Raw genomic sequence first — 144,179 nt, 5'->3', positions numbered from 1 at the left:
ACAATGTGACCAAACAATCAGCGCGATTTTGATATCTAATGTAATCGACGTTGATGTGCTAGTTTACAAAAGTGAATGCGGTGGTAATTGTGTGTCTTCAGGAATTACTTGTAATTGCTCGAGTACAATTCCACGTTTAGGAGCAGTTGAATCTAATTTGTAGATTGCAGGTCTACCCGTAGATCTTACCACGCTAGAAATAGGATCAGTCGCTCTTTTTTTACCGCCTTTAGGTTAACCGGGTTCATGTTAATATCTTACAGTCACATTATCTAATACTGGTTGTTTTGAAAATTCATGTCTTTGTATTGGTGTGCGCTTTTTTTGTAATCGCGTTGATGGGTTTCATGGCATTTGTTCGAGTAATTTCATCATTTAACGCAACTATCACACTTCGTAATCTTGCAACCTATTCGCGAGATCTCATATCTTTCTGAATTATTTCCTTAGCATATTAAGATCACAAGGTCTCTTGTCTTTCTGAACTTTGGTCAGAGATATTTCCTGCGAATACTGATGTCAAAATAACCGCTCAGCAAGTGTTCGATTAAACCTTTCAACAATTGCTTGATCGCGATGAATTGCGGTATGTCCTGGTCTAATTTTGACGTTATGCTTTTTCATTAGATATGATACTACACCAAGAAATTCTTTACCAGGATCAACCTGTAGCAACTGTGGCCATCGGAAGGGTCCTTGTTGATAAATTCGTTCAAAAGAAAAAGAAACTTCAGTTACTGTTTTAGTTGATAACGGCTCTGCTTTCTTATATCTATTTGCAACGTCAACGACAGCGAATGCGTATTTATACGTACTTGATTGACGTCTACCAATTTTAATAGTATCGTGTGGCAAAAATTAAATGTCTGCTTGATGAACTTCATTAGAAGCATTGACTTAAAAATGTGCTTCCTGATTTTTTTTAGATGGTAGTAGATAATTGGACATATTGCCAGTCGTGCTAACCAATTTTCATCAACAAAATGTGTAACATTTGCTGCATCCGCGAGTTTACTAATCGCTGCTCTACCTATCCAATATCGTTTTGGTCTATAATAAATCGATTCCATTATTTAATAATAGATTGATTAATTACCGGCTCCTAATACTAGTTTACCTTTCATCTCAGATCTTATTAACCAATTAGCTAATGATTCTCTAAAATATTATTTAATGGAATTTAACGAGTGAATCAACTTCACATCTGTAATATGTCGTTGTTGTAAATCTGGATTTGTATAAGCTACATCATGAACATGACATGCTTGATCAATAGCATTTAGTTGATACTCTGCAGGTCTTGGTTGATCTCGCTCTTGGTGTCGGGTTCCAGGACCACAATAATGATATCCTAGAAGATGTTTTTCTCCTGTGTATTTAGACCATGGAGTTACTGGTAATTTTCCTAATGAAGTAGCGATATCACCACCGACTTTATGATTAGAAATAAATTTATATTTATTTGTACGACATTTTACACATTTACGTGTAAGTGCAGATCTTTTTTTTTTTTTTTGTTATTATTGTTGTAAATCCACTTGTGGGGGTGGATGCTCTAAATCGAACACAATATAGATCCATATTATTTATTATATTTGTGTAACATGGATGCCATTGATTTCTCAGCGACACAAAAACAAGAGACAGTCAAACATATTTCAGCATTACAGAATTCCATCAGAATGATAATAATCGGTCCATGCGGATCGGGTAAAACACAATTACTGCTTAATTTGATAATGAGATGGCTCAAGTGAGATAAGTTATATTTTGTACCTCCGTCAGTTGATGATCAGAGATGTTACGATGTACTTAAAGTTTTTAATGAAAATGAAAAATTGTTGGACGAAGATGGTAATGGTATTACTGATTTTATCACCGATATTGATGAAGCCTCATCTGTAGATGACCTCGATGGATTTATTAATAATCTCGTGGTATATAATGATGTAATGCTGGACTAACAATCAAATCCGGCTTGAATATTTTCTCGAGGCAAACATAAAAATACTGATGTGATTTATGTTACTCAACGATATATATAAATGCCTAAAGTCATCAGAGATAACTATAATATCTTAGTTGTGTTTAATGGGGTCAATACACATACTCTGCGAAATATTCATCAGACTTGGTGTTCAGGAGATATGAATATGATTAAGTTCAAAAACTTCTTTTCAAAAGCACAATCTACCACACGGATTTATAACAATACATTTAGATGATACTGTCACTACTTCCACCAAAACAGATTATTTTCAGGATAGATCAAATATACCCTGAGACAATAAAAAATACAACCTCCTTTTCTGTTTGTGCAAAGGAAAGAAATAAAAGCACGTGGAAAAAGGAAAGAGTGATCAACAGCCTGGAAACGAATCAAAACGATTTGAGATATAATAGCTGTTCAAAACAGTGTAACATTCTCTTGCAGATTAAAAACAAATTTTCTTAAGGTGTTTACACTAAACAAGATAAAGACAACGAGATGAAGAAGCTGTTGAAACTGCGGCCTCGAAATGTAAATTTTAAAATAAGATTCTAATATTATGACGAGCAACAAAAGATTCTTTATGGAATGAAAATGATCATGAAAAATATATTTGTTAAAATTAGCTGGACAAGGTCATATTTAATTGAAAATAGATAAAATGTTGAACTTTCAAACATGCACAAGTTCAGCATGGAAAATACGAAAGAAATTATAAAGTATAATTTGCCTCAGATCATTAGTGAGTGTATTTATTGCACGTTTTATAAAATGTGTAATCAATGTGTATTGCGGTTTCAGAGGTTCGTAATCTATTTTAAATCTTATTATTATATCATCCTCTTCGAACCTCTAGTATCAATATAGTTGACTGGTTTTGTTTTGCATGGTATATATTGTGCTTAGACGTTGAAATGCGTTCAGTAAACGTACTATATTCATACACTACTGGCAGTCATTACATTAGAAGTATTGTCATTGCTTCCAGTCTCGACGAATAGTGGTAATGTCTCCGGAGACATGGTGTTCCATAGAACATCATCATACCCCTCCTCTACATATTTCTCACCCACTGTCTTCTTTTTCATTTTTATTTTATCTGCATCAATTTATTTTTCTGTCACATAGTGATTATCAGCTTTTGGAATACCAATCATTGTTGCATCTGCATCGATACCAAGGTTTAAACCCTGTTTAAACGAGTCGCTGGGTTTATCTATACTGTTTTTGGAACCGATGATACTTTATTTTTTGTGACTATGTTACTCGGTAACGAAACCATACCGGCACCATCAGCATAGCTCAATTTCACGTTTGAATACGCATTGTTGAAATTTTGCGATAATGATATCATCTATGTCCTAATCTCGCTCAGATAAAATTAATGGCTCCATTAACTATTTAACATGATTTAATACTGTCGAAATAGACTGTGCAGTTCATGTTCTATTTTGTACCCATTAGCTTAAAATACATATTTTATACGGTGTACTGTCTTGATTTTTCCTTGCAATGCGTATTGTATACGGTGTACTGTCTTGATGTGACCTTGGCATGCATATTATGTAAGGTGTACTGTCTTGATTTGACCTTGCAATGCATATTGTATAAGGCGTACTGTCTTGATGTGACCTTGAAATGCATATAGTCTACGGTTTACTGCCCCGATTTGACCCTGAAATGCTTTCATATATCAGCACGTTTATATCTTTAACAAAAAGGTATGTCCAGCCGGTATTCTCATATTTGTCTTTCATAGATTAATTTCATCACGTGACAATGTTCTCCAGCATACGATAGTACTTGATATATGGGTATATTGTGTTTGCAAACAGCTGATGCGGCAGCAGATGTAGCTTCAGTTGTTTCATAGCTATGCAAATGTTATTTCACTTGAATGCGTCGTTATCCAAACAAGGATAAACCATTTTTGCATCTGGAAATAAAAACAAAATTTGTTTATTGATTTGACAAATTATTTCGTCAATTAAATGCAAGTAGGAAATCTCACAACACGGTGTTGTCATCCATATTGTCCATTGTATTTTATATTTTGTCACAGTGAGACTTTATCGTGTCAGAGAGTCAGCTTTGTCAAATTTTACGGCAATTATCGGAAACGTGTAATGGGTTCAATGTTTCAGTGTAATATATTAAATCTATTTGATATAGTTCTATTTAGCATCAAGCTGACTTGCAAAAACAAAGACAATTTCGTAGCTGTATTAGTTAGTTTAGTATGCAATCCATCGCGGGATGTTGGTTTTCCGACGTGAGAACACAGCAGCAGTCTGGAGCCATCCAATGTTGTCACCGATCCTTTGGGGTCTACAAAAATAAACGAGTGTCTGCCTCTATGAACCTAATTATCCCCATGATTTAAATTCCTGACATTAGTATGATCTACTGTTTCCTTTCGCAAGTGCAACGATTGTCTATTTACTGTTTTACATGTGACTATTGGTTGTTTCATTCTCTTTCATGTTAATCTTGCTGTTTGAAATTTTCAATGAAAACAACGTGAATGCCATCCCTTCTCAGTTTTTCTTATTTTCTCAATCTAGGTATATTTGGACACAGTATCTATCACTGTCAAGATATATGTGTATCCACCGTTGCATCTTTAATAAGATTGCATGTCAACAACGTCTGCTTGCGACCAATAATAAATTGAACTAACAATCTCCTCTGGTGGGAAATCTTTTTCTTCTATTTGATCATTTAGATTTTAAGGATCGTAGTAAAGATATCTTCAACATTGTTTTTCGTTTCCTTCTGCAAAATCCGCATTTTTGGGAAGGCTACCACTTCTCTAACCTCGGACATTTAAAATGGTATAAAAACTGCCATAGAATATTTATTGCACGATAACTTGTCTGTTGGTATTATTAACAAGCCAACATAATATCCATCTTCAGTTGGACCGTTTATTTTCAGCAATTTGTAACATTCTTTAATGTTCTTAAAATTATGATGTTAAACTTTGCAATTTTGAGGATTTCACAGGTTTTTAAACTCTGGCGCATGCAAATGTGTGAATTTATCACTTGCATCAATTTTTGACAAATGTGCTTTTGAGGAGACCCTAGACAAGACAGCCTGCTACTTTGTACTTAAATTACTTTTGTGGGAATATTGTCCAATACAGTCACAATTACTTTCGAAACTACAAGAACAAAAAAATAACAGATTACAAGAAACAAGCGATTTGATAAATTATTGAAAATACAGTCGTTGCTTAGAAAAATTTCAAGAAGCTTGTATACTTGTATCCTGGATTTGTGTGGGTGGTAAATGTTTTGTTTTATCAGCTATATGTCATTTATAATGACGCACGAAGGAGTTTACTTTCTTAGAATAAAATTTTATTGTTATACAATAGTAGTAAGGGGGGTAGGATTAGCGTCAATGGGAATTAGCATTAAAAACACCCGTGGGTCACTTTAGCGTCAAGGGAAATTTAACATGGAGAAAAATCGTGGGTAGGATTAGCGTCAAGGGAAATTAACATGGGGAAAAAATCGTGGGTCGGTTTAGCGTCAAGGGAAATTGAACATGGGATTTTTAATTAAAAAAAATGGGGGTAGGCAATTGAAAGGCTATCTCTTTTCGAGATATATGGCTGGCCCTGAAAAGGGCCTTTGGTTTATGTTAATATGCCCTTAACATAAAGGGCATTTGCGACATCTTCTTGTCCTCAAACTTCGTCTTATAGCAGGGCCATACATCAGAGTCCTCTTGAGGCAACCTTGTCTCTCTATATAGACTCTTCTTATCCACAGGCTGCTGCTGGTCCTGTGGACAACGGTCCACTTGGATCGGACATACATGAGCATGTCCGTCCTGAACATCATTGTTGACACAAGGGTTGAAGATTCAACGTCGGTCCACATGTTGAGGCTCCGAGAATAGGTGAATCAATGCAGTGAACTGCGCTTATTTATAGGGACAGAAAGGATTGAAACGGATTGAGTTCATTCACCAATCCGAACACGCGTTACAGAATTCAGTCAGCCCGCATCCAATCCGAAGAGAGCAGTCTGTGACGTTACGTAGTCAATATAGATTCGCTAGCGCTTGTGTGCAGTCAATCTATGCGACAGTGATTCAACATGACGGAAACTCAGAAAACGATCCAATGGGGTGCACCAGCAGGGGAGACCGCCCAAGGGAACCCGGACTTACTTTCAGAAGAGGTGAATTGGGATTTTGTGGATTTTCTCTCCTCGCAAGAATTTGTTCCGGAACCTGTGTTACCTTCTTCATTACCGCAAGTGGAGAATTTTAGACAGAGACAGAAAGAAGAATTGGAGAAATTTATACAACGACAAAAGGAAGCCGAACAAGTTTTTCTCCTACAGCAACAGCAGCAAGAAGAAGAGGTAAGAAAAAAACAACAGCAGCAACAGCAAGAAGAAGTAGCAGCAAAGAAACAAGAGGGTGAAAATCAAACGGTCACGGTACTGTTGGACGTTTTAGCGGAGTTAAGAAGTCTGAAACAAATGTATCAGACTTCTTTATCACGACCGAAGAGAATACGACCTTCCCGAGCTAAACACGTTAACCCTGTGACTAAGCCTACCGTACCACCCTTAGTGATTTCAACCCAATCATCAACATTACGCAGTTCAGAAGTAGGCCTTGGCCGTGGCAAAGGCATAAGGCAGTTAAAGTTGGTTGGTTAAACTCACCCCTGCACCGAAATATAAAAGGCCCTTTTCAGGGCCAGCCACATTTCTCGAAAAGATATACAATTTCAATTTGCCAATAACTCAAAAATAAACCCCACCCATTTTACCCTTATGGTACGTGTCTGTGTATGAGTGCGTGAGTGTACGTTCTTATTTTAAAATCATAACTAAAAGACTCTTACCTTATATCATTAATTTATTCTTTTATCCGTTTTTTACAATCCAATTCACAATTCACAACACAACACTTTAATAAAAAGTTCATTGACTTCTTCTTTCTCCTTTTATCCCGAAAGGAAGGAGAGTAGTCCGTAGGCTGGTCTGAAGAGAATTTTCTAATGACCCCTCGCAAAGCTCTGACGAAACGTTCGATTTGGTTAGTCTCTTCCATCGTTGTGCTCGGCTTGAGAGTGAAATGAATAGTGAAAGAACAAGACACACACCCTTTTATATACGCTAGTCTGCCATGACTATAAATTAGTCTATGGTGTTTGAACTTGAGTCATTTGACGTTTTTCACTCAAGATGAAACGATCCCATTCATTTGAGAGGAAAGAAAAAGAAAGTAAGAGGCAGAAACGTGATCTATCGCCTCGTACCAGGGCTGAAATCTTGGCACAAATTCATGCCAGTGATTTTGAAGAGGACATGAGTGAACCAGAATCCGAACCCTCTAAACCAAGTTCGTCACCCTTACTCAACCCTGAAAAATACTATTCCATTCGAGAGACGGAAAAGCGCTCCTCTAGAAAATTTAGAACCACGGCTTACACCTACACGGTGAAGTTTAAAGATTTCAAGGCCGACGTACCCTTGGAGAAAGCAGAAGTGTTTATCACCGAGATGTGGGATTCTTTGCTCACTTCACTCAAGCGACAATGTCAACCCAAAGAAGACGATCGCTTGACACTATCCATAGATCACGACGGTTTGAAATCCCCTGTTTGGATCGAGTTTAGCAGACCCGCAGAACTAACCCCTTCCAAAATCATGGACAAGATTCAACACGTACAACAATCTAATGACCAGTTTGACATCACCGATGGTAAAGCCACACTGAAAATGGCTCACGTCTCTCTTCCTCAAGGGACTGGACAACGCAATAAGGTGTTATTGGTGAACGAACTTCGCAGTACCAAAAAGAGCCTCGTCCAAATTCACAACCCTCAAGACCAGATGTGTTTAGCCCGTGCCATCGTGGTGGGACGAACCTATGCCAACAAGAACGACACGGTAGAATGGAAAAGAACCTGGAAAACTATTCAACAATCCGACCGAGCCAAACAACGAAACGAAGCCGAACTCCTGTTGCAACAAGCTGGCCTGTCCAAAGACACACCCTGTGGCATTCCTGAAATGCAAAAATTGCAAGATGTCCTAGCTCCACGCTACACCTTGAAAGTGCACCCTCAAGAAGTGCGCGGACCTCTGTTGTTTCGAGGCCAAGATTTTAAGGATGGAAAATACATTCACCTTTATCATCACGATGAACATTTCGATACCATTACCAGTATCACTGGATTCCTGGGATATGTTTATTATTGTGAGAAATGTGACCGTGGTTATAACAATCGAGAGCAACACAAGCATTGTGGATCGAAATGCCCAGGATGTTTGGCCTCTTCACCCTGTCTGAGCGAAGAACCAGTGCCTTGTTCAACTTGTCTGCGCACGTTTGTCAGCCCTACCTGTTACCAACAACATCTGAAGACGCAAGGTTCACAGAAGAAATGTGCTTGTCAACTCCTGAGATTGTGCCCTACGTGTGAACAAGTCATACGTACCAATAATACAAAGACACACGTATGTTCAGGGAAGAAAAAATGTCACATTTCTCACCACATCGTGGACTTGGAACACCAATGTTACATGCAAAAATACCAACCCCCACCAGAGAAAGAGGACGGTCACAAGAAGAAAGGCAATTTCATCTTTTTCGATTTCGAATGCATGCAAGAGACTGGCATTCACATTCCTAATTTCTGCGTGGCTCATCGAGCGTGCGAGAAGTGTATTCAAGAACCTATCTTCAGTCATTGCCCTCACTGCAGCAAGATTCCTGGAGGACGAGAAAAAATCTTTCGGGGACCGAACACGTTAGCCGATTTTGCCCAATGGGTCTTAGACCCCGTCGACAAGACGTGGAGCAAAGAGGACATCGAACGTTACCGAGATTGTCATCGCCATGCCACGGTGATGGCTCACAATTTCTCCGGATACGATGGACAGTTTCTTTTGAGGTACTATACGGAACAAGGCACCGAGCGTCCTAAAGTCACTTTGAACGGAGCCAAAATCATTTTCATGCAAGTGGGACAAGTACAGTTTAAAGATTCGATGAGTTACTTGGCCATGCCTTTGAGTCGAATGCCTAAAACGTTTGGAATGACAGAAATGGCTAAAGGGTACTTTCCACACTTTTTCAATACGGAAGCCAACAAACATGCTGTTCTACCCCATTTACCAGAGGCTCACTATTACGACCCCGACAACATGCGTACCGAACAACGAGAAGCTTTCTACGCTTGGTACCAGGCTCACGCCTCGGACCCCTTCAACTTTCAGGAAGAAATGCTAAAGTATTGTCGTTCCGACGTGGACATTTTACGGCGTTGCTGTGGAAAATTTCGAGAACTGTTCATGGAACACGGAGGGGTCGATCCTTTGAAAGAAGCTTGCACCATTCCCAAAGCGTGTTCCTTAGTGTACCGCCAACGATTCATGCCTGAAAACACCGTGGCTGTCATCAGTCCTCAAACGACCCACTATGTCAAACGTCAATACTCGGTCAAAGCCCTACGTTGGTTACATTACTTGTGCGACAAGGAAGACAAGTGGATTCAGCATGCCCGCAACGGAGGGGGCGAAAAGACCATCGGAACGTATTCGGTTGATGGCTGGGACTTAGAAAACCCCAAGATCGTGTACGAGTTTAACGGTTGCTTATTTCACGGATGTCCCCTCTGTTACCCTGACCGTGACACTAAAAATCAGTTTTTACAACGGACCATGGAAGACCTGTACCAGGACACTTGTCAGCGGCGCCTAAAGTTAGAACAGCAAGGATACCAAGTGGTGGAAATGTGGGAACACGAATACGATCACCGTTTGAAAATCGATCCCGAGTTTAAACGTGCCGTGGAAAGTTACAAGCTGATGGACCCCCTAAACCCGAGGGATAGTTTGTACGGAGGAAGGACCAATGCCACCTGTTTGCTGTACCAAGCCGACGAAGAGAAAGGAGAAGAAATCAAATACTTGGACGTGTGTTCGCTGTATCCCTACGTGTGCAAATATTGTCGCTTTCCTGTAGGGCACCCGCAATTGCTGACGGAACACATCGACCTGAAAAACATTCGACAATACGAAGGCTTGATCAAGTGTAAAGTTTTGCCTCCCACGAACCTATACCATCCCGTCTTACCTCACCATTGTCAAGGCAAACTGATGTTTCCCTTGTGCCGTACTTGTGCCGAAACGTGCAACCAGGACCAACCTTGCCATCACAGCCAGGAAGAACTGGCCTTGACGGGAACCTGGGTCAGCGTAGAATTGTTCAAAGCTCTGGACATGGGATACCAACTGTTAGAAGTGTACGAAATCTGCCACTTTCCCAAGACACAACAATACCGCAAGGGTGACCCTACTCAGAAAGGCATTTTCGCCGACTACGTGGATGCCTTTTTGAAACTGAAACAAGAAGCCAGCGGCTATCCGTCCTGGTGTCACACTCCCGAAGACCAAATAAAATTCAAAGAGAAATACTACGAACAAGAAGGCATCACTTTAGACCACATCGAGAAAAACGAAGGTAGGCGATCGTTTGCCAAAGTGATGTTAAATTGCTTGTGGGGTAAAATGGCACAACGACCGTGTTTACCCAAGACGGAATATTTGACAGAACCTTCCCGCTACTTCCAAATGATTCACGACAAAACCAAATACATGAAATACGTGGACGTCGTTCGCGAGAATTTGATCTTGGTCAATTACGAAGAAGATCTGGACTTTGTACAAGACGACCCTTTTGGAAATGTCATCATTGCGGCTTACGTGACAGCTCATGCTCGCTTAAAATTGTACGAAGCTTTAGAACTGTTAGAAGAACGCGTCCTGTACTTTGACACGGACAGTTGCATTTACATCCATCACCCGATTCAACATCACCCTGACATCGAAGGAGACCGTTTAGGAGCCTGGACAGACGAGCATCCCGACGACAAGATTCTAAGTTTCGTCAGTGGTGGTCCCAAAAATTACGGCTACGAATACCGGGACAAACAAGGAGAAGTGCACACGACGTGCAAAGTGAAAGGATTGACTCTGAATCATCGTACCAGTCGAGTGGTCAATTTTGGGGTATTGAAAGAAGCCTTGCAATCGGGAGAGGATGGAAACTTTAAAGTGACCACCTATCAACCAAACAAGATTGTACTTTTACCCACTCACTACATCGTCAGTCGGCCCTTGGAAAAAGACTATCAAATCGTGTACCAGAAGCGAGTGCGACTTCCCAATCACTTTACGTTGCCGTACGGTCACGTCGGTATTGGTCTGTATATAAAAAAAGGAACCCTAGGCAAGATCGATAGTTCATTGTGACTACCAAGACCGAGCGAACAAGATGAATACTTTGAAAGAGACATCGTTCCAGTTTGGGGATTGTAAAAAAGTTGTATCTTCCTCTAGTGTGACTAATATTGGATGGATAAGACCCATGCATTGCGACGGAAAATGTCCGGAAGGAAACTGCGATTGTCCATGTGGTTACCATTGTAATTGCGTAACGGAGTTTGCAGATGAGTGCGATTGTGAGCCTTGCGATGGATACGATGCTGTACCTTGTGACCTGAGCGATGCCGTAAAGCATCATGGGAACTTTAGTGTCCCTACCCCTATCATGGAAAGTGATGCTGTGCGTGTCAAACCTGTGGGATGCGAAAGCGATGCCGCTCGTCCTCTTGGACATTTTACTGGGTTTCGTTTTAAAGGGGAATGTTCACCTTCACGTCTACCCCCCTACGGATGTCATCCAGCCCTGAACAAACTCCTGCCCATGTCACTCATCCCTCATCGAAACGAACCTGTGAAAGACGAATATTCGTTTCCTGTGCGTTTGTCGGAATACTGCCACTTTGAAAAACGTCTTCAATCGTTCAAAGAAAAATGGCCAAAGTATCTGGGAGGACCGACCGCCGAAGAATTAGCCAGAGCCGGATTTTTCTACTTGGGCGAAGGAGATAAAGTCAAGTGCTTCAGTTGCGGTGTGTCACTTCACCACTGGGAACCGCAAGATTCGGCCTACGTAGAACATGCTCGATGGTCACCGAATTGTCATTACTTACCCTTAGTGGGACCGAGACATTGAAGTAACTTCTTACCATAATAATCTGTTCATGGATACTTTACAAGAGAACATTCGTGCTTTGCCTGTGGAGTTGAGAGAACGCATTTACCGAGAGCTGGTCAAAATACAAGTGAAACGTAAAGAACAATTGCATCCGTTACGTCACCGGTGTTTGAACCACTGGTACCTGAAGGCTATACAAGGATTGATTCAATTGAAAGTGTTCCATCGGACAGACATTGATCAACGATCCTCTAGTTTTAAAAAGGATTGGTTTGGTATGGACGATTGTAGTTACATCATTGTAAACGTACTGCATCGAATTCCAGAGGAAGAGTTAACGAATTACCAACATCTTGAACACAATGTCAACTTAGTGAAAGAGGAAACTTCTGAACGAATTGTAATGTGTAGATTAGTGACTGAACGATTTAAATTCGACACTGAAGTAAAACCATGTTTGTGCAAAGAGTACATTTCTTGTGTCAGACCAAAGAGGATTTAGTATGACCTATTCATGGATACTTTGCTAGAGAACATTCGTGCTTTGCCTGTGGAGTTGAGAGAACGCATTTACCGAGAGCTGGTGAAAATACAAGTGAAACGTAAAGAACAACTGCATCCGTTACGTCACCAGATCTTTAACCACTGGTACCTGAATGGTATAAGAGAACTGATTCGTCAGAAATTGTTTCAGTGGTCAGACCTTGTTCAATACTTCCAGGCCCCCGATGATTCACGTGTTGATCATTTTGGTTACTTCGAGATTCACCTAGAGCAACCCATTGAGGAAGACAAGGTAAAGGATTACCAACATTTGTTACGTGGAATCTACTTATAGGAAGAGGAAACTTCTAATCGAACTCTAACGTTTCGGTTACAGTATGCAAGATTTACATTCCCAACTGGAGAACGAAGATCTCTGGCTAGAAAGTACGTGTATTCTTTTCGAAACAAAGAGACTATAAAAACAGGCTGTTATGCCACGACTTATGTCGTATGTCATCCAACAGATTCCGTGGAAGGAACTCAATGACCATATTCAAACCGTGGATCATTACCATCAATTATTACAACAACTGTATCCATTCAATTTGGGACGACAAGTGGTGTGTGTCTTAGTGACTTGTTTTCTGGGATTTCGTTTACCAGCCGATTCTTTGTGGACTCTTTACGATCAGTACTTACCACCTCAATGGCCTTAAATGGTGACGAAAAACTCCTTTTGCTCAAAGCCTTGGGTTTTCATCTGGATACTTCTCGACCTCAACAGGAAAAAAAGATTCGTCAACTTTTAGCTACCCAAGACGTGTATGACGATGTGTGTGTAGCTTGTGACTTACATCCCCATTGGACAGATGTCTGTGCCTGGAAAGAATGGGGTTTTGAGGCTTGGACCCAAGAAGTGGCCCAGTATGCACGAGAGTTGTTCAAGGAAAAAAGTTACTTTTCAACCCGTGTTAGTGACGGTGCCAGAAGAACCCGTCACCCAGGACAGGACTGTCGTGGACAGGCCTGAAAGACCCTTTCGGGAGGACACTTGTGTGACCTTACCCCCTACTATAGAACTGGTTAGAACATTACCCAAAACATGTGATTGTTGTACAGACACTTGTGTTTATTCCACGTTCATAGTTATCATGTGCCTTTTATTGTTGTACTTAAGCCTTTGGCTTTTATGTATTTTTGTCTTTCGTATTCATGTTTGAAAAAAAAAAAAAACATTCAGTAAACGTGTTCTGAAAAAGTATATAAACTCTTGTCTTGTTTGTTTTCGTGTCACAAGTGACATTTCTCACAACATGGCTACCTCTACTGTCTCTGCTCCCTCTTCCTCTACTGTCAAAGTCATCGACGAACACTTAGATCGTGCCAGTTGGGAAGCTTTGTATCTTCGCCATCCCTTTAACATGCTCATTGCTGGACCTAGCGGTTCTGGCAAAACCGAATTCGTCAAACGTTTGATCGAACATAAACATCATTTGATCGATCGGCCCCCTCAACGGATCGTGTGGTGTTACAAAGAGTGGCAATCGCCGTACAGTCTCTTGCGAGAAAGTCAAGGAGATTCCATCGTGTTTGTGGAAGGCATTCCTAAAGAAGACGACGGCATCGTCTCTGACTCCCGTCAAACCCATTTGGTCATTTTCGACGACATGTTAGGAGAAGACGAAGAAGAAATTAAATTGTGGTTCACGCGCAAAGGGCATCACCGTAATGCCAGTGTCGTTTACATCACCCAAAATTTGTTTCAACAAAGTAAAGCCCATCGCACCATCAGTCTCAATGCGCATTACGTGGTCTTGTTTAAAAGCCCTCGAGATAAATCGCAAGTGCAAGTCTTAGCCAAACAGTTAGGAACGCCTTGGCTGACTCAGGTGTACGACGATGCCACTCAAACGCCACACGCCTATTTACTCGTCGATTTGAAACCTACGACTCCCGAGGATTTGCGATTTCGTACCCACTTGTTTCACCACTGGTGCCAAGACGGAGGGCCTGTCCTGTACACGTCTCCGTCCTCGACTTCATTTCACTCCCCATGAAAAAAAAAATCTATAAAAACCTCAGACCCTTTTTCGTCTGTCTCACACAGTGTGAACATGACGTCCCTTCAGTCGCATCTTCCCGTCAAATTGATTCGTGCCTTGTATGGCATCAGTCGAGAAAAAGATCCACAAACACGAGCTCGTGTCTTAGAAGCTAGTCTCAAAGAAGTCTTACGATGGTTCACGGTGACGGCACGTCAATTACTCCAAGGAATCATTCAGATTCCTCATCAAACCCAACGCTTTTTCGATCGAAACAAAGTCGCTTTGGTCCAACTGGCCGATCCCCGCATCGACACTCAAACCAAAAAACAAATCATTTTGAAACCTGGAGGGAGCGGTACTCTAGGAGGGGTCATCATTCGCTCACTCTTAAGATGGGATCCTAATGCCCCCAAAGTTATTCCCAAGACAAAAGTCCAACGAAGCCCCAAGAAGAAAAAGAAAAAGACCAGGTCCCCAAAGAGAAGAACTTCTCCAGTGGCGGGACCCTCCTCTTACCAGACACCACCACCCCGGAAAAAGAAAAGAAGCCCCCAGAAAAAGAAACAGAGAAAAAGTCCCCAGAAAAAGAAAAGTCCACAGAAGAAAACTAGTCGCAAGAGAGGCACTTCGGCCAGGACGCAACCTTACACTCGCAAACCACGACCTGCCACAGCGGTGACTGCGTCTCCGACAGCCTCACGTTTGTCCACTTCTCCGTTGATGTCACCAGGAACTGAAGAGTACTTGGAGACGTTGATCACACCAAGAACTTCTCCGTTGATGACCCCCAAAAGAACTTCACCAGTGGCAGGACCTTCCAATTTAGCGGCAGTGGCTGCTGCTCACAAAGTACCTTCTCCCAAAATCAAAGTCCATGAAAGATCGGGCATGTTACAAAGTTTACTGGATTTGTCCAAGCAAGAACTGGCTCGATTTAGTCTGTTGTGTACCCCTGCACGACGTGTCATGCCTGTCCTCAAACTGATACGACGTAAAGACAATCAATGGCGACGTGTTCCAGTATAAAAAAGGCCTGTGACCGAGTAGGGTATCAGTGTTTTTTTGGTGCTCCGAAAGACTCAAAGATGTCACCCTCCAGAAAACCCCAAGGAAAGAAAAGGAAAGGACTGCCACCACGTTTAGCCAAACATGGGGACCTGTTATCTGTCCTGTCCAAAGCTTCTCCACCCCTACGAAAAAAACTCATTCAAACGGCCTCCAAAGAGGTCATCGATACCGTGTGCGAATGTTGTTTGAACGTTTTGAAAGGCACGATCCCTTTGTCCAAACACCAGAAACAATGCTTAGGCAAACATCGTCACGTTCTTCGGAAAATGGTTCAAAAGAAAATTCCCATTCGTCAAAAAAAGAAGATGTTGGTCCAACGTGGAGGCATTTTACCTCTCTTGTTAGGCCCCATACTGAAAGGAGTCTTGGGAACCATGTTGGGAGGACTGGTGGGAGCAAGATAAAAAGGCCTTCGGAAGTTCCAAGATCTCAGAATGGACCCCTGACAACCCCATGGAAGGACGAAAACTAGCTTTAGTGCCTTACAAACGATGGATGGAATACCATCGGTGGCAAGAACAATGCACCCCGCATTTACCTCCCAATCCCAATTTGAGCGAAATGTCCCAGTTACAACACGAATTGCAGTCCTTGATGGATCGCCAAGATTTGTCCGAAACAGAAAAATCGCAAAAGAACGGTCAACTCTTGCAACGATTGCAACTCTTTCACCAGAAAGCTTTAGACGAAACAGCTCTACCCACTCTGAAAGATTTTAAGACCTTGATGAAAAGCCCAGCACCATCACCAGTACCAGTACCGGTACCAGTGGTCAAGACAGAAAAAGGAAAAGAAGAAGAAGAAGTAGGGTTTCAAACTCCACCAGAAAAAGTACGCAAGTTAACAACACCACCTACCTCCAGAATTGGATGGATTAAAAAGATGATGGCCACCCCTTCTTCATCACAAGAGAAAAAGAAAGTGAAGACAGAAGTGAAGACAGAAGTTAAACAAGAACCGATATCCCCCGTTCAGACATCCTCCTCTTCAACACCTATTGCTGGCCGCACACGCAAAGCATTGCAATCCAAGAAAATACCCCAAGAGAAAAAGAGTAGCATCCTCCAAGAGTGGGTGTCTTATTAACACACCAACCAACACAAAAAAATGGAAAAAGTCTTAGCCAGCATTTACTACGATCCCTCCCATCCTGCAGGTTACGCAGGAGTTCAACAATTGTATCTTGCTGCCAAAACGCGACTGAAAAGTCTCCATTTACCTCAAGTGCAACGATGGTTACAAGAACAAGCTACCTACACTTTACACAAACCCATTCGACGCAAGTTTGCCAGAAGTCGCACCCGAGTGGAAGGCATCGATCATCAATGGCAAGCCGATTTAGCCGGTGTCTCTCATTTGGCCAGCTACAATCGTGGCTACAAATATTTGTTCTGTGTCATCGACGTCTTTTCCAAATTTGCCTGGGTCGTGCCCTTGACTTCCAAATCGAGCAGCGAGTTAGTGCGAGCCCTGCAACGGGTGTTGAAACAAAGCGGTCGTCACCCTCTTCGATGGCAAACGGACAAAGGCACCGAATTTCTGAACCAAGCTTTCCAAAAAGAATTAAAGAAACGTGACATTCATTTTTTTACCACCGAGAATCCCGAAACCAAAGCCAGCATCGTGGAACGTTTTCAACGCACTTTGAAAGAACGCATGTGGAAATATTTTACGCATCACCACACTCTGAAGTACATCGACATCTTACCGCACCTGGTGCAAGCGTACAACCAATCTTACCATCGAAGCATCGGACGTGCCCCGCAAGACGTGACTCCCGAGAACGAAGTGCTGGTGTTTGAGCGCCTGTTTGGTACGTCCCCGACGAGGGCTGTCCCCAAGAAAAGTGGAATGTTGGCCGTAGGAGATTGGGTGCGCATTGGCAAAACCAAACGCACTTTCGACAAAGGTTACTTACCTAACTGGACGACCGAATTGTTTCGCGTCACTGGACGAGTGCATGGCCGTCATCCTGTCGTCTATAAATTGGAAGACATGAACGGAGAAGTGCTCAAAGGAACGTTTTATTTGCCCGAGTTACAACGTGTCACCAAAAAAGAAGACGACGTGTACGACATCGAAAGCATTCTCGAACGCAGAACCCGTAAAGTGGGCAAACGACGTGTCAAAGAAGTCAAAGTACGTTGGAAAGGATATCCACCCAGTTTTGATTCTTGGATCAACGCTTCGCAAGTCATCGACTATAAAAAGAAGAAGTGACCATCATGCCCTTTCACTCAGCAGACGCAGCTACGTCGACCAGTACTTCTTCACCTAGTTCTTCTGTGCAAGATTTACAAAAACAACCCTTGTGGGTGTGGTGTGGAGAACGTGTGCCTAAAACGCAAATCGTCTTTTTCTGCCAAATCTTCGTGGTGTATTGTGTCATCGGGGCAGCCATCGCCAATTTGAGTTTGCAACAAGGAGACAAACAATTGTGGACCATTTTATTGAGCAGTTGCATCGTTTACCTGCTTCCCAATCCCTCCCTGAAATTCTCGAACGGGAACGTTGTGTCCAGTGCCAGTGCCAGTCACCACTCCAACAACAACATCAACCACAACCAGAACCCCATTTTGGGCGGAGACACGCCTCTGACATCCACTAACCCCTCGGACAGCCACAGAACTCTGGAATTATGAGTCACCAAAACCAATTTTACTTAACTTTAACCAGTGACAGTTCCATGGAGGTGTTTCCCAAGAACACGTTGTGCTGTTACACGGCCAAATTACCTCAGGCCATCCCCTTAGATTACGAAGCCCATTGGGAAGTGGCTTTAGTAGAAATGATTCACCCGACCCAAGTCCTCAATGTCGTTGGCGATCAAAATAAATTTGTGGTGGAAGTTTATGACGATACATTGCAAAAGTGGATGAATGACAATAGCAAATATCCCCATAAAACAAAAAACAAAGTCAATCCAAATTGGACCGACTATCAGTTGTCCATTCCCTCAGGCTATTATTTTAGTGGTCAACATTTGGTCAACACCATAGTCACCAAGTTTAATGGCGTGTTTGGGAAAGCTTTTAAGAATGTCAAGAATGCCAAACCTGTCACCATGGAATACCACAAAACAGCTCGTCGCTTCCTGATAAAATTTCCTGAGGGGGAAAAAATCATGGGTTTCAATTTTATTGATGATGAATTGTTTGACATGTTGGGTGGTGACGTGAAGATGAAGAAGAAAACAGAACAAACACTAAAAGAAAAAGCCGTCATTCACGACAACGATACTTTTGTCAAGTATTTTCGTACCCCGGTAGAACTGAACCAAGGACTGAATTTGATGTTTGTGTATTCCGATGTGGTGGAATACAACGTGGTGGGACACACCTCCGTACTGTTACTGCGTGTCATTCCTTTCAAAGTAGATTCTGCCACGAACGCTGACGAGGAAGGTGGAAACACTTACCACGTCCACCGCGAATTTGTCCATCCTCACTAGTTGCCGGTCATCAAGTCATATTTGGACACGGTCAACATTACTATAAAAGGAGATTTAGGACAAAATATTCCATTCACCAAAGGAAAAGTCACGGTGAAACTCCATTTTCGAAAACGGTTCTCTCACGACTCGTAAGTAAGTCATGTATCCAGTGTACCGAGGGGTTGCTCGACAGCGAGGACACGGTTTAGGAGACATGTTAAAATCGGCCTTTCGTTCGGTGGCTCCGGTGTTGAAACCGATGATGACACGCGGATTGCACGCCTTGAAAGATGCGGCACTGACGCAAGGCAAAGAATTTCTCCAAAATGTCATCATCGACAAACAAAACCCTAAAGAAGCCTTCATGAGGGCTGGCAAAAATGTCTTGCTGCAAACGGGTAAAGACATTTTGGGCCGACGAGACACACCTATAAATGCCCTGCACGCTACCGAGTCTGGCATTCAGCAAGGACAAGGCAGAAAGAGACGACGAAGAAAACACCCTTTCACCAGACTTCAAGCTAGAAAGGCCAAGAAAAGAAAAACCGTTCGAGACTTAGACGTTTTCGATTATTGAGACACAGAAAAAAATGATGCACCGAGAGTCTTGCGCTTGTTCCAAGACGGAACTGGATCTGTTTGCCATGCCCCCCACCATGATGACCATGCAAGAATCCCAGTGGGTGGAATTTAATCCCATCTCCTCATTGACCGATTCTGCTCCGATCGAGTTCGAAATCAAAGGACAGCCCGAAGATTAGATCGATCTGAATAGCAGTTACCTATACTTAAAAGTGAAAGTGATCGAATCACCCAACGATGACCTAGCCGATGATGATGCAGTAGCTCCCGTCAATAATTTCATGCATTCCTTGTTTAGCGAAGTGGACTTGTACTTGAATAACAAACTGGTCAGCAGCAGCATGGATACTTACCCTTATCGAGCCTACCTGGAAAATCTCTTGACGTACGGAAAAAACGCCAAGGACAGTCATCTGGATGCTTGCGTGGTATGGAAACCTGACCTAGCGACTAAGTTCAACACTATTGTACTTGCTGCGGATGCTTCACATTCAAAGGGATTTGTAGACCGACGAGCGAAAATTGCTAAAAGTCGTAGTTTAGAACTGATGGATCGCTTGCATTTGGACATGTGGTTACAAGAGAAGTATTTGCTGAACGGGGTGGATGTCCGCCTGAGACTGAATCGTAGCAGTGCCGCTTTCCATTTGATGGCTGCTACTGATGCCACTTAGAAAACCATCATCCAAGAAGCCAGGCTCTACGTGCGTCGCGTGGAAGTGTTGCCTAAAGTAGGTAACGACATCAGTCAGACATTGAGCAGAACAACCGCCAAGTATCCTATACGACGCGTGGAAGTGAAAACGTTCACCATTGCCTCTGGACTCTGACCCAAGATCGAAGATCATCTGTTCCAAGGACAGTTACCCAAACGTTTGATTGTTGGTATCGTCAAGAATTCAGCTTTCAATGGTGTCTACAACGAAAATCCTTTTGAGTTTAAACATTACAAAGTGTCCAAGATCGAAGTCAGTCGCGACGGCAAGACCTTGTGTACCCGGCCTTTCGAACCTGTCTTTAATGACGTCGATAGGACTAAGTCAAATTACTTGAGATCGTACTTGTCCCTGTACGAAGCCACCGGTCAGTTAGGAACCAACACGTGTCACGGCATTACGTACGACGAATATGACGGAGGCTATGCTTTGTGGGCTTTTGATTTCACTCCTGACCAGGGCAGCGACGAGGGACATTTCCACCCTATAAAATCTGGCCAGATTCGTGTGGAACTTCAGTTTGCGAGTGCTCTACCAGACACAGTGAACGTCATCCTGTATGCAGAATTCGATAATACCATATAAATCAACAGTTTGAGAGAAGTCATTCTAGATTATTAGAAGCCATGGAAGACTGTTATCCTTCTTTACCTAGTGGAGAAACTTTGGACATGGAATGTGAGGAGACCGTAGAAAAAGAAGAAGTGATCATGATGAAGTCAAGATGGCCAGAACAAGAAGCCCATTTAGTCTCCTGTTTTGCCAAACACTTGGTCGACAAAATGACGGAATTGATCAAGAAAAATTGTTATGGATGTCAAAACGATCATCCCAGTCAAATTCAACACGATAAATGCCTGATGTTAAGTCAAGAAGAAAAATTGGACGAGTATCTGGACGAAGCTTGGAGTCTCATCTCGAACAAAGACGTGTTGCACCAGTGGTATAAAGACTTGCGTGAACATTCTTGTCCACCAAGAGATCCATCGTATCGAAGCTCTCCTGAATCAGAGTGAGGAAACAGAACGAATAACCGTTTATTCGTCAGACATTTTCAAGCAAAAAGTCAGGATCGAATTGACGACTTATTATTACCTGTGAAGAAGAAAAAAAAAACCACACAAAACAATGGATACCTGGGAACTTTATTACCTTTTGAACCACAGTTCGTATACGTCTTCTTGGAATCCTGTCGTCTGTGCTAAAGATGAACTCCCTCATCGCAAACCTAAAGACCATCAAGCTTACGTGATCAACACGGACGACAGTCATCTCCCAGGAACCCACTGGGTAGCCGTCTACTTTCCTCAAGAAGGATGTGTGGAATATTTCGATTCGTACGGATTGCCCCCTTTGGAAGACGATATCATCGACTTTATGAGAAGAAATGCTCAAACCACCCGATTCAATAATGTGAAATTACAAGGCACAGATTCCTTGGTGTGTGGACAATACTGTGTGTATTTTCTGCATCATCGCAGCCTGGGCTATTCCTTAGAACATTTAGTGACTCATTTTGATCCTAGTTCTTCTGCTAGAAACGATGTGAAAGTAGATCGATGGTTTTGTGACCATTATGCTTATCTTTTGTCTCAAGCTAGGAAACGTAGTGTCCATCAATGGCCTAATGATTTCCAACAGTGGAAATCACAATTTCATTCACAACGTTGTCAGCCCTGTTCAAAATAGATTGTCCATTGAGAAAAAAAATTGTTTGATGTTATAGTGTTGGATTATTGTTAAAAAATGTTAGAAATGTTGTTGTTTAGTGTTAAGTGATTTTTGAATAAAAAATGTTGTGTTTTGAAAAAAATGCCTTTGTGGTTTGTTTAGCAATAAGAATGTTGAATTGATGCTCTTTCATTTCTTACTATCCCTCTCATGACACTCACTAAACGTTGCGACTCAAAAACCGTGTGGGGATGTTTTCCTTCATGTCCGCGCTTTGACTTTAAGAACCGGGGTTGCTTCCAGTCTAACCATCCATTGTCGACTCATCCTCCTAAGAAGATGTGTTCCAAACTAGCTAAGCTCAACGAAGCCTACGTGAATTTGCATAGGGTCAGACACAGTCTGATACCGAAGCCAGAAGAAATAGAGAATGTGAGAATGTTAAAAATCACTGAAGACCTGATAGAAGAGCTCTTCAGAGAAGAAATGAACAAGGAAAAAGAAGAATGGACAGAGAAGTACAGACTTCAGAGACAGCAGCAACAGTAGCAACAACAGCAACAGCAGCAGCAACCTGAAGCTGACAGAGGCTTTGTCGATTGTCGTATCGACACCAAAGAGTTCTTCTTCTCTTTCCGAAGAAGCAGACCTATCGCCAGAAAGTCTATCCTCAGAGGACATCGCATTCTTAGAAACTAAAAAACGAATGCCATAGCAAAACAAAAAAACAGCCCTTTTCAGGGCTACCCAATACTCTAGAAAAGAAATAACGATCGATTTGCCAATGTGTGTAGGTAGAGTAGTGTGAAAATAAACACTAACTCTTTATTAAAAAAATGTGAGGGTATGTGTTTGTGTGTTTGTGTTTGTAAGTGATAAAGTAGGTTGGTGTGGATAGTAGATTAAAATGATGTTTGTTTTTTTTGGGGGGCTGTTTGAGGTGTATATTTGGGGTTAGATTGGATTGCTTTGCGTATGTGGATAGTCTATTGAAGTGATTTATAAAAAATTTTAAAATAGTGATGGGTAGCATAAAAAGTGAGTGAGTGTTTCTTTTAGGTCCGCGCGTTGTTGTTGTTGTTTTTTGGTCACGATCTAGGTAAGATCAATTTTATGTTATTAGGGGGATGTTTTCCATCACGTCCGCGCTTTCACTATAAATTGAAACTCGCTGGGCAGCTACCCTTGTTGATTGATCAACACAGCCAGAAGAATGAATAGCAGAATAGTGAAACTGTTAGAACTCCAGATGCACCTGGAATATGCCAGGCGCATAGTAAACGAACTATCAGCGGAGGCTATAGTAGAAGAAGCAAGAGTAAAGAAGGAAGAGGAGGAGAGAAGAGAGAGGGAAGAAGAGGAAAAGAAAAGAGAAGAGAGGATGTCGTTCAATATTCCCGAGACAGAGGATTGGGGTGTTGAAGCGAATCATCCTCCCTCTGCGCTCCCCAGAAGAAAGGTGAAATAAGACTGGGGAAGAAGATGCGTGTGTGGCGCCAGGCCAGGAAGGTGCAACCATTAGATAGGTGCATCAGGAGTTCAAAAAACAGCCCTTTTCAGGGCTACCCAATACTCTAGAAAAGAAATAACTATTAATTTGCCAATGCGTGTAGGTAGAGTAGTGTGAATATAAACACTAACTCTTTTTTAAAAAATTGTGAGGGTATGTGTTAGTGTGTTTGTGTTTGTAAGAGTAAAGGTATGTTTGTGAGAATAGTAGATTATGGGTTTCTTTATTGTTTCTTAGCAAATGTGGAGAGTATAGTTTGGGTTATATTATATGAAATGAAAAAAGTTTGGGGATGTTTTCCTTCACGTCCGCGCGTTGCTTGGTCATGATCTAGGTAAGATAGATTTTATGTTTTTTAGGGGGGATGTTTTCCTTCACGTACGCGCTTTAAGTATAAGAACCCACAGTATTCGTCGTTCAAACCATTCTACATAGAAGATGGCTTCAAACCACCTGGATAAATTTCAATCATTGCAAGAGTCCTTGACAATTTGGGCATGATAGAACAAATGCTCGTACGACTCGTTGAAGACCACTATTCTTATAGTCCGCATAGAGTAAAAATGGAAATTAACAACTTAAGAAAAGCAAAGGACATGATCAGTGGTGTGATGAAGGAAATAAAGGAGGAGAAGGAGGATGAAGAGGAAAAGATAAGAATAAGAACATGGAACGAAAAAGTTGAAAAAGAAGAAGAAAATGAGAAGAGGAAGAAAGAAGAGGAGGAAGAGAAGAAAGAAGAGGAGGAGAAAAAAAAGAAGAGAAAGAGTGTTGGAGATAAAATAAGAAGTTGGTGGAGGAAAAGAAGAACTTAGAAGCAGAAGAAGAAAACCCAAAGGCCCTTTTCAGGGCCAGCCATATATCTCGAAAAGAGATAGCCTTTCAATTGCCTACCCCTTTTTTTTAAAAAAAAAATCCCATGTTCAATTTCCCTTGACGCTAAACCGACCCACGATTTTTTCCCCATGTTAATTTCCCTTGACGCTAATCCTACCCACGATTTTTCTCCATGTTAAATTTCCCTTGACGCTAAAGTGACCCAAGGGTGTTTTTAATGCTAATTCCCATTGACGCTAATGCTACCCCCCTTACTACTTACAATTCCTGATTAAGCTTTATTTTCAGATGCTTGCTCTTCAGGCTGTCGAGGTTTACCATAAGGACATTATTTTCAGACATTGTTATCAGACGTAAATTTACATGAAATCCTCTCATTAATTGTTTGTTTGGAGCTTGGGATTGTTCAATAAATGGAAACAAATAATAGTAAACTGTGATAATAAAACAGCCATTGTTTTTGTTGAATTAATATAAAATCTAGATGCCACTTCCTGCAAAGTTGACTGAACAATAATTCCTATTTAGCAGCAGTTATTATCAAGTTCGAAATATAAGATAAGTAATTCCAGTGTATAGAGTTAATTGTCGATCTGACTATCTTTCTCTAATTCACAAAAGTTTGTTTGTTTGAACAATTTATTCCAAAAGGAACAACTGAATGAAGAACAACTTTCGGCAAGAACTATTTTATTTCTTTAATAATGTTTCATCAAGTCTTTTCAGTCGCTACAGCTGAGAGATCTTAGTAGAAATTTCCGATTCTAACATGTCTATATTAATACATTTCTAGTAAACACCCCTACTCTCTCTCTCATAAATATATACTTGCCCGACTCCCGGGACAATCTCAAATTCGGTTCCGGCAAGCTCAAGTTTGCAAGGACCTTGCCAACAGGCAAGTCCAGAATATTGAATAAGGCATTCTAGATACGAGATTATTTTTTGTAAAGTCTGTATTATAGGTAAATAAAATTAAACACTAGCTCTGTGCGATCTATTTATTAATTTCTTTCATCAAGTGTACTTGTCCTTTCCATCGAGTAGTCAAGGTCAGTTTCGCATTTTCTCGCACAGACGTGATAAACATGAATAGTCACTACTTGAAGCAGTTGTTGACAAATAAGGAATACACATTTATATTTTAACTTATCGGTTATATTTAATCGTAATATGTCTTCGTATCCGGATTTCGCCGACTTTCAGGTCCTAAAATTAGCATCCGGTAGTATGACAGATTGCCGACTCTAAGCCATAGCTTTTCAAAAATTTTTTTGATGCATGTCACCGATTTATGGTGAGTCAGTGTTCATTATTACTAATACAACTCGCGATATTATTTTGACAGTTGTTTTGGAAATAAAAGGCATTCCTCCCTAACCATTAATCTTAGAAAGATTTCGTTGAAAGCGTAAATGATGGTACGAAAATGTAGCACCCACCAGTGGTGTTGACTATCTGTTATTTAATAATAATGACAGGAGATTGATATGTCATTGCTGCTTGTCAAGCAAATTATATAAACAAACACAATTGTTCTTACATTAACCTCAAAAGTAAGACTGCTAAACGTGTCATGCATGTCGCTGATTCCCCTGCGACTTGTTAAGTAAACGGATATAATAAGGCTCGCAAATCCTTCTGTTGTGAATATTATCACACGCTCAGGGGTATTGACTTGACCGAGCGGTTGTCAAACCCTGACGCGATTCTCGCAAGAAATCATAAGTTTTCCCCAACTTTCCAAAGACTTCCATACAACTTCAGTTGTAAATTAGAAAGCCCGACGTGTCCATTCTATACCTAAATTTTACTCTAATTAATTAATGCAAGACCACATATAAAGCAAACTGCCAAATATATATAAACTGCACATCTGCATGGTTTATCTTCATCATGTTTCCGTACCGCCAACCGTTCACGCCTTAGAAAATATACGAGTATCCCATAACACTGGGAACTATTTTAATTCTGCTACCTTAGGTCAGTCAATGTATGTTTTCCAGGCACATTTCGCCAATATATCTGTACCACATTTGCCCCCATGGCGACATAAACGGTATCTGCCAAGCCCCTTCTTATTTATTCCTTTGTGTAATTTACCGGTTTCCTACCGTAAATACTGCCACTGCAGTCACACCACCAATGTACACCACTAGATTTTAATATGGACTATCTTACGACAGGGACATTCATTCGGTTTTGGCCGGAATTCACTACTAGTGAATCATGGCATCATGGAAACTCACTAACACTTCACTACGTGACGTTTGCTCCTAGTAATTGGCTAATTATTTCAAGCTAGGAATATTTCCATTGCGCCGAATTCCAATAATCAACAAGTAATCGCACAAATCTAAGAATTCATTAAAACGGGGCGCTATAACCAAATGCGCATGCTCCATATTTATTACATTATAAACAAATCATTGCACTCTAGTATTCATTCATTCATTCATTCATTCATTCTCTCTCTCTCTCTCTCTCTTACACACACACACACACACACACACACACACACACACACACAGAGTTCTAGCTAATTCCAAATAATTCTCTACCTATCCATTTATCTGCTTATATACATGGATATCTTTACTGTTGCGCTTTTAACTATGTCTGGATTCTTACTTTTTCTAATCTACATATCTATTTACATGTATTATTTACATAAATAATTTTGGATACCCTTAACTATTGGCGTATGGTTTTAAGGCGCCGACAAATATTAAAAGAAACTAAAAGTTTCAATGAAGAAAATGCGATTCCCTTCAAATACACCATGCTCTATTATATCTTAATTGTTTGCTCGTGTTGGGAAATTATGTTTCGGGCAAGCTTAGATTTTTCCAGGGCAAGTTCAATTTTCAGTCATCATGCCCCAGCCAAGCTGGCTTTATACAATTTTTAAATCCCTGCACGCGAGACTGTTCTGCAGAAACATAATTATAATAAACCAGTTTCTGCATTTAGCGGATTTTAATTTTATCGTATATAAAATGAAAATTAATTAATATTCCAAACGTATATCTCTTTCACAAAGTTTGGCTTTAGTTCAATATCCTATTACTGAAGCTCATAAGAACATTACGGTTCTTTTTTCAACACGAATATATAGCCCTCAAACAGGAATATATAGCCCTCAAACAGGAATATATAGCTCTCAAACAGGAAAAGATCGAAAAAAATCATACTTGTTCCATGGGTTAATTCTGAATATCGGCATTGTGCCTTAAACTTCACAGAAACAGGATATTATATCTTCTATCACGTTTTTAAGATCGGGCGATAGTAGTAAAGGGGGTAGGATTAGCCTCAATGGGAATTAGCATTAAAAACACCCTTGGGTCCGATTAGCCTCAAGGGAAATTTAACATGGAGAAAAATCGTGGGTAGGATTAGCCTCAAGGGAAATTAACATGGAGAAAATTGTGGGTCAGATTAGCCTCAAGGGAAATTTAACATGAAGAAAAATTGTGGGTCAGATTAGCCTCAAGGGAAATTTAACATGGGAATAAATTGTGGGTTAATATACGTACAAGGGGAATTGAACATGGGATTTTTTTTTTTTTTTTTTAAAAAAGGGTAGGCAATGGAAAGGCTATCTCTTTTCGAGATATATGGCTGGCCCTGAAAAGGGCCTTTGGTTTATGTTAATATGCCCTTAACATAAAGGGCATTTGCGACATCTTCTTGTCCTCAAACTTCGTCTTACAGCAGGGCCATACATCAGAGTCCTCTTGAGGCAACCTTGTCTCTCTATATAGACTCTTCTTATCCACAGGCTGCTGCTGGTCCTGTGGACAACGGTCCACTTGGATCGGACATACATGAGCATGTCCGTCCTGAACATCATTGTTGACACAAGGGTTGAAGATTCAACGTCGGTCCACATGTTGAGGCTCCGAGAATAGGTGAATCAATGCAGTGAACTGAGCTTATTTATAGGGACAGAAAGGATTGAAACGGATTGAGTTCATTCACCAATCCGAACACGCGTTACAGAATTCAGTCAGCCCGCATCCAATCCGAAGAGAGCAGTCTGTGACGTCACGTAGTCAATATAGATTCGCTAGCGCTTGTGTGCAGTCAATCTATGCGACAGTGATTCAACATGACGGAAACTCAGAAAACGATCCAATGGGGTGCACCAGCAGGGGAGACCGCCCAAGGGAACCCGGACTTACTTTCAGAAGAGGTGAATTGGGATTTTGTGGATTTTCTCTCCTCGCAAGAATTTGTTCCGGAACCTGTGTTACCTTCTTCATTACCGCAAGTGGAGAATTTTAGACAGAGACAGAAAGAAGAATTGGAGAAATTTATACAACGACAAAAGGAAGCCGAACAAGTTTTTCTCCTACAGCAACAGCAGCAAGAAGAAGAGGTAAGAAAAAAACAACAGCAGCAACAGCAAGAAGAAGTAGCAGCAAAGAAACAAGAGGGTGAAAATCAAACGGTCACGGTACTGTTGGACATTTTAGCGGAGTTAAGAAGTCTGAAACAAATGTATCAGACTTCTTTATCACGACCGAAGAGAATACGACCTTCCCGAGCTAAACACGTTAACCCTGTGACTAAGCCTACCGTACCACCCTTAGTGATTTCAACCCAATCATCAACATTACGCAGTTCAGAAGTAGGCCTTGGCCGTGGCAAAGGCATAAGGCAGTTAAAGTTGATTGGTTAAACTCACCCCTGCACCGAAATAAAAAAGGCCCTTTTCAGGGCCAGCCACATTTCTCGAAACGATATACAATTTCAATTTGCCAATAACTCAAAAATAAACCCCACCCATTTTACCCTTATGGTACGTGTCTGTGTATGAGTGCGTGAGTGTACGTTCTTATTTTAAAATCATAACTAAAAGACTCTTACCTTATATCATTAATTTATTCTTTTATCCATTTTTTACAATCCAATTCACAATTCACAACACAACACTTTAATAAAAAGTTCATTGACTTCTTCTTTCTCCTTTTTTAGTCTCTCTTGTTTTTTGAATTTCTTCACCGTCATTCCCTCTTCTTTCTTCTCATTTTCTTCCCTTCTTCTTTTCTTCTCGTGTTTCTTTGCCTCTTGTAAATAGAATTGTCTTTTTTCTTCCTCTTCTTCCTCTGAAGAATCCCTCTCTTCTTCTGAAGAATCCTTCTTTTCTTCTGACTCCTCTTGTTTCTTTTTTGGGCAATCTGGAGACCAATGTCCTTTTTCTTTACAATAATAACAGGTATCTTGACTTTTGTCTTTTTTAGTCCCTGTTTTTGTTCTTTTTTGACGGTCTGGACACTCTGAAGACCAATGCCCTTTCTTCTGACAGATATAGCAAGTATCTTGACTTTTATCTCGAAAGGAAGGAGAGTAGTCCGTAGGCTGGTCTGAAGAGAATTTTCTAATGACCCCTCGCAAAGCTCTGACGAAACGTTCGATTTGGTTAGTCTCTTCCATCGTTGTGCTCGGCTTGAGAGTGAAATGAATAGTGAAAGAACAAGACACACACCCTTTTATATACGCTAGTCTGCCATGACTATAAATTAGTCTATGGTGTTTGAACTTGAGTCATTTGACGTTTTTCACTCAAGATGAAACGATCCCATTCATTTGAGAGGAAAGAAAAAGAAAGTAAGAGGCAGAAACGTGATCTATCGCCTCGTACCAGGGCTGAAATCTTGGCACAAATTCATGCCAGTGATTTTGAAGAGGACATGAGTGAACCAGAATCCGAACCCTCTAAACCAAGTTCGTCACCCTTACTCAACCCTGAAAAATACTATTCCATTCGAGAGACGGAAAAGCGCTCCTCTAGAAAATTTAGAACCACGGCTTACACCTACACGGTGAAGTTTAAAGATTTCAAGGCCGACGTACCCTTGGAGAAAGCAGAAGTGTTTATCACCGAGATGTGGGATTCTTTGCTCACTTCACTCAAGCGACAATGTCAACCCAAAGAAGACGATCGCTTGACACTATCCATAGATCACGACGGTTTGAAATCCCCTGTTTGGATCGAGTTTAGCAGACCCGCAGAACTAACCCCTTCCAAAATCATGGACAAGATTCAACACGTACAACAATCTAATGACCAGTTTGACATCACCGATGGTAAAGCCACACTGAAAATGGCTCACGTCTCTCTTCCTCAAGGGACTGGACAACGCAATAAGGTGTTATTGGTGAACGAACTTCGCAGTACCAAAAAGAGCCTCGTCCAAATTCACAACCCTCAAGACCAGATGTGTTTAGCCCGTGCCATCGTGGTGGGACGAACCTATGCCAACAAGAACGACACGGTAGAATGGAAAAGAGCCTGGAAAACTATTCGACAATCGGACCGAGCCAAACAACGAAACGAAGCAGAACTCCTGTTACAACAAGCCGGACTGTCCAAAGACCCACCCTGTGGCATTCCTGAAATGCAAAAATTGCAAGATGTCCTAGCTCCACGCTACACGTTGAAAGTGCACCCTCAAGAAGTGCGCGGACCTCTGTTGTTTCGAGGCCAAGACTTTAAGGACGGAAAATACATTCACCTTTATCATCACGATGAACATTTCGATACCATTACCAGTATCACTGGATTCCTGGGATATGTTTATTATTGTGAGAAATGTGACCGTGGTTATAATAATCGAGAGCAACACAAACATTGTGGATCGAAATACCGAGGATGTTTAGCCTCTCCACCCTGTCTGAGCGAAGAACCAGTGCCTTGTTCCACTTGTCTGCGCACGTTTGTCAGCCCTACCTGTTACCAACAACATCTGAAAACGCAAGGTTCACAGAAGAAATGTGCTTGTCAACTCCTGAGATTGTGCCCTACGTGTGAACAAGTCATACGTACCAATAATACCAAGGCACACGTATGTTCAGGAAAGAAAAAATGTCACATTTGTCACCACATCGTGGACTTGGAACACCAATGTTACGTGCAAAAATACCAACCCCCACCAGAGAAAGAGGACGGTCACAAGAAGAAAGGCAATTTCATCTTTTTCGATTTCGAATGCATGCAAGAGACTGGCATTCACATTCCTAATTTCTGCGTGGCTCATCGAGCGTGCGAGAAGTGCATTCAAGAACCTATCTTCAGTCATTGCCCTCACTGCAGCAAGATTCCTGGAGGACGTGAAAAAATCTTTCGGGGACCGAACACGCTAGCCGATTTCGCTCGATGGGTCTTAGACCCCGTCGACAAGACGTGGAGCCAAGAGGACATCGAACGTTACGGAGATTGTCATCGTCATGCCACGGTGATGGCTCACAATTTCTCCGGATACGATGGACAGTTTCTTTTGAGGTACTATACGGAACAAGGCACCGAGCGTCCTAAAGTCACTTTGAACGGAGCCAAAATCATTTTCATGCAAGTGGGACAAGTACAGTTTAAAGATTCGATGAGTTACTTGGCCATGCCTTTGAGTCGAATGCCTAAAACGTTTGGAATGACAGAAATGGCTAAAGGGTACTTTCCACACTTTTTCAATACGGAAGCCAACCAACATGCCGTTCTACCCCATTTACCAGAGGCTCACTATTACGACCCCGACAACATGCGTACCGAACAACGAGAAGCTTTCTACGCTTGGTACCAGGCTCACGCCTCAGACCCTTTCGACTTTCAGGAAGAAATGCTAAAGTATTGTCGTTCCGACGTGGACATTTTACGGCGTTGCTGTGGAAAATTTCGAGAACTGTTCATGGAACACGGAGGGGTCGATCCTTTGAAAGAAGCTTGCACCATTGCCAAAGCGTGTTCCTTAGTGTACCGCCAACGATTCATGCCTGAAAACACCGTGGCTGTCATCAGTCCTCAAACGACCAACTTTGTCAAACGTCAATACTCGGTCAAAGCCCTACGTTGGTTACATTACTTGTGCGACAAGGAAGACAAGTGGATTCAGCATGCCCGCAACGGAGGGGGCGAAAAGACCATTGGAACGTATTCGGTTGATGGCTGGGACTTAGAAAACCCCAAGATCGTGTACGAGTTTAACGGTTGCTTATTTCACGGATGTCCCGTCTGTTACCCTGACCGTGACACTAAAAATCAGTTTTTACAACGGACCATGGAAGACTTGTACCAGGACACTTGTCAACGACGCTTGAAGTTAGAACAGGAAGGATACCAAGTGGTGGAAATGTGGGAACACGAATACGATCACCGTATGAAAACCGATCCCGAGTTTAAACGTGCCGTGGAAAGTTACAAGCTGATGGACCCCCTAAACCCGAGGGATAGTTTGTACGGAGGAAGGACCAATGCCACCTGTTTGCTGTACCAAGCCGACGAAGAGAAAGGAGAAGAAATCAAATACTTGTACGTGTGTTCGCTGTATCCCTACGTGTGCAAATATTGTCGCTTTCCTGTAGGGCACCCGCAATTGTTAACGGAACACATCGACCTGAAAAACATTCGACAATACGAAGGCTTGATCATGTGTAAAGTTTTGCCTCCCACGAACCTATACCACCCCGTCTTACCTCACCATTGTCAAGGCAAACTGATGTTTCCCTTGTGCCGTACTTGTGCCGAAACGTGCAACCAGAACCAACCTTGCCATCACAGCCAGGAAGAACGGGCCTTGACGGGAACCTGGGTCAGCGTAGAATTGTTCAAAGCTCTGGACATGGGATACCAACTGTTAGAAGTGTACGAAATCTGCCACTTTCCCAAGACACAACAATACCACAAGGGTGACCCTACTCAGAAAGGCATTTTCGCCGACTACGTGGATGCCTTTTTGAAACTGAAACAAGAAGCCAGCGGCTATCCTTCCTGGTGTCACACTCCCGAAGACCAAATACAATTCAAAGAGAAATACTATGAACAAGAAGGCATCACTTTAGACCACATCGAGAAAAACGAAGGCAGGCGATCGTTTGCCAAAGTGATGTTAAATTGCTTGTGGGGTAAAATGGCACAACGACCGTGTTTACCCAAGACGGAATATTTGACAGAACCTTCCCGCTACTTCCAGATGATTCACGACAAAACCAAATACATCAAACACGTGGACGTCGTTCGAGAGAATTTGATCTTGGTCAGTTACGAAGAAGATCTGGACTTTGTACAAGACGACCCTTTTGGAAATGTCATCATTGCCGATTACGTGACAGCTCATGCTCGCTTAAAATTGTACGAAGCTTTAGAACTGTTAGGGGAACGCGTCCTGTACTTTGACACGGACAGTTGCATTTACATCCATCACCCGATTCAACATCACCCTGACATCGAAGGAGACCGTTTAGGAGCCTGGACAGACGAGCATCCCGACGACAAGATTCTAAGTTTCTTCAGTGGTGGTCCCAAAAATTACGGCTACGAATACCGGGACAAACAAGGAGAAGTGCACACGATGTGCAAAGTGAAAGGACTGACTCTGAATCATCGTACCAGTCGAGTGGTCAACTTTGGGGTATTGAAAGAAGCCTTGCAATCGGGAGAGGATGGAAACTTTAAAGTGACCACCTATCAACCGAACAAAATTGTACGTTTACCCACTCACCACATCGTCAGTCGGCCCTTGGAAAAAGTCTATCAAATCGTGTACCAGAAGCGAGTGCGACTTCCCAATCACTTTACGTTGCCGTACGGTCACGTCGGTATTGGTCTGTATATAAAAAAAGGAACCCTAGGCAAGATCGATAGTTCATTGTGACTACCAAGACCGAGCGAACAAGATGAATACTTTGAAAGAGGCATCGTTCCAGTTTGGGGATTGTAAAAAAGTTGTATCTTCCTCTAGTGTGACTAATATTGGATGGATAAGACCCATGCATTGCGACGGAAAATGTCCTGAAGGAAACTGCGATTGTCCGTGTGGTTACCATTGTAATTGCGTAACGGAGTTTGCAGATGAGTGCGATTGTGAGCCTTGCGATGGATACGATGTTGTACCTTGTGACCTGAGCGATGGCGTAAAGCATCATGGGAACTTTAGTGTCCCTACCCCTATCATGGAAAGTGATGCTGTGCGTGTCAAACCTGTGGGATGCGAAAGTGATGCCGCTCGTCCTCTTGGACATTTTACTGGGTTTCGTTTTAAAGGGGAATGTTCACCTTCACGTCTACCCCCCTACGGATGTCATCCAGCCCTGAGCAAACTCCTGCCCATGTCACTCAACCCTCATCGTAACGAACCTGTGAAAGACGAATATTCGTTCCCTGTGCGTTTGTTGGAATACTGCGACTTTGAAAATCGTCTTCAATCGTTTAAAGGAAAATGGCCAAAGTATCTGGGAGGACCGACCGCCGAAGAATTAGCCAGAGCCGGATTTTTCTACTTGGGCGAAGGAGATAAAGTCAAGTGCTTCAGTTGCGGTGTGTCACTTCACCACTGGGAACCGCAAGATTCGGCCTACGTAGAACATGCTCGATGGTCACCGAATTGTCATTAATTACCCTTAGTGGGACCGAGACATTGAAGTAACTTCTTACCATAATAATCTGTTCATGGATACTTTACAAGAGAACATTAGTGCTTTGCCTGTGGAGTTGAGAGAACGCATTTACCGAGAGCTGGTCAAAATACAAGTGAAACGTAAAGAACAATTGCATCCGTTACGTCACCGGTGTTTGAACCACTGGTACCTGAAGGCTATACAAGGATTGATTCAATTGAAAGTGTTCCATCGGACAGACATTGATCAACGATCCTCTAGTTTTAAAAAGGATTGGTTTGGTATGGACGATTGTAGTTACATCATTGTAAACGTACTGCATCGAATTCCAGAGGAAGAGTTAACGAATTACCAACATCTTGAACACAATGTCAACTTGGTGAAAGAGGAAACTTCTGAACGAATTGTAATGTGTAGATTAGTGACTCAACGATTTAAATTCGACACTGAAGTGAAACCATGTTTGTGCAAAGAGTACATTTCTTGTGTCAGACCAAAGAGGATTTAGTATGACCTATTCATGGATACTTTGCTAGAGAACATTCGTGCTTTGCCTGTGGAGTTGAGAGAACGCATTTACCGAGAGCTGGTGAAAATACAAGTGAAACGTAAAGAACAACTGCATCCGTTACGTCACCAGATCTTTAACCACTGGTACCTGAATGGTATAAGAGAACTGATTCGTCAGAAATTGTTTCAGTGGTCAGACCTTGTTCAATACTTCCAGGCCCCCGATGATTCACGTGTTGATCATTTTGGTTACTTCGAGATTCACCTAGAGCAACCCATTGAGGAAGACAAGGTAAAGGATTACCAACATTTGTTACGTGGAATCTACTTAGCGGAAGAGGAAACTTCTAATCGAACTCTGACGTTTCGGTTACAGTATGCAAGATTTACATTCCCAACTGGAGAACGAAGATCTCTGGCTAGAAAGTACGTGTATTCTTTTCGAAACAAAGAGACTATAAAAACAGGCTGTTATGCCACGACTTATGTCGTATGTCATCCAACAGATTCCGTGGAAGGAACTCAATGACTTGTTTTCTGGGATTTCGTTTACCAGCCGATTCTTTGTGGACTCTTTACGATCAGTACTTACCACCTCAATGGCCTTAAATGGTCACGAAAAACTCCTTTTGCTCAAAGCCTTGCGTTTTCATCTGGATACTTCTCGACCTCAACAGGAAAAGAAGATTCGTCAACTTTTAGCTACCCAAGACGTGTATGACGATGTGTGTGTAGCTTGTGACTTACATCCCCATTGGACAGATGTCCGTGCCTGGAAAGAATGGGGTTTTGAGGCTTGGACCCAAGAAGTGGCCCAGTATGCACGAGAGTTGTTCAAGGAAAAAAGTTACTTTTCAACCCGTGTTAGTGACGGTGCCAGAAGAACCCGTCACCCAGGACAGGACTGTCGTGGACAGGCCTGAAAGACCCTTTCGGGAGGACACTTGTGTGACCTTACCCCCTACTATAGAACTGGTTAGAACATTACCCAAAACATGTGATTGTTGTACAGACACTTGTGTTTATTCCACGTTCATAGTTATCATGTGCCTTTTATTGTTGTACTTAAGCCTTTGGCTTTTATGTATTTTTGTCTTTCGTATTCATGTTTGAAAAAAAAAAAAAAACATTCAATAAACGTGTTCTGAAAAAGTATATAAACTCTTGTCTTGTTTGTTTTCGTGTCACAAGTGACATTTCTCACAACATGGCTACCTCTACTGTCTCTGCTCCCTCTTCCTCTACTGTCAAAGTCATCGACGAACACTTAGATCGTGCCAGTTGGGAAGCTTTGTATCTTCGCCATCCCTTTAACATGCTCATTGCTGGACCTAGCGGTTCTGGCAAAACCGAATTCGTCAAACGTTTGATCGAACATAAACATCATTTGATCGATCGGCCCCCTCAACGGATCGTGTGGTGTTACAAAGAGTGGCAATCGGCGTACAGTCTCTTGCGAGAAAGTCAAGGAGATTCCATCGTGTTTGTGGAAGGCATTCCTAAAGAAGACGACGGCATCATCTCTGACTCCCGTCAAACCCATTTGGTCATTTTCGACGACATGTTAGGAGAAGACGAAGAAGAAATTAAATTGTGGTTCACGCGCAAAGGGCATCACCGTAATGCCAGTGTCCTTTACATCACCCAAAATTTGTTTCAACAAAGTAAAGCCCATCGCACCATCAGTCTCAATGCGCATTACGTGGTCTTGTTTAAAAGCCCTCGAGATAAATCGCAAGTGCAAGTCTTAGCCAAACAGTTAGGAACGCCTTGGCTGACTCAGGCGTACGACGATGCCACTCAAACGCCACACGCCTATTTACTCGTCGATTTGAAACCTACGACTCCCGAGGATTTGCGATTTCGTACCCACTTGTTTCACCACTGGTGCCAAGACGGAGGGCCTGTCCTGTACACGTCTCCGTCCTCGACTTCATTTCACTCCCCATGAAAAAAAAAATCTATAAAAACCTCAGACCCTTTTTCGTCTGTCTCACTCACAGTGTGAACATGACGTCCCTTCAGTCGCATCTTCCCGTCAAATTGATTCGTGCCTTGTATGGCATCAGTCGAGAAAAAGATCCACAAACACGAGCTCGTGTCTTAGAAGCTAGTCTCAAAGAAGTCTTACGATGGTTCACGGTGACGGCACGTCAATTACTCCAAGGAATCATTCAGATTCCTCATCAAACCCAACGCTTTTTCGATCGAAACAAAGTCGCTTTGGTCCAACTGGCCGATCCCCGCATCGACACTCAAACCAAAAAACAAATCATTTTGAAACCTGGAGGGAGCGGTACTCTAGGAGGGGTCATCATTCGCTCACTCTTAAGATGGGATCCTAATGCCCCCAAAGTTATCCCCAAGACAAAAGTCCAACGAAGCCCCAAGAAGAAAAAGAAAAAGACCAGGTCCCCAAGAAGAATAACCTCTCCAGTGGCAGGACCCTCCTCTTACCAGACACCACCCCGGAAAAAGAAAAGAAGCCCCCAGAAAAAGAAACAGAGAAAAAGTCCCCAGAAAAAGAAAAGTCCACAGAAGAAAACTAGTCGCAAGAGAGGCACTTCGGCTAGGACGCAACCTTACACTCGCAAACCACGACCTGCCACAGCGGTGACTGCGTCTCCGGCAGCCTCACGTTTATCCACTTCTCCGTTGATGTCACCAGGAACTGAAGAGTACTTGGAGACGTTGATCACACCAAGAACTTCTCCGTTGATGACCCCCAAAAGAACTTCCCCAGTGGCAGGACCTTCCAATTTAGCGGCAGTGGCTGCTGCTCACAAAGTACCTTCTCCCAAAATCAAAGTCCATGAAAGATCGGGCATGTTACAAAGTTTACTGGATTTGTCCAAGCAAGAACTGGCTCGATTTAGTCCGTTGCGTACCCCTGCACGACGTGTCATGCCTGTCCTCAAACTGATACGTCGTAAAGACAATCAGTGGCGACGCGTTTCAGTATAAAAAAGGCCTGTGACCGAGTAGGGTATCAGTGTTTTTAGGTGCTCCTAAAGACTCAAAGATGTCACCCTCCAGAAAACCCCAAGGAAAGAAAAGGAAAGGACTGCCACCACGTTTAGCCAAACATGGGGACCTGTTATCTGTCCTGTCCAAAGCTTCTCCACCCCTACGAAAAAAACTCATTCAAACGGCCTCCAAAGAGGTCATCGATACCGTGTGCGAATGTTGTTTGAACGTTTTGAAAGGCATGATCCCTTTGTCCAAACACCAGAAACAATGCTTAGGCAAACATCGTCACGTTCTTCGGAAAATGGTTCAAAAGAAAATTCCCATTCGTCAAAAAAAGAAGATGTTGGTCCAACGTGGAGGCATTTTACCTCTCTTGTTAGGCCCCATACTGAAAGGAGTCTTGGGAACCATGTTGGGAGGACTGGTGGGAGCAAGATAAAAAGGCCTTCGGAAGTTCCAAGATCTCAGAATCGACCCCGGACAACCCCATGGAATGACGAAAACTAGCTTTAGTGCCTTACAAACGATGGATGGAATACCATCGGTGGCAAGAACAACGCACCCCGCATTTACCTCCCAATCCCAATTTGAGCGAAATGTCCCAGTTACAACACGAATTGCAGTCCTTGATGGATCGCCAAGATTTGTCCGAAACAGAAAAATCGCAAAAGTACGGTCAACTCTTGCAACGACTGCAACTCTTTCACCAGAAAGCTTTAGACGAAACAGCTCTACCCACTTTGAAAGATTTTAAGACCTTGATGAAAAGTCCAGCACCATCACCAGTACCAGTACCAGTACCGGTACCAGTGGTCAAGACAGAAAAAGGAAAAGAAGAAGAAGAAGAAGGGTTTCAAACTCCACCAGAAAAAGTACGCAAGTTAACAACACCACCTACCTCCAGAATTGGATGGATTAAAAAGATGATGGCCACCCCTTCTTCCTCACAAGAGAAAAAGAAAGTGAAGACAGAAGTGAAGACAGAAGTGAAACAAGAACCGATATCCCCTGCTCAGACATCCTCCTCCTCTTCGACACCTATTGCCGGTCGCACACGCAAAGCCTTGCAATCCAAGAAAATACCCCAAGAGAAAAAGAGTAGCCTCTTCCAAGAGTGGGTGCCTTATTAACACACCAACCAACACAAAAAAAATGGAAAAAGTCTTAGCCAGCATTTACTACGATCCCTCCCATCCTGCAGGTTACGCAGGAGTTCAAAAATTGTATCGTGCTGCCAAAACGCGACTGAAAAGTCTCCGTTTACCTCAAGTGCAACGATGGTTACAAGAACAAGCTACCTACACTTTACACAAACCCATTCGACGCACGTTTGCCAGAAGTCGCACCCGAGTGGAAGGCATCGATCATCAATGGCAAGCCGATTTAGCCGATGTCTCTCATTTAGCCAGCTACAATCGTGGTTACAAATATTTGTTTTGTGTCATCGACGTCTTTTCCAAATTTGCCTGGGTCGTGCCCTTGACTTCCAAATCGAGCAGCGAGTTAGTGCGAGCCCTGCAACGGGTGTTGAAACAAAGCGGTCGTCACCCTCTTCGATGGCAAACGGACAAAGGCACCGAATTTCTGAACCAAGCTTTCCAAAAAGAATTAAAGAAACGTGACATTCATTTTTTTACCACCGAGAATCCCGAAACCAAAGCCAGCATCGTGGAACGTTTTCAACGCACTTTGAAAGAACGCATGTGGAAATATTTTACGCATCACCACACTCTGAAGTACATCGACATCTTACCGCACCTGGTGCAAGCGTACAACCAATCTTACCATCGAAGCATCGGACGTGCCCCGCAAGACGTGACTCCTGACAACGAAGTGCTGATGTTTGAGCGCCTGTTCGGTACGTCCCCGACGAGGGCTGTCCCCAAGAAAAGTGGAGAGTTGGCCGTAGGAGATTGGGTGCGCATTGGCAAAACCAAACGCACTTTCGACAAAGGTTACTTACCTAACTGGACGACCGAATTGTTTCGCGTCACTGGACGAGTGCATGGCCGTCATCCTGCCGTCTATAAATTGGAAGACATGAACGGAGAAGTGCTCAAAGGAACGTTTTATTTGCCCGAGTTACAACGTGTCACCAAAAAAGAAGACGACGTGTACGACATCGAAAGCATTCTCGAACGCAGAACCCGTAAAGTGGGCAAACGACGTGTCAAAGAAGTCAAAGTACGTTGGAAAGGATATCCACCCAGTTTCGATTCTTGGATCGACGCTTCGCAAGTCATCGACTATAAAAAGAAGAAGTGACCATCATGCCCTTTCACTCAGCAGACGCAGCTACGTCGACCACTCCTTCTTCCCCTAGTTCTTCTGTGCAAGATTTACAAGAACAACCCTTGTGGGTGTGGTGTGGAGAACGTGTGCCTAAAACGCAAATCGTCTTTTTCTGCCAAATCTTCGTGGTGTATTGTGTCATCGGGGCAGCCATCGCCAATCTGAGTTTGAAACAAGGAGACAAACAATTGTGGACCATTTTATTGAGCAGTTGCATCGGTTACCTGCTTCCCAATCCCTCCCTGAAATTCTCCTCGAACGGGAACGTTGTGTCCAGTGCCAGTGCCAGTCACCAGTCCAACCACAATCAGAACCCCATTTTAGACGGATACACGCCTCTGACGTCCAGTAACCCCTCGGAGAGCCACAGAACTCTGGAATTATGAGTCACGAAAACCAATTTTACTTAACCTTACCCAGTGACAGTTCCATGGAGGTGTTTCCCCACAACACGTTGTGCTGTTACACGGCTAAATTACCTCAAGCCATCCCCTTAGATCACGAAGCCCATTGGTAAGTGGCTTTAGTGGAAATGATTCACCCTACACAAATCCAAAACATCACCGAAAATCAAAACACTTTTGAGGTCGAAATCCTGAACCAACAATTACAAGAAGCCATGAATGACATCGGGTTTTCAGGGATCACAACAACATCCACCAGCAATCCAGCCTTCAAAATCTACACCGTGAAAATTCCAGCAGGGTTTTATTTTAGTGGCCAACATTTGGTGGACACCATTGCGGACAGGTTCGAGTTCGCCTTTGGCAAAGCCCTGAACAGAGTCAAAAAAAGTGTCACCCTGGAGTACCATAAAGTGGCTCGTCGCTTACTGATGAAATTTCAGGATACCCAAACGTTGTCCATCAGTTTTAATCGTGACTTGTTTGATATTTTAGGTGGAGACACAAAAATGGCTCCAAATTTTAAACCGAAGATCAACAGCAATACGGAATTTTACAAGTTTTTTCGATTCCCTGTAGAACTGAACCAAGGACTTAATTTGATCTTTGTGTACTCCGATGTGGTGGAGTATAACGTGGTGGTACACACCTCTGTACCGTTACTGCGTGTCATTCCTTTCAAAGTGGATAGTACCACGACCAGTGACCAGGAAGGTGGAAACACCTATCACGTCCACCGCGAATTTGTACATCCTCATTATTTACCCGTCAGCAAGTCGTATTTGGACACGGTCAACATTGCTATAAAAGGAGATTTGGGACAAAATATTTCATTCACCAAAGGAAAAGTCACGGTGAAACTCCATTTTCGAAAACGGTTCTCTCACGACTCGTAAGTAAGTCATGTATCCAGTGTACCGAGGGGTGGCTCGACAGCGAGGACACGGTTTAGGAGATATGTTAAAATCGGCCTTTCGTTCGGTGGCCCCGGTGCTGAAACCGATGGTGACACGCGGATTGCACGCCTTGAAAGATGCGGCACTGACGCAAGGCAAAGAATTTCTCCAAAATGTCATCATCGACAAACAAAACCCTAAAGAAGCCTTCATGAGGGCAGGCAAAAATGTCTTGCTGCAAACGGGCAAAGACATTTTAGGCCGACGAGACACACCTATAAATGCCCTGCACGCTACCGAGTCAGGCATTCAGCAAGGACAATGCAGAAAGAGACGACGAAGAAAACACCCTTTCACCAGACTTCAAGCTAGAAAGGCCAAGAAAAGAAGAACCGTTCGAGACTTAGACGTTTTCGATTATTGAGACACAGCAACAAAAAATGATGCACCGAGAGTCATGCGCCTGTTCCAAGACGGAACTGGATTTGTTTGCCATTCCTCCCACCATGATGACGATGCAAGAATCCCAATGGGTGGAATTTCACCCCGTCTCCTCATTGACAGCCTCAGCTCCCATCGAGTTTGAAATCAAAGGACAGCCCGAAGATTACATCGATCTGAATAGCAGTTACTTGTACTTGAAAGTCAAACTTATCGATGAGGACAATACGGTCATAGAAGGTGATGAGGTAATAGCTCCCGTCAACAATTTCATGCATTCCTTGTTTAGCGGAGTGGACTTGTACTTGAATAACAAACTGGTCAGCAGCAGCATGGATACTTACCCTTATCGAGCGTACCTGGAAAATCTCTTGACGTATGGAATAGACGCCAAGAACACTCATCTCAATGCCTGTGTGCTATGGGAAGCGGACGAAGCAGGCCAGTTTGAAGAATTCGAAATTGATTAAAAAAAACACCAAACAATGATGGATTTATAGAACGAAGAAACAGAATCGTCGGACTCAACAAAAGTTTAGAACTGATGGATCGTTTGCATTTGGACATGTGGTTGCAAGAGAAGTATTTGCTGAACGGGGTGAATGTTCGCCTGAGACTGAATCGTAGCAGTGCCGCTTTCCATTTGATAGGTAATACCGCTTGCAAAACTGACATCGAGGTAGCCAGGCTGTACGTACGACGCGTGGAAGTGTTACCTAAAGTGGGTAACGACATCAGTCAAACATTGAGCAGAACGACCGCTAAGTATCCCATACGACGCGTAGAAGTGAAAACCTTCACCATTCCCAAGGGACAGCGATCCATGCTCGAAGATCATCTGTTCCAAGGACAGCTACCCAAACGTTTGATCGTTGGTATCGTCGAAAATGAAGCCTTCAACGGAGCCTTCGCTAAAAATCCTTTCAACTTTCAACACTTTGGCGTGTCCAAGATCGAAGTCAGTCGCGATGGCAAGACCTTGTGTACCCGACCTTTCGAACCTAACTTTGAGAAGAACAATTACTTGAGGTCGTACTTGTCCCTGTACGAAGCCACCGGACAGTTAGGAACCAACACCAGTCACGGCATTACGTACGAGGATTACGCAGGAGGCTATGCTTTGTGGGCTTTCGATTTCACTCCAGACCAAGGCAGCGACGAGGGACATTTCCACCCTATAAAATCTGGCCAGATTCGTGTGGAACTTCAGTTTACAAAAGAATTACCAGCAACAGTGAACGTCATCCTGTATGCAGAATTCGATAATACCATAGAAATCAACAGTTTGAGAGAAGTCATTCTAGATTACTAGAAACCATGGAAGACTGTTATCCCTCTTTACCTAGTGGAGAAACTTTGGACATGGAATGTGAGGAGACCGTGGAAAAAGAAGAAGTGATCATGATGAAGTCGAGATGGCCAGAACAAGAAGCCCATTTAGTCTCCTGTTTTGCCAAACACTTGGTCGACAAAATAACAGAATTGATCAAGAAAAATTGCTATGGATGTCAAAACGATCATCCCAGTCAAATTCAACACGATAAATGCCTAATGTTAAGTCAAGAAGAAAAATTGGACGAGTATCTGGACGAAGCTTGGAGTCTCATCTCGGACAAAGACGTGTTGCACCAGTGGTATAAAGACTTGCGTGAACATTCTTGTCCACCATTAACCACTCAAGAGATCCATCGTATCGAGGCTCTCCTGAATCAGAGAGAGGAAACAGAACGAATAACCGTTTATTCGTCAGACATTTTCAAGCAAAAAGTCAGGATCGAATTGACGACTTATTATTACCTGTGAAGAAAAAACACAAAACAATGGATACCTGGGAACTTTATTACCTTTTGAACCACAGTTCGTATACGTCTTCTTGGAATCCTGTCGTCTGTGCTAAAGATGAACTCCCTCATCGCAAACCTAAAGACCATCAAGCTTACGTGATCAACACGGACGACAGTCATCTCCCAGGAACCCACTGGGTAGCCGTCTACTTTCCTCAAGAAGGCTGTGTGGAATATTTCGATTCGTACGGATTGCCCCCTTTGGAAGACGATATCATCGACTTTATGAGAAGAAATGCTCAAACCACCCGATTCAATAATGTGAAATTACAAGGCACAGATTCCTTGGTGTGTGGACAGTACTGCGTGTATTTTCTGCATCATCGCAGCCTGGGCTATTCCTTAGAACATTTAGTGACTCATTTTGATCCTCGTTCTTCTGCTAGAAACGATGTGAAAGTAGATCGATGGTTTTGTGACCATTATGCTTATCTTTTGTCTCAAGCTAGGAAACGTAGTGTCCATCAATGGCCTAATGATTTCCAACAGTGGAAATCACAATTTCATTCACAACGTTGTCAGCCCTGTTTAAAGTAGATGGTCCATTGAGAAAAAAATGGTTTGTGTTTTGAAAAAAATGTTTGATGTTATAGTGTTGGATTATTGTTAAAAAATGTTAGAAATGTTGTTCTTTAGTGTTAAGTGATTTTTTGAATAAAAAATGTTGTGTTTTGAAAAAATGTCTTTGTCTTTTGTTTAGCTAGAAGAATGTTGGATTGATGCTCTTTGATTTCTTACTATCCCTCTCATGAACGTTGCGGCTCGAAAACCGTGTGGGGGGATGTTTTCCTTCACGTCCGCGCTTTGACTTTAAGAACCGGGGTTGTTTCCAGTCTAACCATCCATTGTCGAGTCATCCTCCTACGAAGATGTGCTCCAAACTAGCTAAGCTCAACGAAGCCTACGTGAATTTGCATAGGGTCAGACACAGTCTGATACCGAAGCCAGAAGAAATAGAGAATGTGAGAATGTTAAAAATCACTGAAGACCTGATAGAAGAGCTCTTCAGAGAAGAAATGAACAGGGAAAAAGAAGAATGGACAGAGAAGTACAGACTTCAGAGACAGCAGCAACAGCAGCAACAGCAGCAGCAACAGCAACCTGAACCTGACAGAGGCTTTGTCGATTGTCGTATCGACACCAAAGAGTTCTTCTTCTCTTTCCGAAGAAGCAGACCTATCGCCAGAAAGTCTATCCTCAGAGGACATCGCATTCTTAGAAACTAAAAAAAGAATGCCATAGCAAAACAAAAAAAAAACAGCCCTTTTCAGGGCTACCCAATACTCTAGAAAAGAAATAACGATCGATTTGCCAATGTGTGTAGGTAGAGTAGTGTGAAAATAAACACTAACTCTTTCTTAAAAAAAATGTGAGGGTATGTGTTTGTGTGTTTGTGTGTTTGTGTTTGTAAGTGATAAAGTAGGTTGGTGTGGATAGTAGATTAAAATGATGTTTGTTTTTTTTGGGCTGTTTGAGGTGTATATTTGGGGTTAGATTGGATTGCTTTACGTATGTGGATAGTCTATTGAAGTGATTTATAAAAAATTTTACAATAGTGATGGGTAGCATAAAAAAGTGAGTGAGTGTTTCTTTTAGGTCCGCGCGTTGTTGTTGTTGTTTTTTGGTCACGATCTAGGTAAGATCAATTTTATGTTATTAGGGGGATGTTTTCCATCACGTCCGCGCTTTCACTATAAATTGAAACTCGCTGGGCAGTCTAGCTACCCTTGTTGATTGATCAACACAGCCAGAAGAATGAATAGCAGAATAGTGAAACTGTTAGAACTCCAGATGCACCTGGAATATGCCAGGCGCATAGTAAACGAACTATCAGCGGAGGCTATAGTAGAAGAAGCAAGAGTAAAGAAGGAAGAGGAGGAGAGAAGAGAGAGGGAAGAAGAGGAAAAGAAAAGAGAAGAGAGGATGTCGTTCAATATTCCCGAGACAGAGGATTGGGGTGTTGAAGCGAATCATCCTCCCTCTGCGCTCCCCAGAAGAAAGGTGAAAGAAGACTGGGGAAGAAGATGCGTGTGTGGCGCCAGGCCTGGAAGGTGCAACCATTAGATAGGTGCATCAGGAGTTCAAAAAACAGCCCTTTTCAGGGCTACCCAATACTCTAGAAAAGAAATAACGATCAATTTGCCAATGTGTGTAGGTAGAGTAGTGTGAAAATAAACACTAACTCTTTATTAAAAAAATGTGAGGGTATGTGTTTGTGTGTTTGTGTGTTAGTGTTTGTAAGAGCTCAGGTATGTTTGTGTGAATAGTAGATTATGGGTTTCTTAGCGTATGTGAAGAGTATAGTTAGGGTTTTATTATATGAAATGAGAAAGTAGGGGGATGTTTTCCTTCACGTCCGCGCGTTGTTGGGTCATGATCTAGGTAAGATCAATTTTATGTTTTTAGGGGATGTTTTCCTTCACGTTCGCGCTTTCACTATAAGAACCCACAGTGTTAGTTGTTCAAACCATTCTGCAAAGAATAAAAAGAAGATGGCGTCAAACCAAATGGACAAAATACAAACCTTACAAGACGTTTTAGACAACTTAGGAATAATGGAACAGATGCTAATAAGACTCGTTGAAGACCATTATTCCTATAGTCCCCATCGTGTAAAGATGGAAATTAACAACTTAAGAAAAGCAAATGACAAGATTAGTGGTGTGATGAAGGAAATAAAGGAGGAGAAGGAGGATGAAGAGGAAAAGATAAGAATAAGAACATGGAACGAAAAAATTGAAAAAGAAGAAGAAAATGAGAAGAGGAAGAAAGAAGAGGAGGAAGAGAAGAAAGAAGAGGAGGAGAAAAAAAAGAAGAGAAAGAGTGTTGGAGATAAAATAAGAAGTTGGTGGAGGAAAAGAAGAAATTAGAAGCAGAAGAAAACCCAAAGGCCCTTTTCAGGGCCAGCCATATATCTCGAAAAGAGATAGCCTTTCCATTGTCTACCCTTTTTTTAAAAAAAAAAAAAAAATCCCATGTTCAATTCCCCTTGTACGTATATTAACCCACAATTTATTCCCATGTTAAATTTCCCTTGAGGCTAATCTGACCCACAATTTTTCTTCATGTTAAATTTCCCTTGAGGCTAATCTGACCCACAATTTTCTCCATGTTAATTTCCCTTGAGGCTAATCCTACCCACGATTTTTCTCCATGTTAAATTTCCCTTGAGGCTAATCGGACCCAAGGATGTTTTTAATGCTAATTCCCATTGAGGCTAATCCTACCCCCTTTACTACTGGCGATAAGAGAATAATAAGTTAAACAGAAATTAAAAATAAATTAGAAGAAAGGTAAAGGTGATCTAAAATGTTGTCAAAAGGACAAATTCGTTTTTGTTTTTAAAAACAAAGAGAAAGAGCATCTTTTCAAATGGTGCCATGACAGAGAGCGCATATTTGTATCAACTGGATTGCATAACATAACCTAGACTGGGAGAGGTTCAATGAAAGGAGGATGGAGGTTGGAGTTGACTGAACGAATAAGTGTTGAGTCGAGATTTAGAAGTTGGTCAGTAAACTAGATGAGATTCATATTTCGCCTAAAATAGGTTGCAATGGCCTGAATGTGACTGTATAATAATTATGATAGCACACAGTCTAGTAGATAAAAACAATATGAAAAGCTAGCGCCCAAATGAAATAACAGAAGGCGAGAGAGTGCGGGATTCAGAACAACGCGCAGCGTTTGTTTGGTCTAAAGTAGGTCACAACGACATGAGTTTTGTCATATAGTGCACTGGACCTTGATAGGAATGTGCGAAAAATCACTGATGAAATCTATAGCAATTTTTAAGCTCAAATACATAAACTGAGAACGAAAATTTAATTGCATTCTAAGACTCGGATGGTGTTTGTAGAAAGAGAGCCAGCGTGACCTGGCAACGGCGAAGTGATGAAGTATGATTACCCAATCGTTTGTTTCAGACGGAAGCCAGTGTAAGATGCGTGAGGTTACAATGATGACAGTTCACACATGCCCTCCATCACCGCCACCGCGACAAAGTCATAATAGTTTCCCCTACCCCTATCACCACCATTGAAACAGAACCATGACAATTTTCCCACCCCATCACAGCCATAGAAACAGACATAATACCTGCCCTCTCCCCCATCACCGTCCTTAATTTGATACAGGAGCACTGAGTGCACATATCTCTCTCCAATGATAGACAAAAAGTTCTTACCTGCAAACTCAGTAAGTGACCCGGGGGTCACAATTCGAAATACATCACATATATGATGCGTCTTCCTTTCTGTGACTGCATGAACAAAGTTTTATCAGAAAAGATATATATATTAAATTCCTCCAATTGCATTTTATTTGCACATGACCCTTGACACCCACACACCCGCCCTATATGGGACGCCAGACCAGAGGTTCAAACATCAAAATATCTCGCAGATGGTACATACACAAGAAACTTATACATCTAGTTAAACGAATTTTCACCCAGTGTGTAGAGGAGATATGGTTACAAACAGACATATTGACGGAAGGACGGAGATATAATGATTTTCCCTTGTCACGATCTGATTAAAATCAGATCTCGACTGTCCTACGCGATTGCCCCTTGCCAAAGCATAACGATGAAGAAACAATGTACACAAGAGGATGACCTATATAAAACCATGGACTCAAGATGCGTGTGCATTAAACAAGATCATACTTTCCTGTTTACGGTATATTAAATGCATAACAGGAAGCAAAAGTAAGAGATTATTCGTACCTTGATATGTATCAGGATTTATGAAAGCTCATGTCTCTGCCACACACTCTTTTGTGCCTAGAACTTGAAAATGTATTTAAAATGGAATTCGAATCTTGTTCTGGTTAGTGATGAGTGGTATTTTAATAACAGAAAATACAAGTTTCGCAGAGGCTGCTATGGTACGAATTCTCAATCATCACCAGTAATATATTTCTAAACTGATTACAATTCTTTTAAATGGTAAAGACAAACATGAGAAAAATTGATATAAGATTAGGAAGTATGCATTCGCAAGAAGAGAAAAGAGATAAGACAAATAAGAAAAGAAATAAGAGAACAAAATGGAGGGAGAATATATATATATATATATATATATATATATATATATATATATATATATATATATATATATATATATATATATATATATACGAACACATGAGAGTAATAAATCCTTATTTAAGACGCATTCACGTCCCCCATCCTAATCTTATATTCAATATTACTCTGTAATAATGTATGCACTCCTGGGGACCACCCTCCCAAAAAAGTACAGTTTAAACATGGTTACTTGTGAAATGTTAGAATGTTTCACTTTTAAAAAGTTTATATTTTAAAGTCGCTAATGGTTCAAGCCATCCAAAATCATTTTCAAAAAGTAGAGATTGTGTGCATATTCTAGCTCTGCTCCTAAATGAATATCCATCCACACGTAAGGGTTATTACATAGAAAAGTGTTGGGGAACGTACCCTGTAACTACGTGTTACTATGTCATTAATAGCTGAAAGAGTACTGAGAGAGTCATAAAATTTGTACAGGTTGAAGAGCATTAAACTAGTATCAAATAAGCAAAGAAAAGGACATGAAGGTGAGTGAATATTTGTCTGCATAACACAGTTATTAAGATCACATTGGTTTTCTGTAATAGAATGTCTGCACGTCTGATTCTGGCAGGTCGTCACTTAGTCTCATATACATTTAGCTGACTGTCGATTCTTTCACATGAAAGTCATGACAATTAACAACATTTTAAAAAAGATTATTATTTGTCATTGTTTAATAACAGACGTCGCCAAAACGTCCTATAAAATCCATTAACTCCCACAGTTCATAGGGATACGACACAGCTACTTAAAAGTTACGTCACATCGATGACAACATAATGTAATCATGTGTTGTTGTTTTTTTGAGCTGCGCATTAAATGTTGTTTTACTTAACCTTAAGACGATTAACTAAATTCTTTATTTAATGTAAAATGGTATACAATTTTTGACATACTAATTGGATCGAAATATGCAGTTCTCATACACCGGTTTAAGAGTGAGGGCTACAAGTGTGAACTTTCTTTCCTCTGTGAATCACAAGTATTTAAAGTGAAGGGGTTGACCCGGATACTTGTATCTTCAACTAGTTTGAACATTCATCCTACATGCTCCAGACATTTTAGGAAATACATGCTGAATCATATCTATATTAGAGTTAGGAAAAGGGTTTCAAACATTTTGACCGTAACATCAAATGCATCAGAGATGTCTGACAGCATTCAATTGAAAACTACACAGCACATTTTTGATTTGGCGTCAGATGTGGGATACTGAAGTGTCGCGTGACAATGGTTCAACACACTCCACTTGACTGGATTGTACTCAGCGTTATATTCGGACAACCGAAATAAGTTTTGACATGTGCATGTGCAGTTTAGCTATGAAGAGAACACACAAATTCCAATGATTAGTGGCAAAAGAATTCGACTAAGAAATGTAAGTAACGCTGAGTAACTAAATAATGTAAATTTAGTAACCATTCAATTTTCTTTTTTTTTTTTCGTCTGTCGGTATTTATTTATTTCTTCAACGCTAGACTATTGATCTCTGTCTGTCTGTCTGTCTCTCTCTCTCTCTCTCTCCAACCTAATCTTATTACAAAAGAATTTTAGCAATAAATTGTTGAATCGATTTGTATTTTAGATCAATTAGCGAAATAATTTATCAAGGTAAGATCACATAGATTAAGTTATGCTTTTCTTCGAAAATCTCTCTCTCTCTCTCTCTCTCTCTCTCATAATATGATCAGACAAAAGGAGGAGTGAATTCTACATCACTATCTGTAACACTGCGTTACATACCGTAATTATGCTGAAAATCATTTCCCATCTCACGTATCTATGTGAATAAAATTGATAACATTTTGTTTAGTTTGAAGCTCAGTCTAGTGAAAGAAAATAAGACTATTATTATTCATGTGTGTGCAATAATCGTATAACATTATATTTAATCATATTAAGAACTATGTATCCTTCTCAGTGAGTAAAAATCGGTTTGAAATGTTTCTAAACTGATATTGCAACATACCCTCCTCCCCTTTTCAATCTCATTGGGAGAAAGTTGAAATATTTTGTATTTTCAAAAAGAAGTCCGAGTTCTGAAGATGTAGAAGAATCTGTACCGGTATTTTGAACATGGCTTGGTTGACACATCCTTTCAGATTGAATTGATCCTGTAGGGTTTATTATTTTGAAACCATTTTCAGGATTAACTCACCGCTTTTAGTAATGAAACCAACATATCGTACTTGTTTTTGTGTTATCTCTGAGATAAACACCTGTCCCTTATTACGTAGTCAATCACTGTGTAGACTTTTTCGTAAAGGTGAATTGACAGTCTTCAAAGTGTATCTTATAACGAAGTTATTCGACTCGTATCGAAAAGCGACAAGGATGTTCCGAATGATATGCAGTTATGGACCATTTGATGTACTCTGGCCATTGTACTGATCATTACTAAGATACGGTAGTAAATCTACTTATACTATTTTAAAAACCGAATTATGTATCCACGTTATGTTATACTGTAAATACAAATTAATTGAGTGAGAAAAATGCCTTTTGGCATATTTGCTAAAGTTGTTTACATTTTTGACATCTGTATTATGCAATTCCAACAAAGAAGGATTTACTTTAATAACTTTATTTTCACTCTAATTGTTTCAGATTTTCTTTGACTGAACGGAATGTGCAAGTGTAATAACGAACCAAAATAACTCCTTTTATGAAATGAACCTATAATGACCATAAACGATGATTCCGCCCGACAGATCATTTGAAGAAGGGTCTGCAAAGACCAACAGCGCTTTTAAGATTGGCACTGGAGTTTTGGGATTAGTGTCTATTTGTGTTGCAGTTTTTGTTATTTTCCTGTGTGCTAAAAAGGATAGCAACTCTAAGAGGTACGTTATAAAATGTTTAATATTTCAGTCAGATCTATATATGTGTTGTTAAAAATAACCACTTACCTACACACCTTTCTACCTACTCATCAGCCAACTTTCCTACCTTTCCACCTACCTACCCACCAACCAACCAATCTTCCTATTTATCTATCTACCGACCCACCCTCTGCCATTCTTCCCACTTATCCACCTACCTACTTAATCACCAGGGAATCTTCCTGCCTATGTAACTACCGTCCAGCCAACGTTCCAAAGTACCCACTTACCTATCTATTTACTGGGGTCCCGAGTGGCCTAGTGGTCTAAAGCGCTCACCGTTAGGGATTACTGCCATCTCAACTTTGTCTGCGTGGGTTTGAGTCTCGGGGTCATCCAATGTAGGTAAGTGAGAAAACTTGCCTGTAGCTTCTAGTGGGTCGGTGGTTTATTCCGGGGCTTTTCCCGGGTTCCTCCTCCACAATTTATATTGACCGCCTAACTATTTACTAGCCAACCTTCCTACCGTGCATTTACATTGATGCAGATGATGATCATGGCATTGAATTATCTAAATTATTGTAAACATATATTCTTCTCTTCTACCGGGATACAGCTTATGAAATATGATTTGCTCATACAAGGACCAAGTATATAAAACTGGACATTTTCAGATCACCGATGTAATAATGTAGCTAGAAAGAACTGAGTGAAGGTACCTACATCATCGGTATCAAAATAACCGTAAGACTAGGGGCAATTACAAAATGCGTGCTGACATTTTTCCACATAAGGTCTAGGGCAAGCAAGTAAAATGAAGTACCCTACACCCAATATGTTATTAACTGTACAGCAATTAGGGCATCGCACATAGTATCAAACTGAATAATTTTTAATTTTTTCTAGCTTTTGTTTCTGTAGAATGGGGGTGGGGTGGGGTATACTTATAATACTTGAATCCAATCTGCATTATCCCCAGGTAATCAAGGCCGACAAGAGGGGGTGGGGGCAACCGGGGATATATCTCCTGGGCCCGGGCCCGTAAGTGGACCCGGACCGAACAACACTTTTTAATTTTATGAAAGAAAAGGTTTGTTTGAACAAAAACTGGGATAGGCCCTGAGGGTTTCTTACCCCAGGTCCCGTGATCTCTGTCTCTGGTTCTGAGGGTAATTAAAATTGGCCGTTAGCGCGAATATATCGTTCTCTTTCTGATACTTCACATTGCCTGATTAAAATATAAAATATGGCTCGCGACATTCATATATTATTTGCAGAAAAATGGGACTTAATGTAAATTACCTATCGTTATTTAGATTCATCTGAGATAACCATATATTTTATTGGAGATGGGGGGATTTATTTATAATTTCTTACCGTGCAGCCTAATTCACCTGAAGTAATTAACATATATTTTCCTCGGAATTCATAATATCAGGCAATACGCTTGCAGACGATGGGAATTTTTTTTAAAAATGAATTTCACACGATTTCTAATTATCATTGCCTGGCATAATTTATATGAGGCGATTCACAGAATTCTGGCACGCAAGTTGAATCAGTTTATAATTACCTGGAGATAATGTTAATTGGGTCTTAATAACAACAAAAGGTATCTACCATGTATTATAGGTTTATTTGAGGCAGCTGCATGGTACCTGCATTTTTGTGCATTACGCTCTTAAACGCAAGCGAAAGAGTCACGGGTCAACTGGGGTTTCCTTCTGTGGTGCATTTATGGACAAGGCACTATTTCCAATCGGAAGGTGACCTCATAGTCTTTCACATGGTGATGTGCCGTTCAACAGCAAAAAATAAAATATAATGACAATATTTTCAATACCATTGTCTGAAAATAATTGCTCAACGTATATTTCTATCCAGATTTTTTTGTACTCCTATTAATTGACTTCGCTTTACACATTATTGATATTAAATTAAGTAAGATATTACCAAAATCTTAATAAAATTAAAATATTAAATTACGAACATTTTGTAAATATCAAAATGCAAGTACATTTTATGACGTTTACATTTATTTGAAGGCAAAATATTTTTTATTTGTCTTGCCTGCTTCAACAACGATAGTGACATCACTCATTCCACCAAAAGGCAGCTGAGTCGACAGTGGTGGGTTGTTCTTATTTTTCGAGGAGGAAGTATTCTTCCCCAGTCCGGTGAAACCATAAACCTTTGAGGAATAGCTACCACAATACACCCTAGATAATGTAAACAAAAATAATTAGCATTTTTAAAATGTTTATTTATTTGGAATAGGAAGAATTTTTAATTTATTAATATTACTAGACTGTACGATGATATCATACACTAATCTGGAAGGATATGTTCTATTCTGTGATAATAAATGCTTATCCCTTGACTATATCTTGATCAAACGATGTTGTCAGCACATCATTCTAGTGTTATGCACGCATATAAGTCGAGCCAAATAGCAAACTGCACAGACTCAGATCTGCCGTCGCTTAATTCGTTGGTGGATTTGGACTCAGTGCGTTTTGATATGAGTAATCAGTCGAATAAACAACATAGACCCTGATCTGCCAACGCATTATGCGACGGAAATATCATATCATGGTTTTTGTTGTTTGCAGTTGGACTCGACTTATAAGCGAGTACATACATTATCAATTAACAGACCTCTAACCGTCTAGGTAATACAAACAAGCGGGCGACAACAAAATTCTACGGGCAAGTAAAATTATTCTTCCCATTCCAAATAAATAAATTTGTGAGTTCTGTATCCATATCATAGACTCGTCATGATACTGACTTGACTGAGAAGTATTTCACCGTATGAACCAAAAACTGGAACAAATTTTGGGGGACATCGCAAGTGAGCGAATATCCTTAGAAAGGCTATATGTCGTTTGCGCGTTTAGTTACATATTCTCGTGGCGTTCTATTAAATAGCAGGCACAGTATTGCATATTTCTGTTTATCGTTGTATAACATTTCATCGTGTCTTAGTTTTCGAGATTTTTATTTGTCATTCTACAGAAACCGGAAAGCCAAAAAATAATTACTCAGAAAAATAGAAGAACTTTCCTCGCTTAAAATCAGTTCACCTTCGATGGCTCAGTATTGTGACTCCAGCCGATTCCTTGTTTGTTGCTTCCTGAAAATACAACAGCAATGTGGAGGAATGCTTTGCCTGCCATGCCAGTAATAGCCCCTCCCCAAGTCATTTACAAATTACAGTTTTGAGACGTGTGAAGTTTCCGAAAGGATGACCGCTTCAGATGATAGACTAAGACACTTACCAGCTCCACCAGAACAAGAAATATGTGCGATTGAGATAATGCAATCGGCCGTGAGCTACACACGATATAACAGCAAACAGTCCAAGCCATGCAGCTGCAAAACGTTTTGAGCAAACAATTTTATTTATACCCGACATTCAGAAGATAAGATACACTTCGATGCCCCCCTCCCCCCCCAAAAAAAAAATCCACGACGAGCTCTTTGCCTGAATGCTCGTAATGAGCTGATATGCTTCATCTTATTTATAACTTTATTACGTGAGCACGTGATCAGCGGTCAACCGGTCATGCGGCGAGATATGATGTGTTATGAGAAAGCCAAGTCAATGCTACTATATCGCATTTTATTAATTCAATTATAAGCAGACCAGTATACTGAAAACTGTTATTTGGTGTGATTTATTGAGAAACAATGTATATATATTTTATCTTGAAAACCATAGGTATTTTGTCCAGAAAAACAATATGTAATTTATCAAAAAACCAGATGTATTTTATCTAGACCAAAAATGTAATTCTTCTATAAAACCATACGTGATTTGTCAAGAAAACCGTGTCAATAACAAAAATATGTATATGATGTCTCTCGAAAAGGGAAACAACTCTAATTCTGACAGGTTCGTATTATCCAAGTCGTTAGAGTCATCCGTGCCTTACGAACCTGTCAGAATCAGGCATATTTTTACAACAACGTATTGTTTCATAAAGACATCATTTTCAGTTCATTGCGAAAATCTCACCAAATTTGGATGAAAAATAATAAACTTGTAACGACTTGAATTTATACATGCTATACAATTAAACACATGCTTTGCTTGTCCGACAGCAGTTAAACACTTGACAGACTGTCAAGATTTGGGATCAGGCACTCTTGAACGCCATTTTGCAAAATGGCCACAGTACCAAATACGGAGACATATATCAGTATAAGAAAAGAATTTTAAAGACACTTTGTATGATTGTGTTGATTTATAAAGGTTTTCCCGATTTGAAACAATATCTCCCTATGAGTGGATGGGAGCAAGTTTGTAAATGTAGCTCCAAAGACCCATCTAACAAAATGTTATCGCTTTAAAGATAACTCACCGGGGTACTCAACTGTGCTTTACAAAAGATGTACCCTTTGAACATATTTCAAAATGTTGATTATCATATTTATAATGCTACATGGACATGTTAATATTTCACCAAATTTGGTGAGATTTTCGCAATGAACTGAAAACGATGTCTTTATGAAACAATACATTGTTGTAAAAATATGCCTTTATTCTCTTAAGAAACTAACATGATAATGATTGGGCATGATATAGTGTTCGTCAATTCAGAGCTGATTTGTGCAAAATATATGAGTATTTTGTTCTCTTGAAATATTTTAGTTTTAGTTTCAAAAGCATAAAAAGACTACATTTCATCCCTTCGATTATAAGAAAATTATTTGGGATCAAGATAGAAAAAGAAAACTGTAGCTATTAGTTCTCTAAGCATTCGCATTTGCGAATAAATAAATAAACAAATTAATTAATTATTGTGATTAAAATAAAATAATTGTAATTTTAGCATCAATTGTTAATTGTCCCTTTTTGATCCAATTACGTGTTTATATGATTTCTATTGTAGTTTTAGCAGTCCGTGTTGGAGATCAAAATAACCACTTGTGCATAAGCAGGGTGCTTTCAATTCACACATTTAATGTTTTGCTTTCACACTTTAGATAAATACTAATTATGTACCTGTCTTCCATATAGAAATATAAACAACCCTATACCGCATCCACAATAAAACAGCCCTATGCCACATCCACAATAAAACAGCCCTATGCCATATCCACAATAAAACATCCCTATGCCACATCGACAGTATAACAGCCATATACCACATCCACAATAATACATCCCTATGCCACATCCACAATAAAATAGCCCTTTGCCACATCCACAAAAAATAGCCATATGCTACATCCACAATAAAACAGCCCCATACCACATCCACTGTATAAACAACCTAGGCCACATCCACAGTAAACCAGCCCTATGCTACATCCACAATAAAACAACCCTACATCACATTTTAGTATAAACAATCCTATGTCACATCCACAGTAGAAACAGCCCAATGCCAAACCCACGGTAAAACAGTTATATGGCACATCCACAGTATAAACAGCCCTATGCCACATCCACAGTATAAATATCTCAATGCTAAACCCACCGTAAAGCAGCCATATTCCACATCCATAGTAAAACAGCTCAATGCCAAACCCACAGTAAAGCAGCCCTATGCTACATCCACAGTATGAACAACGCTATGCTACATCCACAATGAAACATCCCTATGCCACATTCACAGTATAAACAGCTATATGCCACATCCACAGTAGAAACAGCCCAATGCCAAACCCACGGTAAAACAGCTCCATGGCACATCCACATTATAAACAACCCCATGCCACATCCACAGGATAAACAGCTCAATGCCAAACCCACAGTAAAGAAGCTCTAAGCCACATCCAGAGTAAAACAGCTCAAAGCCACATCCAGAGTATAAACAGCCCTATGCCACATCCACGGTATAAACAACGATATGCCACATCCAGAATGAAACAGCCCTATGCCACATTCACAGTATAAACAGTCCTATGCCACATCCACAGCATAAATAACTCAGTGCCAAACCCATTGTAAAGCAGCCCTATTCCACATCCATAGTAAAACAGCTCAATGCCAAACCCACATTACAGCAGCCCTATGCCACATCCACAGTATAAACAGCCATATGCCACATTCACAGTAAAAACAGCCCAATGCCAAACCCACGGTAAAACAGCTCCATGGCACATCCACAGTATACACATCCCTATGCCACATCCACAGTATAAACAGCTCAATGCCAAACCCACAGTAAAGAAGCCCTAAGCCACATCCAGAGTAAAACAGCTCAAAGCCACGTCCAGAGTATAAACAGCCCTATGCCACATCTACAGTATAAACAACGCAGATCTGTAAAAGTCAAATGCAAATTGATATCCTCATTTAGATCTGTAAATGTTAGATGCAAATCGATGTCATCATGCAGATATGTAAAGGTCAAATGCAAATTGATGTCCTCGTGCAGAGCTATAAAGGTTAAATGCAAACTGATGTCCTAGTGCAGATCTGTAAAGGTTAGATGCAAATCGATGTCATCATGCAGATATGAATAGGTCAAATGGAAATTGATGTCCTCTTGAAGAGCTGCAATGTCAAATGCAAATCGATGTCATCATGCAGATCAGATGGGAATCAACGTCCTCATGCAGTTCGATAAATGTGAGATGTAAATCAATGGTTTGATTCTGGTGACAAATTTTAAGACTCGAGTACTCCAGATACCTGACGTTGCTGAACAGCTATGAACTCAATCATTTACAAAATCAACCCCAATGCCCTACCTCCAGTTTCATTTTCATCTTCAAAGCATGGCGCTTCTGACACCAAAAAAGTAAATCCATGTCTTTGATCACCTAGGTAGGACTAGATTACCAGTAGATCGAAATTTCCAGACAGGGGAAAATGTATTGTGAGACACACCCCACTTACCGCCTGCCTTCACACCACCCCCGTTTGTATAATCGCGAAAATTCAAGCAACGTTGAGAGACAATTAGATACTTGATCTTATCATTTGTTCATTACAGAAAGAAAGTTTCGTCCGATTCCAGACAGGCCTTGCTTGAAAACCAAGTGTCTCCGGCAAGACATGGGGTAAGCAATTGTTAATGTTAATATTTGTTCACTACAAAAAAGATCTTCCATCGATTCCAGACAGAACTTTCAGAACCTGAAAATCAAATGTCTCCGACAAGACCTGACATAAGTAAATATTAATGTTAATTTGACCTGTTCACTGTAAAAAGAAATCTTCCAATGGATTCAAGACAGGACTTACTTGAAAACCAGGGTGTCTCCAACAAGACATTTGGTAAGTAAACATTAATGTAAATCAAGTTTAATTTGAGCAAGCAAATATTAATATTAATTAAGGTTTGTTAAGTCTTCAGATCCTGAAATGTATCAAATATCCGTTGAGCATTGATTTATAACTTCATACATGACCACTCTTACATTTGTCTTTTGTTCTCTCTCTCTCTCTCTCTCTCTCTCTCTCTCTCTCTGATACCGCCTATTTTAAATCACATTCCAGCAGTGCAGTGGAGCCTATTCCATAAACGTAAACGTATTCAATTTAGATTTATAATAAATTTAAAATATAGATTTAAAATAAATTTTAAATAAAGACACAAACTAATATACTTATTTGGTTTCTGTCTCACTCAAAATACGAGAATAAGTAGCCTTTCTTGTCTTACACGAAGCTTCCGCACCACACAAAGTGAATCTATTGGCCTATCTGTCTGTCTGTCTCTTTGCTTATGAGGGTTAATAAGACGAGAAATCTAGTAACAAATATCAGGAAGTCCTCGACCTTTTGGCTGCATTATATTTTTTATTTGTTTGCTAAATTTATATACATGACACAATTTGTAGTAACAACTGCTCTTAGCGGTTTATTCTCTTGTATTTTCTTTTTGTTGTTTGTTTTGGACGTGTGTTGGTTTTTTTCTCCCAACGGGACCGTTTACACATGTTGATTTGGCTATTCTTAATGCTATTACGGAAAATATATAAAGTATTCGACATCATATTTACTCTCACCCATCCATTCGTCTGTCTGTCCATTTGTATGTATGTATGTATGTATGTATGTATGTATGTATGTATGTATGTATGTATGTATGTATGCATGCATGCATGCATGCATGCATGCATGCATGCATGCATGTATGTATGTATGTATGTATGTATGTATGTATGTATGTATGTATGTATGTATGCATGCATGTATGTGTGTATGTAGGTAGGTAGGTAGGTAGGTTGGTATGTATGTGCATACGTGCGAGCGTGCGTGTCTGTGTGCGTGCGAATGTATGTACGTATATGTATGTATGTACCTATGTATGTATATATGTATGTTTCTTTATGTGGGATCCAGTGATGAATACATGACCCAGATTTGAATGAATAAGACTCAGGAATAGGAAACAAGGCGCGGCTTGTTGCAAATTAGTACTTCCTGAGTAACGGTGATAGATCCTTGACTAGTAAGGTCTAGGCGATGCTAATGTCCATCGACAAAAGGCTGTCGATGTTAACTTCATTTATCTGGATCTATCACTTTCTTGCCTCAGATTTCACCATGATGCCGTTAAAGTTAAGTCTGGATTTAACGTTATTGGAATGGTTAAACTCAAATTTCATCAAACCAATCATGAATTTCGCTAAAACATCTTTGGTCCACACTTGAATTCTTTTGGCTGAAATTTAGGTCAGACTTGAAACTAACCAATACAATTCTTCGTCTGGAACTAGTTTGAGACTAAGGATGGTAAAATTTGCAGCTGATCCCATAATTGGAGACTTAGTATGAAACCGGGACCTTTTTTAAGTTCGAATATTAGTACTTCAATTACCTGCATCTTGAAGTATATGAAACATTTTGAATTTGGAACGTGAGTTCCAGATTTCATTATTGGCTGATGAAGACAGGATTACATAAAGCTGAAATACCGAAAACAACTTTTCTTGAAACATTCTGAGAATCAGCGCAAAAATCTACATTTTTTATAAACGTTCCCAAAAAGGCTTAAATTTTAAAAAATGCAAACGGTTTGCCTGAATTTAACCTTTACAGTAGATAACGACAAATATCGATGCAAATCTGAACTTCTTTCCTGTCTATGCCTTGAAAGAGTATGTTTGTTTCATATTAAAAGAAATTGATGCAAGTTGATTGTGGAGATCGGGTGGTGGTGAATGGAAGTGTACATCATTGTGTTATCCATTTCAAAGAAGTTTCAATAATTTTTCTTTTACTTGCTTCACGGCTCAGAGCATTCAATAATCTTCACATTAAAAAAGTACGGAAAATTGTTTTTTAAACCGCTTTGCCAACAGCTAGGAAATGGTACATCATTAGTATAGTATGGCACATTGGGATAAGGCAACGAGGGCTACCGATATTAAACAGGGTAAAATGTTAATGGGGCATATGGGACGTTTAACATGGGGATGACAGTCTGGGGATAGACTAGTAATCTACTATCCACCACTTAATAATTATCTACTATCCAACACTGAGTTATATACCATCCAACACCCTGTTATTTATTATCCAAGAAGCAGTGTGTTACGACCAGTAATACTATCCACTCAGTATCCAACATCTATCCACAGACCAAATAATATTCATCCAACACCTGTCGACAGACCAAATACTATCCAACACTTCTTTTATAGTGACCAAAATCCCACACCTACTTTCCAACGAAAAGGTAGGATGTATAAGAAGAGGGATGAAATCACGCACTATCACACACAATATGGTAAGAGTACTAATACACATACTTTACTTACATAAGCATACTATTATATGTCAAAGAATAGGAGTGTATATATATATATATATATATATATATATATATATATATATATATATATATATATATATATATATACACACTATACCGACACACACGCTTTCACACTACTTGATCCTGAGTGAAATCAAATCCCACAAAGCATATCCTCCTGTATAGTCGTATTACGTAATGCCTTGGCCTCTATAATATCCTACCCTACAGTACTCTCCTTTTTTTAAAATATAAAACTACCATCCATCTCCTTTACAATTCTCATAATCCCTGTAAGTTTCCGGTGGAGTGAAGGAAAATATAAAATGAGGGCCACATTTCATATACAGAGTAGGACAAGTATGAAGTATGAATTAGCATTAAGTTACCCTTTTCATGAGTTTAAAGCGTGGGGAGGGGGTTATACTAAATAGTCTAAACATTTTATAGAGCCTAACTGAATTTTAACATTATACAACCATTTAAAACTGTGTAGAGACAAAGTCTAACTGAAATGAATATTACGCCGCACGTTTATCATGTGTGTGGTTTTCTGGCGTATGACAAGACATGTTATGATACAACTACACATGCTATTTAAAATGCCGTTTGGAATGACCAACAGTCAGTGACTGACTGACCACACAGGGTAGGATATAAAAGAAGAGATATAAAAAGCAGAATTTAAATCCATTATCAATAAAGAAAAACATCTTCGCATGCCATCCTACCACGATACGATCTCCATTATAAAAAAAGTAAACTCTCTACCTCCTCTATAATGCCCCTATCTTCCAATTTTCAGAACAAAACTACCTTCAGCCCCTTTGCTATCCTCATAAGCCCTCTAAATTTACAAGTGGACTGAAAGAAGAAATAAAATATAGCCGTCAATTGAATTGAATTTTTTGCGGTATTATAGGACAAGAAGTCATTACCATGAAGTTACGCTTTCATGAGTACATGTCGTCCTGGGTGGGATGGGGGTCTGGTCCTATACTTTGGTCCTATGCAAAATAGGACCAAAGGTTTAGACCGCCTAACATAGATAATTTTTAATAAATGGTTCAAGTAGCCACGGTGTTTAGTACAACACTTATTTAGGTGTGTGTTTCGTTGGGGATTTGAAGACATTTTCACCTATGAAATCAGGTAAACTTCATTTGGAACTTCAGTTAGCATTCTCTCTTGTGACATAATTGATCCTAGACTATTAAAACGATAGAAGGCGGGCACGTGGAAAAAGGTGAAGAGGCTGTTTTCTGGTCAGAACAGCAGTACTCACAGACACTCGGTAAAGAAGAAGAAGAAGAAGAAGAAGAAGAAGAAGAAGAAGAAAGAAGGATAGAAAGAAAGAAAACATAAACAAAAATTCATGAATGTAGACAGACTGGATGATGATTTGCATCCAGAGCCGCAACCGCAGTTCCTAACAGGATAAGCAAAGAGACTGAAGTTATCCAGCAAAGAGACTGACGTTGTCCAGCAAAGAGACTGACGTTATCCAGCCAGAAGAGACTGACGTTATCCAGCCAGAAGAGACTGACGTTATCCAGCCAGAAGAGCAGTTACAGACCCCAAATGAAAAATTGACAGATAGAGCCATGATGTGAGGATGGCCGAAGTGGTTAGAAATCCACCTCGGATGCGAGAGGTCGCTGTTTTGAACCCCGACCGAGTCATACCAAAGACTTTACAAAAATGGTACTAGCAGCTGACTCGTTTGTCGCACTGCGTTAGGAATTTAGTATTAGGACTGGTCGGCCTGGTGTCAGAATAATGTGGCTGGTTGGGACATGATGCTACATTTCTGAGGCATGATGCCCCAGTGCTAGGCATCACTATGAACTTCCACCATGCAGATATCGTAGCGATATGACTGGAATTGATTTAAAACCTACGTTAAAAGTCAAAATCTCTCTCTCTGTCTCACACACACACACGCACGCACGCACGCACACACACACACACAAGAGTCTCCTGTTTTGCTCGCCCCTTAGCTGAATGAATTACGCACTGTCCAAAGAACATTGTATGGTTGTCGATCAAACGTTAATCAAGAGCAACACGACAAATGATTTATGATGAATCAAGAAGAAAAGAATGGGGGAATACCTGGAAGACGCAGGAACACTCATCTCAGAAGAGGAAATTTTGAATGAGTGCTACAACAGACATATGTGATCATTTCCTGTAAAGTCTTTGGAGGCAAAACACATCGCAATTCTCTTGCAATGGAATACGGAAATTACCCGTTCGTCGACTTGCTTGACATATCCTTTTATAGAAAAAAAGTCAAGTGTGAACTCATGACATATCATGATCTTTGAAAAAGAATAGTTGGGAACTTAATTACGACATTACCTTTTGACTCAGGCAAAATGATCCTAAATACTTGTTCTTGATGGGATTGATGGGATTTGTTTGAGATGTATATATATATATATATATATATATATATATATATATATATATATATATATATATATATATATATATATATATATATATATATATTGTATTTCTTTTTCAAGGGAAAATATACCACAAATTATGTGCTTATTTCTTGATTAGTTTTGATTTTTAAAACGTTCATAAGATATTTACACACACGTTTTATATTATCTTTCTCTCTTTCTCAATATTTCTCTCAGTTTGTCACGCACAAATATCATGAACAATTATTATTATTATTATTACTATCATGTAGTCGTTAGCCTGCTGAGTTAAGTCCCCCAATCCCCCATCCCCATCCCCCACTCTGTCTCTCTTTGCCTAATCACACCGATTACGTAAAACAGACGGCTATATCACTTTAGTTCTGCGGTTTTTTAAAAAAAAACATTGCACATCGAAAAATGTCGAGCTATCGTGTGTTCTTCATAGGGTATATTTTACCGATGATATGAAACCTCGAGTTTTGTTTGGGTTTGTGTACGGGTATAGACAGTAACATACCGCTTTGTCTTTAATGAGAGGACCGCTCCGGTGACTTAGTGGTAAGAGCGGCTGCCTTGGATGCGGGAGGTCGTGGGTTGGAACCCCTGGTCGGGTCATACCAAAGACATAAAAAATGGTACTAACAGCTGATGCTTACATGTCTGCGGAATGATGCCCCAGTGCTAGGTATCACTATAAACTGACACTGCAGACATCGTACCGATATGACTGAAAAATTGTTAAAGTTACGTTAAAAATTCAAATCACACACTCACAATTGAATGTACGGCAAAACACGGGTTTTGTAACAACTGACCTGACTTAGGGAAAAACTTAGTCATAATAACCAGTCCTCGCTGGTTAAAAAGAAATTGTGACTTTGACTCATGTGATTCAGACCACTTCTGCGTAAACGACAACGTGTAATCTATGGAAGGGATTGTACAAATTTTTTTTCGGAACACGAATTTGCCACCCTATATTATGGCCAGTGTAGGCTGACAGAAAAAATTTTGTTCATTCATCAATGTTTCAGTAGAACACTGGCTTTCATAGCTGATACACTTGTCCTCAAAAACGCATGGAAAGGGAAACCTAATGTTAATTTGTCCTTGTCCTATATTGCTGACAAAATACAATAACGGCTAACTTCAATTTCTTCTTGCGCTCCACTTGTAAAATAATAGGGATTATGAGAATTGTAAAGTGCGTGGTCATTTTACTGTAAAACGGAAGGTAGGGACTATATAGCGGTGTTAGAGCTTTTACATATTTACATTCAGGACCATATGGCTATACGATGCTAAGGGAGGATATTCTTATTATTAAGATATTTAAATTCTGTTGTTTCATATATATATATATATATATATATATATATATATATATATATATATATATATATATATATATACAATCCTCCAGGTTAGAGAATTTTTAATTCGTACTCTACGGAGATCGAACCCAAGTATGCGGGCCCATCGCCTTGCCTGCACATACGATACTATTTGTTTTATTGTATTAAATATGTATTCTGCCTACTATTATTATGCATTCTTCAATAGAATCCAGGGATAGCCCTTTCCGTTTTTTCGTTGAATCTGTTAGTAAATTTTAGGGATTATGAGAATTGCGAAAGGGGTGGTTGTTTTGCTTTTAAAAACGGGGGGTATGTTAAGGTAGAACGTTACAGAGGCCCAGGCATTTTATAAAACGACTATTCAGGAGGATATGCTTTATGGGGATTTGATTTCACTCAGGATCAAGGCCGCAGCGAAGGGTTGTAATAACATGCATGTTGGTATAGTGCATGTATAAAAACACTCATACCCTTTGACACGTAATAGTATGTGTATGTAAGTAACGTATGTGTATTAGTACCCCTACCCTTTTGTATGTGGTTTCATCCCTCTTCTTTTACATTCTACCTTCGTCAATGAAAATACGTCATTGGATTTTGGTCACTAAAAAAGCGTAGTATATGGTATGTGAGGGGAACTGGCAGGGACGTCCCAAGGGTTTATTGTGAATTATGACCTTGCCCCATCGTAATATGGCGACATTTAAAGCCTAGAGCCCGCCTAGTTCGCCTAAATAGTCGGGCAAGCCGTTGTTAATGGTCACTAAACACGGTATATTAGAAAGTATATAACTAAGTGTAGATAACTAGCTGATTCATAGTAGATGATTAGGTTGTCATCAGGTTGACATCTCCATTGTTAAATTTCCCACTTTTACGCTGTTTAATATGGGAAGCGCTCCAACCCGTCCCCACTTTTCTACATATATTTCTAATTTTGTATTATTCTCTGTGGCTTAAAAATAATTGTGTTACAGAGGATTTTTTTTCAAAACGAAAAAGAAAACAAACATTACTTTAATGGGCTGATCTTTTAATCAATTAATTTATATTTCAGGTCGACAACAAAATGTATGCAGTTAGCGAGAATGGCATTGGTGAAAGTCTACTTGACCGAAAAGAAAAGTCCGTGTTACATGGATCTACGCCCATGAAAGGAGAAGGAAGGCCGCAAAATTCATCTCCACAACCTTCACAACCGCTAACCTGGCCACAAAATTATAGATTAACAAATGAAAAACAGGCACTCTACGACAGTCCAACTTCAAATAAACCAATACGGACTATGCCGATTGAATCCGAAAAGTATCAGAGTTTGTTTGGAAGAAGTCAATCGGAAGTTAATGATGAAAATCTGTATTCCGATGGCTACATACGACAAGATCCAGCAGACGAACTCTACCATGTTCCTAAATCTAACAAACCAATACTTGATAAAAAGCCGCTTCCATCACCAAAATTGTTGGAAAGGCCGAAAAAGAAACTTCCATGTGCAAGTGATTCGGTAATGGATGCGCATTGTGAATTAGCAAATTCGTCCAGTAATTATGGGACATCTATGTGTACATATCCAAATTTAATCCAAAAAGTTGACTTGGAGAAAGGTGATGATAATCATCATGAACCATGGACCGGAAGGACCCAAGAAAAACGAATACCATTCTCCCCATCAAGAGAAGGAAAACTGTCCGAATCTGAATCAGGAATTGATGACAATACATTTCAGCATGAATTCAACTCAAGGACAAAATTGGAAGGCAGAATGGAATCTCTAAATGTGGCTCCTAAACCTGAAAATTCCACAAACCAAAAAAAGCCTCCTTGGTCAATAAATTTGAGCGAGGAACCTAAAATGAAGCCTCTGGGATCTAAAAATTTGATAAAAGTGTCGAAAACTACATTTACAGATAGTGTTCAAGGACCGGATATGCCTGTTTATAAACATGGTGGCAATAATAGAAAAGAAATCTTGGACAAATTTGACAACAACTACGTTTCTTCCACCGCAATTTCAATATCCCCATCACCGGTGAAACCTCCTAGATTGCCATTACAGGGATCCGAAACTGGTGACGATTCACTTGAAGATCAATTCACGATAGAAATTAATTCAATAGATGCAGCAGATGCGCCCTATGATGTTCCCAAATCAAGAAGGCCAAGTGATGACAGAAAACCGTTGTCCTTACCAAAACTAGTCGGTAGCTCAGAAACAAAGCCTATAGATGGTGCTAATACGACAAAGGAACTGGAAATAGAAATAAAAGAACCACAGACGCGATTCAGCAGGCCTATATACGTGGGTACTAATTCAAACAAAAGGGAACTTTTGGAACAAAAATATAGATTTCAGTCACCTTTGTCTGACAAAATAAACGCGCAGTTGGTGATCTTAACGTCTTCGAAGTCTGCTGTGTTGTCAACAACCAGAACCGCACCTGATGAAAGCAAATTTCTAACTGAATTGCACTCGGATTCAGATAGTAAAAAGTACGCGGATAAGGAGGCTGACCCGAAAAACAACTTACACAAATCAGTCCCAGGAAAACAGGTACAAAACACAGGAGCAAAGCTGGGGAGAAAACCAGAATTAGTTTCGACTCGAGGCGATACTATCGACGACGATGGTTCGTATGCTGTTCTACTAAGTGTCGAAACGGATGCTTCAAAAAGAAACTCTTCACATCTCAGCACTAAGGACGATCCAAGTTTGTATAAAAATAACATGTTTCCATTTCCAGTAGTGGATCTTCCACCACCACCTCCCCCCTGTCATTTTAGTTACGTAAATGTACCAAATACAATGGTGTCCAAGCAGAACAAGTCCGTGACGAATGATGTTGATTCGGAGACTGAAGATCATCCGAAATACATAAACTGTGCAGAGTTTTCGAAAAGGAACGATAACTTGAAAAGACTAAAGGAAACAAATTTTTGTCCCCCGGCCCCGTGTGTTGCGCAGGGATATATAAATATATCTCACACGTCCAGCAAAGAATTAGAAGAAGATACTGAGTACGTAGCAATGAATAATCATGTTAAACTAGATTCGCAAGCAACAGATAACTCTATTGCGAAATATGCAAATATACAAAACATTCATGTCCCACAGACACCAGAAACCGACAGCGACATGTATCTGCCGATGACAAAACACTTAACACATGCCAACTCCGACACATACTTATATCAAAACGGTGGCAACACGAAGCTTAAAGAAAACAAAAACTTGTACGTGAATTCCTCTTTCAGCACTGAAGGCACCCAAAAGGAACTCCACGACAGCGAGCAAGATGATACATATAGCTATGTGTCAGCGGACTTCTTTTTGAAAAACAAAATGGCTGCAAACGCAGCAGATAAATCGGATGATTGCACTCACGACGGTAAGGCGCAAAAATCAACCGTAAGATCCACAAGTTTACGAACAGAGACATCTGCCAAAGAAAAGGATATGAGGACCCAGACTTCGAAACCACACAAGTTACAACAAACAGTCATTGTTTCCAAAACCGTTCTTGCAGGGAAACCTGGTTTAGAAACCGTTCCACCACCTCAAAATGCAACGTACAAATAGAAGGAAAACAGTAGATAAGAAATTATCGAAATCTAGATTTGCAATGCATTTTATGTTTTTTAATGAGCATAAATTCTACTATAATTATTCCCTTGTCAAATACGGAAAGTTAAGTTTTCTTGTATAATTTGTTATTGGTAATGTTCCAACCTATCAAGATGTGTTTATGATGATGGGTTTGCTGCGGTAAGTCGCAAGGATTTATTTAAGTTGTAATCTGGTAAACCAGTCTAAACAAAATAGCGGGTTCTTAGCTGTTCAATGTTGTTTACAGGGTGTAGAGAGCGATCACAGGCCCTGGGTAAGAAACACCAGCCATATATGCTGGGATGGGGCCAAGGAGTGTCAACAAAACTAACCAGAATTATATAATTTAAACAATATAAACGTGAATTATTGATCTTTTCATATACCCATACTGTGTTGTAGAAGCCATTATATTCTGTATGGATGCCTAGTTAGTAATGTTATCATACGCTTACAGCATATTCAATATTGTAGTTTGTACGTCGTCTGCTGTCAATATGTGTACAAAATTTACTCGTCCGGCTCCCTTTGTAATCCTTATGCATACAATGTTAAAAGAAATCATAATCCGGACATGGATAGTATGTAATTATGTACTTTGGGGCATATTTCCGGACATGGATAGTATGTAATTATGTACTTTGGGGCATGTTTCCGGACATGGATAGTATGTAATTATGTACTTTGAGGCATGTTTTCGGACATGGATAGTATGTAATTATGTACTTTGGGGCATATTTCCGGACATGGATAGTATGTAATTATGTACTTTGGGGTATGTTTCCGGACATGGATAGTATGTAATTATGTACTTTGGGGCATGTTTCCGGACATGGATAGTATGTAATTATGTACTATGGGGCTTGTTTATCATTCATCTTTAAATAATTATGATGTAGTGTTGGACTGCATCTGGTTTTGTCAATATTTGCATTAAAGAGGCATTGGTGAATTATCATTGAAACCATTGTTTCTCAAATTATTAAACACACATTATCACTTATAATTATTAAGTTCTGCTATGAATGTGGCGTGTAAAAATGGATGCATATATTCAAATGTCTCGAGTGACATTATTGATGTATTTCCTACTAGGCAGGCCTTCATGATCAAGGTGGAATGTCACGTGGTTACCACTTAATCCAATGTTGTTGTTGCTCTTTTTTTTTTTTTTTTTTTTTTAAATTGTTTCTCTTATGTGCAGTAACAGTGAGAATCACAAATTGCCTGGATATATGTCAGTACAGCAATTGACAGAAAATCATAATTGTTTTCTCCAGAATTTCTTCGCAAAAAAAGGAAAACGCATTTTATTCGGACCACCTCGGCTACTTCTACCATTATGTTGACTTTAGGACTCACCGAGAAGTTGAGAACAAAATCTAATTCAATGCATTCGCAACTTTTCAGTCAAATTTTGTTTCATAAATATTCACGCTTTTCCGAATGGCTATTGTTGGCATACATTCCCGGCATGATTCGCTGGAATGACCGAGAATTTGCGAATGGCTATGTCCTGTGACTCCATTTTCCGTGACTGCTGTATTCAGTCATTAACTGTGATATTTACCGTATATAATCGATTATAAGTCGAGATCAACTGCAAACGGTACAGACCAATATCTGCCGTCAAATAATACGCATTGCCCGAAGCATTATGCGACGGCAGACCATGGTCTATGATGTTTGAAGATGCACTCGACTTATGCACGAGTAAAAATTGTGTGATTTATGTGTGAGATTTAGATTTTTAACGTAGCTTTAGAAATTTTTCTCTCATATCACTATGATGTCTTCAGTGTGGCAGATTATAGTGATGTGTAGCACTGAGGCATCATGCCACTGACACTTAGCATCATGTCCCACCCAGTCACATTATCCTGACACCAGGCCGACCAGTCCTAACACCAACCTCTTAATACTAAGTGCCAAGCGAGGCAGCTATTATTACCATTTTTATAAATCTTTGGAAAGACACGGACGGGGTTCGAACCCGCGACCTCCCTTATCCGATGCGAACGCTCTAATCACTAGACCGAAGGAGTAAAAATTGTATATGCCTATCAAGGAGAACGACAAATGTGGGTCAATGTGACCTATGCTGTATACTCTAGTGGAATACTTGGTTTACAACATACAACTCCATATTTCAGTTATTACTGTCAACTGTGTAAAAAAAACTAGACATGTAAGATAACAAACGTTTCGTTCTACTATACCACAAACGTCGACTTATACCATGATTTTTGTGTTACTAAACCACAAAATTCGTCTTATACCATGCTATTTCTGCTACTACACCATATAAGTCGTCTTAGACCATGATATTTGTGCTACTACACCACAACAGTCGTCTTATACCATGATATTTGTGCTACTACACCACAACAGTCGTCTTATACCATGATATTTGTGCTACTACACCACAACAGTCGTCTTATACCATGATATTTGTGCTACTACACCACAACAGTCGTCTTATACCATGATATTTGTGCTACTACACCACAACAGTCGTCTTAGACCATTATATTTGTGTTAATACACCACAACAGTCGTCTTATACCATTATATTTGTGCTACTACACCACAACAGTCGTCTTAGACCATGATATTTGTGCTACTACACCACACAAGTCGTCTACTACGATGATATTTGTGCTACTACACCCCAAAAGTCATCTGATACCATGCTATTTGTGTTACTACACCACAAAGGTCGTCTACTCCATGGTATTTGTGTTACTACACCACAACAGTCGTCTTAGACCATGATATTTGTGCTACTACACCACACAAGTCGTCTACTACGATGATATTTGTGCTACAACAACCCAAAAGTCATCTGATACCATGCTATTTGTGATACTACACCACAAAAGTCGTCTGATACCATGATATTTGTGATACCCACCACAAAAGTAGTCTTCTACCATGGTATTTGTGTACTACACCACATAAGTCGAACCTAAAGTACATGTCTATGGATGTTATTGTTTAAGTTTACGTCGATCTATATATAGCAAATTGATTGGCGTGAAGCGTATGCTACTTTAACTACACTCCTTATTTGAATTAGTTTTCTTGTCAAATGTCCGTCGTTGTGAAATTTTTGACAATAAACACATTCCTTTATGCTAGAAAGAATGTCAGTCTTATATATTTGACCCCTACCCCCTCCACCCGGCCCCCACCCCATCACCCCTAGCAAGAATGCACCTGCAATAATCTTTATTGTTTTTCTTCTCTGAATTCCAGTCAAATACGGTACAAATAAATTTTCTTTAAGCCTGAAGCCTATAAGATCCACAAAAACTTCACATAACATATGAATATTAAGAAAGCTAAACCATAAATTGTTGTTGTTGTTCACATTCTGGTTGACAGCGCACCGTTTTGTGGCGAATAACTGTGTTACAGTTCCAAATAAATCCATTCAACAATGACGGTCTTGGATTCTAAACTTATATACTGCTCACTTATGCATTAAAATTGCTAGTGGTTTTCATGAAGGCGGTAATTTAGTACATCAAACAAAAAATTATCTTAAAAAGAAACGGAATGTTTATATTCAGTCATCATTAGTTCTCCATTGTCCGGAATTAATAATATCATTGACTACTGGAAACATCAATTAAACTTCAAAAATCTGAAAGAAGTAACAAATTCATTATCTTGGAAACTGACAAACAAACAAGATATGAGTACTAAGTTTGCATTGATTCTTTCATAAATAGTTTACTGAAATCATCTCAGGTGCACTAGGATCTAATGACATGATCTGAAGTAATCTTCCAACACCAGAGAAGAAACCATAAAAATTTGTGCAAACCGAATGAAGGATTCCTAAATTGGGAAGGGAGTTGCTATATATGCGCCTTTCAAATTATGCCATATCAATTACGAATGCTCATAATCCCTCTACTGACGATGCAGGTTGTTCAGAAATGTCTGAAAAAGTCAGCAACATTTAAATCTGAAAAGTTGCTCTTCAGATTTGCAAAGATGTAAGAAGCATATTTCTTACATGAATAAAACACAACTCGATTGCAACAAACTTTGTCTCAGAAATCTGGTTTTGTACCATTTCTTTTTAACATATGGATCGTAAAACACTATAAGTACTTATAATTGTTTTCAGCTAGCACTTGGTATATGTTACTAAGTTATAATTACTTGCAAGTACTTTGCAATCATGTACGATGCATACCAACTAATTAATTTAGCTATCCATCCCACTGCATAGGCCCCATGGCATCCCGTTGCATAGGTCACATGGCATCCCACTGCATAGGCCCCATGACATCCCATTTTATAGGTCCCATGGCATCCCACTGCATATGCCCCATGGCATCCCATTGCGTTGGCCCTATGTCATCCCATTACATAGATCCCATGGCATCCCACTACATAGGCTCCATGGCATCCCACTGCATAGGTCCTATGGCATCCCACTGCATAGGCCCTATGGCATCCCATTGTATTGGCCCATTGCTGCACAAGCCCAAAGAGCCCTCCCGCATTTGTAAGAGGCTAGTAATGGAGGAAGGAACCGCGGTCGCTAAGTGGTAGAGTACCAGACGCGTGACGAATGTGTGTGGGTTAGAATCCTACCACTGGAACTGCCTGTGTCGATCAATATGGTACATGCTTAGGCAATGCACTTTACTCCAGTTGCCTCGGCACTCAATAATCTACTTGTACTTCTTTCGAGACATACAGTTTGTTTCTCTCTACTGAAAGGTTCGTATTACCACCAGCTGAGTCTATCGCAATGCAATGGGAAAGGGAGAAGTAGAACAGACTGTGGCTGCCCTCAGTACCATCACTGCTAAGTAAAGCACTTTGCCATCTGGTGATCCCCTAATCCAGTGGTTCCCAACCTGTGGGCCGCGGACTTCCGTGGAGCCACGTGGTTATTCAAAGGTATATTTTCTCAATAACGGAACCCAAAAGTACAGTTATTAGCCTGTTGGGGTAAAAATCTTTGAAATTAAGAAGGGGGTCTCATACTCGAAAAGACTGGGAACCACTACCCTATTCCATTTTGTATAATATACTCATTACGACCAGCTTGGCGGACAGAGTTGTGTATGTTAAGCGTCCAACAAAATAGGTCCGCACTTTTGACGCTTTTTACTGTATGTTTTGAGTGTAAAATTGTGCTAACGCGTATCCTTGTAAATTTAAAATTGTCAATAATCATTGGAGCAATTCCATTGTCAAGCTCTTCGATTTCGTATGCAAATAGTTATTACAGCTAGTGATGATCTTTAATTTCGGAGGTAATTCTTGCAAGTAGCCATTAAACCCATGGTGTCTTAATGGAACTGATTCTTGTTTTTTTTAAAAACACAAAAACTGTTGAAATTTGTCTGAGACTAGTCCAACTGCCCACAAAAAATTATGGATCCCGTCAAGAGTACATGTCGCTGGACCATCGTAAAGCTGAGATGATTTTGATAATGGTATGGTGCCTCACGAAGGTCATAGCGCATGGTGTTAAACGTTGTCTTTGGATGTGTCCGTGATACTGAATTGTCCATATGTCTTGATCATGATATAAAAAGCTTTAACGTACTACTTGCCGTATTTCATTCACAAATCTGTAAACTTTTTCAGGAAAAGACTGTTAACATTTTCTGGAGTAAATATCACTAACAAACCATTTATCCACAGTAAGTGGGATATCATTAGAATAACTGACCTTGACCTCTTCCTGGCTGTCTGGAATATGATGATTCAACAAAACTTCAACTTAAAGCATTGTTTTTTCTTCTTCTGTTTGTATATTAGTCTGATACAGAGAGGTTTGAGCTGTATGTAGAATTAAAGTTTAATTTAGTTTGATTTTCGTACCATTCTCCACGGTCACTATACATGTATACATCAACAGCGTTGATTGAAAAATTAACGCTGTAAATAGCGAAATAACTAGAATATGAAAAGCAGACTATGATGACCTACTTTGTCTGGAAGAGCGTTGTGCTTCTCAAGGAGGACGCTCAGATCAAGTTTCAGTATTATAAGGATTACTAGAAACAAAGCCAATCAATGGAAAGTGTAGCTGGCCATCAAAGAAAGATGTGCAGGAGAGCCATAATGATGTCACAGACACATTCAAATCAATGCAGCCATATTATAGATCGTTATTCAATTTAGGTGACTGTACTTTAAAGTGAAGGGCACACAAATACTCCGATTGTGGAACAAAATTTATGCCAAGACATGGGTGTTGTAAAAAGTAACATGATACTGACCTAAAAACAGAAATAAAAAACCATACAGATACTATTTATTTAGAATACGTTATGACACATTTCCAGTATGTAATTGCTTTTAACATTAAATGCACGCAGAACCAATTTTTCGACAAAATGACTCAGCCTATATGGAGTATTTAGCTTATGAATTGACATGTATTAATGTGTCTGCAATTCTATATGTATCAGGTTAAACTCGTTAAATTATGTAAGCAATTTCGTAAGCAATCGTATACGGATGTTGACAGTGTGCTATATTTTGACAGCGTGCTATATTTACACAGGCATATCGAAATAGGGGTGAGCAACAGAGTAGTAATTTAGTGAATGGTTGGTGCAGAAATAAAGACAGGAAAGCAAGATGGATAGAATGGCTCGGAAAGAAAGAAAGGAAAGCAAGATCGAATTAAATAGATGGGATGGCTCGGAAAGAAAGAAAGAAAAATATAAGACTAAGAGGATGAAAAAAGATATAAATTTTGATTTACTGTTCCTTGAAAGAGACCAATGTATGGTTGTAGTGGAGGGACTCTACCATAAGTTTGGTTTTTAACAATAAAATATGTTAAAAGACAAAGTCTCCTCCCTATTTTCTTTGACAAATTGTTTCTGATCTGCCTGTCCAAATGTACCAAGCTATTTAGAAAATACAATTTCTCTTCTTGATGAGAAATTTAAAAATACATCTCTAATACATTCTCAACTCCTCCACCGAAGAAACATAGTATGTGCCTTATTTTATGACGAAACTGTTGGATACGGTGATTTCCATTCTTTTCGAACATCATCTCTGGAAGAAATGTTGGACACTGTAACTTCCATCGTTTTCGACCATCATCTCTATATGAAATGTTTCAAGTGGGAAGTTTAACATATCCGGGCGATAACGGTGTTTGCATTGTCTGAGGTATTAAACAAGCATAAGACATCCCCAAGTCAGAGAGAGAGAGAGAGAGATCATTGTATAAATGACTGTCTTGTTTTGTTTCAACAATTTTATTGCCGCACGTATGAAAGATGAATGGGATTGGGCAGCAAATTTCGCATCTGTCTTGTTTTTTTAATGTAAATATTGTAAATGAAAGGTCCTTTATTTACAAAGTTATCGTAAATAAACTTCTAATGTTTTCTTTAACTACACAAATATGTAGTATTTAGACCAAAAGGTCAGAAAACTCAATCTGATTTTGTTTTATTTGTTCTTATTGCTATGAATAACGTAAAACTGAAATAAACTGAAATAAAGAATAGAGAACTTCCTAAATTTCATCATGTGGTATGTACTGAAATGAAACAGAACCAGGTATAAACCAGGTGCGCAGAAACAAGTAACGATACAATACATATGTAACACTGATACAAATACTATGAATCTCAACTTAATCTAGCTTGTTATATTTTAAACATACATACATACATACATACATACATACATACATACATACATACATACATACATACATACATGCATGCATGCATGCATGCATGCATGCATACATACACACACACTACATACATGCATGCATGCATACATACACACACACACATACATACATACATACATACATGCATACATACATACATACATACATACATACATACATACATACATGCATGCATGCATACATGCATGCATAAGCACATGCATGCATGTAAACATACACAAACATGCATACGAACAGCCATTCCTGCGCGTTCTCAGGAATTTTTATGGGGTTGAGAATCCGTAATCTGGGGACGCGGGCAAAGTCGCAATTAAAGGGATTTACATGTATTTATATAGACCAACTGCGAAATAGATTTTAAGAAATCCAGGAAGGGTTGAGTAATCCAGGGGGCTCCAACGCACCAATGCAACATACATACAATGTGGGGTGAGCGAGATCATTTCCAAAGGTATCTCTCGTCATTTAAAAGCTTTACCAGGGCCACATTATGTGGTTCATAAAAGTTTGTCAGAATTCTCTTTGTGGCATCTAACATGTCTCCTAGTCTTCTCCCTTCTTTATGCCGCGCGTTCATTCGCCGTTTGTGTCTTAGATATTTCTCTTCTTCCATTCTGGTGAATGGTCCTAAAAATGTGAAAGGATCCGATTAGCAGACAAACAAACGTACAAGCACTTCCTATATAAATAAACTAAATCAGTCTGCATAACTGAAAACTCAGTAAATTTGATAGATATAATTTCTAAACATATGTGATTTTTTTGTGGGTCAAATCCCTTCATTTGATGCGTAAACAAAATGACGTCCTTTTCTGTCTTGTAAGAAGATCCGGAACTGCAGAGGACGTCACAGCATCATGCTATGAAACAGTCAAACGGTCTTTATCTTTTTTTTTTTCTTTTTTCTGGTTTTCTTGGAGACCTTCATATTTAAGTTCCACGTCTTCACGCACGTTTATGCATGTTCTTCTCTGTCATGGACTTCGCTCAATGCCCTGCTTCTCTTGACATTCCGCGTCCTACACAATGCCCAAATGACAGTTACGTACTTCATTATCACTAAATGACAGTTATATACTTCATTATCCTCAAATGACAGTTGCATACTTCATTATCCCCAAATGAAAGTGTATGTAATGTTTTTAAGAACGGTTTTCAAAACCATCAGAAGTTTACATATTTTCTAAATTGTGTACTTCAACATTTTACTTTGTTAACGCCATTTATAAAACCTCTAAATTACATTACGCCAGCGGAGTCAGCGATTTCAAGACAAATATCAGAATACTTCAGCACAAGGCCAGGAATTTTTCACCGTCAAGTGACATACTACAGAACAAGTCCCTGAATTTGTAATCGTTAAGGTGGCGCTCTACAGTTTCGCATTTTACATAGGGTTAGAATTTTAAAGAAAAATAATTTCCCCGGCTTTCCGCACTGGTTATACTGGCTATTTAAAAAAGACCTTGAATATCTTAGGTATAGTTCAAAGAACATTTCATTCCCTTTATTTTGGTGTATGATTGATGGGTATAATATAGTTTATAGATTATACAGTTTGGCCGTACTTCAGATGTGCACCTTTCAAACATGTGCTAACTCCACTTGGTCATTTTCACTTCCTGAACTTGTAAATTGTATATAAAAAGAGCCGATAACATTTCTTACATTTTATATATTTGGTAATTAATTCATTGCACTTTCAGAAGCTGGTATTGTCTAGTCTGGCAAAATTAATTTTCCCTATTTAATAGCTGCTATGGATAGTGTACTTAAGACTATTTCAGACTGATTTTTTTAGCACAAGGGAGCAGTCAATTTAGTTAGCAGTGTTCTTAGATCATGTACAATTTCCAAAAGTACAACATCCAAAGAAATGTCAGCCACATTACACTAAAGCAGCATAGAGGTATGCCAACATTCTCTCCACTGTGAATGCTTTAAATGAAAACAACTTCACCTTACAGCGTAATAACTAGTGAGCGCCCCCTAAATGACACACTGCAGCATAAGGCCCTGAGTTCTGGCCGTGCAATGACATATTACAGCATTAATCTCTGAATTTTCAATCGTCAAATAACATACTACAGCACAAGGCACTGAATTTTAACCGTCAAATAACATACTACAGCACAAAGCCCTGAATTATTAATCGTCAAATGACACACTATAGCACAGGGCCATGAATTCTGAATTGTCAAATAACATACTACAGCACAAAGCCCTGAATTCTGAATCGTCAAATAACATATTACAGCACAAACACATGAATTTTAACCGTCAAATGACACACTACGTTATAAGGCCCCGAATGTTTAACCATCAAATGACACAATACGTTATAAAACTCTGAAGTTTGACCGTGCAATGACATATTACAGCAAAAAGCCCCGAATTCTTAACCGTCAAATGACACACTACAGCACAAAGCCCTGAATTCTGAATCGTCAAATAACATATTACAGCACAGAGCCCTGAATTTTTAACCGTCAAATGACACACTACGTTGTAAGGCCCTGAATTTTCAACCGTCCATTGACACACTACATCAGAAGGCCCTGACACAATACATCACGAAGCCATGAATTTTCAACCGTCAAATTGCACACTACATCACAAGGCCCTGAATTTTCAACCGTCAAATGACACACTACATCACAAGGCCCTGACACACTACATCGGCGGATTTGTTGATTGCACTGGAATGATACACTACAGCACAAAACCAAGATTTTTAATAGTTAAATATCTTGTTTGTATAGAGTACAAAATCCTCAATTTTTAATCGTTGATTGTTAACGTCAACATAGAACGTTGGCACTTTATCTCACATTTGTTTGTTCGTTTGTCTGTTCATATAACAAATGTATAAAACTATTGAAAGTATGCATAAATGAGGCCACGCATTTTCAAAGAAGTAGATCATTATTAATTATTAACTCAGTATCAAATGTAGAGACTATATTTTTAGGTATGGATTGTAAAATAATTACTTTCACGAACTGCACGAAAAGATAGTATTGCAATATAAATTGCAAGATACTTACGTGTTTGTAAAAATCTAAATATTTGTTGATACGTTTTGATTGCATTTTCGCCGGAAAGATCTTCTGTACGGATAAACATCATCTGCTCCCATGGAAACGCTCTAAGCCAATCACGGATAAAGATATGATACATTCCAACTCGGAGGCGAGCCTGAAAATTACAAAGTGACTATAAATAAGGAACACTTTCTAGTTTAATATTTTAGCTCGAAAAATGTAAATGTGTGGCATCGTACCGCAGTAGCAACACCTCTGCGGTCATGAGTTCGATCCCTGTTTCCCAAATTTGCAAATGGTATTGGTCCCCACTCGTTCATCCATATTCAGGACCAACGGTTTTCTTTCAGTTGAAGAGGTTTTTTCCCGCATAGACACCGGAAGTCTGTTTCAAGCTTGGCTAAGGTAAGAGCTCCAGGGCCGACAACCAGTGTCATGGGAAGTGATGCACTGCGTGAAATTTGAGCCGCCATATCTTACTGAACTGGCGAGGTAATTTCTTTCACGTCTGCGTATTTTTAAGAGTTTTCATAAACTACCAAGTGTACCAAAGTCTGCAGTTCTGCGAGTATTATCGCTGTTAAATAATCGTTCCAAACCCTGTTGATAACCTCAAACACCTCAACAGTGATCGACTGAGGTGTTTGAAGAAAGTTACAATACGCAAAGAAAGATAGCAGATAATCAATTGTCTTTGGTACACACCATCATTTGCCAGAAATGTGTGATTAACACATAATTTAAAAGAAAAAGTACCTTCAATCGAAGAGAAAATCCATCATGGAGTCTTAAAATTCCCGGAATGCATCACTTCCGATGACGTAGGTTGTAACGGTGAGGTCAGAGCGCATCACCTATTGAAATTGTTGAATTCGCTGAAACCACTCGGTAGCTACATAAGGTCGCTTTACACAAGGCTAGAAAAACACAACTTTATACAGAAAGTATTAGAACAATTTGGATTTGGATTAATTTTCCAAAATTGAACCAGAATCCTGTATAAAAATATATCTGCAAGGGTACAGGTTAACGGTGCTGTTACGGACAAATTTGAAATAAAGAGATCAGTGAGGCAAGGATGCCCACTGTCAATGATATTATATGTAATGGCAATTGAAATCCTAAGAATAAAAATACGAACTAACAAAAAGATTGAAGGAATAAAAATTCCAAATCTAAAAGAAGAATTCAAGATACTCCAACATGCTGATGATTGCACGAACTTTATTAAAGACCTCTTTTCGTTTAAACACCTAGTGAAGAAATATCAATCATTTGGAAAAGCCTGAGGGTCCAAAATTAACCATGATTAACAGGAAATTCTTAAAATAGGAAACTGTATAGTCAAACTTAAACCCTTTTGGAGATTTTGGCCAATAATCTAAATAAAAAGAAGGGGCCAAACTCGAGTCGGGAGAAATACAAATAAATTAATAAAGTATGGACCCTCACTCGAGTACAGCCCACCTCAGTTTAAGAAATAAATCATGCGAGGAGCGACACTCATAACCACGCGCACAAATCAATATGCTTTCTTTTTTGTTAATCATACATAGTACACCGCTCACTCGTCCAAATTCAAAATTTTGAAATAAAGTAAATTTTCTATTAATATCAAAGAAATGTTACTGAGAAAACTGGGGAAATTTGTCTAGTATTGCTGTCCCAACATGAAAACTATAGCACTCGCACAATATAGCAAATACACACATAGCAAATACGGGATTTAGGAGACCTCTAGCAAAGGTCACAAAAAGATCTAGGGGTGGGAATTCGAGCAAGGTGAAGGAAGCCTGGCTCGGATGAACAGCCCTATAGAAAACACTAGGGAAATTATAAATACCCCATAAAAATTTTAATCAAATAAATTTTTGATCGAAGTCCTTTTATAAAAATAAACAAACAACACACGTTTGGGGGACACACATACACATAAAACAACTTTTCCTTTTTTTCGGTTTTTGGGGAGAGGGCATCCGTCTGGTGCAGCTGGTCGCTACGTGTTATGACGTCAGCCTATCTGTTACAATGTCTGTTTCATTTGCCAATGAAAGCAATCGTTTATATTCGAGAGAGTTCAGCGTTTAGGCTAGTTCTTTCTTTTTCATGATTGATTACATCAAAATAATGACCATTACAAAACCTGCTGAGCTCAAATAATTTTTTGAACTTTCGAAGAAGAATAGCTACCCTCGGGCTTCTCCTGGGGGTTCTTATGATCTCTCGCGTTTACGAAAACCTAAGCTTTTCCGTTTGATCTGGAATGAATAGAGTTTGCTATTTGTTTCGTTTCTTCAAAATTTCGTGATTGTGGACTGGATTTATATGTGACAATTCCACATGAAATACATCTGATTGAAGAAGTGAGGGAGAAGCGTTTAGACAGCTGCAAATGTGTTTCTGTTTCTGTCATTGAATGTTTGAAATCATAATGTGGGAAAACTATGAAGTCTTTCATTTGCAATTATCAAAAAGACGCTATGGAATTTAATGCGTATTTCATTTTGAGTGCAGTAAGGAGGATGTAATTGCATTTATCATCGAAATTACAGTACAATTTCGAAATGTGTAATCAAGATTGACAACCTATTGCATGGCTCATGTAATTCGGATTTGCAGAACTAAGAAAGTACATTTTGAGGAAATTTAGGATGTAAAAGTGTAAGTATATATTTTTGGCTATTCTTATCACCAGCTAAAGAAGACGGTATATGACTTGTCACTTGCATGTTATTTGTAAGGACCCTTTCTTGCGTCTGTTGAATAATGTAGCTAGCCTAAATCCGAAACGTTGTTACACTGCGGAATGTGCCAAAGCAGCTGGTATGTGGCAGTCCACGAAGCTTCCGTTTTAGAAACAAATTTAAACAACAACATCGTAAAGCGCCTCTTCCGCGAGTGTTCATGATTTGTTTACATGTCAAAAGTACTGGCGTCTGCGTTCATTGTTCGTTTCCAATAGAAAGTAGTTAAGTTATGCAAGTGAATGCTATATGTGCATTGGCGCGCGAGTTCAGTATCAGATAATAGTGCACGATTCTGACAATGTAATGTTAACAGGGAAAAAATGAGCATATAATATGAATTTGTTATTCGACGCTGTACATTGGGTTCACTATAAATTTCAGAGGAAGAAGAATTGCCTTAAATCTTAAGTAACTTTTCTGAAAATGGTTTTAACTAGAATTACTGATTAAAGCAGAAGAAAATGACAGTACCTTATAAGTTTCCAGCGAACCATTGTAGGCGCATCCCCTCTCGGTAAAATATTGCCGGCAGTTCTCATGGTTCTTAATGGCTTTTAGTACGGCTTCATGGAAATCTGCCTTGGATAAATTATATCGCAGTATTTTGCCCTCATAGATGTAATCGGAGTAAACTCTGAGAACAGACCAAATAAAATAAAATGAATAATTCTGAAAACATTCGGCCGTCATATTGTCAACCCCATTGTCTTGTAAAATATGTTACTCAGTCATTGCAAACTCAGAATTACGGTCAATCGCAGATTTTGGTTCTGTCAGCGAGAAAATCATTACGTAATAATACACGGTCAGTTACATTCGTATATCTCATTGAGCAGCAAGGAGGGGGAAACCTACAACGTTCGGAACAATCCTTTTTTGCAAATAAAGCTTCCTACGAAAAAAATACAAATACAAGGTCAATAACGCCAAACCGAAGCCTCTAACCAACCGAAATTTTCTCTAATTGGGTTAGCTCATTTTGTTACTTTCCTTTTTTACGTTTGTGTTTTCAAATTTGTATGCCTGTTCGTTTACCCACCCAGACACGCAGTATTTGTCGTCACCCTCCCTGCTGTTCCAGTGTGGTGTAATTAAATCATTATTATATCAATAATGGAATCTCACACGGCTAACTAGCTCGACAGCGACAAGAGGTAATTAAGAAATATCTTCCAGTCTGTGATTCTGTCAAACAACAACTATAAGCGCGTTAGGATTCTCAGGTGGAATTTACAGAAGGCACAGAATAGTTATTTAAAACCAATTGTCGAACCAACAAATACAATTGTTACAGCAACTGAGGCGGCTCAAAAAGTTCTTGAGACATTACCTGTTGATACTGTTGGTCGTCTTCAAGCAGCTCAACCACCACCCCGGCAACCTCCTCAACCACAACCTCCTAAACCACAACCTCTGCCATGAGCTAGAACCAAGATAATATATAAATTTACAACCGAAGGTATTGCCGCTATCCATGATCCAGAACAAATAATTAATTTTGCTGCGTTTGGATATCGTGATAGAAATAAGTATGTAAAACCCGAATATGTTAAAACTCTAAAAGCTGCCGATTGGGTCAAGGATCTATATCGCGCCGATACTGATAAGCCGCTGATCAGATCTGAGCAGGATGTTAATCAGTTTTACATTTTTAACCAGACAGTAGGTGAGTATATTGAACGAAAAAGACAAAAAATGAGACAAAGAGAAGAAGAAATGAAGCAGCAACTTGAGAAAGCAGGATCAGAAAAAAATCAACCTTAAGAAAAATAAGAAAAAGGCAGACTCAACAACAAGTAAGAACAAAGATACAGATCCTGGCCCCACTGCCACTGGAAATGGTCATGCTATGAAGCAGAAGAAGAATTATATAAATTACAACATAAAGTAAAACAAAAACGTATACAAGACGTAGCAAAAGAAGTAGCAAAAGAAAACAAGAACGTCTTAAGAAGAAAATCGACGAGTATCTAGGACAACCAATAACAAAAGAAAAAACTGGAAGTGGTTTGTCCAACGGTGGCCTTGGTAAACTCTGTCCCAGTAATGTCCTTGCCGACGTTGATATACTAGAAATCCTCATTGGAGGAAAACGAGCTGGTAATAATCCCCCAGAAATAATTAATGAAGCAGCTGATATTTCTCAAAGATTATTTACAGGCGGCATCATGGACATTAATAGTTATCGGTCCCTCATCGATGAAGTCGTTGATGATTACAACAGTGATTAAGGGTATTGAATTAGATCTGTGACAATAACATAGTATGATCATACATAATGCTCAACGTAGACCTGTATTGGTCAGGGTGATAAATTCGTGATTACCAACATACAAAGCGATCTATGGAGATGGACTCAGTGATGTTGTTCAGGGTCTATTTAGAAGGATGGCCCCAAAAGCAATACCGATTGCAAAGCAAATGGAAATGAAAGCTATTGACGTTGTTCGTGATACAGGTATTTTGGTGTTGTTGGTGATTTTTCTAGCAAAACATTCACAGCAATCCAATCGAGGATAGACTAGCACGATTAATACGATGACATCCTCAGTCAGTAAAATTGCCTTGCATCGAAATTAGGCTTGCAAACGTTAGGAAAATAATAATTCAAGCTGCAAATAAAAACTAGCAGAATTGGCTGGTGTCCCCATGTCAGATAAAGAAAAAAATATAAAAGCTAGCCTGATAGCAGGAAGTGGACTTCGTGCTAGACGATAGCAAGTAAAATAAATATATTCAAACGTGTATCTGATCCCGCATTTGCCATGGATGCGCCAGTTCTCAGAGATGAATCTGTACGCGATTATCAATATTTTTCTTACGACGCACGTGTACTTAACGCACGAGGAAGAATTTAGCTGAAAGTTCAGGATACAAGTAGATATTTCCTGCCCGCTGAGGTATTCAATGAGATCGAAGGTAGACTTTTGAAGGCAGATGATACAGCGTACGGACTTTTAGATCGACCTGATTTTGTTAACAATGGTGTTGTGGCGTTATTTAACAGCGCCACATTCATGACTGACGGAACAAAATATTGAATCGTGTCTCAAAAATGTTGATGTCACGACGATACGATGTTTACTCGAGGTCAGCTGGTCCGTCAATGATGTTTGCAAAGGATACAACTGATCACCCCGAGAGCAGCAATATGAGACTGAATGCAGCCGGGGACGCAGTTGCATCAATGAATGACGATTGCAACGTAGGATTTGCCGCACATAGATCAATGTTAAATGAAGAAAATCTTTCATCTGTGATTCCACTATCACATATATTTTGATTCTGTAGAACTGTTAGAAAGGTTATATTTGGACCTAAACACCTCGTTGTACTTGTAAGAAAAGCCACCGAAATGATACAATCTGGCGACCCAACGCAGTTGATGCAGGTAAAGAAATACTAACAAAACTTTCGCTGTGGATGCCAGTAATGACTCCACCACTCGCCGAAGAACAACAGTTTCTTTCGTGGATCAATGTGGTAAATCAACATTATCGTGGTTGACAATGACAGACAGTATTTAAATTAATGCTGTCGGGTTATTCACATGGCAGATAGCATCACAGGAAGGGGTGTTAGCACGACAATATATATTCATTGCGTTTCAGGAAAATGCCAAAGTAGATTCGCAGGAACGAAATTCGATGGTGTTTGACACGCTTGGGGTTAACGAAGCTGCTTTCAGGATATATGGACATCAAGAATCTTCTGAAGAAGTTTTGTTACATTTTGATCAAAACCACGTTGCACGTGCTGATCATCGGTTGATGACATTTATGGGGCATGATCAAAATGTTGATTATGGTTTGCAGATATCTCAGCGGGATTTCACAACGCTGTATCCTATCTATTACTTTTCACTGGAACACTTGGATTTGTTCAGACAATCAGTAGTTGATATACACTTTAGAGCTCGTGTAGCTCGACTGCTCGCTGCTGGTTATAGAGGAATCGCTGTTATACTCTCAGATAAAACAATGCTGCTTGAAGGTGTTGGTCGACGAATGAGAGTTATTGATGCCCCAGTAGAAAACATGTAATTAAATCGCTCATGACAGTATAATGTTATATCATCATGTTAGTGTTATTCTAACTCCTGGTCAGATTAAAAGGCTACAATCAGAAGCAAATAGGAATTGTGGAATAAAAATATCACTAAAAAAAACAGAACTCAGGTGGTCCGAATAAACCATCATTGTCAAAACGTCAACTCAGGGGCTTCAGTGAAGCCAAACGATCAAAGACCGGTGTACGACTTAATCTTTCTGCGGGTGCTATTAAAGACATCGCTAAGACGGTGGTATATTTTCACTTCTTGCGTTGATAGCCGCTGAGGCCCAGCTGTTGGAAAAAGCAGCTGCATTTGGTGCTGTTGGAACTGCTGATGGGATGGCATTAAAGAAAGCAACAGGTCACGGAATAAAAACTTCCAAAAATAATGGAAAGGTCTGAGACTGCCAGGAACTTCCCATTTGTGGTACGGAAAAGGTCTAAGACTTCCCAGGACAATTCGTTGACGCTTCCTATGTTCAATTTTGATTTACTCTATGCCGCTAAAAATTAAACATCAAAACCTTCAAAGGTGTTTTTATGCCTGATCAATAACTAAAACAACCACATATCCAGGAAACTGGTATCATTAATCTCGATGGAAGTTCTGGTCCAGGTACTCGTTGGGTTGCATACGTGATTGATCCACGTAGACTTGTTTATTTCTATTCGTATGGACTCGCGCCATAAAATAATTTTTAAAATATGTAAGCAAGTAGCACAATATTCCTATCTGGCATTCAACATTACCAGGATAGACAATAACCGATCCGCTAATATGTGGCCGTGAAGTAATTGCTGTACTAGACGCTGTCTCAAACTCCCTAATACCACTTCATAACATCGTCCACGAGTATACCACGTTGTCCAACATTTTAAACAGGTCTTAGTTAATATGCAATGGTAGATATTTTTGGAAGATCTACTCTTAGTAAGACTCCGGGTAAAACCCAAGGTGATTTATCCAAATATGCAACTCTAAACGAGGTTGAAACTAAACACGCTGATCTTTTGAGTCTTGCAAATGTGGACCAAAATGAAGTCGTTGTTTTTCAGGATAAACAAGGACGATTAAAGGCAAGCAATATCCCGCTGACATATTTATTCTTAAAGTTCCAGATGCGACCGAAGATAACTTAGCCGTATTTACTAAGAACGGTAAACTAAAAATTCACATGAATCAGTCTTAACACTCATGGAAGAGATTACTAGACGTAAGAATTGGAGATATTATGTATGGCGAGCTCAACATGAGTAAAAATACAATTATTAATGTGAGAGAACCAAAATCAGACGATGATACGGCAAAGAAACGATACATATATAGCAAAAACGCCACTATCAGAACTGAGATTGATGATCGTTTATTATATGCAAGTGATTGAATGACTGGTTCTCTCAATATGGCTAATACTAAAATTACTAGTCTTGGAGAACCAGAATCAAACGATGACGCTGCAAGGGTGAAATACGTCGACAATAGCAACTTCCCGATGATGGCATCGTTAATGACAATCAGTGATGGAATGACCACGTTTAGATCTGAATTTTCTACTCACTTATAAGCGGTTGTAAATTTCCGTAGAAAAACAAATAAGATTATTTATGAAGTTTTCGAGAACCCAGCAGTCCTTGACATTAAGCTGTCCGAAATACAAAAGATCACCGACGGTGTAGTATAAACAGCAGCGTCTGGATCATCATTATGGTCACCACTCAATAAATCCATTAAACATCGCGCAGAGGTTACCGGTATATACAGGTTCTCAGTACTCGGTGTTACAAGATTTATAATATTTACCACAATTTCACGGCTTTATCCACTAACTGGATCTTCTGTATTTTAGTAGTACTAGAACAAAACGATGAGGTAACATTTTTGGTTGAACCCGAGAAAAAGCGCCCCCGTGTTGTACTGTTGGTGTCTTGAATTAATCGCTAAGTTACCACCCACTTAAAAAATAATGAATCAAAACCCAATACACGTAAAAGATTTCAGATACAAGCAAGTGCGTTCGTGGCATAAACAACTGAAAAACAGCATTGATACGCATACAGTAAAACAAAAATAAAAACAAATACCGCAGACGTGTCGTTGTTACTGACATAACTGTAAACTCTGCATCTGCTGTCATCGCTGGAACAGCAACGGTCATCAGCGCATTGTCAGCAACATATGTAATAGAACCAGTGATAGGAATCGGCATTGCAATTGTAACAGGAATTGCTGGTATTCTTAATATCATCGCAAAAATAAAATATCTACGTGCGCTTTTGATAAATTACACAAGTATATAATAAAATTACATACAGCGACGCTAGCATACTCGAAATTATCTTCGTTGATATCATCAGGTCTTAGCGACGGAATAATATTAGATACTGAGTTCACAGAAATGATTACAATTTACCACGAAGGTACAAATGTACCTTTGAGAATGACTATGTCAGAATCTACAAATGATTTGGAATCAGGATTTAACAAATAATAATAATAATGTCAATGTCAAAACTAATTACTACAACAGATCTAATAAAAGACTGTCAAAAACCACGATGATATAAGCAAGTTCAACCGATCCCGAGTTCAGCTATAGATTTCCAACTGCGATTCCAGCCAAAGAAATAGCACTAGCACAATTAGGAATGTATGATAGTTGGCCAAGTATTAGATCAAAATGATTTGGTGAATTACAAGTAAACAATTCACTGGTATTTTCGTATACAAATAAACAAGATGGAACACTAGATTGCCGAGTTGTTAATATACCTACAGGCATTTATCAAATCGAACAGATCGACGATGAGTTTCAGCGCAAAATCAAATCAAGAATCCTAAATAGATATCACTGTTCATGAACCAACGTTAAACATACAAGCTTAACTAACTTAAGTATATGGACAGCTCGACCCCAAGTTAAACCCCATGATTACTAAACGATATTCTAGCAGGTCCAGAGGGCACATATATAATCTAAATTCTATGGACAGCACAATACTAACTTAATTCTAAGGACGGCACAACACAAACGGGTTATTTTCTATGTTAAATATATATATATATATATATATATATATATATATATATATATATATATATATATATATATATATATATATATATATATATATATATGATCCTCCCCAAATTAACCTCGGGAGAGTACAAAAAGAGCATCACCACGTGGTGACATGGTGGGAAGGACAATACTTTGAAATCTAAAAGTAGCTCACACAACGGGCGTGGCTTATTCGCTGTTTGTATTTTTCTATATTTCTTAATTATTGTCTTTACAAAATCTAGAGAAAGCAAACAACATGACAGACTCAGAAAAATAAAGGTAATGTTTCTCAAAAACCCCAGCAAAAGCAAACAGATAAAAACAATAATTATTTCTAAGTGAAAGTAGTTGTAAAATACAAGCAAGATAATTATTTAATATTTCTACTCATCCCCTGACACAGTCAAGACAGAGTTATATCCCTTCGTCTTGCCAGACAATTACAACAAAATGGTCTGTGTCATTCTTACCTGGATCAGCACACTAATGATATGATTCTTGTTTTCCTGAATTTATCAAGGACGAAAATAAAAGTTGCAATTATCCTTCATCTAATTTCCACTGTTACAAACTACGCTACTCCACTGACAGCTAGTTGCCACTCACACAGTTCAGTTACATAATAACAGTTACGATGACACACACAAAAAATCGCGGCAGTCATATAATATTACGCAGTAAGAAGCGGGGCAACTGCTTAATAACTCTATCGGAAATGGATTTGTTTCACAGAGTTATCTACCTTCACAATTATTGCTGTGTCTATTACTGAATTATTATTTTTTGTTCGTATTTCTTCGAAAACGCCGTAGTATATTTTACCCGCGACGCGTTGTATCTTAGGAAGGTAAATATCGAAATATTTTTCAGCTACATTCATTGAATGAAATATTATTTCTTCACCAGTCTCAACTCGCACAGATTTAACTCTTCTTGTAATTTTTTGTATTTACAGGTTCCTCCAAATTTGTAATTTTGACTTTATGTAACAGCTCGTAAATTACACAAATAATTAATTTTCGGATTTGAATCATTAAGATCGATCACAAGACCATCTTCGATTAGTTCGTGGAAACACTCGTATACAAACATATGCAAATAATAATTTTCATTCTCCTCAGTATTGAATTTAGATTGTTTTAATCGACAGTTCCTGATTACACGATCACGAGATGCCTCATTATTCTTGATGATGGGATGTTTCAAAAATTTATTTTGCTCCAATTATATAATAATATATTTTTTTCTAAAAAATAATTGTGAAAAACTGGCGAGATAGTATTCGGCGTTTCTTATACCGGTAACGTTGTTACCGGTAACATTTTTTTAATAATAATATCGTTATAGTTCTATTTTACCATCACATTGCAGACACAACTGCGTTTCTCCTGCATATCCTTTGCTATATTTTAAACACGTGTTTGATCCTAGGCACTCTCATCACACACTTTGCATGAGGTATTCACATAATTCGTAAAGAGTAATAGAGCCGATCATTAACCATTTGCATTTCTTCTTTGCTTGAATCATATTGAATATATATATATATATATATATATATATATATATATATATATATATATATATATATATATATATACACTTAAATTTAATCATATATTTGTCCTAATTATAATATGGAGGAGTTTGAGAAATTATCTGTGATTAAACCCTCTTAAGCTTGATTCTTGACAGAATATCCCCTGGCTTGCCTAGGCGAGTTCAAGTTGATCCGACGAATAAAAACTATGATTGAAAGTTTTCATGGCAGAAGAAAGCTCATGCGTTGTCAACCTTCAGAATTTTACACAACGTTGATAAAAGTCGCCTCAATGCTAAATTGAACGACCAACGAGCAGCGACGATTATTAATTATCTCGACATTCAAAGATATTTTTTAGAATAAAATTTATTGCGAAAGCTGATGATACTTGGATTACCCGTGACAAACGTGACCCTGTTCTATAGCATTACACAGGAAATATTGTTACATTAATTAAAATTTCCAAACCAGGAATGCTGACTGGTATTGACAAACCATATTATGAACGAGCGTATCCTGTGACTGCAGTTATTGATGAGATATAGCCGCTGAATGATAAACCTAGCGTAAATTATCTCAAACCGATAAAACTTTCGACCCTGAATTGTGTAGCTGAGCAAGTTACAGAACATTTTACAAACGCGATACGCGGAAACGGTTTAACGCATTTACGACGTAATGAAATAAATTAGTTGCCAGAAACAGCTAAAGATACCGGAGCGTCCACCAAAGACGTCTCTGAACTAGAAAAGAACTTAAGATTTCCAATAATGGTAAAGGCATTAACCGGAGAGATTTTGTACGAATCGAAATATAAAAAATGGAGCTTCGATAGAGATTATCGATCAAAACGCACAAGCGTGGACTTCGGATATACCAATATTTCCACGAAATCGAACTGTTAAATTCTATGAGGTGATATGTTTGATTTTATCAGAAATATCAGTAAAAGCGATCATGTGTCCGTGCAGCTGTTTCAATGTTCCGCTGTTGGAAACTGATCAATTTGTACGACATAATGGAGATATTTATTGTACAGAATCTCTCCACGAAGAAAGAAAAAATCTTGCTCAGAAGGGTAATTCATAGTAACCAACACGGTTGGGATTTCTTGCAGACATACAACGCAGTTGTGTGAAATACGGACACGGCAGATTGTAGAACACTAAGTATGATTATAAGGATGTTATCACGGTTGATATGGTTGCATGTTATCTTGGAACTTTTCGTTGAATGGCAGAGTGTTCTGCATATTTTAAGAGATTTGGACATCAAACACACGAGATGATCAGAGTTGCGATAAACGGACCCTTACCAGATTTTGATTTAACTGGATTTGCCTGCATTGAGTAACTGATTTTGAGAATAAACTCGCGAACGATTTTGGCAGAAAAATAATTGGTAAATTTACGCAAAGAGGTTCATATGATCATAAACGACGTTGTACAAGATTAGGTTTAGACGATGATGAGTGAGATTTTATAAATGCTGATACAACGAAGAGAAACAGATGTATAAGTCGAAGTAGTGTTAAATTATCGGATGGAACCAAATTAGGTACAATTGTGAGTTACACTGATGGTGACTCACCACAGCATACTCATTTAAGATCTTCGAAGCTCGTGTACGTTTCGATAAATTTTATTATCGATGATAAACATATTTCCTGATACCGCAGTGAGAGTCGCCACAGATTCATTTTATATCAATAAAAAATACAGAATTGCTAGAACAATTGCATATAGGCGCTGATGCATCATTGGGCGAATGGAGAATAAAACGAGTAAAGATAGTTATTCTGAATCTGCCGACGCTGAATCTAAGGTAATATATTATAAAAATAAACAGATGTAAGATTGTCATCAGCACCATCGGTATATGATCCTGTGGTAGGGCATAAAACAGTTTATCTCAATGGAACCGGAGGTTCTGGTAAAACAACACGTGCGATCAACTTATTATGAAATTTTGATACGGCTGTTTTGACACATACACATAGGCTCGCTTATCACGGCTTCTTCCAATGGAAGGGTGATACATCAACTCCTGAACGAATGAGTGAGAACTATATTCCAAAGGTTATTATCTGGGATGAAATATGTACAGTGTCGCTGGAGACATTAAAAATATTTCTTGATTGGTTAGTGACTAAAAATACTGATGTTATCATGTGTGGTGATCATGGTCAACCACCCCTTTTGTTGGATCATCCCCACATGAATGGCTGACAAAGTTCGTAGATTATTTTGAGGAGATAAGTAATAATCATAGAGCGCTTGATCCAGAATTAAGAGAGCTTAAGGAATTAATTAGACCACAACCAGATAAAGTTCAATATGAAATAATGCGTGAGATAATTTCAGAAACTGTGATGAATGATTTTTGGAATTTATGGAGACCAGATGATTGATAGTTGCAAGTAGAAAGATAGTTCGTGGTACACTTCAACAACAATTATTTCTGTTACATAAAGTTTTCAAATTTACCTGTACCATTATGTTATCGACTAACAGATACTCGACGGCAAAATATCGACGTTGAAATTCCAGACTGCGGTAATAAACAAAATCTTGTGTTAAATGATGTTGGTATAGTTCCTGTGAGTGTTGTTGAGAGCGCGTTAACGATGGACGAAACTCAGTTGACTCTAGGATATACTATATCGATTCATTCGTCACAAGGATTAACTGTTTCGGATACTAATATTTGGAGTGTTGATGATCGTATTTAATGGTAAACTTTAGTATATGTCGCAGTGTCTGGAGTCAGAAAAATATCTCAGCTGTGGAGGGTTATCATAGATCAAGCTGCTAGCAATGGAGATGATATAGTAAGAAATGTTTTTAGCTATTTATAAACAATGTACAAAAATAAGCGCGACTTTGACCTCGACGCTGAATTTATCATGACGCTGAATCATCGACAGAATATTCATTGTGCAAGCTGTAACACGGTAATGTTGTGGCAATATTCAAATAACAATCCAAAACAGTTTGTCGTAGATAAAATTAATAGTAGTCTTGGTCCCACACGCGAAAATGTGATGTTGACCTGTCTTGAATGTAATCGACGTTGGGGCACCAGTTTACAAAAGTGAAGGCGGTGGTAACTGTGTGTCTTCAGGAAATACTTGTAATTGTTCGCGTACAATCCTCGCTGAAAAGCAATTGAATCTAGTCTGTAGATTGCAGATCTACCCGTGGATCTTACCATGCTGGAAATTGTATGTGTGGTCACACTCCAAATAGGATCAGTTGCTCTTTTTTACCACATTCAAGTTCACCAGGTTCATATAAATATCTTACAGTCACATTACCTAGTACTGGTTGTTTTGAGAAAGAATCACGTCATTGTACTGATGTATGTTTTTTGTGATTGCATTGGTAGGTTTCATAGAAAATTGCACGAGTAATTTCATTATTTTACCGCAGCTATTACACTTGGTAGTCTTGCAACCCATTCACGAGATCTCTTGTCTTTCTGAACTTTGGTCAGAGATATTTTCTGTGAATACTGATATCCAAATAACCGCTCAGCAATCGTTCGTTTAAATCGTTCAACAATTGCTTGATCGCGATGAATTGCGGTATGTCCTTGTCTGATTTTGACGTAATGTTTTTTCATCAGAGATGATACTGCACCAAGAAATTCATTGCCAGGATCAACCTGTAGCAACCGTGGCCAAAGTAGACCGCCACGTTGATAAATTCGTTCAAACGCAGATGCAACTTCAGTTGCTGTTTTATTTTATAATGTTTCTGCTTCTTTATACTTATTTGGAACGCCAATCAACGCGTATTTGTATATACGTGATTGACATCTACCAGTTTTAGTGGCATCGTGTGGCAAAAACAAAAAATCTGCTTCATGATCATCATTGGGCGTGCTGACATTTATTAATAATCTCGTAGTATACCATGATGTGATGCTGGACTAACAATCAAATCTAGCTCAGATATTTTCTCGAGGCTGACACAAAAACACAGACATGATTTATGTTACTCAGCGACATACGCAAATAACTAAAGTGATCAGAGATAACTGTAATATTTTAGTTGTGTTTAATGGAGTTGATACACATACTCTGCGAAACATTCATCAGACTTGGTTTTCAGGGGATATGGATGTGGTTAAGTTCAAAAATTTCTTTTCAAAAGCACAAGCTACCCCACTGGAATTTATCACGATAAATTTACATGATTCTCGGTCGCGATATCGTGTAGGTCTTGATAAAAGTTTCGGTTGAGACACAGCAGCAGGGAGGATGACGACAAATATTGAGTGTCCGGGTAAGTAAACAAACACGCATAAAAATTTGAAAACACAAACGTCAAAAATAAAGTAACAAAATGACCTAACCAAATTAGAGAAAATCTCGGTTGTTTAGAGGCTTCGGTTTGGTATTATTGACCTTGTATTTCTTTTCCGTAGGAAGTTTTATTTTCCAAAAGACTTGCTCCAAAAACGTTGTTCGGTTCACCGTCCCTGCTGCTCATGGTTTTGCGCGGTTCGACATCTAAAGAGTTGTTGCTTCCTATCAAATGCAAAATAAAACTGTCATGGTTCCATTATCTGACAATCAAGACTACTGAAATCTTATATTAAATTTATGTATATATCCTGATGATAGTTTTCGAAGACAATATTTATTTTGTATTTTCTTTGGACAATGATTATAAATAATATTTTTCTGTATCCGGAAAGATCAAGACTAATTTATTTATTTATTTATTTATTTATTTATTTATTTTATTGTTAATTTGTGGTTAGGGTAGGATGAGGGGTGATGTACATGCAATACTTTATTTATTTTTTCGGATATGTTAGAAGTTTTGCTCATTAAAAGGGTGGACTATGTCCTTATATTTTCTTTATACTTTAAAACATGTATGTTTCATCAGTACAAATCGTTCATTTGCAAATTCGTAGGGCTAATGAACAAAAACAGATGATACCACATAAATGAAAAACATTTAAGAGATCAGGGATACTGTTAAGAGATACTGCCAAAGCTACTTTGGAATTCATGGAACAAGTTCGAAAAAGAGACGGCATTAAAAGTTTAAGGACATTTTCGATTGTAAAAAATTTCATCACTGAAGGAAATTGCAAGTAACCAATGTAATTAATTTCACAAATGTAACGAAAAAAGTAAGAAAAGATACCTACTTACAAGGGACACGTAAAGGTACAAAGATAAATATTCGTACAATGTAAGTGTTTGGTATTGCATAGGTATTGTATAATTTATGCCACAATATAGGAAGGGAGATAACTGTATATTTACTTCTGTTATGCTTTTTAAGATTGCAACCGCACCATCACAGTAGATCTTTTTGTTCATTCACTCATTAGAGATCAAATATATGAATCGTATGCATTGCAATATATATATATATATATATATATATATATATATATATATATATATATATATATATATATATATATATATATATATATATATATATATATATATATATATATATATATATATATTTGTGTGTGTTGTTGTTGTTGTTGTTGTAGGGTTTAACGCCATTTTCAGCACAAGATAGGCGATACATAGCGGATAGACGTGAGACGGCCGTCATCCGTAACGGTGAGCGCTTTAGACCACCGGACCACTCGGAGCCCCTATGTGTGTGTGTGTGTGTGTGTGTGCCTATTGATATAACAATCTTGTACTAAATGTTTCCTATTTGATTTTGTTTTAAGTATATACATGTAAATCCAAATCTTCATATATACATGTTGTATGTATATACATGTTAATCCAAGTCTCCATATATACATGTTGTATGTGTGTACATGTAAATCCAAGTCTTCATATATACATGTTGTATTTGTATACATGTAAATCAAAGGCTTCATATATACATGTATGTGAATACATGTAAATCCAAGTCTTTATATATACACGTTATATTGTATGTGTATACATGTAAATCGAAGTCTGGATATATACATGTCGTATGTATATACATGTTAATCCAGGTCTCCATATATACATGTTGTATGTTTATACATTTAAATCCAAGTCTTCATATATACATGTATGTGTATACGTGTAAATCCAAGACTCCATATATACATATTGTATGTGTATACATGTAAATTCAGGTATCCATACATACATGTTGTATGTGTGTATACATGTAAATTCAAGCATCCATATATACATGTTGTATGTGTGTATACATATAATCTTATTTTCTAAATATACATGTTGATGGTGATACATGTAAATCCTAGAATATATATATATATATATATATATATATATATATATATATATATATATATATATATATATATATATATATATATATAGACGCACTTTTTTTAAAACGGTGTGTATTTTGTCTCTAAATACAACCAGACTGAGAAATAGGCACAAAAAGAGAAAAAAGGCGTGTTACAATTTGTTGGAAAGATCAAGTGTTCCATATAGTGTTTATAACATATTCATTTCACAGAATCATTTTGAAACTGAGTGAGGACATCGATGATTTTTTTTTATCTCAGATACAAGCACTGGCGCTGAATTTAAAATATTTTTTTTTTTAAAACGTGCTAAGAAGAATCAAAGATAAACAAAATGGAGATATGTTTTGCATTTGCCTTTGAAAAAAGTCCAAAAGTCCAAAGCGCTCAGGCTAGCAAGATACTAGTTTCGCACTGTTTGTTGTCAGTTTATTGCATATATATATATATATATATATATATATATATATATATATATATATATATATATATATAACATTAAAGCTGGATTTTAATAAAAAAGACGAAAATCTCATCTTTCAGTAGATACTTCACAATTAGGATATTAATTAGCATGAGAAAAGTTCTCTTCAAATGACACGTTTAGAAATATTTTAAAAATATGAATTCACAACCTTTACGTTATATTGATGATATCGATATTCGTATATATCACAGCTATAAGTCTCATCACTCCCGATATTACTCGTATATATCACATCTATAGGTCTGATCACTCCCGATAATATTCGTATATATCACAGCTATAAGTCTCATCACTCCCGATATTACTCGTATATATCACATCTATAGGTCTGATCACTCCCGATAATATTCGTATATATCACAGCTATAAGTCTCATCACTCCCGATATTACTCGTATATATCACATCTATAGGTCTGATCACTCCCGATAATATTCGTATATATCACAGCTATAAGTCTCATCACTCCCGATATTACTCGTATATATCACATCTATAGGTCTGATCACTCCCGATAATATTCGTATATATCACAGCTATAAGTCTCATCACTCCCGATATTACTCGTATATATCACATCTATAGGTCTGATCACTCCCGATATTACTCGTATTTATCACATTTAGAGGTCTGATCACTCTCGATATTACTCGTATATATCACAGATGTAGGTCTCATCAATACTAGATAATACTTGTATATATCACAGCTAAATCATCAAGCACACGCCAAATCAGCACGGGTACATACTATATTATGGTGTACTGAAGACGTCATCTTGACCCATGTGAATAGATCGTAAAGGTCTCACTGGATAGTTTCGTATTTTGACACCTACCTAATTTTTAAGGTAGAAGGCATGAACCTAATTATCACAAGTCTAGCATTTATAAATTCACGCAGAAGCTAAGTATGTAATGTGGTTGAGATTTACTTTGAGCTAGGTTGGGAAATGGGTTGGCTTGTTGGTGACTGCCTGTCACAGTCAGACGAGCATTGGAGATCAAATGCGTAACTTGGGCTGCAAATGAGCATCCAACTTGGCTTACGTATTTACATGTGTCTGCCACAGAGGTAAATATCTAAATATCTAGATGGTTGAGGGGTGATGAAAAGTATGCTAATTTGTTATAGTACTAGTGAACTTGATTCATGCATAAGGCACATACTGATCTTTTTAGCTCCCTTGTCACAGGAAAATATTCAAAATAGCTCTTTCCTGTCAAAAATGAATGTAAAAAAGAGGGGTTGGTGGCAGTGTTGGTTCAGTATAAAAGCAACCATTTGCATTAGTAATTAACCTGATTGCCACAGTCAAAATCTCACATGTATGCTTTCTTCAAAAATCATTAGTTTGTTTTTATTTGTATCTTCAGTGTAAAATGATACTGTCCAGTGAGACATAATTACGTTTATGCCGCATTCGGATCACCTCTGCTATTTATGCCTTGAATATATGATGGAGTAGTTATTTACGAACAACCATTCATTTTGTTCACCGAAATTTTCTTTACAAAAACATTTAAACAATTTATAAAGAAACCGCAATTTATTCGGACCACTTCAACTATTTGCACAATTGGATCGGTTGTACGAAAGATCGACAAGTTGTTAATGACAAAAGTCGATAAATTCGCAAATTTCTCGGTCAGTCCTGGTTTCGTAAATAACCAAATTGGTCCAAACAGAAGCTAATGCCACCTATCGGCATAAATTCGATGTATGAACCTAATGATTGACCTCGAAGTTGCAAGTTTCTTACCGTTCAACTGGATTTCTCATAACCACTATTAGCCTCGTGTCAGGCATCACGTGACGCAGAAAGTCGGCAGTAGTTATAACTGGTTCATTGCATCCCTGGTTGCCAGGCAACTGTGACCATCTCTTGTTGTCAAAAATAGTATCAACGGAAGCTTCACCTGGAACAGCATATATGCGTTTAACAATTTATGTTCCTGTTTGTGTGTGTGCACCGCACGCACGCACGCGCACGCACGCACGAATAAGGTTTTCTTGTCAAACTAATTAAAAACATGCTGAAGGAAAATTTACTATATTGTTCAGAAACCAGTGACGGTAATATTCATAGAGTATGATCAGTTTTGAAAGACATTTCAAAATAAATGAAATTCTTGCTTAAATGCTCAAGTTATCATCGTAGAAAAATATTCGAAATATTAAAAGTCAGAAAAACAATAAGTAATGGGAGTTGCTTTTAGACATCAGACAGACGTAAACTGAAACGATAATCAGTTTATTTACAGTGATTGACTACTGCTACAGTTACTACTACTGCTACTATTAATAATGTTACTACTACTACTATTACTACTGTTACTACTACTCCTGTTACTACAACTGTTACTACTGCTACTGTTACTACTACTACTACTGTTACTTCCTCAACTGTTGCTACTACTACTACTGTTACTACTACTACTATTCTACTATTACTACTGTTACTTCTGCAACTGTTACTACTACTACTACTACTGTTACTACTACAGCTACTACTGCAACTACTACCACTACTACTACTGTTAGTATTAATAATGTTCCTACTACAACTGTGACTACAACTACTACTGTTACTACTACTACTGTTACTACTACTACTGGTTACTGCTACTACTGTTACTACTACTACTACTGTTACTACTACAGCTACTACTGTAACTACTACCACTACTACTACTGTTAGTATTAATAATGTTCCTACTACAACTGTGACTACAACTACTACTGTTACTCCTACTGTTACTACTTCTACTACCACTGTTACTACTACTACTACTACAACTACTACTGTAACTACTACCACTACTACTACTGTTAGTATTAATAATGTTCATACTACAACTGTGACTACAACTACTACTGTTACTCCTACTGTTACTACTTCTACTACCACTGTTACTACTACTACTACTACTACTGTTAGTATTAATAATGCTCCTACTACAACTGTTACTACAACTACTACTGTTACTACTACTACTGGTTACTGCTACTACTGTTACTACTACTACTACTGTTACTACTACAACTACTACTGCAACTACTACCACTACTGCTACTGTTGCGGCTACTACTAGTAGTACGGTTGCAGTTACTAAATATAACGATATAGTTAAGAACAATGAGGAGATGGATGATGATGACAACGATGATGACGATGGTCTGACACAAATGAAAATAAAAAAGATCACGAGTAACACACTAGCAACTGCTAGTTACAAACAAATAAACACTACTACTACTACCACTACTACTACTACTACTACTACTACTAATAATAATAATAATAATATCAATGGTCACTGCAAGTACAATGCCAACGACGATGAATAAGAAGGACAAGAAGATGATGAAGATACACAGAGAATGAAGAAGAAGGAAGGCATACCCGTAATCAGATGATGATATGGAAATAAACGTGACTCGCACGTAGACGATGAAACAACATCCTGTATGATGTTAGCCGCCTCATCGAAATAACTGATGTAATGGTCCAAGCTCCGATTCTTATCTATAAATATATATTTTTTGTATTTAACGTAGATATAAAGAAACAAACAGTTTTTACTGCTGTAAAGATAACGCTAATGAATTGGTGACAAACATGCATTTTTATTACTTTCTACCATTTAGGTAGTTCATTCTCTTGCTGTTTCAAGAAAATATCATCTATGGAGTTTTTTGTTGTTGTTGTTATAGGATGAGAAATGCTGATTATGAATAACGTTACTTTAGCAACCACACGACTATTCGAAATAAACGGACCGATGATATGTTACCCAAAAGTACTTTGCTTGGTCGTGTATTTTATTAATTTATTCACTATGTCCGCACAGTTACCGGTTAAGATGCCGTTTTCACTCGCTTGACACAGAACATTTCATTTTAGATATAGTTCTGAATTCACATAATAAAAATTCTGCATACGATTGAAACAGTGTGATACGTATTGATACGGCATGTTTTAACTGAACTTTTTAAGGAAGAATTTGTTTAACTGTTAAAATAACAAGATGAATAACGCATAGGCCAAATGGAGTGTTCAAATAATTTTTAATACTTGTATTTTCGAGTTACATGGTCGTGTTCAAAAGTCGTCCTAAAATTATCAAGCGCAAAGATGTCATCCCAGATATTACATTTATACAATTTTTTTGAGCTAAAGGTGATATTAAATGGGTAATAATTTTAATATTGAATTTATGAAACGAGGTGAATAATTTTCAGTTTTTCGCAAGCAAAGTTTCAATAAATTGAATATTAAATCGTTACTCATTTGAGATCTTGGTTATCACATAGGTTTAATTCTAGTATAAAAAGTTTCAATACAAAGAAGAACGGACAAATTTAAGCATTCATCAAATTCCGGCTCAGACGCAAAACCTTTCAATTTGTTGCGCGTAAAAAGAATGTTTCATACTCTAGTTGAATCAATTTGAGAACCAGTAATATTCAAAAGTAATCTGTGTACACATTATAATTCAATGTCCTTCCAAATCAACAAAATATTTATTTCAAGACTAGAACTCCATTGGAAATTCTTGAGTGGCGTCACATTGTTCACTCGCTTTGAGCAGTTGACGCAACATATGCATGGATTTTGATGAGACTGTTTCTACCTAAAGTACGTTGATTCCAATAAAGTAGCATTCCAGTTGTTGGGTATTTGTCTGAAAGGGTAATTACTGGATTCAGAAATGTTACTGAATATAGACTATATAGGTGTTGCTGTGTATAAGAGTGATTCACGATTTATTGTTTTTTGAGAGGATATTTGCATTATATAATTTGGAAGAATGCTGTTCTTGAATAACTTACTCTCAGCTGGGAGGCCGACAGTTGTCGACATTCTTTCCAAAAGAGAGGTGAGTTCATTTTCTCCTATAGGTTGACATACAAAAAAAAACAAAAAAACAACGCATGTCCTGGTGATGAGGTACAATGTACTCATGTTCAAATTTTACATATGCATCCCCATCCCTCTATCTTTTCACATATACACTTAATTTCATTAGCAAACGATCCCATGTGGGAGAAATTGGTCATATTCCACTATACTTAACCTCGCCTTTCCCAACCCTGGAGCAATTTGAATGGAATGATGGCCGTCGAATTGTTGATAGTAATACTAAAAAAACCCAAAAGGTTCCAGAAGGCGAGGCAAGGAAATCTTCCACGGTCCTAGCCATTCAGTAATGATAATACTGTACAAGAATTTCGTTGGCTTATTTCAACCAATCAGATTCACATAAGGGGATATGTTAACATGCTGACATAACACAAAAAATAAACTGCATACACCGTATGTGAGGTGTACCAACTATGTGATAAATAGACCTTGATAAATAGACCTGTCAGAAACTGTAATTGTCCCTGATTGTACGTCAGAAGGACATGCATTAGGCTCCTTGACGATATACATTTAGTCTGTATATTGTGGATTGTACTGCCCCAAATGTTGCCTGTCAATCAATTATAAAAGGCGTTATATTTGCTGGTGCATCATAATGTATCTTTGCTTGACGTCATACTCAAATGAAACAATCTTTAATTATGCTAATATAATCGGAAGTTGAGACACTCTCTCAAATGTTCGTAATATTTGCAGAGCCCCCCTCCCCCAATAGAACGTGTGGTGTTTCCTTTATGATGTCACAGCTTCTCGGCCACTGTTAGGTAATGTACTAACAGTTAGGGCCTACTTTCTGATAGATACCCAGCCCTACCAAATTGTAAATTAAGATAAAAGAAATCAAATTTTGATCCTACTAAGCCCTATCACTTATAAACATTTCTTGTTTCAGTGGTATACATACATACATACATACATACATACATACATCCATACATCCATACATACATGCATGCATGCATGCATGCATACATACAAACATACATACATACATACATACATACATACATACATACATACATACATACATACATACATACAATACATACATACATACATATAGGTATATATCGTTCGAGACAGCTCAGTCCGTAAAAATGCCAATAATTCAGTAGTTTATTCTCTCGCTAATTTCATCACATTTTGTTTGACAGGTTGCGTTCTTATTTATTTTTAGATTAGTATACTTTAATGAGGTAAAATTGATACAACACTGTCACTGACTTATGATATCTTTAGGACAAACTGATACAACACTGTCACTGACTTATGGGGTCTTTATGACAAATTGATATGACGCAGTCAGTCACTTATCATGATTTTATGACAATTAGAGAGCAGCTGTAGTTCAACTGGTAGAACGTCAGAGCTCTTAATCCAAGGGTCACTTGTTCAATACCCAATAAGGCCAGCCATGTTTTGTTTCTTTGGCTGTGAATATTCAGGATATAACTAATAATGTGTTAAAAGTGCGGCTAAAACCAACAAAAACAAAGGAACTAAATCAACCATGATAAATCACTTCGCCCATTAAAACTTTCGATTCAAAGGCCAAAACTACTAAAGGGGACGAAGTTAAAACTATTGTTAAAATATTATATATATTAATTCCTTACAACAAAAAAATTCATTTTATCGTATTCCCCTAAAAAAAAAACGCATCAACTAAAGAAGGACTTTTTACCATGACCTTTTTTTAATGGGTAAATTTGCTTCAGATGAAGTATATACAGTGGATTCCTGTTAATTCGGATACATCTGGACTCGAACACTTTGTCCCAATTAAGCAGCTGCCCCAGTTATGCAGAGGAGTTCAAAATGTATACATGTAATTTGTCAATTAAGATCTGTCCCAAATAAATGGCTGCCCCGATTAAAAGATTTCCCATTTAACCGAAATCTACTGTACATATATATATATATATATATATATATATATATATATATATATATATATATATATATATATATATATATATATATATATATATATATATATATATATATACAGTTATGTTCAACTTGAATGTAATTAAAGACAAGATCATGCAATTTCAATTAATTTCGTAGTACATAGTATCCATTCATGACTTTGAAATTAAAACGTATGAAACTAGACAGATTTTAAACACAAGAATGATTATAATACTTCCATATGCATTTGAAAGAAATGTAAATGAGCAAAACTGTAATTGCGGCCTAAATACAGAGTTGTACGAAGTTTTCAATGACATTGAGTCATATTTAAAGAAGATAATCATTCTAAACCTACGACAGTCTGGTTCTGTGAAAAGGTCAATTATACTTCCAAATCAGATTCATAAACAGTTCCGCTCAAGAAGGTGAGCAAGTTTAGAATATACATTATTTGCCACAGATCGGACCTATTAACATAACAAACAGCGGCAAAATGAATAATGTGAGTAAAGCAGTTTATTCGATATCTAAAATACACAAATTTGAATAGGAATTAAGCAAAAAGAGAAGATAGATGTTTGCCATGATTTAATATTAACATTGCAAATAGACAGGTAACAACTGCCCTGTGGAAGCCTTACCTATATTTGCCTGAATGCATTTGAACAAAATATGTTTTCACTATGCAAGATCTGAAGACGCTAAATGTTTCTTTTATGCTGTGGAATATGGAATATGTGCTTAAAAATTCCAGATAATCGTATTTTTAGACCATCCAGATGCCAGTATGTTTATATATTTTTATATATATATATATATATATATATATATATATATATATATATATATATATATATATATATATATATATATATATATATATATATATATATATATATATGTGTGTGTGTGTGTGTGTGTGTGTGTGTATTGGTTTTGTTACATGTTCTGTAGATATAGAGCTTAACAGAAAATTATGAAAATGAATTCAATCAATCTGTAAATGCTTACACAACAGTCGAACTAAATATCATCGAACCGGTTAGAATAGCTACAACGGAACCAGATACCATATAAATATTTCCACTATTGTGGTCTTATTGACCATAATTACAGAAGATGTCAAATGTTGCAATTAATTATTTTGTATAGATTAGTATCGTAGCCAGTTAAAAGATATAATTAAGATAGTAATATTTATGTTGACAAGTGCATTCATATTGTCTTTATATATGAAAATGACGACAAAAAAGACTATGTAACTGCATTGGCAACACTATAAATATAATGTCCAAATAAGGTTCGGTTATAAAATTTAAAAAAATGTAACAAGCAATTTCATACACCGCATTATATTTTAGTGTGTTTGAAAGTATTATTGTATTGCAGGCAAATATTCTTTATCAACAATCTAACGTTATATGGAAAATAAATGACAGACACTTAGCATAATAATTCTGCACTTAACTAAAATCAATCCAAGTGAGATATAAACTACCTGAGGCACTGATTGTTTTGAAGTATTTTACGATGTATTGGGTAAAAGTGCAAAACCAGTGTACTAAGAATAAAAATGTTATGGAAAAGCAGTTTAAAGGATAGTCAGTTTTGTAGAGAGCAGTCTATGGAGCAGCTTGCTAAAATGTAAGGGAGTAATGAATTACAGAAGTAATGAAACATTATATAGATACGAAATCCAAAATATTTTAAGGAGAGTATTTACCAATTTGAAAATATGGGTTTGAAAGTTTTGAGAAAAAAAACAACACTTATACCATTCAAAGACAAGCTATATTCGGTTGGGATGATTCCAGCCTATCAAATGGTGAATCTCGGCATGTTACGCCATGGAAAATTTAATCTTCATACACTTGGAGGTCTTCATGAGTGCTATGTAAAGAAATAATCTAATGATGTATGACATTTGCGAGAAGTTCCTGATTATTATTACAGTGTTCATCTATTTGCACATGATGTACATTTAAACCAGGTGTAGAATTAGAACTTTCGACAGTCAGTGGAATATTCCTTTTGATTAAGAGCGGAATAGGAGGTGGAATCAGCATGACAATGTACATATGAACCAAATCAAATCATAAATACTACTTAGATAAAGACGGTATGATAATAAATGAAGGTGATGTTGAAGATCAACCATTTTGTACCAAGATAAAGCAAATTTTGTGTGATGGTGTAGAGTCGGTGTGGGATGTCTGGATTCATAATATTAAAACTTAACTAACGCAGCGGATGAAAACAATAAAATAAATATTAGAAAATCTCTTCGAAATAGTAGACAACTGTAATGCTTGTTTCATTTTAAAGACGAATTTGAGATTTAGTTAAACTAGTATGACAATTTTAAACAATACCGATTGCCTCGAAATAATTCCAGATGAAAATGATTTGTCTAAGTCACTGAAGAATTTGATAGATGCTAACAAAGTTACTAGACAAAAAAATCCAATTAACCAGACCAATCTACTGGGACTTCAGACTGTCAGAGTTAAAAGTGCAGCTAATGCAAGAATATTAATGCAAGCTCATAAACAAGAGTGAGACAGAAAAATTTTACAGTAACCTGAGAGATAACATCAAGTTCTATGGGACTAGTGACTCTCTGGATAAAAACGCACTTGGATTGCTACAAATTAATACAAAACTTTCTGGACATTAAAAGGAATGCTTTCAGTGGTGTTACTATTAAAGATGTATTCGAAATTTTATAATAAGCTCCACTTCATGAAAATAAAGACAAGAACAAAATTTGCAAAGGGATACACAATCTGTTATCAAAAATAATTTAGAATTAAATTCTAAATTTACGAGAGAAACAAAATTCAACAAAAATGAGAATCAATTAATCCAGAGTATGCCATCATGTGATACACAGCGTACAGATCAATGCAGCGACATAATTTATGTGCTAAAACAAGAGACCTTGATTCGTAAGATAAATACACTACCTTATACACACGTATGCACCCTATAGCCAAAGAAAAAGTTTAAATACATTAGCAGTAGATTTATTTCAGTCTTTGGAGTATTTGTTAAGCATTTTAACCGATGTTCTCTCTTTGGTCATAAAATGTGATTATGCTATTTTCAAATACGATTATTTCTTTTATCTTTATAGTTAAAGACAAAAGAAACAAAACCTAATATTTTCACATTTTGTAACAGAACTGTACTTTTGTACAATCACACATACAGATAATTCCAACTACCTTGTTACACACAGTGATTGGTCAAAATGTTATTTCTTCCTTGGTACACACATTATTTGGTCAAAAAAGTATTTCTTCTGCTGTACACATCAACTAGTGACCATAACAACTTATCGAATGTATCGCCAGGATTTAATAGGATCACCTTTTCCTGCTTGATCAACAACTTCTATTGCAAGTTTTGTTGAGAAAAAAAAACTTGGACACATAATAACGATGTAGTTCAAAATGTGTATATATTCAGTCTTCCCATAGTTTCACTTCAAATATTGTCCTGTTATCAGGCTTACGTATGAATATCCGTGCTAACGCTATGTATTAATGCCTGAAACATAATTATTGTTCAACGATTGTTTGAAATTTTATCTGAGCATCGTGTTAATTTAAATCTTGCACTATGGACTTTCTTATCATGCGAACTACTTAAATCAAAATAATTTTCAGTGTAACATTTATTTAACAATTACGTTACAAATTTCTATGTGTTTTTAGTGTTCATCAAAGACGTAATTTGTGGTATAGGTAAGCTTACACTCAATTAGAAACCTTAAGAACATTTGCTATATAGATGATCTTTTATAATCAATGAAATATTTTTCTGATGCGGAGTGAAAGGCATTTCTGGATTACTTTCATCGTTTTTTTTGCACAGTATCAAAATATTCTGTAAAGTCATTCCAAGAGAATGGAGTGTTAGATTTGTTAAAGTTGTAGTGTCTGATATGTGGATGAATTATCCCCGAAGTGTTGTAGTGTCTGATATGTGGATGAATTATCCCCGAAGTGTTGTAGTGTATGATATGTGGATGAATTATCCCCGAAGTGTTGTAGTGTCTGATATGTGGATGAATTATCCCCGAAGTGTTGTAGTGTCTGATATGTGGATGAATTATCCCCGAAGTGTTGTAGTGTCTGATATGTGGATGAACTGTAGTGTCTGATATGTGGATGAATTATCCCCGAAGTGTCGTAGTGTCTGATGAATACTGTGTAATTCATTACATTTTCAATATTGAAATTATATTGATGGTTATCTGTACAACCTTTTCAACCAAAACAAAAACAATATTCACATCCATATAACATCAATTAAATACCAGTTAAATGCATCAGAGACGATTTTTAACAAGGCCTGGTATTCTTTATTTTTACTATGACAGGCCCAGGGATGGGCTCTGATTCTCGTTGCTCTGATTCTCGTTACTAAAATATACCCTCCGCGTCATTACAATAAACTTCCACAGAACTTTCCTCCTAAATATATCAAGTTCACATTTCATTCATGTTTTATTATACTCTATAAGTATGCGTGTTTGTGTGTGTGTGTGTGTGTGTGTGTGTGTGTGTGTGTGTGTGTGTATGTGCGTGATCTTAAGTTTTAAGTTCAACTTGATATGTATTCTGAGAATAATTAATTGAATTTCTTTTGTGTTATACTTTCCATATGAGATGTATGGCAACACTTATGACATAAAACTAAAATATACAAACATTAACATATTGTTTTAGCGAAAAATTACAATTTGATTTAAAGTCAGCCAATTAAGAAATATGGGTTTAATAGTCATACCTCGTGGTCCCACCTCGTTATAACGATATTACATTTATCATAATTTTCAAGAGTAAACAATTCAATTTCTCTTCAGAAATACTTTTAATTGCTAATTATCATATAAACTTTTCTTTTCCTTTTTGAAGATCTGATTTAGAATTTGTTTCTGAAAACTTATTTTCGTCCTCATTTAAAGATTCATTTGTGTTTTCATTGGCATACATTATTTAAACCTGACTTTCTAGGACAATATTCGCTGTTAATTTTTAAAGAGATTCACACACACGTGCATTTTCCTTCAATATAAAGTCTGACAATCCATTCCTGCAGTCCGTTTGTTTTCACTGCTGCAAATATATAGTAAAACGATTTTCTAATTTTGCTACAAGTGCATCATTCATGTCCTGCTTAAAGACACACAGATCAAACGTGATAACTAATGGATTCATTTTTATTGAATTCGAAATTGTCCGAAATTCTTTTTTGATCCTCTCTTTGAAAAATATTAGTTCTCCATCATCCCCATTATGCCTCTAAAGTCTAAACTATAATATCTTGGTAAGTGTGTAGAGTCGGAAATTACATTGTCTGACATAATTTTTTATGAACCTTACAGCGCTTCCTTGGCTAGTAACTCTACATAAAATGAGCTCCCACATTGGCTTATTAGTTTGCAAAATTTCTTGTCTTTGATATGCTTCTTGTTCGCATGTAAAAATACAACACTGTTTTCTCAATTCCTTCTATGCAATCTTTCCAAATAATTGAATCACTTACAAAATCTCTTTCTGTTGAAAAACATGAGTTCCTTCCCTTTATTCCCAGACACGACGTCCGGATGTCGTAATATCCGGTGCCACAAGTCAGTAGTTCCACTTTTTGGAAATCCAATGATGAAGAAGTAAGGTAAGCATCGAAGTTTCTGTTGTGATTTAACACCATCCCCAACCCACTGAGTCACATTTTGAAGAAAGCACGGATTTTTGAAGTTTGGCAACATCTTGTACGGTATCTGTATAAATGGAGAAAACAGAAGGATATATACATAAACAAGGAGAAAACTCAAGAGAGGCTAATAGAGCATAAATTTTCATGACGTCATAACTGACATTTTAACCGACCTGCATTAATCATTTTTAATTTACTTTTGCGTTGGAAAGGTCATATATTTGGTGTTTACACTTGTTGCTTTTATAACATTGATACTACTTATCAATGCGCGCGCGCGCGTGTGTGTCTGTGTGTGTGTGTGTTTAAACATAAAAACGAGTTGCAGTCCATGTGAGAGATTTATTTCAGATATTTTTCTATGAGTAAATTTTCAGTAAAATATATGATCATGCCAATATATTATTTTATGATACGATAAACAATAAATCCCGAGTACATCGAATGTTTTGACCGACTGACACCGGGTCGTATAGCCTCCAGGTAAACATCTGTATTTTATTGTTACATTTCAACTTTGACATTACAGAAGAAAAATTGACCGGAAGCGAATATCCAGTTTTAGTCTTCAAATAAAAAGTTTTGAATTAGAAAATAATGTTAGTGTGGGAAGAGATAGTCAATTGCCGAAACATTTTAGCTGATTGAAACTGAATTGTTTGCAACAGGAATAGTTTTAATCCAAGTAAAACATGGATTAACTAAACGCAACAGGGTTTGATTCTTGAATGCATGGCTTTTAGCCACGGGCCTTCCCTGTTCATTTTAAAGATAGCAAACGACGGTGAAAATAAGGTGTATGTAGATAATACATATTATTTACACAGTGTCAAATCCATTCATACCTTTTCTTCAATCATGAATCTTTTAACGAAGCAAAATTTAGTTGAGTGGATTTTTAATCTGAATATAATATAGGTAGTTCACATACAATAATTCTTACCGTTTTCATGAGGTCCCAGTCTGGTCTTAGTGTCCGATTAACAAAGGGTCTAAACCCTTTTCCGTAACAAACGTCGTCCCTGCTTATACCCAGGGTTGGGCCAGTAGGGGTCCACCGTAGCTTTGTAATAAAACCGAGTTTTATGAGGGGCACGCACACTAGCCACATACCGCAAAATACCATCCAAAGTAATACATACCACCGTCGGTTCTTACTCAACATGATAAATCGAAGTGTCTTTCTAACTGTCAGTCCAATTTTCAAGCTATAAATAATGACATATCATATAACCGATAAAAGCAACAGTTAGTTAAGTGTCTCTTTCCAAACGTCCCCGTAATGGGGGAGATTGTGCATGAAGCTGACCCCGATATAACACGTCCTGCTTATAATGCACTGAAGAAACCCTCTCCATTGTCTCTCTTTTGTTTTGCGTTGTTTCTTTTACAACGATTTCATAACCACACCACATAATTAATTTTAATTCCATATATCGCCTGCATCCACAAACTGTCGTTGACGCTTGCAAAGCTTACAGGCGTTACCTTGTGAGTTATTATTAGATCATGCAAAACTGTTCCTCTGTCGTCTCACCACTGGGCGCGGTAGGTCTTAAAAATGAATCCTATATTCAGAATGAATTTTGCTGCCGGTCAGCTCATCTAAAGACAAGGAAAAATGCATTAATGCATGCATTACTGACATTATATATATATATATATATATATATATATATATATATATATATATATATATATATATATATATATATATATATATATATATATATGAATAGTGCCATAATGTGTATATTTTACATGAAGCAGTCATCTAACGCCATTTGTGTCGTTCATCGCGTTTTCATACTAACTGCATGACTCATGCTACGGTAATTTGTGTAAATTGTAGGAGTAATTTTACGACACAAATAATGCTTTCTTTAATAGTATTTTTAAAGGAAAACGGGATGTGTATTGTTGATTTGTAAGCGTTATAACACAGTGTGTATGTATGTATGTATGTATGTATGGGAGAGGAGAGACAGACAGGTAGACAGACAGATAGGTATGGATGTTAGATATATAGGTATATGATGATGCATGCATGTCTCGATGGCAGTAAACAAAGACATTAAGCTTATTATAAAGTGATTGGGTTGATACACGGGGAACATCGGAATACAGTTTAAGGGTATATATATATATATATATATATATATATATATATATATATATATATATATATATATATAGAGAGAGAGAGAGAGAGAGAGAGAGAGAGTTGTCTCGAAGGGGGGTTCTGTGAATTTTCAGAGAAAGAAAACACACTGTGCAGGTACTGTGACCTATACACGAGCAGAGTGTCTGATGGTAAAGGGGACAAACCGGAAAAGGTTGAAAGGTGTGGTGCGGTCCAACCAAGCCAAGGTAACGGTGACCTCCATCCAGCAACCGTTTTCGAATACAAAAAGTTATAATTTCCATATCAATTTTCATGACCATTTTGGATCCGCAAGTAATCAACTCCCTGGCGACTGGTAAAGAATGGATACATAAGAGAGAGAGAGAGAAAGAGAGAGAGAGAGAGAACATACTTTTTTAATCTGGCATACTTCCAGATAGAGTTTTAATTTATGTGTGTGTGTGTGTGTGTGATTGGATTTTAACGTAGCTTTAACAATTGTTCAGTGACATCGCAGCCATGTCTGCTGTGTGGCAGTTTATAGTGATGTCTAGCACTGCGGCATCATGCCGCGGAATGTAGCATCATGCTCCACCCAGTCACATTATTCTGACACCAGGCCGACCAGTCCAAACACTAATCCTTCAATTCTGAGCGCCTAGCGACTCAGCGGTTTGTACCAATTTTATAAGTCTTTTGTATTAGTCGGCCAAGGTTTGAACCCACGAATAGTATAACCACTAGGCCACGGAAGTGGTCTCCATAGAATTTTAAAATTATTTACGAAATAATCAAATAAAATTACTAACGTGATTGAATATGCTACTTTGCTGCGTTTACGATGAGAAAACAACATTAATTAATGAAACATAAAACACAAAGGACATAAAGGAACTAAGAAATGAAGGAAGCACGAATAGAAGGAAGGAAACCGTTGAAATGAAATAATTCATTGTTTTTAAGATAGTTGATTGCTTTTTAAGTAAAAAGATTTCTAAAATACATCGAATCATGCTAAAGTATATATATATATATATATATATATATATATATATATATATATATATATATCTGTGTGTGTGTGTGTGTGTGTGTGTATGTATGTATGAATGTATATATATATATATATATATATATATATATATATATATATATATATATGCGTGTGTGTGTGTGTGTGTGCGTGTGTGGGTGTGTGGGTGATTGTTCTGCATAGCAAAATGTGAAACAGACTGAAATATTGAAATATTGAAAAATCAAAAAACAAAAGTAGATTATTACTTACAGATCACTTGAGCAACAACCGGCGTACGTTTCTATTTATAAAAAATATATATCTTTCTTATATTCGTAATCCACTCCAAACACCTTTCGGTATAACCTCGACATACGACGACTTCCAGCTATAAATGACCAACATGTACGTATTCCTATTTCCATAACCTACGGAAATAAAGACCGCTATGCTGCTTACTAATGCACATCATTGTTAATGACCTCTTCTATATTGTAATTCATTGTTTTTGTGCCTTGTGTCTGAAATAACGTGATGGGCAATGTAACGTCAAAAGGACCTGTCAAGGGAATGAAAGGTGGTACAAAGTAATAGCACAGTAATGACCACAAACACGGATGACTGGTAGGCAGATATTTGGATATAAAATAAATCCCGGTGTTTGAACGTTCTCTTATCCGTGTCATTCGGAACATTTCAAGTGTCTGAAAGCTTCAAGTATCTGAAGGCTTGAACCAAAGTATTGGTCCCTTTGCCCTATAAAATCCATCACTGCACATAGTGCCATCATGAATAGCACGGTAATGACCAAAACGCGGATGTCTGGTAGGTAGATACATGGATATAAAAGGAATCCCAGTGTAGAACGTCATCTTATCCATGCCATTTGGGACCTTTCAAGTGTCCGAAAGATTCAAGAATCGGAAAGTCGGTCCTCTTGTCGCTTAAAATCAATCACTGCACACAGTGCCATCACGAATAGTTTATATATATATATATATATATATATATATATATATATATATATATATATATATATATATAAGCGAAACAGCTCATTAATATTAACGTTTAGTATATCTGCAATAATATCAGATAACACACACACACACACACACACACACACACACACACAAACACACACACACACACACAATATATTTGACAAGCGAGTATCCGGGATGTTTCCCCGAGAGATTTTGAGATGGCGTCATTTTGCTTTGCTATGACGCCTGCAGTGTGGCAGTTTATAGTGATGTGTGTGTGTGTGTGTGTGTGTGTGTGTGTGTGTGTGTGTGTGTGCGTGCGTGCGTGTGTGTGTGTGATTTGGATTTTTAACGTAGCATTAACAATTTTACAGTCATATCCTTACGATGTCTGCAGTGTGACAGTTTATAGTGATGTCTAGCACTGGGGCATCATGAAACAGACATGTAACATGATGTCCCACCCAGTCACATTATCCTGACACCAGGCCGACCAGTTCTAGCACAATCCTCTTAATACTAAGCGCCAAGCAAAGCAACTGCCAGTAATTTTTCATAAGTCTTTGGTATGATTCGACCGGTGTTCGAACCCGCATAAGATGCGGATGCTCTAACCACTTAGGCCGCCCGATCGGTCAACTGTGGAATAATGAAACAAAATATTTACTCGCTGTTGCTGGATACTGCATTATTCAATGAGATTTATAAAATAAATATGAAGTTAATTCCAGGCAGTATTCTAGAAATTGGTTCGAATGGAAGCGAAAACATTCTGACACATTTTTTTAGTGTCTGCACAGAAAGACGTACGCTAACACGGGTAATTTATTTATTTAATTTTTCATCAAGATTTAAATATCTTTTTTTTTCTTCACGATATGTGAGCAAATGCTTTTGTGTCCTCTGGACAAGATTTTCATTGCTATATATGGACCGGCATTTATTCATTTAACATACAACTGTAATGATTGCCGATGATTGCCGATGACAAATTTCCGTTTATCTCTTATACAATTTGAAAACAAATTAGTGTCAAGGATGAAGGCATTAATATAAACTTTTAGTTTTATCGAATAAAACTGCATTGTCTTCACAGGTAAACAACACGCGCTCCATAAAAATCATTCGCCTCGGGCAGAACTCAGCTACCAATCTTCAAAATGAATTACTGAGAAGAGAATACTAAATGTCAGGAATTGTAATAACGATACACGTTAAAACAAGCTGACAAAAAAAAAACAGACCATACATACTTACAATTCCTTATTGTGCATGTTAATACTGCAGATACAGAGTTCGTACTGTACATTTAAGTTTCTATCTCTGCTTATTAATTTACTCCAAAAATTTCGTCCGTGCAGTTTTGTTTTGGAACATAGTCACGTACACGTGTGTCTGAATCTTTCTTTCTTTCACTTTACAAGGAAACTGTCATAGTAACGGAAAGGCATGACGTAAGGCTTTTGCAAAAAGAAAAGAAGCCTCTAAGCATCAAAGGGTCATGGCTTTTGTGAAAGGTAATGCATTAAAGGTTGCATCTCAAATGTAAATCTCCAAACAGACTGTGTATTGCCAAATGTTGAATAAATTTAGCTAACTTTATATTCTCAGCTGGCTGGAAAGGGCGTAGTCGTCGTTTAAACACCACATCCACACTCGCACCGTGTATGTATGTATGTATGTATGTATGTATGTATGTATGTATTTATGTATGTATCTAGTCGTCGTTTAAACACCACATCCACACTCGCACGATGTATGTATGTATGTATGTATGTAGTCGTCGTTTAAACACCACATCCACACTCGCACCATGTATGTATGTGTATATATATATATATATATATATATATATATATATATATATATATATATATATATATATATATATATATATATATATATATACATGTGTGTGTGTGTATCACTAAAGTGGACTAAATATAATTTTCTTGGGATATTTTAATGTATAAGTGTTTAGTAATTTGTCTTATTATATGCTCATTTTTTTCCCCGTTAACTTTGCATTGTCAGAATCGTTCAATATTCCCCGATACTGAACGCGCGCGACAATACACATATAGCATTCACGTGAATAAAGGAACTACTTTCTATTGTAAACAAACAATGACGCAGACACCAGCACTTTTGATTTGTAAACACATCATATACACGCGCGTAAGAGGCTCTTTACGTTGTGGTTATTTAAATTTGCTTCTGAATGAACTAAAACATGTTCCGTGGACTGCGAAAAAAAACCCCAGCTGTTTTGGCACATTTCGCGTTGATACAATGTTACGGATTTAGGCTAGCTACATTATATAAAAGACGGACGATTATGTCCTTACAAATAACATACAAGTGACAAGGCATATACTGTCTTCTTTATCTGGTGATAAGAATGACAAAATACTTACAGTTTTACATCCTGAATTTCCTCAAAATGTTTTTTCTTAATTCTGCAAATCCGAATTACATGAGCCATGTCACAGGTTTTCAATCTGGATTGCACATTTCGAAAGTGTGCCGTATTTTCGATGATAAGTGCAATTGCATCCTCCTTACTGCACTCAAAATGAAATACACATTAATTTCCATAGCGTCTTTTTGAAAATTGCATTTGAAAGACTTCATATTTTTCCAACGTTATGATTTCAAACATTCAGTGACAGAAACAGAAACACATTTGCAGACGTAAACACGCTTCTCGCGCGCCACTTCAATCCGATGTATTTCATGTACAATTTGCACAGATGAATCCAGTCCAAAATCACAAACTTTCGTCGAATCGAAACAAAATACCAAAGTATATTCACTCCAGATCAAATGGAAAAGTCGTTGCAATGCGGATTCATTCACAAATTGACTGCAAATTTCAATTTTAACAAGAATCGCCATTTTCAATCGCGCGACTAAATTCAAATTTATCTGGGCGGATCTATGTGTGCATTAATAATGATGTTATTTTGTAATGTCAAATCTGCGCTTGTGTATTTAGTTTGGAATACGGCATTCATTCATTTACGTTGTTTCTTGCAGTGTATTTTGTTTATATAATTAAACCTTAGGTAGAAAAAAATGAGCATATAATAAAAAGGTTACTGCAGTTGTATGGGAAAACATGAACTCGTTTTGTCGGAAGGATATACTGCACTCACAAGTTCGTGCAGTATTCCATCCAAAAACTCGTTCATATTTTCCCATACAAATGCAGTAACCTATAAATATGACTTCTTTGTAGCGTGTGTTTAGGTCGTGCGTCGTTTTGTATTTAGCAAAGTATAAATCTTTGGCTTGGAAAGGCTTACTAAATGGTAATACAAATATGATAAAGGGAAACCCATGTACGTGCGAACTTAGTTTCTTTATGTGTGGCAATTAGGTGATTGGAGTGAATTTTGTATTGTATTTGCGCGTTTAAAAATCCTTCAGTTGACAAGGATAGTTGTCTATAGATCCTTGCAAAATAGATAAAACAGTAATCTGAAACAAAACTTGTGCAGGAGTTGTTTGATTCCCTCGTTTTACATTAAGATACAAAATATATCAAAAGACGCTATAACATTGTAAGAAAACGACATTAAGGTACAACAGATAGCAAAAGACGCTCTAACATTGTAAGAAAACGACATTAAGAGACAACAGATAGCAAAAGACGCTCTAACATTGTAAGAAAACGACATTAAGAGACAACAGATAGCAAAAGACGCTCTAACATTGTAAGAAAACGACATTAATGTACAACAGATAGCAAAAGACGCTCCATCATTGTAAGAAAACGACATTAAGAGACAACAGATAGCAAAAGACGCTCTAACATTGTAAGAAAACGACATTAATGTACAACAGATAGCAAAAGACGCTCCAACATTGTAAGAAAACGACATTAAGAGACAACAGATAGCAAAAGACGCTCCAACATTGTAAGAAAACGACATTAAGAGACAACAGATAGCAAAAGACGCTCTAACATTGTAAGAAAACGACATTAATGTACAACAGATAGCAAAAGACGCTCCAACATTGTAAGAAAACGACATTAAGAGACAACAGATAGCAAAAGACGCTCCAACATTGTAAGAAAACGACATTAAGAGACAACAGATAGCAAAAGACGCTCTAACATTGTAAGAAAACGACATTAATGTACAACAGATAGCAAAAGACGCTCCAACATTGTAAGAAAACGACATTAAGAGACAACAGATAGCAAAAGACGCTCTAACATTGTAAGAAAACGACATTATGGTACAACAGATAGCAAAAGACGCTCCAACATTGTAAGAAAACGACATTAAGAGACAACAGATAGCAAAAGACGCTCCAACATTGTAAGAAAACGACATTAATGTACAACAGATAGCAAAAGACGCTCTAACATTGTAAGAAAACGACATTAAGAGACAACAGATAGCAAAAGACGCTCTAACATTGTAAGAAAACGACATTAATGTACAACAGATAACAAAAGACGCTCTAACATTGTAAGAAAACGACATTAATGTACAACAGATAGCAAAAGACGCTCCAACATTGTAAGAAAACGACATTAAGAGACAACAGATAGCAAAAGACGCTCTAACATTGTAAGAAAACGACATTAATGTACAACAGATAGCAAAAGACGCTCCAACATTGTAAGAAAACGACATTAAGAGACAACAGATAGCAAAAGACGCTCTAACATTGTAAGAAAACGACATTAATGTACAACAGATAGCAAAAGACGCTCTAACATTGTAAGAAAACGACATTAAGAGACAACAGATAGCAAAAGACGCTCCAACATTGTAAGAAAACGACATTAATGTACAACAGATAACAAAAGACGCTCTAACATTGTAAGAAAACGACATTAATGTACAACAGATAGCAAAAGACGCTCTAACATTGTAAGAAAACGACATTAAGAGACAACAGATAGCAAAAGACGCTCTAACATTGTAAGAAAACGACATTAATGTACAACAGATAGTAAAAGACGCTCCAACATTGTAAGAAAACGACATTAATGTACAACAGATAGCAAAAGACGCTCCAACATTGTAAGAAAACGACATTAAGAGACAACAGATAGCAAAAGACGCTCTAACATTGTAAGAAAACGACATTAATGTACAACAGATAGCAAAAGACGCTCTAACATTGTAAGAAAACGACATTAATGTACAACAGATAGCAAAAGACGCTCCAACATTGTAAGAAAACGACATTAAGAGACAATAGATAGCAAAAGACGCTCCAACATTGTAAGAAAACGACATTAATGTACAACAGATAGCAAAAGACGCTCTAACATTGTAAGAAAACGACATTAAGAGACAACAGATAGCAAAAGACGCTCTAACATTGTAAGAAAACGACATTAATGTACAACAGATAGCAAAAGACGCTCTAACATTGTAAGAAAACGACATTAATGTACAACAGATAGCAAAAGACGCTCCAACATTGTAAGAAAACGACATTAAGAGACAACAGATAGCAAAAGACGCTCTAACATTGTAAGAAAACGACATTAATGTACAACAGATAGCAAAAGACGCTCCAACATTGTAAGAAAACGACATTAAGAGACAACAGATAGGAAAAGACGCTCCAACATTGTAAGAAAACGACATTAAGAGACAACAGATAGCAAAAGACGCTCTAACATTGTAAGAAAACGACATTATGGTACGACAGATAGCAAAAGACGCTCTAACATTGTAAGAAAACGACATTAATGTACAACAGATAGCAAAAGACGCTCCAACATTGTAAGAAAACGACATTAAGAGACAACAGATAGGAAAAGACGCTCCAACATTGTAAGAAAACGACATTAAGAGACAACAGATAGCAAAAGACGCTCTAACATTGTAAGAAAACGACATTATGGTACGACAGATAGCAAAAGACGCTCTAACATTGTAAGAAAACGACATTAATGTACAACAGATAGCAAAAGACGCTCCAACATTGTAAGAAAACGACATTAATGTACAACAGATAGCAAAAGACGCTCTAACATTGTAAGAAAACGACATTAAGAGACAACAGATAGCAAAAGACGCTCCAACATTGTAAGAAAACGACATTAAGAGACAACAGATAGCAAAAGACGCTCTAACAATGTAAGAAAACGACATTATGGTACGACAGATAGCAAAAGACGCTCTAAATTTGTAAGAAAACGACATTAAGGTACAACAGATAGCAAAAGACGCTATAACATTGTAAGAAAACGACATTAAGGTACAACAGATAGCAAAAGACGCTATAACATTGTAAGAAAACGACATTAAGGTACAACAGATAGCAAAAGACGCTCTAACATTGTAAGAAAACGACATTAAGAGACAACAGATAGCAAAAGACGCTCTAACATTGTAAGAAAACGACATTAAGAGACAACAGATAGCAAAAGACGCTCCAACATTGTAAGAAAACGACATTAAGAGACAACAGATAGCAAAAGACGCTCCAACATTGTAAGAAAACGACATTATGGTACGACAGATAGCAAAAGACGCTCTAACATTGTAAGAAAACGACATTATGGTACGACAGATAGCAAAAGACGCTCTAACATTGTAAGAAAACGACATTAATGTACAACAGATAGCAAAAGACGCTCCAACATTGTAAGAAAACGACATTAATGTACAACAGATAGGAAAAGACGCTCCAACATTGTAAGAAAACGACATTAAGAGACAACAGATAGCAAAAGACGCTCTAACATTGTAAGAAAACGACATTAAGAGACAACAGATAGCAAAAGACGCTCTACCATTGTAAGAAAACGACATTAAGAGACAACAGATAGCAAAAGACGCTCTAACATTGTAAGAAAACGACATTAATGTACAACAGATAGGAAAAGACGCTCCAACATTGTAAGAAAACGACATTAAGAGACAACAGATAGCAAAAGACGCTCTAACATTGTAAGAAAACGACATTATGGTACGACAGATAGCAAAAGACACTCTAAATTTGTAAGAAAACGACATTAAGGTACAACAGATAGCAAAAGACGCTATAACATTGTAAGAAAACGACATTAAGGTACAACAGATAGCAAAAGACGCTATAACATTGTAAGAAAACGACATTAAGGTACAACAGATAGCAAAAGACGCTCTAACATTGTAAGAAAACGACATTAAGAGACAACAGATAGCAAAAGACGCTCTAACATTGTAAGAAAACGACATTAAGAGACAACAGATAGCAAAAGACGCTCTAACATTGTAAGAAAACGACATTAAGAGACAACAGATAGCAAAAGACGCTCTAACATTGTAAGAAAACGACATTAATGTACAACAGATAGCAAAAGACGCTCCAACATTGTATGAAAACGACATTAAGAGACAACAGATAGCAAAAGACGCTCTAACATTGTAAGAAAACGACATTATGGTACGACAGATAGCAAAAGACGCTCTAAATTTGTAAGAAAACGACATTAAGGTACAACAGATAGCAAAAGACGCTCTAACATTGTAAGAAAACGACATTAATGTACAACAGATAGGAAAAGACGCTCCAACATTGTAAGAAAACGACATTAAGAGACAACAGATAGCAAAAGACGCTCTAACATTGTAAGAAAACGACATTATGGTACGACAGATAGCAAGAGACGCTCTAAATTTGCAAGAAAACGACATTAATGTACAACAGATAGCAAAAGACGCTCTAACATTGTAAGAAAACGACATTAAGGTACAACAGATAGCAAAAGACGCTATAACATTGCAAGAAAACGACATTAAGGTACAACAGATAGCAAAAGACGCTCTAACATTGTAAGAAAACGACATTAAGAGACAACAGATAGCAAAAGACTCTCTAACATTGTAAGAAAACGACATTAAGAGACAACAGATAGCAAAAGACGCTCTAACATTGTAAGAAAACGACATTAATGTACAATAGATAGCAAAAGACGCTCTAACATTGTAAGAAAACGACATTAATGTACAACAGATAGCAAAAGACGCTCCAACATTGTAAGAAAACGACATTAAGGTACAACAGATAGCAAAAGACGCTCTAACATTGTAAGAAAACGACATTAATGTACAACAGATAGCAAAAGACGCTCCAACATTGTAAGAAAACGACATTAATGTACAACAGATAGCAAAAGACGCTCTAACATTGTAAGAAAATGACATTAAGAGACAACAGATAGCAAAAGACGCTCTAACATTGTAAAAAAACGACATTAAGGTACAACAGATAGCAAAAGACGCTCTAACATTGTAAGAAAACGACATTAAGGTACAACAGATAGCAAAAGACGCTCTAACATTGTAAGAAAACGACATTAAGAGACAACAGATAGCAAAAGACGCTCTAACATTTTAAGAAAACGACATTAAGAGACAACAGATAGCAAAAGACGCTCTAACATTGTAAGAAAACGACATTAATGTACAACAGATAGCAAAAGACGCTCCAACATTGTAAGAAAACGACATTAAGGTACAATAGATAGCAAAAGACGCTCTAACATTGTAAGAAAACGACATTATGGTACGACAGATAGCAAAAGACGCTCTAACATTGTAAGAAAACGACATTATGGTACGACAGATAGCAAAAGACGCTCTAACATTGTAAGAAAACGACATTAATGTACAACAGATAGCAAAAGACGCTATAACATTGTAAGAAAACGACATTAATGTACAACAGATAGCAAAAGACGCTCTAACATTGTAAGAAAACGACATTAAGAGAGAACACATAGCAAAACACGCTCTAACATTGTAAGAAAACGACATTATGGTACGACAGATAGCAAAAGACGCTCTAAATTTGTAAGAAAACGACATTAAGAGACAACATATAGCAAATTATTCTCTAAGAAAACGACCTTAAGATCGATGTATAGACTGGTCTTGTGAAATGACATTCTTTTGTTGAAAATAGTGAGTAGTATAGCAGAAGTCACCGAGTCTTTCACTAGATCGCACGTTTCGATCATTCGAAGAGGAAACTTTTCTGGCGCATTACGTCAGCAAAAACGTTAACTCTATAAAGACCATTGTAATGGGTTTTGCTCATTTTGAGTGGTACGAAATCTAAGTATATTTAGGGGAAAAAAGAAAGAAAAAAGAAAACAATAGTTCAACTAATACCTTTTCAACGGACCACTTTTCAACCTTTGTTTCTTCTAAAACGTTTTGAAAACTCCATTAAAAAGTTAACATTGATGTACTGATGTGTATAGTGAAACAACATTCTTCTTTTTATTCAAAATCGTCATTAGCACAGCGGAAAACACCGAGTCGTTCTCTAGATCGAATATGTTGATCTTTCGAAGAGAAAGAAACAAATACTGGTGCACATTGGTGCATACGTCATGATACCAATGGCCGATACAAGACCAGCAAATGATTCGCTCCATTTTCAGTTTTAGGTAATTGATTATCATCCAAATATTTCTCAAATAAAAGAAATAGAAATAGTTCATCTAATACTTAATTTAATATTTTTCATTTTATTCTTAAGTTTACAAACATTTCAACCAAATATTATGGGAAGAAAATGGAATGATAAATGTTGAAGAGGCTATTTAATAACAAGGAGTCATCGTATGAGCAGATATTGGCATGATGCCAAGGAAGCATCCTATGAGCACATATTGGCATGACGCCAGAGAGCCATGGTATGAGCACATGTTGCATTATGACAAGGAGGCATCGTATGAGCACATTGGCATGATGCTAAGGAAGCATCTTCTGAGCACATATTGGCATGATGCCAGAGAGCCATGGTATGAGCACATATTACATTATGACAAGGAGTCATCGTATGAGCACATATTGGCATGATGCGAGAGAGCCATGGTATGAGCACATATTACATTATGACAAGGAGACATCGTATGAGCACATATTGGCATGATGCGAGAGAGCCATGGTATGAGCACATATTACATTATGACAAGGAGTCATCGTATGAGCACATATTGGCATGATGCGAGAGAGCCATGGTATGAGCACATATTACATTATGACAAGGAGGCATGGTATGAGCACATATTGGCATGATGCGAGAGAGCCATGGTATGAGCACATATTACATTATGACAAGGAGGCATGGTATGAGCACATATTGGCATGATGCGAGAGAGTCATGGTATGAGCACATATTACATTATGACAAGGAGTCATCGTATGAGCACATTGGCATGATGCCAGAGAGCCATGGTATGAGCACATATTACATTATGACAAGGAGGCATCGTATGAGCACATATTGGCATGATGCGAGAGAGCCATGGTATGAGCACATATTACATTATGACAAGGAGGCATGGTATGAGCACATATTGGCATGATGCGAGAGAGTCATGGTATGAGCACATATTACATTATGACAAGGAGTCATCGTATGAGCACATTGGCATGATGCCAGAGAGCCATGGTATGAGCACATATTACATTATGACAAGGAGGCATCGTATGAGCACATATTGGCATGATGCGAGAGAGCCATGGTATGAGCACATATTACATTATAACAAGGAGGCATCGTATGAGCACATAATGGCATGATGCCAGAGAGCCATGGTATGAGAACATATTACATTATGACAAGGAGTCATCGTATGAGCACATTGGCATGATGCCAGAGAGCCATGGTATGAGCACATATTACATTATGACAAGGAGGCATGGTATGAGCACATATTGGCATGATGCGAGAGAGCCATGGTATGGGCACATATTACATTATGACAAGGAGGCATCGTATGAGCACATATTGGCATGATGCGAGAGAGCCATGGTATGAGCACATATTACATTATGACAAGGAGGCATGGTATGAGCACATATTGGCATGATGTGAGAGAGCCATGGTATGAGCACATATTACATTATGACAAGGAGGCATCGTATGAGCACATATTGGCATGATGCTAATATGTTTGTACCTGTATTCCGTAGTGATTATTAACTCTATCCTGGTGTTATGAGTATCCGGGGTCAAACTATTGGAGTTTTCTCTTGAAAAGGAAACTAAACAAGGACAACAACAACAACAGTAACAACAAGACAACAAATAAAATATACAGACTCGCGTAAAACCATTAAAATGACCCCATATGACGCGGATATCCTAGCCAGTATAATGCAGATGATATGCGATAATCGAAGAAAAACAAACTGCATAGCTCCGTAAACCTTTGCAAGAAAACGATTAAAATTAAAGATGTTGTGGAGCCCTTAATGTAAGCCTTGTATCAAACTTGGCTTCAAACCGTGTAGTCCTTTATAAGTGATAGAGTGGAAATTAAATCTGCTACAAATGGGACTAACGTACATAAGAATAACGTAAAGACCGTGCTAATTATATATATAAATAAATAAATAAATAAATATATATATATATATATATATATATATATATATATATATATATATATATATATATATATATTACCTCAGAATTCTTTGTGCTTGTTTTGCTTTGAACTTCTCAATTTTTGTTTTGTTTTCTCGGTCTCTTTTTGTACGTGTGTGTGCGCTTCTTCAAAATCCCGTGTGTCCACACTGTCTATGACCTAGAAACTATTAATACCGTATAGAAATACTTGTGTGAAGGAAGCCGATGGTAGCACACGAATAAGCACGTGACACTCATTTGTTTTCAGGATACATCTCCATTCAAGACTACGAAACAAACATATTTAACATTTAATTTTTCACACTTAGGACAGCCTTAGCCACAGGGCAAGATATTTCAATATATATAATTAAAAAAGCCCGTCTCGATCGCATGGCTGCATATATTTTGACTCACAATGCTTAGCACTGATGGATAGTGGAGGTGTCAGGTTTATGTCAGATTCTTGACTCTAACACGACTCCGTGGATAAATCTTATGATAATGACACTTAAAACAATTCATGCTAGGAAACATATATATATATATATATATATATATATATATATATATATATATATATATATATATATAGAGAGAGAGAGAGAGAGAGAGAGAGAGAGAGAGAGAGAGAGAGAGAGAGAGGAGGGGGGAGGGGACGGATGTGTCCGTATCAAAGTTGCTGCCACGCTCAGCTGATTTTGCATTTGCCAAATTGCAACGATCTCCTGTGACATAATTTGTTTACAAACACGATTACTTCAAAAGTGTACAAGCATCTGCAAAAAGTGCCATCGCAATCGAACTGCAAAGCCATTCTGTAAAATATAACAGGAAAACTGACTTTTTTTTTTATATAAAAAACCCGAAAACAAACGAGCAAACAAATACAAACAAATGTGAGAACTGTTTTTTAGTAACAGCTTTGTAAAATGGCTATACTACAGATTCCAGAAGTGAGGTTCAACATTTGATATATTCTACGAAATTACAATATTATCAAGTATTACCTTTGCTATTTTATATTTCCAGAACAGCGTGAGCTGTGTAAATCGAAACCATAATGTAAAGAAATACACAAGCAAGGAAGATATTGTGTATCATCTAAGCAAATTTACAGGCAAGATTATAGCATATACACCTCATTTAAGCACGATTATCCAATTTGAAATTATACAAAAATAAAAAAATTCAAATTAAATCGGTTCGAGTACAAAACAAAACACACCAACCCTTCATGTAATGGCTACGGCATGAGTCATAATGGTGAGAAACTGATTGAAATATAACCATTACACAATAGATATTCTACAGTGATAACTGTCCTACAATAGCACTGAAATATAACCAAACTGAAAAATGGATATTATACAGTGACAACTGTCCTACAATAGTTCTGAAATATAACCAGTTAAAACTGAAAATGGATATTCTTCCGTGATTAATGTCCTAAAATAGCAATGAAAACATAACCAGTAAAAAATTTACATTGTTTAGCGACAAATATCCTAAAATAACATTGAAATATAACCGGTAAAAGATGGATAATTTTTAGTGATACATATCCTACAACAGCCTGAAATAATACCTGAAAAATGGATATTCTACAGTGATAAATTTCCTACAATAACATTGAAATGTCACGAGTCAAAAATGACAAATGGATATTCTTCAGTGATAAATGTCCTAAAATACCATTGAAGTACAACCAGTCAAAATATGGATATTTTTCAGTGATAAATATCATACAGTAGCATTACGGACGACCACATGATATATCAATATCATGGTCTTCTTGAGATGAAAAGGAACTGTATTATTAAAGGACTGTTATATTAATAATCTGAATAAAATGAGATTTCCACTGTCCTACGTGAAGATCTGACAGCGACCGCTTAAGGGTCATGTTCCGTTGACCTTTATTATTTCCATAATCGCTAATTGTATCAGCCGATCAGATGAAGTCTTATATCTTCGCGTTTTGGGAGACTGAGCAGTGCGGCTAAAGGGCATCAATGTGTGCCGAATGATTTAATTCACTTTCAGATCTTTTAAGCTGCACTTCCAATGGCTAATTCAAAGGTCACCAGAATATGTCCCCAAAGCAGGTGCTGTCAGATCTTCACACAGGACAGTGGAGATCCGATCTTATTCAGATTGGTTGCATTGAAAAACATAGTGATACGATAACAGTAAGTCATCAATACAAGATTATTTGGAACAAATTAATTAACATTATAGATAACGATTATACACAAATTCATTCTACGCATGAATCTGCAAAATAACAGAAGAGATTGTATTTTTTTAATCAGCAATTTAATTCGATGCATACTTCAAAAACTCTAAGAATGACCATGCAAGACACAGTGCCATCTGTATCAAGCACTGATGGCTTAATGATAATATAGAAATATATTTTTAACTTTGCAATTATTGTATCTTTACCATCCGCTTTTTGTAAAGAAAAACTGCTGCTATACATGGGGATCTAAATGTAGAAATTCGTTTTCATAAGTAAAACCTCCACACAAGAGAGTGATGTCTTGTAACTGTGACGGCGTGAAGTGTTGTCTGGTGCAACCTAATACGTAGATATTTGCATGTAAATATGGGTGGTAAACCTTGAAAGGAACAGAAAACCATGCATTTCTAAAGTTTAAAAAGCCTGCTTTATCATAGCAAGGCGTAAAACAACATCTAAGAAGACTATTACAACCCCCCCCCCCCAAAGATATGTGTCCAAAGAACTAATTATCCACAATTTGATATGCATAATAAGTTTATTAGAAATATTTTATGTTTAAAATTGGCAAAGTCGATTCACCTTGAGATATTGACGAGGACTCGTTAGAAAGCATTGTCTTCGTTAATTTCTGAGGACGCCAATGTCGGTTCAAAGCCGGTGTTGCCGGTTGACCTTGAAAAGTCGCTCTATCAATCGTCGTTCAAATCCGTGTCATGCAAAGTAGTGTCCGCGTCAACTGACATCTCTCAGATGGTTGTGGTAATAAATCTAATTATACTGGTTTTTCATCTGATCGGGCTACACCCTCTACTGACCATTCTTACTGGAATGTCACTGGTATCATGATCAGAATTAATTTCGTTGTTGTCTTTTTTCTCCAAGCCTTTTCTTAGTTTTTCATCGGTGACACATTGTACTACTAGTACGGTTGTTGTCCATATACTGTCGGTCAGCTATGAGAGAGGAATAATATATATATATATATATATATATATATATATATATATATATATATATATATAGCGGCGTGAACAATGCAAATCAGCTGTTATCTGTCATTATTTTTCTCATTAAGCCGAATGCAAGAAATCAAAGTCATCAACATGATGCCACGTCCATATAAAAAGCAAAAGGTCTTTGTAAAGAACATGATTTATTAAAAAAGCCAACACATAAGTATATATTCTTGCGGGGCCCCGAGTGGCCGATTGGTCTAAAGCGCTCTCCGTTACGGATCACTGCCATCTCACCACTGTCTGCGTAGGTTCAAGATTCGGCTAATGTGGGTATGTGAGAAAGCTTGCCGGTAGCTTCTCGTGGGTCGGTTGTTCTTTCCGGGTTTTCCCGGGTTGTTCCTCCACCATTAATACTGGCCGCCATGTATAGCCCATCGTGTGCTGAAAAATTGCGTTAATCCCTACAACAACAAGATATAGTCTTGCATCAGCATTATAAAAACGACAATCCAAATAACATTTCAGGTATAAGATGATGTTAGTAATGTAACCTCAATATTCAACTATGCAATACGTAATGCCTATTGGAATCCTTCTTCAATCTTCCTATCTGCCTACTTTACTTTTCCTCTGATATTGTAAATCCACATTCTATTATGTTTTTCCACATCCTCGGAAGACTCGTGTATCAATGTAACAAGTTTTGAGAAAATAAATGAAACGGAGGGGAAATAAACAGAATTGGGTATTATTGTTTTTAATTTAACTTTGACCATGCAACCTAATCATAAATGCAACAATTTATATCACCATAAGGTATAATAAAAGTTTATCTGGACAAACTAAAACTCCAGAAAGTGTATTGCAAATTGACATGCAAGAGTTGGGTGATGGGAAAGGAAACAATTACTTGACGCTTCTCTAGACAAGAAATTTGAGGCAGTATACAAGACAGTTAAATGTCACACCAATTAACACTAGCAAATTTATCAAGTAACTCCTAGTATAAATAAAGCATTATGTTTTACGTGCCACAAAAGCCATCTTATATAATATTGCCCCAGAAAGAGTAATTTCACAAATACTAAAGTTGCAATTCCTAAAAAACTGCACTTACTTACAGCTATCTCTTAAAATTCCATCAAACTCCTTTCCCGCTATAATAGACGGTATCTGGCTTTTCTTTCTTAACGGTTTTTGTTGAGGCGTCCCGCGCTCATCTGACTGCTTTTCATACAAAGTCTCATCTTGTGATTCCAGTGCAAGGCTTGATAGACTGGTATTCTTTCTGTCCCAAACAGAGATCCTCTTGGCGTTAGCTCCGTCCTTTGGTGTCAGAGTCCGACTCACTCTCATGGGTTTCAATATTTGAGGATGTAAAAATGCCAGTGTGTGAATTAAATTATAATAGTACTTTTACTAGCTGACTTGAGCTTATCCTCCGCTGTAAAATCTTCAGTTTTCATACAATATTTAAGAATATTATTTGAGAATTCGACGAGATTGCTTTCGTTAGCTCTGTCTGAAGCGGAAAATAAAGGTGAATATAGAATGCAACTCGACAATCCAGCACGATATAGAGTATCGAAAACAATACATTAAGCAAATGTACACTTTTAAAGAAATGCGGTAACTTTAGACAAATGACATAACTTATTTTTAAAAAATCTCTGATCTCTAAATGTAAATACATTATACAAATTAATGTTGTTTGATGATACATACTTTGGAAAATCATTCAATAATATGAACTAATTGTACCATTCTTTTGTATCAAGAGCTTCTCAGAAACTGTCCTCTTTTCTTTTTCGTCCAAGGTCTTGAGAGCTGCCAGCCCATTCATCACTGGCAAGGCTTCACCCAAGAAAGATGCAAAGACAAAAATTGTTTATCCACGAATTTCAAAGAATATTTGCTTAAATTCTAAAGTTTTGGTTCGCTGGCATGCATGTTGTCGTATTTCCGAAATAAAATAGCTGTATTATGCAAGAAAAGCAGGTTCACTAGTGAATTTCGCATTTTATGGAGGAATTATATTGTTTGACATATCTTGCTATCGTTTCAGATTAAGCGGTAAGTTTGTACCTTAAAAAGACATTGTCAAACATTTGACACATTTATTGTTAGTAGAAAGGTAAAGACGACGATTCAGAAAAGAACTTACAAAATATAAGAATTATGGTATGTTCTATCTTCGTGGTGTTGCACTTTATTATATCAGATACCGTGATTAATCGAAGATAGTTATTTCCTTTGGCACGACCGCTCGTATTTGACAGGTAGGACTAATAGTGATTTTAGGCACTGGTATTTGCCATTATCACTGATTTAGATGTCAAATATAATTTGATTTCATATAACCTATGTAAAATTATCATACACTCGCAAATGAAAAAAATTTGACCTTCACCTTTCGTTATTTAGTACAATCTCGGTATTTATAGCGGATTTAAGACAGGAATTTATAAAATTCATAGTTAGATTTGACTTATTCCATGGCTGGAGAGAAATGTCATCGGCATTAAATATACTGACTAAAGTGTTCTGGCCTTACAAATAGGTTAATACTTCCCAATAATGCTAAATTTGACAATTAGTCCTACGTGTATAAATGGAATACTTCCTTGCGGTGCCCAGAAAGACTAAAACTATTCTCCAAAACCGAAGAGCATCTATCTGGCATGATGTGCCGTTGCGGAAATTACATGTCTTTGAATGAAATATATTTAATTTAAAACATTCGACTAAACAAGGCTTGCCAAGTGAACAAACTCTATGGACTACTATAGATACATCACCTAGAAGCGATATTTTGAAGCAAATTTCATCAAAAATGAAGGAAACTTTTTTTGCTATTTACTTAATAGCAGTGAGTCGTACATCACTGTTCCCTATGTTGACTCTTGGTTGTTCCTTCCTGAAAATATCAGGCCAGATGTGCTTGTTTAGCGTTATAGGACTGACAAAAATATTATATGTGTGTACAATGTTTATGAAATTAATTCTGAAAGATATTTTTTAAGATATAAAAATGTTTTAGCACTCGGAGCACATATCATAAATCTGTCAAATATGGAATCCAGATTATCGATGTCTTCAGCGCTTTCCCAGTGCCGTTGCGGGTGAAGTTATTAGATTGGAATTAGGCAAACAAATATTCATGTAACCTGCAAAACAATGCAAGCAATCTGATATGTCTTAGGTCGTGAAAACCAAAATGCTTTTAAAGGTATCTAATAATCCTTGCGTCAAATTTCGTTTAGAGCTATAAATTGAGGGTTGTCAATTCTTAGCGTAGCACGCTAATAAAATTTACTTACACTAATTTAAAATTTACATACAATTTATTACAGTTTACATACACTAATTTACAATTTATGTACACTTATTTACAGCTTACCTACACTAATTTACAATTTATTTACACTAATTTACAATTCATTTACACTATATTACAATTTACGTACACAAATTTACAATTCACTTATACTAATTTACAAATTATTTACACTAATTTCCAGTTTACTTACACTAGTTTACAACTTACATACACTAATTTACAGTTTACTTACAATAGTTTACATTTTACTTGCACTAGTTTACAGTTTACTTACACTAATTTACAGTTTACATGCACCAGTTTATAGTTTCCTCACACTAGTTTACAGTTTACATACATTAATTTACAGTTTACTTACACTAATTTACAGTTTAGTTACACAAGTTTACAGTTTACGTACACTAAGTTACAGTTTACTTCCACTAGTTTACAGTTTACATACACTAATTTACAGTTTGCATACACTAATTTACAGTTTACTTACACTAGTTTACAGTTTACTTACACTAGTTTACAGTTTACATACACTAATTTACAGTTTACTTACACAAGTTTACAGTTTACTTACACTAATTTACAGTTTACTGACACTGGTTTACAGTTTACATAAACTAATTTACAGTTTGGATACACTAATTTACAGTTTACTTACACTAGTTTACAGTTTACTTACACAAGTTTACAGTTCACATACACTACTTTGCAGTTTGCATACACTAATTTACAGTTTACTTACACTAGTTTACAGTTTACTTTCACTAGTTTACAGTTTACTTGCACTAGTTTACAGTTTACATACACTAGTTTACAGTTTACATCCACTAATTTCCAGTTTACTTACACTAGGTTACAGTTTACCTACACTAATTAACAGTTTACTTACACTAGTTTGCAGTTTACATACACAGTTTACAGTTTACTTACACTAGTTTACAGTTTACTTACACTAGTTTACAGTTTACATACACTAGTTCAAAGTTTACTTACACTAATTTACAGTTTACTTACACTAGTTTACAGTTTACTTACACTAATTTACAGTTTACTTACACTAGTTTACAGTTTACATACAGTAATTTACAGTTTACATACACAAGTTTACAGTTTACCTACACTAGTTTACAGTTTACATACACCAATTTAGAGTTTACTTACACTAATGTACAGTTTACTTACACCAGTTTACAGTTTGCTTACACTAGTTTACAGTTCACGTACACTAATTTACAGTTTACTTACAATAATTTACAGTTTACTTACAACAGTTTACAGTTCACTTACACTAATTTACAGTTTGCTTACACCAGTTTACAGTTTACATACACTAATTTACAGTTTGCTTACACTAGTTTACAGTTTACTTACACTAGTTTGCAGTTTACATACATCAATTTACAGTTTACTTACACTAATGCACAGTTTACTTACACTAGTTTACAGTTTACTTACACAAGTTTACAGTTCATATACACTAATTTACAGTTTGCATACACTAATTTACAGTTTACTTACACTAGTTTACAGTTTACTTACACTAGTTTACAGTTTACTTGCACTAGTTTACAGTTCACATGCACTAGTTTACAGTTTACTTACACTAATTTACAGTTTACTTACACAGGTTTACAATTTACTTCCACTAACTTACAATTTACTTATACCAGTTTACAGTTTACATACACTAATTTACAGTTTACTTACACTAGTTTGCAGTTTACATACACAGTTTACAGTTTACTTACACTAGTTTACAGTTTACTTACACTAATTTACAGTTTACTTACACTGTTTACACTTTACATACAGTAATTTACAGTTTACATACACAAGTTTACAGTTTACTTACACTAGTTTACAGTTTACTTACACAAGTTTAGAGTTCATATACAATAATTTACAGTTTGCATGCACTAATTTACAGTTTACTTACACTAGTTTACAGTTTACTTACACTAGTTTACAGTTTACTTGCACTAGTTTACAGTTCACATGCACTAGTTTACAGTTTACTTACACTTATTTACAGTTTACTTACACTAGTTTACAGTTTACTTACACTAGTTTACAGTTTACTTGCACTAGTTTACATACACTAATTTACAGTTTACTTACACTAGTTTGCAGTTTACATACACAAGTTTACAGTTTACTTACACTAGTTTACAGTTTACTTACACAAGTTTACAGTTCATATACACTAATTTACAGTTTGCATACACTAATTTACAGTTTACTTACACTAGTTTACAGTTTACTTACACTAGTTTACAGTTTACTTGCACTAGTTTACAGTTCACATGCACTAGTTTACAGTTTACTTACACTAATTTACAGTTTACTTACACAGGTTTACAATTTACTTCCACTAACTTACAATTTACTTATACCAGTTTACAGTTTACATACACTAATTTACAGTTTACTTACACTGTTTACACTTTACATACAGTAATTTACAGTTTACATACACAAGTTTACAGTTTACTTACACTAGTTTACAGTTTACTTACACAAGTTTACAGTTCATATACAATAATTTACAGTTTGCATGCACTAATTTACAGTTTACTTACACTAGTTTACAGTTTACTTACACTAGTTTACAGTTTACTTGCACTAGTTTACAGTTCACATGCACTAGTTTACAGTTTACTTACACTAATTTACAGTTTACTTACACTAGTTTACAGTTTACTTACACTAGTTTACAGTTTACTTGCACTAGTTTACAGTTTACATACACTAATTTACAGTTTACTTACACTAGTTTGCAGTTTACAAACACAAGTTTACAGTTTACTTACACTAGTTTACAGTTTACTTACACTAATTAACAGTTTACTTACACTAGTTTGCAGTTTACATACACAGTTTACAGTTTACTTACACAAGTTTACAGTTTACTTACACTAGTTTACAGTTTACATACACTAGTTTAAAGTTTACTTACACTAATTTACAGTTTGCTTACACTAGTTTACAGTTTACTTACACTAATTTACAGTTTACTTACACTGTTTACAGTTTACATACAGTAATTTACAGTTTACATACACAAGTTTACAGTTTACTTACACTAGTTTACAGTTTACATACACCAATTTAGAGTTTACTTAAACTAATGTACAGGTTACTTACACCAGTTTACAGTTTGCTTACACTAGTTTGCAGTTCACTTACACTAATTTACAGTTTACTTACACCAGTTTACAATTTACATACACTAATTTACAGTTTACATACACTAATTTACAGTTTACTTACACTAGTTTACAGTTTACTTACACTAGTTTACAGTTTACATACACCAATTTACAGTTTACTTACACTAATGCACAGTTTACTTACCCTAGTTTACAGATTACTTACACGAATTTACAGTTTACATGCACTAATTTACCGTTTACATACACTACTTTACAATATACTTAAACTAATTTACAATTTACTTACACTAATTTACAATTTACATACACTAATTTACAAATTAATTACACTAATTTACAACTTACTTAAACTAATTTACAGTTTACTTACAGAAATTTACACTAATTTCCCATTTACTTACACCAACTTACAGTTTACTTACACAAATTTACAATTTACGTTCATTAGCTTACAATTTACTTACACTAATTTACAACTTACTTACACTAATTTACAGTTTACTTGCACGAATTTACAGTCTACGTACACTAGCTTACAATTTACTTACACTAATTTACAATTTACGTACACTAATTTATAATTTCCATACACTAATTTACAGTTTACTTACACTAATTAACAATTTACTTACACTAATTTACAGTTTCCTTACACTACTTTACAATATACATACACTAATTTACAATTTACTGACACTAATTTACAGCTTACCCACTCTAATTTACAAATTAATTACACTAATTTACAACTTACTTACACTAATTTATAGTATGCTTACACAAATTTACAGTTTACGTACACTAGCTTACAATTTACTTACACCAATTTACAATTTACTTACACTAATTTACAATTTCCATACACTAATTTACAGTTTACTTACACTAATTTACAATTTACTTACACTATATAACAATTTGCGTACATAAATTTACGATATACTTAAACTAATTTACAATTAACTTACACTAATTTACAGTTTCCTTACACTACTTTACAACATACTTACACTAATTTACAATTTACTTACACAAGTTTACAGTTTACATACACGAATCTACAGTTTACTTACACTAATTCACAATTTAGTTTCACTAATTTACAGTTTACTTACTCTGATTTAAAGCTTCCTTACACTAATTTACAATTTACTTACACTAAGTTGCAATTTACATTCACTGATTTACAATTTACTTAAACTAATTTGCAGTTCACTTACACTAATTTACAATTTACGTACATTAATTTACCATTTACTTACACTAACTTACAGTTCATTTACATTAATTTACAATTCACATACACTAATTTACAGTTTGCATACACTAGTTTACAGTTTACTTACACTAATTTACAGTTTGCATACACTAATTTACAGTTTACTTACGCTAATTTAAAGTTTACTTACACTAATTTACAGTTTACATGCAGTAATTTACAGTTTACTTACACAAATTTACAGTTAACTTACATCAATTTACCACTTACTTAGATTAATTTACAATTTGCTTACACTAATTTACAGTTTAATTACACAAATTTACAATTTACGTACTCTAGCTTACAATATACTTACACTAATTTACAACTTACTTACACTAATTTACAGTTTACTTACACACATTTACAGTTTACGTACACCAGCTTGCAATTTACTTACACTAATTTGCAATTTACTTACACTAATTTACAAATTAATAACACTAATTTACAACTTACTTACACTAATTTACAGTTTACTTACACTAATTTACAATTTACATTCACTGATTTACAATTTACTTAAACTAATTTGCAGTTCACTTACACTAATTTACAATTTACATACATTAATTTACCATTTACTTACACTAACTTACAGTTTACTTACACTAATTTACAGTTTACGTACACTAGCTTGCAATTTACTTACACTAATTTGCAATTTACTTACACTAATTTACTAATTAATTACACTAATTTACAATTTACTTACACTAATTTACAGTTTACTTACACTAATTTACAGTTTACTTACACTGATTTACAATATACTAATGTACAGATTACTTACACTAATTTACAGTTTACATACACTAGTTTACAGTTTTCATGCACTAGTTTACAGTTCACTTCAACTATTTTACACTTTACATACACTAATTTACAGTTTACTTACACTAATGTACAGTTTACTTACACTAGTTTACAGTTTGCTTACACTAGTTTACAGTTTACTCACACTAATTTACAGTTTACTTACACTAGTTTACAGTTTACTTACACTTATTTACAGTTTATTTACACTGGTTTACAGTTTACATACAATAATTTACAGTTTACATACACTAATTTAAAGCATACTTACACTAGTTTACAGTTTACTTACAATAGTTTACAGTTTACATACACTAATTTACATTTTACTTACGCTAATGCACAGTTTACTTACACTAGTTTACAGTTCACCTACACGAATTTAAAGTTTACATATACTAATTTACAGTTTACATACACTTTTTTACAGTTTACATACACTACCTTACAATATTCTTACACTAATTTACAATTTACTTACACTAATTTACAATTTACATACACTAATTTACAAATTAATTACACTAACTTACAACATACTTACACTAATTTACAGTTTACTTACACATATTTACAGTTTACGTAGACTAGCTTACAATTTACTTACACTAATTTACCACTTACTTACACTAACTTACAATTTGCTTACAATAATTTACAGTTTACTTACACAAATTTCCAATTTACCTTCACTAAATTACAATTTTCTTACACTATATGACAATTCACGTACATACATTTACGATATACTTACACTAATTTACAATTTACTTACACTAATTTTCAGCTTACATACACTAATTTACAAATTAATTGCACTAATTTACAACTTACTTGCACTAATTTGCAGTTTACTTACACAAATTTACAGTTTACGTACACTAGCTTACAATTTACTTACTCTAATCTACAATTTACTTACACTAATTTACAGTTTCCTTACTCTACTTTACAATATACTTACAGTAATTACTATTTGCTTACACTAATTTACAGTTTACATACACTAGTTTACAAATTAATTACACTAATTTACAACTTACTTACACTAAATTACAGTTTACTTGCACAAATTTACAGATTACGTACACTAGCTTACAATTTACTTACACTAATTTCAATTTACTTACACTAATTTACAATTTCCGTACACTAATTTACAGCTTACTAACACTAATTTACAATTTACTTACAATAAATTACAATTTACTTACACTATATAACAATTTGCGTACATAGATTTACGATATACTTACACTAATTTACAGTTTCCTTACACTACTTTACAACATGTTTACACTAATTTACAATTTCCTTACAGTAATTTACAGTTTACATACACGAATCAACAGTTTACTTACACTAATTCACAATTTACTTTCACTAATTTACAGCTTACTTACTCTAATTCAAAGCTTCCTTACACTAATTTACAATTTACTTACACTAAGTTACAATTTACATTCACTGATTTACAATTTACGTAAACTAATTTTGCAGTTTACTTAGACTAATTTACAATTTACATACACTAATTTACAGTTTGCATACATTAGTTTACAGTTTACTTACACTAATTTACAGTTTGCATACACTAATTTACAGTTTACCTACGCTAATTTAAAGTTTACTTACACTATTTTACAGTTTACATGCACTAATTTACAGTTTACTTACATTAATTTACCATGTACTTACACTAATTTACAATTTACTTACACTAATTTACAGTTTAATTACACAAATTTACAATTTACGTACACTAGCTTACAATTTACTTACACTAATTTATAGTTTACTTACACTAATTTACAAATTAATTACACTATATAACAAATTACGTACATACATTTACGATATACTTACACTAATTTACAATTTACTTACATTAATTTACAGTTTCCTTACACTAATTTACAATATACTTACACAAATTTACAATTTATTTACACTAATTTACAGTTTCCTTACAGTTTACTTAAACAAATTTACAATTCACTTACAATAATTTGCAATTTACATACATTAATTTACCATTTACTTACGCTAACTTACAGTTTACTTACAGTAATTTACAATTTGCGTTCACTAATTTACAATTTACTGAAAGTATATTGCAATTTACTTACACTAATTTACAGTTTACCTACTCAAATTAATAGTTTCCTTACACTAATTTACAATTTACTTGCACTAAGTTACAATTTACATTCACTAACTTACACTAGTTTACAGTTTAAATGCACTAGTTCACAGTTTACTTACTTTACAGTTTACTTACCCTTGTTTACAGTTTACGTGCACTAGTTTACAGTTTACATACACTAATTTACAGTTTACTTACACTAATTTACAGTTTACTTACACGAATTTACAGTTTACATGCACTAGTTTACAGTTTACTTACACCAGTTTACAGTTTACATACACTAGTTTACAGTTTACATGCACCAGTTTACAGTTTTCTTACACTAATTTACAGTATACTTACTCTAATTGAAAGTACACTTACACTAATTTACAGTGTACTTATACTAATTTACAGTATACTTACACTAATTTACAGTTTACTTACACTAGTTTACAGTTTACATGCACTAGTTTACAGTTTACTTACACTATTTTACAGTTTACATACACTAATTTACAGTTTCGATACTCTAGTTTACAGTTTATTTACTTTACAGTTTACTTACACCAGTTTACAGATTACATAAACTAATTTACAGTTTACGTACACTAATTTACAGTTTGCTTACACTAATTTACAGTTTACTTACACTAATTTACAGTTTACATGCACTAGTTTACCGTTTACATGCACTGGTTTACAGTTTGCTTACACTAATTTACAGTATACTTACTCTAATTGAAAGTATACTTAAACTAATTTACAGTTTACTTATACTAATTTACAGTATACTTACACTAATTTACAGTTCACTTACACTAATTTACAGTTTACAAGCACTAGTTTACAGTTTACTTACACTAGTTTACAGTTTACATACACTAATTTATAGTTTACATGCACTAGTTTACAGTTTACATACACTAGTTTACCGTTTACATGCACTGGTTTACAGTTTGCTTACACTAATTTACAGTATACTTACTCTAATTGAAAGTATACTTAAACTAATTTACAGTTTACTTATACTAATTTACAGTATACTTACACTAATTTACAGTTCACTTACACTAATTTACAGTTTACAAGCACTAGTTTACAGTTTACTTACACTAGTTTACAGTTTACATACACTAATTTATAGTTTACATGCACTAGTTTACAGTTTACATAGACTAGTTTACAGTTTACATGCACTAGTTTACAGTTTACATGCACTAGTTTACAGTTTACTTACTTTACAGTTTACGTACACTGGTTTACAGTTTACAGACACTAATTTATAGTTTACATGCACTAGTTTACAGTTTACATACACTAGTTTACAGTTTACATGCACTAGTTTACAGTTTACTTACACTAGTTTACAGTTTACAGACACTAATTTATAGTTTACATACCTTAGTTTACAGTTTACATGCACTAGTTTACAGTTTACATGCACTAATTTACAGTTTACTTACACTAGTTTACAGTTTACTTACACTAATTTATAGTTTACATGCACTAGTTTACAGTTTACATGCAATAGTTTACAGTTTACTTACTTTACAATTTACGTACACTAGTTTACAGTTTAGAGACACTAATTTACAGTTTACGTACACTAATTTACAGTTTGCTTACACTAATTTACAGTTTACTTACACTAGTTTACAGTTTACAAGCACTAGTTTACAGGTTACTTACACTAGTTTACAGTTTACATACACTAATTTACAGCTTACATGCACTAGTTTACAGTTTACATACACTAGTTTACAGTTTACATGCGCTAGTTTACAGTTTTCTTACTTTACAGTTTAGTTGCACTAGTTTACAGTTTACAGACACTAGTTTACAGTTTACTTACACTAATTTACAGTTTACTTACACCAATTTACAGTTTGCATGCACTAGTTTACAGTTTACTTACACTAGTTTACAGTTTACTTACACTATTTTACAGTTTAGATACACTAGTTTACAGTTTACTTACACTAATTTACAGTTTACATGCACTAGTTTACAGTTTACTTACACTAATTTACAGTTTACGTGCACTAGTTTACAGTTGACTTACAGTAGTTTACAGTTTACTTACTCTAGTTTACAGTTTACTTACACTAATTTACAGTTTACGTACACTAATTTACAGTTTACTTACACTAATTTACAGTTTACTTACACTAATTTACAGTTTACTTAGACTAGTTTACAGTTTTTTACTTACACTAATTTACAGTTTACATGCACTAGTTTACAGTTTACTTACACTAATTTACAGTTTTTTACTTACACTAATTTACAGTTTACATGCACTAGTTTACAGTTTACTTACACTAATTTACAGTTTTTTACTTACACTAGTTTACAGTTTACATACACTAATTTACAGTTTGCTTACACTAATTTACAGTTTACTTGCACGAATTTACAGTCTACGTACACTAGCTTACAATTTACTTACATTAATTTACAATTTACGTACACTAATTTATAATTTCCATACACTAATTTACAGTTTACTTACACTAATTAACAATTTACTTACACTAATTTACAGTTTCCTTACACTACTTTACAATATACATACACTAATTTACAATTTACTGACACTAATTTACAGCTTACCCACTCTAATTTACAAATTAATTACACTAATTTACAACTTACTTACACTAATTTATAGTATGCTTACACAAATTTACAGTTTACGTACACTAGCTTACAATTTACTTACACCAATTTACAATTTACTTACACTAATTTACAATTTCCATACACTAATTTACAGTTTACTTACACTAATTTACAATTTACTTACACTATATAACAATTTGCGTACATAAATTTACGATATACTTAAACTAATTTACAATTAACTTACACTAATTTACAGTTTCCTTACACTACTTTACAACATACTTACACTAATTTACAATTTACTTACACAAGTTTACAGTTTACATACACGAATCGACAGTTTACTTACACTAATTCACAATTTAGTTTCACTAATTTACAGTTTACTTACTCTGATTTAAAGCTTCCTTACACTAATTTACAATTTACTTACACTAAGTTGCAATTTACATTCACTGATTTACAATTTACTTAAACTAATTTGCAGTTCACTTACACTAATTTACAATTTACGTACATTAATTTACCATTTACTTACACTAACTTACAGTTCATTTACATTAATTTACAATTCACATACACTAATTTACAGTTTGCATACACTAGTTTACAGTTTACTTACACTAATTTACAGTTTGCATACACTAATTTACAGTTTACTTACGCTAATTTAAAGTTTACTTACACTAATTTACAGTTTACATGCAGTAATTTACAGTTTACTTACACAAATTTACAGTTAACTTACATCAATTTACCACTTACTTAGATTAATTTACAATTTGCTTACACTAATTTACAGTTTAATTACACAAATTTACAATTTACGTACTCTAGCTTACAATATACTTACACTAATTTACAACTTACTTACACTAATTTACAGTTTACTTACACACATTTACAGTTTACGTACACCAGCTTGCAATTTACTTACACTAATTTGCAATTTACTTACACTAATTTACAAATTAATAACACTAATTTACAATTTACTTACACTAATTTACAGTTTACTTACACTAATTTACAATTTACATTCACTGATTTACAATTTACTTAAACTAATTTGCAGTTCACTTACACTAATTTACAATTTACATACATTAATTTACCATTTACTTACACTAACTTACAGTTTACTTACACTAATTTACAGTTTACGTACACTAGCTTGCAATTTACTTACACTAATTTGCAATTTACTTACACTAATTTACTAATTAATTACACTAATTTACAATTTACTTACACTAATTTACAGTTTACTTACACTAATTTACAGTTTACTTACACTGATTTACAATATACTAATGTACAGATTACTTACACTAATTTACAGTTTACATACACTAGTTTACAGTTTTCATGCACTAGTTTACAGTTCACTTCAACTATTTTACACTTTACATACACTAATTTACAGTTTACTTACACTAATGTACAGTTTACTTA

The 144,179-nt window shown here is 37.1% G+C and overlaps 2 protein-coding genes across 4 annotated transcripts; one reads left to right on the top strand and one right to left on the bottom strand.

Moving 5' to 3' along the window:
- Positions 1-50,238: 50,238 nt before the first annotated feature.
- LOC149804065 (uncharacterized) lies at positions 50,239-72,323 on the top strand. Its single transcript, XM_089953919.1, has 4 exons — positions 50,239-50,604; positions 51,834-52,069; positions 59,002-59,068; positions 66,630-72,323. Exons 2-4 carry the CDS (start codon positions 51,921-51,923, stop codon positions 69,147-69,149), a joined length of 2,736 nt encoding a protein of 911 aa, XP_089810045.1. The 5' UTR covers positions 50,239-50,604; positions 51,834-51,920; the 3' UTR covers positions 69,150-72,323.
- A 3,131-nt stretch (positions 72,324-75,454) lies between these two features.
- On the bottom strand, positions 75,455-126,341 carry LOC149804064 (carbohydrate sulfotransferase 15-like). Of its 3 annotated transcripts, none has more exons than XM_089953922.1 (8): positions 126,238-126,341; positions 111,604-112,265; positions 110,490-110,724; positions 101,493-101,615; positions 99,849-100,005; positions 83,147-83,309; positions 79,932-80,082; positions 75,455-77,511 (listed from the first exon to the last, which is right to left on the bottom strand). In XM_089953922.1, exons 2-8 carry the CDS (start codon positions 111,823-111,825, stop codon positions 77,324-77,326), a joined length of 1,239 nt encoding a protein of 412 aa, XP_089810048.1. In that variant the 5' UTR covers positions 111,826-112,265; positions 126,238-126,341; the 3' UTR covers positions 75,455-77,323. The 3 variants fall into 3 exon arrangements, with proteins under 3 accessions (XP_089810048.1, XP_089810047.1, XP_089810049.1); XM_089953921.1 differs by lacking the exon at positions 126,238-126,341 and adding an exon at positions 114,071-114,457; XM_089953923.1 differs by lacking the exons at positions 101,493-101,615; positions 126,238-126,341 and adding an exon at positions 114,071-114,600.
- Between the last annotated feature and the right edge of the window lie 17,838 nt (positions 126,342-144,179).

Source organism: Sinohyriopsis cumingii, chromosome 3 (assembly GCF_028554795.1).
Source record: "Sinohyriopsis cumingii isolate HCF-2022 chromosome 3, ASM2855479v2, whole genome shotgun sequence".
Classification (NCBI taxonomy): Eukaryota; Metazoa; Mollusca; class Bivalvia; order Unionida; family Unionidae; genus Sinohyriopsis; species Sinohyriopsis cumingii.
Note: the sequence above shows the minus strand (reverse complement) of the source record. Positions and strands in the feature narration are given on the sequence as shown.

What these genes read in the sequence shown, in the direction of transcription:
- LOC149804064 (XM_089953922.1), bottom strand. Translation starts at nt 111,825, where the DNA reads ATGTTGAGTAAGAACCGACGGTGGTATGTATTACTTTGGATGGTATTT. An exon ending in ACTGGGACCTCATGAAAACG is followed by an intron (nt 110,725 to 111,603) that starts GTAAGAATTATT and finishes CCATTTATACAG; the next exon opens with ATACCGTACAAGATGTTGCC. An exon ending in ATGAGAAATCCAGTTGAACG is followed by an intron (nt 83,310 to 99,848) that starts GTAAGAAACTTG and finishes GTCTGTTCTCAG; the next exon opens with AGTTTACTCCGATTACATCT.
- LOC149804065 (XM_089953919.1), top strand. Translation starts at nt 51,921, where the DNA reads ATGATTCCGCCCGACAGATCATTTGAAGAAGGGTCTGCAAAGACCAAC. An exon ending in AAGGATAGCAACTCTAAGAG is followed by an intron (nt 52,070 to 59,001) that starts GTACGTTATAAA and finishes TGTTCATTACAG; the next exon opens with AAAGAAAGTTTCGTCCGATT. An exon ending in TGTCTCCGGCAAGACATGGG is followed by an intron (nt 59,069 to 66,629) that starts GTAAGCAATTGT and finishes TTTATATTTCAG; the next exon opens with GTCGACAACAAAATGTATGC.